Below are 121896 nucleotides of genomic sequence, written 5' to 3' on the forward strand. Positions count from 1 at the left end.
TTGACCAAACATGTATGAAACATGGTATTCTTATATACTTAAACAAAGGCAAAACTTCCTTGGCCTAAGAGTACTTCCAATCAGACTACACTTTGTGTATGTTTCAATGAGCAAGAGTCGGCAGCGCATCTCTATAGTTTTTCTTCATATAGGATCAGAAAGGGTATGTCAAAAGGATAGACCATGGATCGATGAGTGTACCACAATCATACGAGGCCAAGGATAAGCACAGTTGCCCATTTGGCCTCTGTGCTGAAAGTTACGTGTCCCTATGCGACAGCACATTGGAAACCAGGTCATTTACACGGGAGACATTCAACAAAGCAGGTAGCAAATCAATTGAGGCTTTTGTAATTATTTTGTGAATGGGAAACGAGTGCGTGCACCAGCTCACGTCACTTCGTTATCTGAATGCGTGTCGTGACTGTTAAGGCTGGTCAAATGCTACTACCAGCAACTCGGCGGGTATTCAGCGGGTTGGTTGTTTGCCCAGCAACCTTGTGCCCTGATCCGTTTTTAAGGAGGTTTCTTATTCATACTCCCGCTTCCAAGTCCCTTTTCGCTCAATTTTTAGCCCTTCCGGCAGGCAATTTCTGCTTGTTATGTTATGTTTTTGCGGCCGTAGTTTCTAAGTGCTCTTCGGTGATTGCGCATGGAGATGTTTGACTCTCTGCTCGCTCAAGTGCATTGTGGTGCCGAAGGTGGCATTCACAGGAGGCCATAGTTCAGTCGGTTCCTGCTCAGCGCGAGATTATGATTAGCTTTCACAACGCTTCTACAACATGCATTGCACACCACTAAGGTTGTAGTTCTCAGAAAAAAAGGGGGGGGCTCGTATTGACGCCTGCGTTCGACGTGGCAAACTCTTTTCTTCCAGGAACTTTGATTGTGTAATAACATTTGCTACAAATGTTTGATATCTGCAATGAAAAGCAGTAAACCAGCAGTAGCATCTTACCTGACTGATTGAAACTGTTCTTTAAACTAGGCCAGTCGCCCTTTTTGTGGTAATGCACTACAAACTTTGCGTAACATGATGGGCATGCAGTTGATTACAAGGGTTGCCATCAGCTCGAGCCGTTCGGTTTCACTGTAGACCCCCTCGAGACAAAACTTTGAGACAGGATATCTACTAGTAGTGTGGTTGTGTATTTAATATACACAACCACACACCTTGTCCCTGTGGACAAACTTGTGCTAGTAAGAATCATCACTTTACTACATGACATCTAACAAAGCCATATATTCAAAAACTTTTAGTTTCACACACAAACTTGAATATTTGTCAAAAGCTACTGAACTCTAAAACTGATATAAATACCCTATTTACTCGCACAATGAACGCACTCGCGTAATGAACGCACCCCCAAGTCGTCTTTCAAAATTTCGACTTTTTTTTTCACTCGCGTAATAAACGCACCCCCAACACAGACATCAAAATTTTGACCCCCTCCAACCACGCGCGCGAAATGAAGGCACTTTTCTATCCTGGTGCAGCGAGGTCGCAAATGCATGGGCAGCGTGGGCGAACAAAACACCTTGCAAGAGGCGTTAAAAAATTTCGCAAAGATCCAACGGAAGCAAGAAAAAAACACGGAGAGGAGCTTCTTTTTCGCACAGCGCAGTCTGGACTTTGGGTTCGCGCCCCGCCGCGCGCAAGGAGGTAAGAAAAAGAAGCGGAGAAGCGCTCTAAGCGAACGAAACAGCTTGTGAAAGGCGGCAAAAAAAGAAACCACGGAACTAAGAAAAAACAAAAACAAAAAAAGTTTTTTTTTTCTTGTTTTTTTTTTGCACAGCGCAGTTTGGTCATTGGGGGTCGCGCGCCGCGAGCAAGGATGTAAGAAAGAGGAGCGGAGAAGCCGTCTAAGCAAACAAAACAGCCTGTGAAAAACGGCAAAAAGAAAAAAAAAAGAAACCCACGGAACTGAGAAAACAAACAAAAGAAAGAGTAGCTTTTTCTTGCTCATCGCAGTTTGGTTACGGGGGTCGTACGTGGGGCGCCACGCGCAAGGAGATAAGAAAGATAAGCGGAGAGCCCTTGCCTAACCAACGCCTAAGCAAACAAAACACTTGCGAAAGGCGACAAAAAAAACCAAAACCCAAGAAACTAAAAAAAAACAAAAAAAGGTGATTTTTTTTTTGCACAGCTTAGTTTGGTTACATGGTCGGGCGCTGCGCGCAAAGGGATGAGAAGTTACTTCGACTTTTCAGGATGAAAGGTGCGTTCATTATGCGAGTAAATACGGACGCAAAAATTTTACTTCGAGTAAATAATGCTCCCCCCAACTTTGCATCGATTTTTCGGAAAAAAAGTGTGTTCATTCTGCAAGTAAATACGGTACTCTCGAGGCGTTAGTTAGACATATTTTAGAGAACATTCCATAGTATATAAATATATAACTATATATATATGTATGTATGTGTGTTTCTGTGTATATATATATATATGGGCGGTTTCCTTTGGATTCAGGCAACGAGCAGTAGTCCAGTCAGATTTTTTATTCTGCCTCAAATTGCTATATTCCGTGGCGTATGTTCCAAGAAGAACAATCCTTTTTATTTTAACGTCCTGACATGTTTAGTTTGCGAGGAAAAAAATCTCAAAGAAGCGGGAAAGAATGACGAGGTTTTGACGATTGTCGCGTATTTGAATCACTCTCAATCTCAAAATATTCAAAAAAGGGCATCTATATTTTTTCAGTGTGATATATATACAAGCAGGTAAAACAACATTATAACTACTATTTATTATTCGTAGCTACAATTTTTTAAAAAATCCCCAAACATGCCTCCTCGAACAACTGTGACCTAAATTGCGGATTTTTTTTTAGTCAACAATGTTTAGTATTGCTTTTAAAATAATACAACGTGAAGAACCTTTCATTGCCTCCCAAATTAAGCAAAGTTTGTGCCTTTATCATGTACGAGTACTGAGAAATAAAAATATGAAACAGAGAAGGTTTTCACTTTTTGTTCAATTTCAGCACGCTGTTAAAAAAACATTTTTAATTTTTTCTTTTTCTCGTGTTACATTCTCTTCACACCTTTCTTTTACCCAAAATACATTCCGTTAGAGGTATCTGCACTGGTTTTGAGTTTTAAGCCTCTAAACATGCTATAAAAGAGCAAATGCAAACGGTGGGTATTGACGATTGTCGTGTGAGGCGTTTTTCAACCACTATCAATCTCAAAGTATTAAAAAGAGAGCTACTATATTTATGATTGTTATATATATGCAAGTCGGTAGAACGCTATTCCAACTACTATATATTATTCGTCGATCCAATCTTTGTAAAAATCCCCAAACATGCCTCTGCGAACAACTGTGACCTAAACTGCGGATTTTTTTTTGTGTCGACTATGTTTAGTATTGATTTTAAAATAATGGCACGTGTAGAACCTTTTATTGCCTTCCAAATTAAGTAAAGTTTGTGCCTCTATCATGTATGAGTACTGAGAAATAAATTATAAAAAAGAGAAGGTTTTCAAGTTTCATTCAATTTCAGCTCGCTATATAAAAATTTTCTTTTTCCCTTTGTTTTCTTTACACCTTTTTTTTACCCAGAAAACATTCCATTAGAGGTATATGCACTGGTTTTGAGTTTTAAGCCTCTAAATATGCTAAAAAATGATTCTGTTCTGTTATCAACATGAATTTCACATTAAAAATATAAAATTTCACATTTAAAAATCTAGGTTTCCAATAGGAAGTGTATTTTACTCTAATGTTTTACAATATTATACTTTGATATTTCTAACGTAGTATAGATTATGTAGCGCATAAAGTTTAGGCTTGAGGCCTCTCCAATCAAGCCACCGGCGGAAATTGCCTGAAAACCCACTTTCAGCAGTTGCGAATTTTAAAGTGTTCAGACGTTTGGAATTGCAAACTTGCTTTTATACGCCTAACCACATCAATGTCTTTTATATGATTATCTATTAAACGTCCCTTAGATTATTATAATAAAGAATAAAATATACAGATGTAACCCATAAACACACCATCAGCATTTGCTTTTTTAGCATATTTAGAGGCTTAAAACTCAAAACCACTGCATATACCTCTAACGGAATGTATGCTGGCTAAAAGAAGGGTGTGAAAAAACGCAACGCAAGAAAAATTTTTTAAAAAATTGTTTGTTTTTAATACAGCTGAGGAAACTGAAAAAATGTAAAAACATCTGTTTTACAATTTATTCCTCAGTACTCGTACATGATAAAAACAGAAACTTAGCTTAATTTGGAAGGCGATGAAAGGTTCTACGTGTGGTATTTTAAAAACAAAACTAAACATAGTCGACTCAAAAAACAAATCCGCAGTTGTTCGCGATGTTTGGGGATTTTTACAAAGATTGGATTGACGAATAAGAAATAGTAACTCGAATTTCGTTTTACCAGCTTGCATATATATATAACAATAAATTGCTGGTTGCATTTGACCGTATTTGATAGATGTTCGCCGAGTTGGGTGAAATGGTTTTCTTTAGTGCCAATGGGAGCTGCGGTAAGAAACGTTCAGCCTTTCCGCTCTCGTAAAGAAGGAAGACCAGCGGAGCTGTACTCGATACACTGTGTGCTTCTTCTTCGTCGTCGTTTTGTTTTTCACGCTGTTTCCTACGACGAATTCCCACCAACGTGCCCAAGTATCCATTCTTCTCTTATAGACCGACACGCTGTTTACAAACAAGCCGGCGTTTGCCCACACCTGGTGTGGGCACTGCGCATGCGCAGAAACCAGGTTCGCGTGAACGGAAGCGTCTGCGCATGGGCAGTACCGTCAACAGCGCCACCGCAGCTGCGTGACGTCAGAGCCGCGTGTTGGTCTATAGCTGGAGCCTGGAAAGGTTGGCACCATCTACGAGCGACGGCGGAAACCATACTGGTTGTGTGCTTGCCGCTGTTGTTTATACACCAACTCATGTTTACAAACAAACCGGGGCGCCCCTAGCGGACGCCACTGGCGCCACGCATGCGCAGTGGACGGTGGGCAAGAAGCTCGCCGTCGCCGATAAACAAACCATTAAATTGCATTGTTTTCGGCGTCGGTGGGAGTCCCCGTGCTCTTTTTCGCGTTGGAATTGTTGATTCTACGTCCTCCTAACAATGTCTGACTACTTGAGTGGCTTCAGCAAAATTATTGAGGCAAAACTTTGTGTGAATAATGTGATTTGCGGCAATTCATTTCACGTGGACGCCGCAGAATGGGCTCTAAAGCCTGACTCCCACGATAAGATTCTGCTCGCTATTTTCAGTCGCAACGTCGCTCGTCTGTAAACTCGTGGACCGTAGCTGAGTAGAATCGGGCATCACAAATCGGTGATGGCCACTGGTAGCAATGATCAACATCTTCTTGTATCTATGCTCTTTACACTTAGCGTACTTACCCCAACCAACCTTCAAAACTGTTTTAGGGCCTGCACTTAGTTCTTATCGCAATTACCGGGTCAACGCTTGGTTTACGGGCCACTGTCGTTTGAAAGAGCAGACGACAGTTTGAACGCATGCGGAATGGAGTGCGGGAAAGAAGTACCGCGTCCCGCGTCCGCAAACCATTGGAATGTCACATTGTCGGCGTCTGTGTGAGTCTGCATACTCTTTTTTGCGTTGGAATTGTCGATTCTAAGTCCTCATAGCTATGTCGTACCACTTTAATCGCCTGAGCGAAATTATCGAGGCTCGTTACACCGCTAAACTTTGCATAAATAATTTGACGTGCGGCAATTCATACGCATGAACATCAAAGAATGGACGCCAAAACCATGATGAGATTCTTCTAGATATTTTTGGTCGCGACGTCGCTCGTGCTCGTGAAGGTAGCGGCGATGATCGACGTCGATACTGTAATTCGGAAGTGGAAACAGGCCAAACGTAACAAGTCGGTGATGGCCACTGGTACCAATGATCAAAATCTTGTATCTATGTTTACACCGAGCCTACTTAAGTCTTTTGAGTCCTGCAATTACTTTTTATTGCAATCACCGGGTCAAAGTTTGGACTACGGGCCGCTTTTGTTTGAACGTGCAGACGACAAAAAGCAGACAAGTTCGAAAGAGTAGACGAAAGTTCGAACGATCAGGCAGCCATGTGAATTTTAAGACGCACTGAACCCGAGGGTGGCCCGGACAACTTGGCGGTTTTCTCTCGTTCATGTTGGAACAAAACAAATACATCTGGCGACCACAAAGTGTTGTCCGCAAAAGCAATCGTAGTTCGACAGCGTCTGGTTTAACCTTTTCATGGCTACTATCCACATACTGGAACGAACGGAGCGGGCAGAAACACATTAAAACTGACCTTCAAACCTTTCCAGACTCTTTTGGTACAGTCCCCGCCACAGCATTTTGACGAGAACGCAGGTTTTGTGTCTAATTTCTCCGAAAAGAACACAAGAATGCATGTCTCGCACGGCGACTTCTGCCCACCGCCCGAGACTGGAAGTGCGTCCGACGCGCCACGACCGCGGCGTGACGTAGGAGAGTTGGGTTCGTGTATAGATGGCGGTAGCTGTCCAGGTAGGTTTGTGGGGACATACACGGACACGATCCTGGGAAACCGAGCCCTTAACAGCTCCGCTGTAAAAATGTAGAAGCTCTCTTTTTTGAATGTATTGAGATTGAGAGTGGTTCAAAAACGCCACACACGACAATCGTCAAAACCCACCCTCAGCACTTTCTCGTCTTTTAGCATATTTAGAGCCTTAAAACTCAAAACCAGTGCAAATACCTCTAACGGAATGTATTCTGGGTAAAAGAAGGGTGTAAAAAGAATGTGACGCAAAAAAAAATTAAAAATGTTCTTTTTTTTATACAGCATGCTGAAATTTAACGAAAAGTGAAAACCTTCTGTTTCATAATTTATTTCTCAGTACTCTTACATGATGAAGGCACAAACTTTGTTTAATTTAAGAGGCAATGAAAGGTTCTTCATGTGGTATTACTTTAAAAAGCAATACTAAACATAGTCGACTAAAAAAAATTCGCAATTTTTATTTACAATACTGCGGACCTTTCGGTCTACGCAGGAGAGGAAGTACAAAAGCACATAATAAATACATGATCATGCACTCTGTGCGGGTCAAGCGTGCGCAGGCAGTTCGAAGTGCCTTCGCATTCTTTACATGCATCACTTAATTAAAAAATTCGGTCAATTTGGCTCCGAATAGCTCAAGGCTGCAGAAATTGACAAGTTCTTCTGGTAAAGCGTTCCACTCAATTATTGTTCTGCAAAAGAATGAATATTTGAATACATCATTGTTGTATTGATACGGTGAAATGGCTTTAGTGTTGCTCGTTCTCCGGGAACGAGACGTCGAAGGTAGCAGATATGTTTCAGGATCTATTTTTGTCAGTCCGTTTGCTATAATGTATAATTCTTTTAATCTAGAAATTTTTCTTCTGTTTTCTAGGCGATCCAGCCGCGCCTCAGCTCTCATTGCGGTAACAGACGACGTACGCCTCTATTCCGAAAAAATAAACCGTAAAGCAAGGTTCTCAATTCTTTCTATTTGTGTGACCTGTTTTCTTCTGTAGGGGTCCCATACGCAACTTGCATACTCTAATATCGGACGCACATAGGATTTATATGCAGTTAATCTAACATCTCTATTTGCATGTCTTAGGTGCCTTCTAAGGAACGCTAGTTTTTGATATGCCCTTGCACATATATAGTCCACGTGACTATTCCAGCGCAACGTATTACAAAAAATCACACCTAGGTACTTAAATTCATCTACTTTTGCAAGTTCTGTGCTCCCTATAGTGTAGCGGAAATCTAACACTTTCTTCTTGTTTGTAATACTACAAAATACCGTCTTATTAAAATTAATAACCATGCCCCATGTAGCACACCATGAGCTGATTACCCCCAAAGACTCATTTAGTAACTCCTGATCCTGAACTGTAGTAATTTTAGAAAATAGCATACAGTCATCCGCAAAAAGCTTAACATGTACAGAAGAAGGCAGATTCGAAGCTATGTCATTGATATAGACTAAGAATAAGAGTGGCCCTAAAACGGAACCCTGGGGTACTCCTGAATAGACTGCTAATGGGGGAGAGCATACGTTATTATAACAGACATACTGCATTCGGTTGCTTAAATATGAACGTATCCATGATAGCAAACTCCGATTCAGTCCTAATTTACGTAGCTTTTCGAGCAATTTGTCATGAGGAACACGGTCAAAGGCTTTCGAAAAATCCATACATATTACATCAACTTGACCACGCTCATTTATAACAGACGCGAACTCATGCATACATTCAAGTAGCTGCGTGACCGTTGACAGACCCTGCCTAAACCCATGCTGGTGCTTATACAGTAAGTTATTTTCTTCCAGGTAGTGATTGATATGTTTTGATATAATATGTTCTAGGAGTTTGCAACATGTCGATGTTAAGGATATAGGATGATAATTCTCAGTTGCCATCTTGTTTCCGGACTTGTGAATTGGCACAATTTTCCCACATAACCAATCTGCCGGTAGCTTGCTCTGCCGAAGTGAAGCTTGAAAAATTACAAATAAGTACCGAGACACCCACTCTGCGTATCGTCTTAGAAAAGCATTCGGAATGTCATCTGGGCCAGATGCCTTTTTATCGTTTATATTCAAAATCAAGTTAAAGATACCGCTTTCCGACAGAACGAGCTCCGGCATTTGTGACTGATAAGAAACATAGGCAGGGTCTCCCGACGGGTCACGTGACAGAGTAAAAACGGACTGAAAGTACTTGTTAAATTCTTCTGCAATTTGAAAAGGAGAAGAAACAGTTTCACTGTTAACTATGATTTGCGAGGTCACCTCCTTAGGTGATGAAAAGAAACGCCAAAATTTTTGTGGGCATTCCTTCAAGAACCGTGAGAGCGCATTACCACAGTAGCTCTCTCGAGCTTGCGTGACGAGATTCTTTAGCTTTCGCCCTAATTCTGCTATCTCCGCGGAAGTTTTAACTTTGCTTTTCCTTCGGCGTTTTATTTTTCGTTTTAATTGTAGGATTTCCCTCGTAATCCAAGGATGGACCCTCTTTGCTCTGACGTTTCTTGAAGGGACAAAATGATATATACAGTGAGATACAATACTCTTAAATTTCCCCCATAGCTCACCGACGTCAGAGAGTTGACAAAAATCATCAAAATGCCATTCCAAGTAGTCGAGAATAGACACATCATCGGAGTTTTGAAAATCTCGAACAACACTTCCCGGACAAAAATTTTGGGACGACGATTTAGAGAGTTGAATAATGAATACCAGGATTTTATGATTAGAGACCCCGTCAATAACACCGACCTCGTCTGCTTCGATTGTATTACTAACGAAAAGCAGGTCTAGTGTTGCTTGGCCTGTGCCGGATACTCTAGTTGGGACGCTCACTAACTGTCGCATATTAAAACAAAGAGAGATATCTAACAGACGTTCAGAGGATGCGACTTCTGCTTTACCTACTTTACAGGACGTCCAATCAATAGTGGGCAGGTTGAAGTCTCCTGTTAAAATTACCTTAGTTTTATCGGTGAAGTGCACTGCCATGTAATCATGTAAATCTTCTAAGAGTTTTAAAAACGTTTCCGTGGAATGTTAACTTACACCATAATACTTCTCCACTGATAACACAATTCATTGGCATCAATTCTATTGAATCTTTAAATATAACAGCAACGCCACCGCCCCTCGATCCTCTATCTTTTCTAATCATCCTGTATGAAGGGGGAAGAATTTCGCTGTCACCAATACCACTGTGTAACCACGTTTCGGTGATAACAACAACATGGGGATCATGAGTCAACAAGATAAGTTCCAGGTCATCCACTTTATTCACGATGCTCCGAGCATTAAAACTCAAGATCTTCAATGATTCCTTAGGATGCATTTTCAGAGATAATTGGCGTCATTTCACATTCCTTCGGTTTGTTGGCCGATTTTTTTCTTTGCACACTTGCCCCTTGGCGTCATCCCATTCGAAAATGTCGTTTCCAATCTTATTCTTGTCGTGTATCAGAAAAGCAGTTTCCCCATTATCACGATTTGGTTTGCTACTTTCACATAGCAGTTTGCGCTTTTGAAGCGTCACCCATGAATAATCGTGCTCAAGTGTTATTTTCACAGTTGTTCGCGGAAGCATGTTTGGGGATTTTTCCAAAAATTGTAGCGACGAATAATAAATAGTGGTTATTATGTCAGTTTACTTACTTGCATATATATCACACTGAAAAATATAGATGCCCTCTTTTGAATACTTTGAGATTGAGAGTGATTCAGAAACGCCACACATGACAATCGTCAAAACCTCGTCATTCTTTCCCACTTCTTTGAGGTTTTTTTTGTCTCAGAAACTAAACATGCGAGGACATTAAAATAAAGGATTGTTCTTCTTGGAACATGTAGCACAAAATATAAAAATTTGAAGCAAAATAAAAAATGGCTGCACCTCGTTGCCTGAATCTAAATGAAACCGCCCATATATATATATATATATATATATATATATATATATATATATATATATGTGTGTGTGTATTTATAACAAACTTGAGAATGGAAGCTATCAATCCCAAGAGAAAAACAAAAACTACTGTAAAGAAGATTTCTTACAAACTAACTTTTACCCAAAACAAGAACAGAACCCAAGAAAAAAGACAAAGAATAGTCATTTTTAAACACCAAACTGCAAATATGCACACTGTCAATGGCCTTGGAAAACCCAAAAGTGGTGGATAGGGGGGTTTGGACCAGCTCCATTCTCCGGGCTTCGTTAGCTTCTTAGATCAAAATTCAAAACATGCCATCTCATAAGAAGACTTCATCTTTAGTTAGGAGAGTCATGGACTAATTCCTGGCTCGGAGCTTCTCCTAGTTTACCATCTTGAACCAACAGAACAACTAATGGCAATTGGAAGACCCACAACAAGATCAGGGGGAGTGAGCCAGTTTCCTTTCCCTGGGCTCCCTTTAACCAATCGCGACAAACAGCCATCAACAGGGAAGACCACAAACAACAGGTGAGGAGGACCTAAGACCAGTTCCAGGTTCTGGGCTTCTCATAAAAAATAATGAGACTATCTATTGGGGAGGAGGACAGACCGTGACGCCCCAAGCGGCTAACCTAACAACTACACGGATGGGGACAACAAATACAATGACGCAGCGTTCGGCCGAAATAACCGAACGCGGCGTCAGCGTTCGGCTGGAGTTCGCGTTCTCCGGCGAGGGGGAGGAGGGGCTCTTTGTTTCCACTCGGCCTGCATGAACAATGCATCATGCACGATCCCAGCTCAGCACAAAAAGCCGAAGTGGGTCAAGCTCGCATTCTCTGAGGATAGATCCGGCACTTAACGTCGCTTCGTCGATTGTTAGTAATTTTTACACTAAACTGCGCCCCGCGCTCTATTGTAGAAGATGACATGGCCATGCCCATAAGGCCTGTCGGCATGTGCACAGGCCTTGTGTTGAGTAAACACCAAGCGTGGGGAAAACAAACGGGTCAGAGCGCCCCCTATAGTTCGATCTCCTGCCCAATAACGAAACTGGAACAAAAATCATCTACTCTCAAATCAACAGTGTTCAGGAATGGACAACCAAGAGGTTGATCTCTTATTACAGCACCTCAAGACCGATCACCAACAACTAACAACTTACAAAAAGAAGAGTAATGCTGATGAAAACGACTAAACATTTAGTGTCGGTTTCAAGACACAACCTCATAACTTCCAATCTCAAACCAAACAAAAAAAATAATCTTGTGTTGTAAAAAATAATCATTAAAAAAATGAAAAATAATGAAGAAATAAAATGATCTCTGCTCCCCCCCCCCCCAAAAAAAAATAAGAAAACAACATAATTAAGGAGAAAGACAAATAAATAATGAAAACATACATGAGAATACCAAGATACACAGATATACATAATGAATCTTAAAAAGAAAATCATTACAAGAGAATAAGATTTTTAAATTGTTTCCACTTCATTTTCTTATATATTCCAGTACGAAAATTTTAAACAAGAACAAGACAACTTCTTTGTCGTCAAGAACACCGAAGACAAGAGGCAGGTTCAACCGGAACAACAATTAAAGGGGCAATGCAACGATTTTTGAATTTTGCGGAAATACCACTTAGAACAGATCCCTGACGTTAATGACCTTCTAAATACCCGTTCGTTTTTCACCACATGTAATCGAAGTCGCAGAAAAAACTAAAGAAAAACGAACAGAGTTCACCCCCTCAACTCGCAGCCAGAACAAGCGGCCACGTGATCTGGAGCCGATTATATGCCGCCAATGTTGATCATAGCCATGCGCTGGGGTTGGCAAGGCACAGGACACGCGCTGAGTTCCAAACATTGTTATGGTTCGGCTGTTGTCGTCATTGCTGCGATTGGACACAGGACACTACCCGAATGCTTCTCGAGCTATCACTTATCACGAGCCCAAATCGAGTGTCCACGCCATGCTCGGGTCCAATCTATGAGCCGCATTCAAATATCGTCACTGGGCGGTACTGCTACCGCCCAGCTACGTCATCAGGTTTTTCGAAGGAGAGATTCAATGAAAATGATCGCTTTTGTCCTTCAAATTACACCTCAACAAAGGAGTTTCTTGACCAGTGGCGTTGCGTGCGAGTATCATTGAGTCCCATTAATGCCAGTAAGCTCGTGTAAAGTGAAAAACATTCCAATTGAATATCGTTGCACCGCCCCTTTAATAACCTAACACCAAAGGAAAAACAAAACGAAACACAAATAATCATAAATGTCCACAAGATTCTCCAAGTTCGTTCCAATGCCAAGGTTCAGCTGCATCCCTGTTTTTCTTTTTAATTGCCTTTAAGAACTGAAGAAATGTTTGACAAATTACGGCCCTCATTTTTTTCTGTTATAGTGGATTAAACCTGTTATACCGTCAGGTGGTGCAGGTAGAGAGAAAGTTTATTTCCTTTTTTTTAGCTATCACTTAGAAATTGAGGATATCTACAAAACTGCAGAATGCATTGATAAAAACTGGCACCTCGTAATTCAGGAACACTTCCTTCCCTAAAAACCGTCGTAACCTTAAAATCGAGAAGATGTGTTGGAATTGCCCTTGGGTGCTTGTGCCCGCCAAGGAGCAAGCAGTGCATGTTTTTCGACGAGTGGCACTATCATGATCGCAATAGCAGCCTACCACGGCAAATTCAAGAATGATATTCACGTGGAGACGTCTCAGATGCAGACTTGAAAAGGCTGTTCAAGATTCTAGAACACTGGTAATGAGGCAAGGAAACAAGATTTGTCTCCAGCTTACTGCCGATCACGCAAAACTCCCGGAACATACTACACAGACACACGTCACCGTGCAGGACAATGCGCACGAATAATAAAGTTGAGAGGACGGCACCTGTGGTGTCCGAGGACATTAGAAGCGCAGGAGCGGTGCTTGTGGAAAAATTTCTGAGCACGGCACTTTGAGTTGATTCGGCAGGTCTTCGAACACACAACAACTGGTGACGAGTGTTCAGCCACGCGGGCCTCGTCGAAGGATCGCCCGCCGCAATACTTGCTGGTGACGCCGCGACGCCATGGCAACCCTTGGTCGAACTGAATCATTCAACAAGCAAGCACGGACTGGCAAACCTACATAGAGCGACTTAACCAGTTTTTCGTTGCCAACGACGTCAACGAGGGCAAGTAGCAGCGTTCCTAAGCTTCATTGGCACGAAGACGTACGCCCTGTTAAAGAGTTTAATGGCTCCGGACATCCCAACTAGTAAGTCATACGTCGAGCTAGTATCACTATTGCGAGAGCACCTGTTGCTGAAGACTTGTCATCGCGGAACGCTTCCGTTTGCCCAAAAGAAACCAAAACGAGAATGAAAGTGTCCTCGAGTTTGTAGCCGAACTGAAGAAGCTGGCGCAGACATGTGAATTCGGTGGCACCTTGAACGAAGCCTTACGCGACTGCATGGTGTGCGGTATCATCAGGGACTCCATTCAAAAGCGGCTCTTGTCGGAAGGTAACATGACGTTTAAGAAGGCGCTAGAAATCAGTGGCAACGGAAGCCGCCTCCGCAGACGCACATGTTTTACATGGCCAGAGTGCGGACGCCAAAGTGCGCAAGCTGCAGCAGGACAAGCCCGAATGCAAGCACTGCGAACTTAGGAATCACATAGCAACTGACTGCAGGTGGAAAGGCTTAGATTGATGCAAGTGCGGAAGACGCGGACACCCTGATTGAGCAAGCAAGAGCCAGCAGTCCGGACCAGCAGCTTCTCAGCACTGCGGAGCACCTACACGGAGCCGGAGAAATCAAGGGGAAAAGTCAAGACGCTAAACGTCGACATAGAAGACGAGGTCGAGATGTTCGAGCTTCGGGGGACACGTTTGAGGCCGCTATAACTGACAATGAAAGTGAACACGATTCCCCTGACGATGGAAATAGACACCGGGGGCGCAGTGTCTTTACTCCCACTAGACCTGTACAAGAAAAGGTTCCCTAACCTGGTCAAGGGAAGCGGAGTTGTTCTTTGAGCATTCATGGGCAACAAGGTAAAGCTGGTAGGTGAGTCACAGGTAGACGTGGAGTACCAAGACCAAGTTCACCAGTTGCCACTGCAGATTGTGGACTTCAAGAGTCCCCCACTTTTGGGACATGATTAGCTGGAAGTGCAGAGGCTCGACTGGTCTAGTTTCAAGGCTATCCAGTGCTTGGAGAAGGAGAACAAGGAACAAGTCGTCAGTGTTTTGAAGGACTTTGCTCAGGTGTTCTCAGATGATCTGGGCAGTCTCCAGGGATTTGAAGCTCACCTCAAGCTAAAGAATGGGTACACTCCGAAGTTCCTCAAGCGAGGACCAGTGCCCCACGCCCTGAGGGCACCAGTCTCTCAAAAACTGATGGCTTTGAAAGCCAGGGATCCTAACCCCGGTGGATAGCAGCGCGCTTGCGTCGTCCATCGTACCGGTTGTCGAAAAGAATGGAGACATAAGAATCTGCGGCAACTACAAGTCGAGAACTATCCACTCCCCAGGATGGAAGAGATATTTGCAACGTTGGCAGGAGGGAAGTTTTTCTCAAAGCTGAACCTCTCAAAAGCCTACCTACAGATGGAAATGCATCCTGCAGCATGGAAGTACCTCACAATAATTAAAAAGCGCAACAGGACAACGGACACAGACCGTTGTTGTTGTCCGCAGACCACCTGCTACCTGGACGACATCCTGGTGACAGGCAGAATGAAGGGTGAGCATCTTGGAAACTTAAAAGCGGTTTTAACACAATTACAAGAAAAAGAAATGCATTTTCAGAAAGAAAAGTGCAAATTCTTCCAAACAGAACTTACATACCTTGGTCATGTGATCAGTCAGGATGGTCTACGAACCATGGAGGAAAAAGTAGCTGCACTTCGAGATGCACCCACTCCAAGCAACAAGGCAGAGTTGCGTTCATTCCTTGGGCTTGGTAACTACTATGGCAAATTTCTACCAAACTTGGCAACTATACCCTGTATTCTCTGAATTGTCTACTGCAGAAGGATGCAGCATGGGAATGGAGCACAGACTGTCAGGACTCCTTTGACTCTCTGAAGAAACTTGTGACATCAGCACCAGTCCTATTTTGACCCACGTCCACCCATTATATTTGCATGCGATGCACCGGCATATATGGAGTAAGTGGCCCTGTCCCATGTGTTTCAAGATGGAACAGAGCGGCCAGTAGCTTTTGCTTCCAGGACCCTGAATGAGCATGAAAAGAATTATTCCCAGTTAGAAAAAGAAGGCCTAGCTATCATATTCAGAATAAGGAGATTCGACTGCTATTTGTATGGCACGGGGTGGTGGCCGCGCATAACCTTGTGCACATGGCACTTTGAGTTGACTCGGCACGAGCAATAGCGAAGTGCGGGCAGATGAATAAATGTCTTCGAAGACACAACAGTACCAATAGTTTTATGCTATTTCTCATTTCTTGCTTTATGTAAAGACACTTTATCGAAGCCATAAAAGAGAAAGCTCTTGCGGCTCTCAGGTTATCTCAGGCAAAAAACCGCCTTGTAAATTTCCAGGTTCAGTTCTTCGCTGAAAGATCCCAATTCTGAGTTCCCTCCAAGTACATTCCCAAAGTTTACTCATTTCTTTTTTCTGCAAGTGTCTCGGTTTCTCAGGTGGCGTTTGTTCAAGACCGTCACATAAGCTGCCTGGTCACAAACGTGCAAGCACCTGAAATCTCTTGAGTAAAAACATTTTGCGTTAACAAAATATATATATATTATTGTATGATATGGGGGGGCGGGGGGGGGGGGTTTAAAAATAGTCAGCAACTTTTATTGCATGGCACCTAAGGCAGCATATGCCTCAAACTAAAATGCAAATTTATTTGTATTTTTCATTGCCTGAACGTTTGGAAGTGGCACACACAAATTATTCTCAATCAACCTTTATATTGTCACGGGTAGTGACCAAAAAACAATAGATGAACAGGAAGAAATAAACGTTTAATGTGGCGAACTTGTGCCAAAAATAAAAGAGTACAAAAGATAATAACAAAGCGTCGCGGGCGTCGAAATCGGCGAAACCGCAGGATCGAGCGCTGGGGCGAGACTGACACCGCTCGCCTTGCGGAATCCCTTATGTACCCTCGTGGGTTTCTGGATCGTTCGGCGTAGAAGGTTCGGTGTGTAGAACATTCTAACCTCGAATCAGCAAGACGGTTCTCGAATTCACTAGAACATCAAATTACACTGTCAACAAAAATGTGTAGTCGCGGCCAGGAATCGAACCCTGGCCTTCTGCGTGGGAGGCAAGCGTGATAACCGTTAGGCCACGCGCGCGCTGCCTACTTGGCCAGCTGCGCGCGCGGCATTACTTCCCCCTTTAAAAAGTGCATCGACCCGATTCAACCCAAAAAACAAAACAAATAAAAATAACGGTAAACTAAAGAGTCATTTGGAACACATAAGGTCCACAGTCCTATCGAGCGTAGTACGGCTTCAGTCGCACGACGTGGACGACTTCCGGTCGTGGAGGGCGGCGTGACGAAGTCCGTGTTCCGTCGGGCATCACCTCGTAGTTCAGATCCCCGAGTCGACGAAGCACTTTGTAGGGTCCGAAGTAACGTTTCAGGAGTTTCTCGCTGAGACCGCGGCGGCGAATCGGTGTCCACACCCACACCCTGTCTCCGGGCTGGAGGTGGACGTCCCGACGACGAAGGTTGTAGCGGCCTGTGTCGACGCGTTGTTGAGCCTTAATCCGGAGTCTGGCGAGCTGACGGACTTCTTCTGCCCTTTGGGCAACCATTTGGGCGTCGTCGCTTGCGTCGACTGCCGGTTCGTGGGGTAACATAGCGTCCAGCATTGTCGTTACCTTGCGCCCATGCACCAGTTGAAAGGGTGTCACTCCGGTAGTCTCTTGTACGGCCGTGTTATAGGCAAATGTGACGTACGGCAGCACCTCGTCCCATGTCTTGTGCTCCAAGTCGACGTACATGGAGATCATGTCGGCGATGGTCTTGTTGAGTCTCTCCGTTAGCCCGTTGGTCTGCGGGTGGTACGCCGTGGTGCGGCGATGGCTGGTGTGGCTGAGACGAAGGACTTCTTGCGTCAGCTGGGCCATGAATGATGATCCACGGTCTGAGATCAGGACTTCAGGAGCGCCGTGCCGGAGGACGATGGATTCAATGAAAAACTTGGCAACTTCCACAGCAGTTCCGGAAGGAAGGGCTTTCGTTTCGGCATACCGCGTGAGATAATCTGTGGTTACGATGATCCAGCGATTTCCCGACGTCGACGGCGGAAAAGGGCCAAGTAGATCCATTCCGATCTGCTGGAAGGGTGCTGTTGGCGGAGGAATTGACTGCAAGAGTCCGGCCGGCCTCGTCGAAGGTTTCTTTCGTCGCTGGCATTCATGACATGATCGCGTGTACAGGTGGACGGTTTTGGGGAGCTTGGGCCAGTAATACTTTTCACGAATACGTTTCCAGGGTTCGGCTGTAACCAAGGTGTCCGGACGTAGGGTCGTCGTGGCAGGCTTGAAAGATCTCCTCCCGAAGGTCGGTCGGGATTACCAGCAGCCATGGCGAGTTGTTGTTCCCGAAGTTCTCTTTGTAGAGTACACCTTGTCTAATGGCGAAGGTCGACAGCGCTCGTGAAAAAACACGTGGCATGGCACTCCCGCGCCCTTCCAGGTGCTCTATTAGTGCGCGCAGCTCAGGATCGTCTCGTTGACGCCGGGCCATGTCGTCGATGTTCACTGCGCCCAGAAAACACTCGTCGTCATCGTCGTCGCTGCTGCCGGAAGGTGTTGCGACGGGAGCTCTGGACAGGCAGTCGGCGTCGCTATGCTTGCGGCCTGACTTGTAGACGACGGTCATGTTGAACTCTTGTAGTCGGAGACTCCACCGCGCGAGGCGTCCTGACGGGTCCTTGAGGTTCGCAAGCCAGCAGAGCGAGTGGTGGTCCGTGACTACCCGGAACGGGCTCCCGTATAAGTACGGACGAAACTTCGTGATTGCCCAGACGACCGCAAGGCATTCTTTCTCAGTCGTGGAGTAATTTCTCTCCGCCTTGGTCAATGTCCGACTTGCGTAGGCGATGACTCGCTCGGTGCCTTCTTGTACTTGAACCAAAACCGCGCCAAGCCCTGCGTTACTTGCGTCCGTGTGAATCTCGGTTTCCGCATCCTGGTCGAAATGTCCAAGAACAGGAGGAGTCTGCAGTCGTCGCTTCAGCTCGTCAAATGCCTGCTGCTGTTCATCGGCCCATTCGAACTTCTCGGCGTCCTTCGTGAGGTGTGTGAGCGGTGCGGAAATTCTTGCGAAATCTCGAACGAAGCGCCGATAGTAGGCACATAGCCCAAGGAACCTTCGGACGGCCTTCTTGTCTCTTGGCGCTGGAAATGCTGCGACGGCACGAGTCTTCTCGGGGTCTGGGCGGACACCTTCGTTACTAACCACGTGACCGAGGAACTTCAGTTCGTCATAAGCGAACCGACACTTTGACGGCTTCAGGGTGAGTCCGGCGGTCCGTATGGCTTGGAGAGCTGCTCGGAGTCGTCGCAAGTGCTCGTTGAAGTCGCTGGAAAACACGACGACGTCGTCGAGGTAGACGAGACAGCTCTGCCACTTCAGTCCTGCCAGTACGGTGTCCATGACACGTTGGAAAGTTGCTGGCGCCGTGCACAGTCCGAAGGGCATCACTTTGAACTCGTACAGTCCATCCGGCGTGACGAAAGCTGTCTTTTCTCGGTCCCTTTCGTCGACTTCGATCTGCCAGTAGCCGCTCTTCAGGTCCATCGATGAGAAATATCGAGAGTGGCGCAGCCGGTCTAGAGTGTCGTCGATGCGGGGGAGTGGGTAGACGTCTTTGTTAGTCACCGTGTTCAGCTGCCGGTAGTCTACACAGAACCTAAGCGTCCCGTCTTTCTTCTTAACCAGTACGACTGGAGAGGCCCAAGGACTGCTTGAAGGTTGAATTATGTCGTCATTCAGCATTTCTTGAACTTGCTCCTGGATCGCCTGCCTTTCTTTAACGGAGACTCTGTATGGCGATCGATGCACAGGGCGCGCGTCGTCCTCGGTAACGATGCGGTGCTTCGCAACGGTGGTTTGGCGCACCTTCGACGACGTGGCAAAGCAGTCGCGGTATTCGGCGAGAAGGTTAATCAACTGTCGTCGTTTCGGGCCCGGGAGTTTAGGGTCAATGTCGAGCTGCGCTGGCGACGCACTGTCTTGCTGAGGTGGCGAGAATTCGTCAGTAATGGCGGTGACAGCGGCGGAGTTTAGGAGTTCCTCGACCCGGCCCACGGCTGCACCTTTTGTGAGGTGTTGCGCTTCATTTCGGAAGTTCGTGACGAGGACCACAGTGCGGCCATTCTGAAGTTCAGCAACTCCTCTTGCGACGCCTATTCCTCTTCCCAGAAGCAACTGGAGGCTTCCTTCGAGCAGAACTTCGCCGCAGAAATCTTCGGTGATCCCGACGGGTACGAAAACACTCGACCGCGGCGGTAAGTTCACGTGGCTGGCGAGGACTCGGACCGCAGATGACGTCGCTTTGGGTTCCTCCGGTGGTGAAACAGGCTTTCGCAGCGTCAACCGGTTTGCTCCGAGGTCGATGACGGCGCCATACTCGCAGAGGAAGTCCATTCCGAGGATAACGTTCCTCGAACAGTCTTGCAGAACGACGAACTTTACAGGGCACGTCTCACCGTGCGATCTCGACGCGAGCGGTGCATCGCCCGACTGGTGTGATGAGGTGCCCACCGGCGGTTCGTATTTGAGGTCCATCCCACGGCGTCGTGACTTTTCGAAGGCGGCGGGAGAGCCTCCCACTCAAAACTGAGTAGTCTGCTCCAGTGTCCACGAGTGCCGATGCGTCGTGGCCGTCGATGATGACGTTTAGGTTGTTGGACACCGTTTCAGGAGCGTCGTTTCGGTCTCCGGTAGCGTTCGAGTGGGGGCCCTCCGACGTTCGTGGAGGATCTTGGCGTCGGTCGTCTTCGGCAACTCCACCTCCAGGGGTTGCCGCGCCTAGTTTCCCCGGCGTGGAGCGAGGGGCGACAGGCTTTCACGTCGGGGTCGGTGCATCGGCGAAGCTGGACGTCGTGGTGAAGGCGATCGGAACTCTCGGCGGGACGCAGGCTCGGGGGACTGGGGTCGTCGCAAGTACTCGTCGATCTCCCGAGGGCGTTCACCATACCTGGGACGCGGGTCGCTTGGGTGGAATCCGCGCAGCCCGAGTCGTCGGTATGGGCATTGGCGGTACACATGGTCAGCTTCACCGCAGTGGTAACACAGCGGGCGTCGGTCGGCCGTCCTCCAGACGTCTGTCTTCCTCGGCGCAGATTGGTCTGGGTGAACGTGCGCCTGATCTTCCTGTCGTCGGGGATACTGCGGCGTTGGGGCGTCTCTTCGGGGTGGCGCCGCGGCTTGGCAGGGAGCTTGCGGCGGTCGTCGGGCTATGGCAGCGTAGCTCAACGTCGGTTCCTGCGGTGCCACCGTGGTGACGGGAACCTCTGGTTGGAGGGCCCGTTGTACTTCCTCGCGCACAGCCTCGGCAATGGAAAGTGTCGCTGGACGACTTGCGGCTGGCAGCAACTGGCGGAGTTCCTCCCGGACGACCTCCCGGATAATTTCGCGGATATCCGTACCAGGAGCGTGCTCGCCGCCAAGCAGCGCGGTTGCAGCGACACTTGGATGTCGCTGGTAGTGGGAAGCGCGCGCTTGGAGGGCGCGCTCGATGTTTGTCGCCTCGGTGACGAAGGCTTCGACGGTGCCCGGCGGGTTGCGCACGAGGCCTCCAAAGATGTCGTCTCTCACCCCGCGCATGAGGACCCGCAGCTTCTTGTCGTCTGTGGCTCGTGGGTCGGCACGGGCGCTCAGGCGGAGGACATCTTCTACGAAGCTTGTGATGCTTTCGTCGGGGCCCTGCGTTCGAATTCTGAGGAGATCTTCTGCCTTCTCCCGTCGGTGTAGGGTGGCGAACGTCCGCTGCAACTCGGCCACACAGATGTCCCACGACGTAAGCGAAGCCTCGTGATTCTCGAACCAATGCCTCACAGTACCCTCCAGCGAAAAGTAGAGGTTCTGGACGCACTGCTCGCAGTCCATCCGTTGTGCCGCGCCACACGCTCGTAGTGCTTGATCCAGTCTTCGACATCCTCATGGATCTCGCCGTGGAAGGGAGTCGGCGTACGGGGAGCGGCGGGCAGGTAGACGACGGCAGGAGCGGCGGGGGTCGGCGACTTTTCGGCCATCGTCAGCTTCGTTGGCAGCTTGGTCCTGGGCGGCAGAAGTCCGAATTCCGGGTGTAGGCCTTGGGTGCGACGACTGAACCGGATCTCGGTAGTGCCTTCGTCGGCTCTTCGTGGGCTTGGCGTCGGACTTGCACTGCGAACCCTCGGAGGGGAACGCTGCACGGGCATGCGTTACCCCGCACCTCCACCAATATGTCACGGGTAGTGACCAAAAAACAATAGATGAACAGGAAGAAAAAAACGTTTAATATGGCGAACTTGTGCCAAAAATAAAAGAGTACAAAAGTTAACAAAGCGTCGCGGGCGTCGAAATCGGCGAAACCGCAGGATCGAGCGCTGGGGCGAGACTGACTCCGCTCGCCTTGCGGAATCCCTTATGTACCCTCGTGGGTTTCTGGATCGTTCGGCGTAGAAGGTTCGGTGTGTAGAACATTCTAACCTCGAATCAGCAAGACGGTTCTCGAATTCACTAGGACATCAAATTACACTGTCAACAAAAATGTGTAGTCGCAGCCAGGAATCGAACCCTGGCCTTCTGTGTGGGAGGCAAGCGTGATAACCGTTAGGCCACGCGCGCGCTGCCTACTTGGCCAGCTGCGCGCGCGGCAATATGGCAGTCTCTCTACTCACTGGAAGAGTCAGGTGTGAGCAACCTAGATATATGTAAAAAAAGGATTCCTAGTGCTTGCGTGAATTCGATGCATATTCGAAGCAACTGGCCACAACTGAGCCAGTCCTACGCTCGACGGCCAAGGCCTGCGAAGTCTTATTTCGTGGAGATCTTCGAATTAAAGCCCTGCAGTCAACTACACACCACTATAGAATCTTCCTAATCACAGGGCACGCAGAACACCACAAAACACCGATTGAATTACAAAACAAAAAAACTTTGCCAAGATGTTGCCTCTAAAAGCATGCCACAAAGACACAAATTGGAACGAATTTTTGAACCCTGTCAAGGGGCCAGAAGTGCCCGGAATACAAAGTATAGGAACTTAACACTTGCCCAACATTCACTCACCACTGCCATGAACCTCCTGTAAAATTCGTAGTTTGCTGCTCACATCTTCTACAAGCCCAACCCTTTTCACAATGCACACCTTTTTCTAGGATTTGAACTTTCTGTATAGGATCCCTACAGGAGCCAGAGTTGCGCGTTCAGCCATCTTGAAATTTTAAGTGATGCGGTACAGCCACTTCTCGCGCGTGTAAAAGCCGTGCTCCGTTGTTCGCGGCCGCTCACGTGACTGAATTCGGCGAATAGAGGCACCGCGCACATTGTCCTGCTTGGAAAACAGGGAAGGAGGAGGAGAAGGCAAAAGCAGGGTAACATACGCCGGCGCACGTGCGTGAAACGTTGGCGAACCGACTTTCCTGCATGGTGCAGGATTCTTTGCTCCTCACATGATTGATCTCAGCAAATAGCGGCGCAGAAGCACATGAAAAACAGACGCACAACTATGGCTACCTATAAAGGAACTCTACTTGGACCCTACTGAGGACGCCTCTCTGGCGGAGGATCTCAGAATTAGCACAAACCCTAGCAGTTTGGGATCAGTTGTACAAGAGCAGCTCTAGACTAAGACTGGCCGTAGCAAAGCCATCGAAAACGTTTATTAAAAAGGTGGAAACGATAAACTTACCGTGACTTGAAGACTGATTCGGTTCCATACGAAGTGTTGGATGGGATCAGGCTCCAAGGACACCCGCCAAACGCCGTCTCACTGAAGCCAAGCCGATTCCCACAAGGCTCCCGTAACTGTAACAGAGTTGAACGTTTAGTGAGCGGGAGGTTAGCGAGCCCCAATCGGTGTCTGTCGTCTCCACCGTAAATCAGAATTTCTGCCAGTATAGTATGACAGCTAGACACACGACCACACGCCGGCACGACGCTCACCCAGATAGAGACTCGCAGAGACGGGTATTAAACCCCAGATTCCCGGGTTCTATAGCACGAGAACCCGGGAATCCACGTTATCCGAGCTGTGGTGCGTTAACACGTCTGGTCACCGACGTGTTAACGTCGGTGACCAGACGCCTTCTCCGTACAAAAGATTTGAAGTAAATGACCACAATAAGGCTTTTACGAACGCACAAACAAGATGGCGCATTTCTTTTAGGTTTTTGCTTGAAAACAGCTACCGCTGCAGACTCCAGCAGATGCACTGCATGTAACTACACTCGCAGAATGCTCCTTGGTGCTTTGGGTTCGGGTTGACGGCTTTCGGTTCAGTTCTGCAAGGAGCAAAGACAATGGTTCAAACCGGTTCGGAACGCTAAACTTGTAATTATTTTCCGCATTGTTTTGGAAAAAGCCTTTATTTTCACCGCGATACCAGTAACTATGCGTATAGTTTTCTTTTTATCATTCGTAAAATCTACTTTTACTCCCAGGTATCAAAAATAGGAAATTATGTTAGTTAATTTTTATGCCACAGTAAAAAAAACAAATATGGATTAACATTTTAAACGTTCTGTTTATATGATTCAACATCCATTTGTTTATTTCAGTCACATCTATTTTACCCAAATTGAAAGAGTGTCACGAAGTGTGGTAGGGTGACAAAAATACATGCGACTGGTACAACTTTATGTCGCAGTATTAAAAGTTGGATCGTAGTTGTGCTCTTGAACAAAGCAATTAATTACAGTGCATATAGCGCAAAAAGGGCATCTTGTCACCATATAGCGCAATATAGTTTACAAAATAAGTTAAACAATATTTATGACGACATAACTGAGCTAAAAGCAATAATATTTTCGAAATGTCACGAAAGTCATAGAACGAGCCCTTTCAGTCTTCCTTTTATACAAACATTGTAGGCACCCTGGCGGCTCCCCAGCCAAGTTGCCCGACTGCGAGGCAAAGGTGCCGAACTTTTCCCGCGTGGGGGCGACGTCACGCCAGCCACGCGCACATCGGATGCGCCGCCATGAAAAGGCAGATCAGACGCGGCGCACAGGGAGTCGCTGCCTGGACTGCGGCACCGCCGGTAGCAATGTTAATCGTCTTGTCCATGTCCAATTAAATGTAGTTTCTTGTTGTTGAAACCGTTGGCTCCGTGTTATTCCTCCGGGTCGGGTATGCAGCAAGGCAAACCGACCACAATGGCACCCAACCGTGGTATGCTACCCACTCGCAGGAATTTCATGGGGCTTGGTTTCTTCTTTCGGTAAGCTTTTTTTTCCCATACCCCGTGTCTCCTATCGTTGTGTCGTGCTTCCGTCACGTCCACGTTTGTTGTTTGGTGTGTTTGTGACTGTGTCTTTGTGACTGCGGCAATCGTATTGCGCGCTTGTGTTGGGTTTTTGGGGGTGGTTCTTTTTTTGTGCTTGCAGGAATGCTTGCAGGACGCAGCACCCAGATGGAAGTCTGGTCCGGTACGTTCGGGTCATGCAAGAGCTCTTCAAGAGGGCGGACCGGAAGTCACCGGAATCGGACAGAGTAGCTCAAGTCAGAAGACAGTGTCACCCCAGGTACCATGGCTACCTGATCAACCGCACCTTTGCGACCCTTGAAGAGCTAGCCCGGGGCGCCCGCCTCATCGAGGAAGCTTTTCATGCCGAGCGGAACTATGTGCCGCCGCCACCAGCCAAGTATGTGCTCGAACCGGCATGCGCATGGCGGGGCCCCGAGGCCTCCACGCAAGTGGACTGTCCGAACGAGACCTCCCTTCCCCACCACGTCAACCAGTAGAGTTGGCGTGGCATGCATGGTGATCTCCCGTGCGGGATAAGCGTATCTTCGCCTAACTCTCCCCGAGAGGCCCCCGGAGGTCACAGCGAGGCCCGTGAGGGTTTCGGGCGGGAGTCGCCACGACAGGTGGGAGGTCGTTGGCCGTGCCCTATCGTAAGCTGGGGCCCAACGGAGATCACCACCCAAGCGAACCATCTTCATCAGTCTGCTCCTGCAAGTGCTGGCGAAAACTGGCACGGTGCGGTCGCAAACCCGCAGCCCAGCAGCATTGACCCCCGCCGCAACGGAACAAGCCCTCCCCACAACAGCCAGTCGCAAGCCTGGTGGAGGCCCTCCCATAGTGGTTCCTTATCCGATCACTGGAGGCGGTCCGACGGGCACCTCAATGCGGGTGACCTAAGCAGGCAACTGTCGTCGGACTGCTGCTACCACTGCGAGCAGCCTGGCCATCACCAAAACCAGTGTCCAAGAGTTCTGGACACTACAAACAAGAGGTGACACGAGACGGCGGCAAAGGGCCGGAACCAGAACCAGGGAAGCTACTACGGCCGGCGACGCTGAAACCAGACAGCCACTCGCCGACGGCCGTTGCAGTCCCTGGGAGCAGTGAGGCCGTGGCACAGATTCCATCGGTATGTCGAATCCAGCCCGAGCCTAATATCATTGAACCGCGCATGACGATTTCACTGCTCAATTTTCCCATTGCCGCACTTTTGGATTCCGGGGCCGCTATCTCGCTCATAGGGGATTTCGTTTTCGAGCTCTGCAAAGCAAAAAAGATAAGCCTCCGGGAGTGGGAAACCCGTTTGCAGCTAGCTTCTGGTACAGCGATAACAGCTGGGGGAGCCGTGAGGCTGCAGACTCGGTTTAACGGAAAGAAGCGGCGTCAGCGATTTCTTTATCTGCCAGGACTTGTGGTACCTGTGATCTTGGGCCGAGATTTCATTACAGGCGAAAGCATGACACTCGACTTTTCTGGTGGTGGATACCGGCTGGGACAACAACCGGAGCTGACTCCGTTTACCAAACGGGAGGACTGCATCCCTAACCCTACCACTGCAGCCCACTTCACCACGGTGCCAGACGTCTTGCCTGTCGGCGTTCCGGACCGTGATACCCCGCAAGCTACGTAAGCTTTTCATCCGATACACGCATGACTCTGCCTTGGCAGGACACATGAGTGGGAGCAAGACTTACGAAAAGTTATCCCAAATTGCTACCTGGCCAGGCATGAGGCAGGATGTGCTCCGATACGCTCGTAGCTGCTCGGTGTGCCAGAAGGCAAAACCACGTGGCGGTCAGCCCCCCGGTCTCACGCAACCAATCGTGAGTCAGAGCCCTTGGCAGATTTGTTGCTGTGACGTCATGGGCCCCTTCCCACGTAGTACCCGTGGCAATCAGTACCTATTTGTGGTAACCGACCACTTCACGAAGTGGGTTGAGTTATTTCCATTGCGGAAGCTAGATTCGCAAAAAATCTGGGAGTGTCTTCTCGAAACATTCGCTAGGTTTGGCTTTCCTGCACAGCTTGTGAGCAATAATGCCTCCTATCTTACGAGTAAGGTGTTTGTGGACGCATGCGCGGTACTGGGATTCAAGCACAAAAGAACTTCCCCGTACCACCCGCAAGCAAACATCACGGAAAGGGTAAATCAGAACCTTAAGATGATGCTAGTGGCCTACACCGAGCGCCGCAAGGACTGGGACGCGAAACTGCCCGAGCTGGCATTCACAGCCCGTACGACCACTAATTGGTCAACGGGTCTCACTCCTGCTCAATTGAATTTCGGCAAAGAGCTTGCGTTCCCGCTTTTTAACAGTCTCCTTTCTACAGAGTCTGGGTAAAGGCTTCGCCCCTACGTGAAGTTCGCGAGGACCTGAGAAAGCGCTTCTCCGATAACCTTCGAGGGGCCCGAGAAAATCTCGACGTCCCCCGAGTACAGCAGGCAGAACAGTACAATCAGGGGCGACGTGACTTGCAGTTCGAGGTGGGAGATATTGTACTCCGGCGTACTCACCCACTGAGTGACGCCACTTGAGGCTTTGCAGCCTCCCTCGCCAACAGGTGGGAAGGTCCGTTTCGCGTGCGTGAAAAGTGCTCACCACTCACTTACAAACTAAACTGTGTCTAGTGAGGAAACCGGACCTGTTCATGTCACCGACCTCAACCGATTTTTTCAAGCAGAAGACAAAGATTCCTCGCAAGACCGGAACGGCACTGATGGCAGTCCCGTTCCGGAAACCCCCTTGTCTCTACCAAGGCGGCGGTATAACCTGCAACATCGGTGACACCAAAGAGAGAGGGACCTTTTTTTTTTGTCTCCTTGGCTTCGCCTCTCGCATTTTGGGGGTAGTTTTCTACTTCCACGGATCTGCCCCCTTTTCAAGACAGGGGGGAGAAGATTGTGTACTCACCTCAGATCCGTTATTTCAAACTTTCTGGAAGGAGTGCGAAGATAACGTCAGGCTCAACCCTCAACTGAGCCCCATGTCGTCTGCTTCCTTGTTTTTCTACGAAGCTGGCGCATGGACAACACCGTCACCACACCCGCCATCGGAACGACACGGCGGCCACCTTGTTGCTCTGGACCGGGCCACCAAGGACATCGGCGCGCCAGGGGCGGCCCAGAGAACCATGGACCCCCGCCACCCTCTACGGGATGGAGCGGCAGCTGGCTCGGATTAAGGACCACGTGCAAAGCAGCCACCTAGTGGAGCCCTGATCTCGAACAAGCTCAAGCGACAAGCTGGAGCTGACCGCAGCCGCTGCGCTCGTCCAGCAGGCGCCGGCCGGACTTACGTCAGTCCACCCAACAGCGCCATCCACCCCGTGACGCCCACAACATCTCCCGTCATCGACATGCCGGGCGAAGCTTTGGGGGGGGAAAGTGTGGGCACCCTCGCGGCTAACCAGCCAAGTTGCCCGACTGCGAGGCAAAGGTGCCGAACTTCTCCCGCGTGGCGGCGACGTCACGCCAGCCAAGCGCACACCAGATGCGCCGCCTTGATAAGGCAGATCAGAGGCGGCGCACAGGGAGTCGCTGCCTGGACTGCGGCACCGCCAGTAGCAATGTTAATCGTCTTGTCCATGTCCAATTAAATGTAGTCTCTTGTTGTTGGAACCGTTGGCTCCGTGTTATTCCCCCGGGTCGGGTATGCAGCAAGGCAAACCGACCACAACATTGAGCGGCAATCACAACTCTCGCTTTCCTATACAACATTATTTATACTCAGCAATGCAACGCAGGCAAAGAATTATGCAGAAAGGAGTGGTCCAAATTGTTCACTATAATCTGTACACACCTTCGTACTCGGATCGAATCTGGCCTAAAAAAGCGCGTCTAAGCGAAAATTATCTTATAAAAGACGAACAACATAGCCTGCCCGTTCAGGTTTGTGCCCGACAAGACGCCAGTCAATTCAATTGTCAAAATAACATTGCCCTTGCTAATTGGTGATTTTCTGTCCAATAGAACAAAGTAGTATTTAATGCTCTACTCGACACGGCAGCTACTTAATTAGTCACATTTTCATGGTATGTGTGAGTAATTGTCATAGTGCTGCCACATGCCCCTGTGTACATTGTTTTTGTCCAGCCCTCACACAAACATACATAAAATTGATCGAAGATAGGCGCCGAAAAAACAAGGACAAGAAGAGACGTAAACACTGGCACCAGTGCTTACGTCTCTTCTCGTCCTTATTTTTTCGGCACCCATCTTCGATCATGAATCAACTAGCCCAAATTGCCACCTTAATGTAATAAAATTGCCGTTCATCACATAAAAAAGGCAACTGCATACTCCTATACATTTGAGAAGCCATACATGTGTCAGGAACGGCTGTAAGACCGTTTGTCGAATGACAATTCGTCCCCCGTCAACTGGTAGCAGGGCTATTCGTCACATAGTGCACTATGACATTTCGTCAAACTGTTAACAGATATTTCTAATATTCGTATCATTTCTGATGTTTATCGAGCATACTGTAAAATACAGCAGAAGTGCCAACTAATAACGTCTCCCAAACTTAGGAATTCTGCAAAGCATACGTCAAGCACCCACTCTGTTCAAAGTGACAGCATCAACTGAAAATATTCACCCCGTTGCAGCAGCCACAAGACCGGCAGCGACGATGACGGGGATATCCGCTTTCTTGCGATCGAAAGAGAAAAACTACTTGTGATGAGAGCATTGGCCCCTATTCTGCACTGACTCAGAAGTTAGAAGAGTCATCTGTGTTCAGTGACAATGAATAGGAACTGCTTAATTTATTTTTACAGGATAAATGATGAGGAAGGCCCCATCATCCATAATGTGAAAATAAATGTGCTTTCTCCGATTCAATCACCCTCCCTACCTTCGAAGCTCTCCATTGACCGCCATCTTGGTTTTCACCGATTTGACTAGATTAACAGAGTTTTCAGTCAAACTGGGGTATGCGCTTCTTCGGTATATTATGGTAGTTCTTCCAAGCGCATACAATTACCAGCAACCCTTTTTTCATTTAATTACTTCTGGACACAAGAAACTAGACTTACTAATTTCTAATAGATACTGAAGACTTATGTCTCGTCCACTATTATTTTGGCACATCTGTCACTAATGAAAAAAAGGGATGGCAAAAATTTCGGTCACGCACTTGTCTGTGTCACGCATGCACTGAGAAAACGTGGAGGTGGATTACAAAGGAGACCAGAAGATTTTATATTCTATGCTTTTAAGGTGAAGTAAAATGTTTATCATCTTAAAAGAAAACAAATGACTTAACTTTCTAAACAGGATGCTACAGAGAAGCTGAATAACAAAAGCGACTGAACGCTGGAAAGGCTAGTATGCGGGTAACAAGATCTTCAAACATCATCTCCGGTTTTTTGACATGTTGTCCCTGCGACGAATCGGCTTATGACGAACTGTCCTTTGTGACGAATTCCCCTGCTAAGGGTTACCTTTTATGAATTGTCTTTCGATGAACGGCCCGCATCCAAGAATCAGGAACAAAGTTAATTAAATCAGCTTCAAAATCGAAAATTTGTTTAAGGCTTTCCCAAATCACTTATACACGTGCCTGGCGAGGACAAAAATGCAGGAAAGATTTGCGGAACATCTTTCACATAATTTGGGTGTTCATTTACTTATGATGTAAATCGTTAAGGTTTATCGGCCCTTTATTTCTGTTGTCAAATCTTCAGTAATTAAGTATAGGGTGACCACTCACCAGGCTCGATCTAAAATTGATAGATGGCGCCACCTTCTTATCAAGACGGCTCGTATCCACCATGGTTTATTAAAATGAACAAAAGCTTTTAGTAATGTACCTTTCGATAAAAAATAAATGCGGACAATAAAAGCAAAACTTGGCCACTTTTGCTGCCAACAGATTTTATCTGCGTGTCGTCTGCTTTCTTTCGCTGGTCGGCTGCACCTTCCGATGCTGCTCGTGACGCCATCTATCAATTCGCACGCCAAACTTGAACCGCAACTCGACTTCGTTGTCTGCATTGCGGTCCATTGTTGACCCAGGCAAGTTTCTTGGCCCTGTATTTTACAGAAAGGGAGCTAAGCTTCCTAATTTTGCAAGAAAAAACCGACGTGTGAAATACGCCTTTGACGAAAAGCTTAGATGGCTATGTGCAGGCGTCGATTTTTACGGTCCTTCTAGACCGAGCCTGGTGACTTAGGTCACCCTATACATTTTTTATTATCTTCAATAAGTTTACTTATGAAGTTCACATAACCACTTCAGACCGACAGGAGGACGATGCTCGAAAATATGCAGCTGTTCAGTGTGCGGAAACAGGATTTTTCATTCGCTGTTTGGAAGTGCAAAACCCTGGTTGTAGAGTATGCCATAAAAGACTATGATCATAGGATAGATCTGAAGGGAAATACACGACATGTGCAGAAGCAGAAGGATAATAAATTAAATTGTTCAAAAAAATCCAATACAGGATGCTTCCTGCAGAAAGAAATACATAGATATATAATATGATATTCCTATAGAGGGCCACGGCTTCACGAAATCCGGAGCAGCTACCCTAAGTATGTTTAACATTAAAAGGGAAACTCTGAATTTTGTAGACAATGAATGAAATCTCCAGAAACCTCTGGATTTAAGGTAAAAAATAAACCCATAAGAACACACTCCAGTTTTAATCAGAAATAAACTTCAAAAAGGAGAAATCTTGTTATGTCACATACTTGGTGCCACTGGGCAAAAATAAACTTTAAGATGCTCCAAGCCCTTCTACCTCATTGTTGGGTCCACAGGGCAAAACACTCAAGTGCCACTCATGATAACATGGTACACTTGCCCCACTTTGAGCACCACGAATGCCAACAATGCCTGACAGAGGCGGCAAGCTGTGCCTTTTTCATCGTAATGGTCATCAGCCCATGACAGCAGTGGCTCCCTGGGTAACGGTTACCATTACAAGTTGACCAGTGCCACCCGGTTTTCTCCGGCTTTAGAGGAAACCAGCCGGAAATGGGAGACGGGCTATTGGAAACCAACAAGACAGCATTGTGTGAAATTTAAAGGTAAAGATTCTCGGCTTAACAATCTTCTTTTATCCTGGGTGGATGGATAAGCTGGGACAGAGGACTTCAATTCGAGCAAACCCTTGAGCCACTCTGCTTAAATTATAACTAAATTTTGGTAGTGTTTTTTTTTTTTTTTTGTCACCTTCATAAGCCGTTTTCACCATTTCTCCAGCACTCTTAGTTCGCTTAACCTTCTGGAAGCCACTTATTCCTTCTTCAACCCCTCTAATTCCGAAGCAACAAAAAAGTGTGACTTAGTCTCGGTATGTAAAAGACTCATACTTACAATGCTAAGCTGTAACCTTCGCCTGTCCCCATAGTGTACAATTCATATCTGTCTCCTCAGATCTTGATCTACAAGTTCTGGCTCTCGGTACACATCTTTGCCACACAGAGAGCAAACTTATTTTTGAATTGTGAAAACAGTTGTTTTCTTAATCCAAATTTTTCTGCGTAGTAGGCTTCTTTTCCAATCTCAACTTTCTCATATCTCTTTCAGCTTCCTTCACTGCCCTCTTAACTTTGTTCTCTTCATTCTTTTCTGGCATTAGCTCAGTACTTGGTGAACATCCCGCTTCCCGTCTTCTTTCTCGACGCCCTTCATGTAAAGGAGCCCGACATTTAGCTTGCCCAAAGTCAATTCGCCGCCGACATTAACCTCTCCTCAAATTCAATTTCCCAGCTTGCCTCCCTCCCCTCAAAGAAACACCGAATCATCCGGCACATCTTCATCTGGGCCTTCTGCTCTCCTGATGGAGGATCTCTGAATCAGCACAGACTCCAAGGAGGCTGTGGACATCTGTACAAGACGCACTGCTTTAGAATATGACTGCCTGTAATCTAGACACCCTCACTGTCCTCTGTTTATAAAAGAGGTACAAACAAACAAAAAAAAACTCACCACGACTTGAGGACTGAATCAGTTCCATCTAAATCGCTGCCCAAGGTCAGGTTCGTAGGGAGTCTCGCTAGATCAAGAGGGACGCACGGGACCACTTGAGATGCTAGGAACCTGATGCAATGAGCAATGACAGTAACTAAACAAAGTGAGCACACAAGCTACTCAGACACCTATGAGAGTAATATACAAGAGACACCAAGGATTTCGTCATTTCAGTATAACTATGATGAATGGACGAGGAAAGGAAATGCCTCCGTGCCTAGCAATAGGTGCCAGCCGTTACCACCCGACTTAGAGTTGGAAGGTGTCTCAAAACAACCCGTTCCGTTTTGCATTGCCAGTACGGTAAAAATACTAAAAGCTAAAAGAGTTAGGACTCGCACGATACAAAATCTGAGATAACTAGAAGGCTGGAACCCGATAGCAGTGATGCGATTGGTCTGAGTCATTTTGGACCAGCTCTTGGAGCAGCCAAGAGTTAATTTTGGAGCAGCAAAAATAATTTTTATAGCATCATTTTTTTTTATACCAATGCAAACATTATGCTACAATTAATATGTCGGCATGTCCAACTAAAAGGTAATATCTACATTGCCTTTGCGTATAGGTGCAACCCTTTGTTGGCATCAATTGCACAACAGGAGTGAGTCCCTCAAATACAAAAACTAGCATTTAGATGTATGGAGAAGCACCAGACAGGGTCACGAGAAGGTGAGTGATGAAGGACAGCGTGAACTGCTGTGAATGGTTATTTTAGGTACTGAATACCACTGAAATAGGACAATATTGAGCACGTAAATTAATGTTTTCTTCAAGTTCTAGAGTTTCTTATAAAACTGCAATTTATAATTCAGATAAAAAACACATCACTTGTCTCTTGATTATGAACGTCAATTACATTTTACGTGTAGAACTTCATAACAAAAACAGCATGTGAACGAAGCTTAAATACAATCCCGCAGAACCCTTCCCGAGATTCCATCCACTGCTCCTGCCAATTTAGTTGTAATTTACTCACATCTACAGAAAAGTGATAGCCGAACAAATGAGTTGGCAGAAATAAATAAACATACAAAAGAGTGCATATAAATGCTCTTGCATTACAGAAGAATCCTTGCTAAATCTCGAGCTGGAAAAAGGTACTGCCAGGATATCGCGGTCTATCATATATACGAGCCGAAATTGTATTCAGGAATTGTGTTGCGTCTTGCTCTGGAGAAGTGCTTTCACCTTCGCACGCAGGTGCGCTGCGGCGAAGCAAGACACAAAAAATCGCTATGATTAGAGTCGTGTATGTAGTGAGTTTGGCCATTCATTGGGAAGTATAGCAGAGAAATGAGGAGGCGCCATTGGCCGAAAGCATGCTGGGTGTGTTCCAGGGCAACTTCACAAATTCGAATGTGGCCAACCAGAAGCCAGAAATAATACCCTGGGGGTGGTCGCGAGAAACAAACTTAAGAAGTGCGTCGGAGTAACTCTCGGTGACCGAAAATATGGTGCACGTGATGTTTCAAACACGGTCATCCAAAATCATGGTGCAAGAGTGAGACTAGTGGAACGATCGACATAATCCATACGCCAGGCGCCGAGGGCTGCGAATCTGCCATCCCAGCAGTCACACACTGTCCGAGCAAACTAAAGTTGAGTGGCACATTCGTTTGTTACATGTTTCTGCACGATAATGATCGAAACATTATGTGCACTCTATGCCAACCATGAAGGGTTACTAGATTTAACTCTTACGCACTTAATAAAATTATTAAAACTGTTTCTCGGTACCACCGCTAGGGAAGTCTTTACGGCTTCTGGTTGGCCATGAGAGCATGTCAAGCCCTCTTTCTGCGTCTGGTGCACGCCCTGGCTTTGCCCGCGCCTCCCTTTGAACAAACTCTCTCTATACACGGCTCTGGCGTTGACTACTCCGCAGTTTTTGCTTCTCTGCAGTACACCAGTACGTGGTGAGAAGCGCACTCAACGAGACTAACTAACCTTAAAGCAAAACAGACGACGAATACGAGAATAATTTCAAAACTTCCGAATACTGTTAGTTTTTCATACGAAATGCGATCAAATAGTACATTAGTTGAGACAATAATCAAAAGTTCTGAAAACTCGCATAACCATATCGCAACCGTCCGCCAGCGCAGCGCAGAGCGGCCTGAGCTATTATATTTTGAGCATTATTAAAGTGAAATTAAGTTTTGGCGCAACATTGGCGCAAATTCCTCAAATTTTGGTAAAGCGTAGCAGGATGTCGCAGGGTAAGCACTTTGGCACAGGTGTGTGCAAATGGCCCAGCAATCACATCACTGCATTAGATGTCCCTATATTAATGCTAAATTTGTTTTGAAATTCGTTAAACAACAGGACCCTCAGATCCATTCATTCAGGAAAGCCAACATGTTCTTTCCACAAAGTTTCGAGTCTTGCTCAACATGGGACATGCACCAGAGAAACTCTGTTTCTATTATTTAAAATTTTAAATATTTGAATTAAACTTCCACCTTATACTGCTCTATCTCCTTTATATAAATCGTGTTTCCTTTATGCTTTGGATGCTCTGAACATGCAGAAGAAAACAATGTTCTTGCAGATACGTGGGGCATGGCACAGGCTTGAAAGAGCCTAGTAAAAAACACTAATTTGCTCCTTTTAAACCACTGGATGTGGTAATGAACAACAAACATATTCTGTGGTAGACCTATTCTATTTTAAAATACTTGAAAACATTGAAAGCACTACTTTCAAAGGGCTAACAAAGGTTTCTCAACGTTATTATAAATATAAAATATATACATTCTAATCAAACCTAGAAAGTTGTAATCCATTAATTCTAAAGCATATGCAGGCCAAATTTGGTTCTATACGATAAAATTAAAAACAATTCTTGTTTGTAAAATGCCCCAAAATTAGATAGAGAAAAATGTGTTTGAATGTTACAGTAGATGTGTAGTGACAATCTTCCACACGGGAAGAAATTTTTTAATTATCTGGACAAATTGGAGCTAAAGAATACTGCAATGGAGCGGAGACAATGTGGTAGCAACGACAACCACCTGAAGAACAGCGCACACAAAAATGGCTCAAATTTATGCAGTTATCGGTTGCCAGTTTTCAAAATGCTTATTTGACTCATTTTGCTTAAAACCGGTGCTTACTATTTTTTAATGAAATATAAATAAAAAAAAATTAAACACCATAAAACCTCAAAATCAGTTGTTTTGCAAAAGATTGCCATTATTCAACCCGCATCTCCCCTTAACCATATTGGGCAATCATATATAGTTTGCAATGGAGCAATATATACTTTGGAAGACGCTGCACTGGCAACATTGCACCAGGTCTTATGCAAGCAAGAGGGACGATGTTAAAGTGCATTCATACATAAGAAATGTATGGTCCAAGCTTCATCAACAAGTGTTCAACATTTACAAACCTGAAATGCAAACCACGCAAACCCTCATCACTGCAGCTTGTAATCGCATTAACAAACAGCGTGTCTCCCAAAAGAATTTACGCTCTTCTCTTTCACCGCAGAAATAAATTATGAATTTTCCATTAGACAGTCTCTGCCCCAATAGCATAAACGGTTGAAGCCAGAGTTTCCGAACTAACTCTTATTTTATTAAAAAGTTATAGGCGATTTTCTGTATATATAGATAGGGAAATGGGATAACCCGTTCTCGGTTACTGGCGTCAATCAGATCTATGTATTCAGCCACTTTCCCATTGAAATTTACAGATGGCTTAAAACTTTTTGATTAGAGACGGGTTATTTACGGAACTTTGGTATCTGGTTTGGACCACAAGCACTACGTTCGGGACGAGGATGAGCGCTCGCCGATGCATAGCTTAATTTCGCAGTGAACAAAAACTCGTTAAGTCATCGCACCATGCCGATGGTCACTCCACCCTTGTTCTTGCAGGGAACAATGAATTTGGTGGTGCGAAATGAATATTCCAGAAGGTTGTACACTCAGCAGCAAGGCCATCACAATGGCAGCTGGTGTGACAGCAATGCCTGCCACATATATATTTGCTCAAAAGGAGAAGAATAAGAAAATACTTCGTACGTAGTACAGAGATTCTGAGTATTTTGTTGACACACTGTGACTGTTGGTTTTCAGAAACGTAGGCACAGGGATACAACCACGAGTTCCGGACAACAGAGCCAAAGTTTGCAGCCTTCAATTTCAGGTCACAGGCAAGACATCCAGATGCAAAAGTTGAAATCAGGAAAGATGCTGGAAGTGGGTGGCAAATGTCTGCAGCGGATGTCTTGTGAGCCATTTAGAGTATCTTAATTTTTGTTAATAAAATTAAAAAGTTATTTGGCACTGAATGGGTGAGAACGGCAAGGCACGTCTCTTTCGTATGCCCGGCCCCCAGCAGTGCTGGCTGCTTTCCCTTGTGCTTCACCTGTGCAAGGGTGCTAAATGCTCACAAGGCACGAAAGCATGATCGAAAGCAGGGGGCTAGCCCTGGATATCTTTATTTGGTGGATGGATGGACGTTAATGGCTGTACTTATTGTAATGGGCAGTACCTTGCTCCAGCTATCCTAGAAACCAAAAAGGGCCAAAAGTATGGTTCCTCCCCTCGAGCTTCTAAGCAACTTTTCCTTCACCTCTTCCTACCTACCAGATCAGTCAAAGAAACTACAAAGATCACTCCCCGCCTTCTCCCCCCACTTTTCGAGAGAGAGTCATCAATTTTCCTCTGGTTACCCCAACACCAAATTTTTGAAAGCGCTGGCAAACAAGTTTGAGGCATTCGGTCAAAGCCACGCGGGAGGGAGTCCCAAGTTTGCTCTGCCCCGCCTGTCCCCAGCTGCGCTAATTAGTTTTACTTCAGTCGATTTTCCCTTCATGATTTCCATCAATCTTCTAACCTTGATTAAAAGGTCAAAAGGCGCGAACACACAGGACGAAAAAACAGGCACGTACGACACGGACAGGCGCCAACTTCCAACTGATTTATTGAAACACGAATCATTGTCAAACTCGATCCCAATCACCTAAACACATGCAACTGATAAAAGTTCTTATCGCTCATTACACACATCCTTCAAGAAACACAATATCTTTGGTTAACAGATAAAGAGACGGCATGCATACGGCCGCTTTGTGGATACAGAAAGCTTCGATTAGTTCTCTTTCCATTTTTTCATTCCCTTTCTTGATAAACCTGGTGCGCTCAAACAAAGGTTTGCACCCACATCGTTTGCAGTGCTCCGCAAGATGCCCACCCGAATTATTGCGTACGGCAAGCTTATGCTCGCGCGCTCTTTCATTAAAGCATTGGCTGGTCTGACCGATGTAAACTTGGCCGCAACTAAAAGGAATCTCATACACCACCTTAGTCACGCATTCGGTGTATCTTTTTACATGTTTCTTTGAGCACACTACATACTTTCGTTTTGTCATCGCGGAGCATATCTTTGAAAGTTTGCACGGGGCTAAAAAGACGACGTTAACCCTGTGTCTAACAGCCATCTTTTTTAAATTGTGGGACACTTTGTGCAAATATGGTATCACCTGCACTGGCCTCTTGTCTGTCTTTTCACGACTTTTGTCAACACCCTCTCGTTTAATTTTTTGTAGGAGCCTTTCACACACACTTGTCACTAAACTCTTTGGGTAACCGGCCCTCGTCAAGCGTGCAACCTGCTGATCAAAGCTGACCGGCAGTCTATGCTGGCAGCTTTTTGTAATGGCTGCGTGAAGGCAGGAGGATGCAATCCCCCGTTTTATGAGCTTTGAGTGGGCACTGCTAAAAGAAAGGAGGCCTTTCTTAGTTCGTGGATTATAACACCAGCACAAATGATCCTGAGTAAAAAAGAGCTGTAAATCTAGAAACTGAATACTGCCTTCATTAGGCAATTCCCAAGTGAAGTTCAGTCCTCCGGACAAAGGCCTAAACAGCTCAACAATTTCTGCCACGTCATTATCCATACAATTCGCTCTACATTCCCCCAAAATAACCAAAAAATCATTCACATAGCGGAAGATCTTGACCACATTCATCCCGTCAAGATTCCTCGATATGCGCTTGTCCATGGCAGAAAGATAAATGTCACACAAAACAGGTGCCACTGAAGAACTAATACAAATACCACTCTTTTGTACGTAGGACTGTTCATTAAAAACAACGGCTATGGACTGCAAGTGAAATTCTTACAGCGCTATAAAATGATCGCAGTTGACACCCGTAGAATTCTGGAACCCCACTTCACCTGACTACGTTATGCTCTCACGAACAGCGATGTAAAGCCCATCATGGGGAACCGAGTAAAACAGCTCTTCTACATCCACAGAAAAGGCTGTGGCCGCATTCTGCAACCCTGTTTTCAAATCTTGAATTAGTTCACCCGAGCTTCGAATTAGAAAGGGATCGTCAATGACCAAGGCACTTAGGCGACGCTGTAAGTACCTGCTGACCTGGACCTGCCAGGCACTCTTTTCCGAGTCAATGACTCGTAAGGGAGAGCTAGGCTTACGAGTCTTGCCACTAAAGAAGACCTCCAAAAAACCATTTTCTGCCTTATTGACCGCCTTTGGGTCACGTCTTTGAGCAACCTCAGCGCAGCCGTCCTTTGCTTCTTCGGGAGAAATTCGACAGGCTTGAAATTCTCTTTTTTCGTCCTGTGTGTTTGCGCCTTTTAACCTTTTAATCGATATGAACCAACTAGCCCCAACCAAAGTTTTATTGCTTCTAACCTCCTCTTTGAGATTGCAATCCTTTTAACCTCCGTTCTTCCATCCTCACCAGCACCTCCGCCAAATCCAAAGAAAGGTCCTCATCACCTGACAGAATCAACTTGAGCAAAGTGGTGTCATTTTTAAAGGAAAATAGGCTGAATTTGCTCTAGGCTCACAAAAAGGGGGGGGGGGGGGGGGGGTTCATTATTTTGCCCCACGATACCTTTCGATCTGATGAAAGTTGAGAGCTCCGCTGTGAGGTTGCACCGGCCTTGAGTTCTGCAACCAGGAATGGAACCATAAAGAAAAGCAATCTTGGACATCTGGAAGCCTTTTTCACGGCTAAAACTCATAAGGACGGTTTACCTTTTTAGGGCCATTGGCACCTAAAGAGGGGCATGCAGCAGTCAGAGAGCCAATACCTTCTAAAGCAATTAACTACCCTTCAACTTAGTGACCCATTTTAGGTGCAAAAATCACAGACGCGTAATGAAGTACTTGAATTCTGGTACCCACGCGAATGCGGCTGCGTTCTCTATCGGCATAGTTTATTGGTTTACTCTGTTCCCCATGAGAGCCTCTTCGCGTCAGTGCGTGAGTGTATCGACGAAAACGGTGTGGCCAAGTTCCAAGATACTAGCGGTGTCGGTGTTGATGGTTTCTTGGAACTGCTCAGGTTCTACTTTCAGTCGACTTTCATTCTGTTTCAAGGAGCATAATTTAAAAAAAAGAAACAATCTGTATAGGTGCATGCGTAGCTCACGTGCATTGCAACATTTTTTTGGCAAAGATTAACCAAACCATTAGCGAGAATTTGGATGTGAGCAGTGCCAGTAAGGTATTTCGATTTGCTGACGATTGCCTCGTGGTAACGAAAACGCCTGAGGGGGCTTCGATTGATAGCATTGTCAATTCAGTGTTGGATATTTTCATGCAACACTTAAAGCCTCGTCCCACTAGAACGACAAACACAGTATTTTGTCCGACGACCCCACAAAGTTCTGTGTCGCTGATGCTGTCCCATTGCAACGACCAACACCAGTGAAAAATGCCGACAAGCGCAAACAAACGATCGATGACGCTACGTTTTGTTGTCTCTCTTCATTCCCCTCTACTCTTCCTCCTGTTCCTCCCGTGGCTCGCTCCGCCGCTCAACCTTCAAACCTTCAGAGATGCCCTCCGCAGCCACTGGTCGTTCCTGCAGTTTTGGTCCCTCAATTGCCCGTAGTGGTCGCAGGCGCGGCATGCTTGCTGGCGGTCGTGTCGTGAAAGAGAATTTGCTGTGGCTGGTTTTGTTTGCGAAAACTTGGTGCGCGAGGTGTTGCTTCCAGATGCCAAGGTTTGCGCCCCTACATCAGGATGGATACACCCATGTTCGAGGACTGACCAAAGTAAGACCGCTCACCACGAAGTAGGACACCACATTCCGCGGCAAGTTATTCCAGCAGACGAGAGACTTGTCATCACGTTCTGTGATAATCGGGATGCCGTATTGTCCCTTGAAAAACGCCTGCCTTCGATCATTCGAATATGAAGTTATAAACATCTTCAAAATTGACGTGAAACTTCATGGTGCTCACCCAGAATGCCTTGAACGACCCAAAAAAGGAACGATTCGGGAATTCTAGTTCGGAAAAAGTTTGGTGTCGATTGTCACGACTGCTAGCGGAAAGTCGCCAACGGCAAATGAAGAGAAGCGGAAGCTTTAAAGAAGAAACAAATTAATCGTCTCCACTTTCACCGTGTTTGTCGGCGCGTTTTGCACCCAAAGAGCAAAACATGAAAATCACGTTGCCAGAGTCTGTCTGTGTATTTTGAAGTGTTTTGTTGACAACTTTGTTCCCACTAGGAAAGAAGTTTCCTTGTCCCCATGTTCCGAGTCGTGTCCGCAAGGTGGGACGGCAGACTCCGACAAACAGGCTGTCTGTCGGTGTCGTCTGTCGCTCCTTGCCGTGTGTAGGTGCCGTTTGTTGCTGTTTGTCGCTCTAATGGGACGCGGCTGTCAGGGCGACTAAAGTTCACACACAAACACCAAGACGGCATGTTCTTTCCGTTTCTTTAACTAGAATTGAAGTTCACTGAGCGCCATGTGTGTTGGCTCGATCACTGTCACACTACGAAAGGACTCTTGCCTTTTGATTTAAGGTACTTAAAGGGGCCCTGCAATCATATTTAAGCCTCTACCTTTTTTGCGGTTTCCACGTCTCTTGGGGTTTGGGCAAGCCAGCGGGCACGGAGAGAGTAACTAGATATCAGTGCATCATATTTTAACCAGACGACGCGGAAACCTACTCCAGAGACGCACGCGACCCGCGGTACCGAAAGCACGCGATATGTGACGTCTTTGGTCCTGGGCTTACTGCTGGTCAGAGCAACTAAAAGCTTCCTTTTAGTCGAAATACAAATTATAACTGGCGCGAACCATTTCCAGCGAGACAACCACCAGCTCCAGCCAGAGCCCGAGGAAGTCGACACCCATCAAATCGGCGCGGACCGCATCCTGCGGTACCTTGAGGCACATCAGCCACCCGTCCCCCCTCAAGCGGGCCAGCCTCGAGATCCCCCTAACAACAACGAAGAGAACGAGGACCTCTCCGAGGAAGTTGACTCCAGGCAGCAGCCGGCCCGACAAGCAGGACCACCCCACCCTCCGGTCCGGCCGTCACATCAACCCCCCAACGTCGACTGGGACAGGGTGAGCAGAACTTTTGGCTACTTTCCACCATGTGATCCCTCCGCCCTCCAATTTCAATGCGCAAGGAACACTGTAGTCAACAACCGCCCCCCACCTCCATCCCAAGTCCCAGTCTTAAGAGCGGCCGTCAAATCAATGTTGGACTCCGGAGTAGTCAAGCGAACAACCAGGGGAAAGTTTTTGAGCCCCATCCAGCTTGCGCCCAAGAGCTCAACTGAGAGTCGGTTTATTTTAAATGCGTCCGCCCTCACCCCCCACATGAAGGCGCCCAAGCTTCACTTGAAACCTTTGCCAGTGGCGATCCTCGAAAACCCACTGCCCAAAAACGCGTACTTTACGAAGATTAACCTCGCGGAGGCTTATTATCACTTTTCATTAAGCCCCCGTACCCAACGGATGACAACTTTCAAACTGGACAACCAGTACTTTTGTTTTACACGCCTCCCATTCGGGCTAAGGCCAGGACCCTTTGTAATGCAGCAGTTGGCCACAGCGATTTCACGCCATCTCCGCGCGGTCGGGGTGTGGGCTTGGAGCCACTTGGATCATTTTTTACTCGCGCACCCCGACCCCGCTTTTCTTGCTCGGGTGACCCAGCGTTTCGCTCAACAACTCCGAGACTGCGGAATTCAGATAAATCTGAAAGATACCATGATGGAGCCCACCCAGACCATCACCTTCCTTGGATTCCTGCTCGAAGGCAAAGACGAGATGATCGGCCACACTGGACCACGCAAGCAGGACTTGGCCAAGCTGCTCCAGCAACTTAAAACTCCACTGCCCCTCAAGACAGTGCAGCGCTACGTCGGACATTTAGTGTTTTATTTTTCATTGTACCGAGGCCACTATCACATGCTTGGGCCTCTGTTTCGTCTTTTGCACTCACCCCGACCTCTACCTGACCACTAAGTGGACACCCTCAACCAAGTCTGGACCGCCCTTCCCCACCGCACGCCGTGGCGAATCCGGTCCCCGACCGAGACCATCGCTTCCGACGCAAGCCCGTCTGGGATAGGCCTCGCCACAAGGAGCGGCAACCTCGCCATCATCACGGCCCCAGCTTCGGACATTTACGTTCGCGAAGCCAAAGCTTTGGCGTTGGCTGCCCTTCTGTGCCCAGACAACGCCATAATCCTGTGCGACAACGAGGCCGTTGTTCACGCGATCACCAGAGGTCATGGAAGAGCCCTGTATTTCTGTACTTTTTGTAATAAAGAGCCTATGGGCCCGATGGATTCCAACCCCAATTCCAATTTAAGGTACTTAAAGGGGCCCTGCAATCATATTTAAGCCTCTACCTTTTTTGCGGTTTCCATGTCTCTTGGGGTTTGGGCAAGCTAGCGGGCACGGAGAGGGTAACTAGATATCAGTGCATCATATTTTAACCAGACGACGCGGAAGCCTACTCCACAGACGCACGCGACCCGCGGTACGGAAAGCACGCGATATGGGACGTCTTTGGTCCTGGGCTTACTGCTGGTCAGAGCAACTAAAAGCTTCCTTTTAGTCGAAATACAAAATATAACTGGCGCGAACCATTTCAATTATTTAAAAAAGTAGTTTTTGATCAGTATTTTAGATCAGAAAATAAACAAATGGAGTTTATAAAGTATAGAAACAAGAAATGACCCGTCGACATACCCGCCACCAAGCGGTGGAAAAAGCGGCGCATACTAGAAAGTGGTAGTGGGATCAGGCGCCGACACGGAAAGGTTCCGGATGTACGTGGCGGCTCTGCGGTCGTATCGACTGGAGGATCCGACCAGCTCCGAGCGTTCCGAAGGCCTTCGGCGAGCAGCCTTGTCTTGAGGTTTGGCCGTTTCGCGGTATGGCAGCGTGAAGTGGGTCCCGTTCTGAACTGACCTTTATCCCGTGTTTGCTGTCCTTTGTGGCCAATCATGTGTCATGCCAAATTAGCGTTTAAGCAAGCCGCAAATGCAATGAAAGCCGCTCTGGCTGCCTGCTTCATACAGCCTAGTCAGAACATGTTTTAGTGGCGCCCTCTCGAGCCGTCAACATGCAGTGCGGCAGCTGTGACCGCTCGCTGAGCTCAATACCCCTCCTCTACTTCACGGCCACTCAAGCAACTAGGGACGTCATGAAGGAGGCTATTTTTTGCTTGTTTTTGTCATTTTAATTTGCTTATAACTTTTAAACTAAAGCGAAATTCGAAAAAAAGAAAAGTTTCATCAGGTTGCTACGTTCAGTGCGATCAGGTTCGGTGCAAATTAAGAACCAGTAAAAAAAGTCCTTGCAGGGCCCCTTTAAGGCGGCACTGCATCATGTCTACAGGTGACCCTAGAAAAGTCTGCCACCATCAGTGATGAAAGCGGTAGTTGATCTTTTCGTAGCAGGTTCTGTAACAAGCAAAATATTGGTTTGGAGCGGCCACTGATGCTTTTGGAGCAGACGCCCCATCACTTGAGAATGAAAAAGTGATTGTATCTCTAGATGACTTAATTTATGGTAGTGATCAAGAGTTCCTCTTTGATACTCGAGCATATTACTTATTATCGTTCGTGATAAGAATAGAAAGGGCATAAAGGGTACATAATTTTCCTAAATAAGGCTCTGGTCAGAATAGGTTTCATGTACAATGGGTATTAAAAATCGTTGAAAAGTGAATCGTAACACAATAGTTCATTGGAATAAATCTTCTCTCTCCTCTCCATTTTACACTGGGTAGTTTCCTCAGCCTGTAAATATTTCTGTAAAATTTCAGGAAGAACCAGCATATTCGTTAACACGTTTACTGATTAAATGCGTCTACGTTCAATGAACCTGCCATACTCAAGACTTCAATATCATACACTGGAAAAACAACTGCCAATAAATAATATAAAAGCTTACATTGGCACTTTAAAGGTGACACTGCTCTTTAGCGACGTAGAAACCAGAGTTACATTAAAGTTCGCCGATCTTTCGATTGACAGCTCCACAGAAACTACCGTGACTACCTCATTTATTCAAATATATATAGATGCTTTCTTCTCTCCCTTTTTCTACACATTTTTCTTTACCTTTAAAGATTAATTTAAATTTAGGACAAAAAAGGTGTACCTGAATAATCCTGAGCATAATTAGCGTGCCTATCGCGCTAAGCCAGGAGCTTCCCCGGGTCAGCCGCTGCTCCTAGCACTCCGGTGCAAAGCAGTGAAGCACGACACGTGCACGCCGGTGAGAGGCAGTAAAGGTTGACGCACACGGCGCAAGTGCCACGGTAATTTGCATCCACAAAACGAAGGTATTTGGAGGACATGATTATCGAGTGATCACATCAGGAGTGCCAGACCCTGGTTCTGTTTCATCCCAGTAGCCGCAATCGGCAATCCTTCCATTTTGCAAAGTTTTCTCGGGACTTTTAGTTCCTGACGTCAAAGAACAGCCTCTGCAAATTTAGACAATGTCGGAAATCAACCAGCCAGCACATAAAAGAGCCAGAGCGGTTCATGCCCCTCATCAACGGCTCTGACCGGTTGATTCGTAGCATCAAAGCACGACATCATGGCATTTGTCATCTCCTTAGGCTGCACAGCCCTATATATAGGCCAGACTGGCTGATCTGTGAATGATCGAGCATGCAAACATGCACTTTTGCTGCGGCCTACCACCTTCCTTTACACTGTCAAATGCACGTGTCGGCCAAAGTTTTTGGGGCAAAGGGACTGATAAAACTGCGAGAGAACTGCTGGAAGCCTACAAGATAGGGATAAATTTGACAAACATCGCTGTATTTACACGCGAGATAACCTTTTGAGCATGTGTTGACGCTACGACGGTGTGGTTGTTTACCTTGGTGTTTTCTTTTCCTTAATGCAGTGTCAAGGTTATTTCGGACAGAACCCGTAATAAAAATTGAAGTTACATCCGACCTAATTTTACCCCAAGGTTTCGAGTTACGTCCGACGTAGCCCAATATAAAAATTAAAAGTTACGTCTGACGTTGCCCAATATGAAAAATAAAGTTACGTCCAGCGGAACTCAAAATAAAAATTAAATTTACGTCCAACCACACTCCAAATAAAGAATAAAGTTACGTCCGAGAAAACTCCAAATAAAAGTTAAAGTTATGTCCCGTGTAAGCTACGCAATCTACGCGTATGCTTCACTTCACGAGCGATACACGACGTAAATATGAAAATATTGTGAATTATTACTGCCTCACACCCGATGCAGCATTCGTGAATCGGTTAAAATCTCAACTCTATGCGTAGCTTCAGCTTCGTTGGGAAGGCTGGAGTGTGTTGCTCGCACATTGAGGCTGCTGAAGCTGGATGGGTTGGATGCCCGTCACGTACATTTCTTTTTTTTTTCCCCTCCTTTAAGACCATTTATTGCATTTTTTTTTGTACGAAAACACTTCTTCCTATTTTTGACGCCCTTGTTACACCTGCTTGTAGCCTTTGCTGGCTCGGGCTGAGAACGTAGTTAATATGGCTAAAGGCCGAGGGTCTGTTGTCATTTGTCGTACCCAGGGGGCCCCTCGAAACATTTCTTTATTTAAGACACCCTGGAAGAAAGCACTGCCAAAGCTAGTGCGCATGGCGACTTGGGTGGTACGTGAAGATTGAGCCAGTTTTCAACAAGTCTGCCGGAAACCCTGCTGTCGTAAAGAGCACATTCGTAGCACATTACCATTCATCTGTCTTAATAATTAATTCGAATGTCCACGATTCTCAGGAAGCGTTGCAGGAAATCGTCTTAGAGGAGCAAAAAAGTTGTCTTAAAAAAAGGGGAAATAGGAGAAAGAAAAAATAATAATGTGATGGGCATCTGTACCTGGAAGTACAGATGGAGTCGCAATTTTAATCAATTAAGGAACGCTGCATCGAACTTAACCTAGTAATACTTCACGATATGTTTGTGTCTATGTCGTGTATCAACCATAAGGTGCAACATTAAATAAGGTTGCGTAGGTGGACGTAACTCAAAACTTTGGGGTAAAGTTACGTCGGACGTAAATTTTATGGGCGTGTCGGCGGCATCTGGACGAGCGCTTCTACGACGCCTTGAGGTCGGCGTACATATGCGCGTATTCGGCGACCCTATTGAGACAGATCTAGGCACTTCAGCGTATTTTGGCATGCCGTATCCGGAAGCGTATGGCGTGGTGCCGGCCAATCAGCTCCCAAGTTGACAGCCGGAGGTCGCTCCAGGGTTGGCTTGACTAGATGTGCGGATGGCAGGCTGGTTTGACTAAGCCGCCAAAATAAGAGCTGGCTTGGCGCGTTCGACGGTTTACTGGCAAACTGTACGAAATTGCAATATCTGTTTGGAACGAGCAATGAACGACCGAGACAGAAGAAAGTACTATCTCTGTAGCGGGTGATGTGAAACAATTATAAAAAGAAGGGTTCTGAGCGGAGATCGCAACCGTCCTCCTGCTAGGACTTGTTGGCAACTTGTCGATTGCAAGGAACATTTATGAAACAGGCGTTAGCAAATTAGGCTTTCGTGGTTGATTAACATTTATCTCTGTCTCCTTGTGGAACGCAATAATATAGCAGCCGATCTAAATGTTGCCTCCTTTCATGAAAGGCGAGAGTCGGGCTCCACTACACCAAACGCCGTGGAGACGTGGACGAAAAGAGCCGCGTGCGGTTTGGCGACCTTCCCATCTTCCATTATGTGAAAAAAGCGCCCGCCAAATGCCGATTACGCCCACTGAAACGCGCGTAAATTCGTCGAGAATATACCCTATGTCGGTCGGCCTTAATTTTTTTCCCGGGTTCCGTCGGACGTAACGCTAGACACTACGTTTCATTAAACGTTCAGTTGAAGTTGGGCACTCGTCCTGTCCATTCCTCCCTTTGTCTATTTTTTGCGCGCTGCTAACAGTTTGTATTCACGAACCAACTCGCCTGCATCGCTACATTGATCCATTACAACCTAAAAGAGCGCAAAAATTAGACGAAGGACGCGTGAGAGGAATGTACACGACAAGCGCTGACTTACACCCGGATTTTTATTAGGAAGAAACATGAAACCCTCGAACCACCAAAACACAAAACACCGCCAATCTAATCAATGGGTTCACAATCTTGCTTCGTAACGACACATGTAAGCAATCTCGCTGCCAAACACGGCAACGGACGGCGATCTGACACACATACCCTCCTCGTACCGTGACACTCGTCCACTACTCGTTTACCTGCGAGTCTCCTATTAGTTTTAATTATTCCGTTTATTGCTTCAGACGGGCAGGCGGGCGCGACGTTTTCACGGCTTCAGGTGACGCTACTCGGGCGCAAAAGCGAGAAAAGCCCACGTTGAAGCAGTCAACCATTTCGTCGTTTACCCTGAGACTGGAGGGTTTTTTGAAGAGCAGAAGTAACAGAAAAAACAGACAGGTCTCAAACTCAGCTATACGTTTATTTCAACAACTTCCTCTTTTATAGTTCGTTTCCGTCGTCAACAACCAATCACATACGACTTGTCCTTTGCACCGTGACTTGTTGACGACGGAAACGAACTATAAAAGAGGAAGTTGTTGAAATAAACGTATAGCTGAGTTTGAGACCTGTCTGTTTTTTCTGTTAATTCTGCTCTTCAAAAAAAAAACCCAGTCTCAGGGTAAACGACGAAATGGTTGACTTCCACCAGCTAGCCTGTACTTTGACTCTTTTCTCGTTGAAGCAGTGTTACGGCCGTAAGCAGGGCCTTGCGAAGTTTATGTCAAAGCTATCACCTCGCACCTAACGATTCAGTCTCAGTACCTGTTTCTTGACCAGTGAAGTCTTCGAACATGAAATGAACTTCACTTTCACGCGGGGCTGTTGTTGCTGAAAATAACGCAACACGAGCGGTGGATCAAGGAACACAGCTAAAACTCAAGCCCTTGAATCGAGCGGTGGATCGCGCCCTCTGGTCAGCGAGAAAAAAGGGTGAAAAAGGCCCCGGTCCTCTAACCAAAGGACACAAAGCCAATGATTGCCAAACACTTCCTTTGCTTTCCCTTCTGCAATACTCATACTGACACTCTGGGACTCTGGCGACTAGCGACGGTCGCGAGAGCGAGCGACCACCGACGTTCACACTGCGGGCGCCTTTTGGTACCCGCCGTCGATTCAGTGCACCCCGCCAGAGGATCGCGTTTCGCTGCGTTTCCATTTTCGTTGTGTCACAGCTGTGCATGCCGCCGTCGTTGCCGTATGAAGAAGACTGGTTATGTGTAACTGGGTCCTTCGGAACCGAACAGAGAAGCACAATCGCTACATCGGCGAGCCCTCGCTCGAGCTACGACCGGCTTTTCGCACCGCAAAAATTAACTACACAGTGCGGGGGAGTTCCAACTCCGTCAAAACATAGCCCCAGCCTTTCGAGCAAGGCGCGAAAACGGCAACACTTACCATTACCGCAATAAAAAGAGGTAAAGCCAGTAAAGCTATGAGAGGACGACGTGCGTGAGAAGCAGCGGACGAAATGCCTCTGTTTGCGAAAGCATCTCACAGATGACGCTTCAATCGGCCAAGACGGCTCTGGAAAGCTATAGATTAAACAAAAGAGTTATTGCCAAAGAAAGCATTTATGACAATTCTAGGGGAAGCTCATTGCTGTTTGAGGCAAGAACGGGTGTTCTGCGAACCAGAACATACAGGGTGAAGTACCAGGAAATTGATACAGTGTGCACTGCTTGTGGAGAGGAGAACGAGACGGCTGAGCACTTGATACTCTACTGTAAAGGGCTTCACCCTATGCCTACCGAAGACAACATAGATTTAATAAAGTCATTGGGTTTTAGAGACAGCGAAGGGAGAGTGGATTTCAAGACTGTAGAGATTACCAAGCAAAGATTAAGTGAATGGTGGCAGAAATCAAGAGAAAACTAGGTATTTTCTTATCCACTGATGGCAAGGGGGTTTCATAGCCTCACTTTCTTTGCACTGCGGAGTGAATATAGATTTCACATTTAAATATTCTAAGCTTAAATGGTAAAACAAAATGGCTAGGTGGCGTAAGCTACCGCCCGATCCAAAGGGCTCAGCCGTATTCATCCATCCATCCATCCTGTTTTCTCGTTAGTTTCGGTTTCGGTCTGGCGGTTTGCTGCACAGTACCGCCACACCGTTTCTCACGTGCTCCGCTCAATTTGGGTACGATTCCAGGTTGTTAGTGGACTGCTTTTTTAAACTCAGGCTAGGCTCGCTCGGTTGTTTGGTTGTATAATGCTTTTGTTGATCGTGAATAAAGATGTTTCTTCACCAGCTGGCTCCGCATTTTTGTTGTTGTGGCGTCATCCTTGAAGGTAATAAAGCATATGAACTCTACGTAACAAAGTAAGCGATATCTGAGAAGAGAAGACGGCACATACAAAGAATCTAATCTGCATGGGCATTCAGAGACACGGGGAAGCAGGCGCGTCAAGATTGTGCCAGGCTGTGTGACGACAGCTTTTAACAGCCCTAAGAAGGTGCTTTGTCAGGGTTAACGAGCTCCCCAGTGATACACGCGCAGTTCGAAAAAGCGGTGGCCCGAGCGGCATGAGCTCTCAGCGTAGTGCATATAGCAATTTCCGTCCAAAGTGCACTACGTAGTCCATATAGCATCGCTAAAAAAATGCTTTGTTGTGCACTATTTTAAAGTGAAATTCACACACTAATTCTAGATCACTAGTCAGTGAGAGGCTAAGAACATAGGGCAAGGGAAAGGAGGAAGAAAGCTGGCGGAATGCTGAAGAGGAGAGAAAAAAACCTCTCCCCTCCAGCATCGTGTCGGCTTTCTCCTCTGCGTATTTCTTTGCGCTATGTTCTTAGCCTGTAACTGTGAGCATGATCGTGCCATTCATTACTGCAAACAAAGGTAACTGTTCAAGAAATACTTTATTGCAGAGCAAATGTTATACATGACTTTTTTCAATGTCTGCACCAGACGTGCAGTCTGGCTTCGCATCTTGGCCAGCACTAGTCCAAATAGTGAGCGGGATCTGCAGAAAAAAATCAATTCCATAAGCATTAATAATAAAAACAGGTAATATGAGAAACTTACAATCATGTCGAACATCTGCGGCCTTTGACTGCAGCTTTTTCAGTTTCTCTCCAGTGTGGCGCAGCCATACTTTGATGATGGTCTCCACGTCAGCTTTGTTTGCGCACTCAACATTTGATTTCACTGCTCCTAAAACATTGGTTTGTGATGACAGTCACAGCAGAAAGCTAAGATGGTGTAGAAAAAAATCACAATTTAAGTTCGTGCGAGGAAGATACCCTTGCTACCGAGTCTACTTTCGCACAGTTGAAAAGCTCGAAGCATTCGTTTACGCGCCTGCATCTTTCCCGTCGAAATGCCGTTCATTGCTTTCCGCCATTTAGAAGAATTCATTTAAAAACACACTAACCTTTGTCTCCTGCCTTGCATTGCTGCCATCATCAATTTGGATGGAAAAGCGCGGATATACGGACTTGCAACGCTGACTAACAACTCAGTGATATATCTCTTCTTCCTCAAATCGTCATCATCTTCTCCTTCGCCGTTAATGAGAACATTTTAAATTTTTAAACACAAGAAACCAAATAGCCAATAAACATTATTAAATGAAATTTCGCGCCCCCCAAAATGGCAGCGCGTAGCCCCGCTGCCATTTTTTTTTTTCCATCGGGCACAAGTTGGGTGGACTCGGCTCGGCGCCCCCTCCCAAGTGGCGCCCCGGGCACTTGTAACCCCCCCCCCCCCCCCCCCCCCCCCCCCCCCCCCCTTCTAGTTACGCCACTGACACTGACTCTGCTGTGACGCCGACTTCGACGCCCGCGAAGCTCTATAATTATCTTTTGTACCCTTTAATTTTTGGCACAAGTTCGCCTCATTAAAGCTTTATTTCTTCCTGTTTATTTATCGTCTTTTTGGTCACCACCCGTGACAATATAGATGTTGTCCAATCCTGAGGATCTCGTCGGAAAAATTGCCTGAGCGGCATCATGCAGCAGACGACACGGCGACGTCACACCATTCAAGTGACCCGCTCCGGCCAACCCGAAAAGCCCATCTCCGCTGCGAGCAAAAATCGTCTGCTTCAAACGCCATTGCCTTGGAAATTGCCTTCTCAAAATTTGCACACGCATCCGATATTATTAAAACTTTGATAAAGTGTTTAGCGCTTTACTAACTTCACGACAGGCTAGTTTTGAAAAATGTGAACAAGCCGTTAGTTTTTTAATCAGCCGTGTTATGTCGACCTCCGTGTATTCTCCCATAGGGCGGGCGGCGTGCCTCCTGGAACCCTGAGTACCACGTGACTCGCGCCGAGCCGCTCTGTCGGCCTTGTTGTCGGAAAAACACGGGGTTCAAAGGATTGCGCTACTCTGCGTAGTGCTCTAGTCCGACGGGCGTCGGAGGAAGTGAAGTGATAATAGTTTCGTTTCGTTCCTGAATTAAAACGTGCCTTAAAGGGACAATGAAGGCACTTTCGGACATCTGTTTGGCGATTGAACTGGGTTCCAGGCACGTCTCAGGCCACGTTGCCCAAATTTCAGCCGAAACCGACGCTTGTGTGCCGCGCAAATCAATTAAACAGTCGCGGCAATAATCGTACAGAGATCGACTGGGGCGACGCCCCAAGAGTTGCGGGAGAAGCCAGGAGAAGCGGAGCTCACGTGACTGATGCGGGGCCAAGGAGCGCGACGTCACAAGAGACGCGTCAGCGATTGGTCGAAACGAGAAACGTGCCCTCGGTCACGTTTTAGTTCGCGATTTTTAGAAATACTGTTCTAATTTCCGCTTGAATAACCATCAAAAGTAGAAATCGGATCGGAAATGATTACTAAACCGTAAATAAAGCAGCATCATTGTTTTTTTCTTTGCTACGCTGGACGCGAAACCGGCAACGAGCAACTATGGGCCAACAAAATAAAATTAAAAAAGAACACGGTACTGACGGCACTCGAAAGATTTTGCAAAATGGTAGCTGTAGATGGCTGTTCTATCGGTCGACTGAAGAGTGAAGAGTCAAGACCAGTATTCGTTCGGGCGACACTAGTTTTCACGTGTGGGTAGCTGTTCGTGTTCTTTGACGACAAAAAGGGGACGTCCGCGGAGGAACCGGATCCCGGAACGGCGGGATCGCTGCCGCTTTCCCTTCGGCACCTCCCCCGCGTCCGTCCTTCGGCATGCGGGCCGCTCGTTGCCGGCTGGGCGGTCTCCGTTGGGTGATGGCAGAGGCCGCCACACACGTACTCCCGTTCCGTTGGTGTTCGGTCACTGAACGGAAGCTCGAACTCGCCCGCGAGAGCAGCATTCGTCCATGTTGACAGAGTCGGCGCAACGACCGCGCTGCTATAACCCACCGCGGTAACCAGAGTCTCGATCTCCTAAATACTACCGATACCGACTATTCACACTTGACGTCACTCCCTACGTCACCTCCGTTTTCGGAGGCCCAGAAACGAGACTGGAGATGGTTCAGTTTCGGTTTCTTTACTTCTTTTGTCGGCACATAAATACACGTCATAAATGTCTACAAAAAATTGGGCGGCATGCTATGTTCCCAAGAAGCATTAAAACACCATTTAAAAAAATTAAATAAAATCGTCTTCATTGTCCCTTTAAACACCGTTTTGAAAGAAATCAAATTAAGATTGGACAGAAACTAATTGATAATATAATAAATCAAGAATATTCATAATAAAGTTCACAACTTTGTTTGAACAAAATAAAATTCTAAAATCAGGAAATATTTGTAAATGTAACCACGGCCGACTCAGTGTTGCAATTTTTTGGCGGTCGCCTAGTGCCTAGTGCCTAGTCGCTGTGTTTTGGATAGCTTCGTTTGTTCAGATCTTTCTTCTGGGGTAAATTTCAAGCACTTCAAGGAGCAAAGGAGAACGCCGATACGGATGGACTGGTTTTGACTCTGTGCAAGCCAGCGGTAAGTACCGATCTCGACAAAGGGAAGATCGGGGAACTACTGGCAGCTATTGGAACTACCGCGTGGGTCAAAGGGATCGACGGCCGTTTGAAGGGACGGCATAAATAGGGTAGGCGAGCGACGAAACAAGCGACGGCGACCCGCTTCGCTGTCGCTCGGTCAGTCGCGCGACGAGGCAAACCGTATGAAAGTGACGGGAGCAAGCGACCGAGGCGATGAGCGACGTTTTCTAAAACGTAGCATGTAAAATACCGTCCGACGGCACCCTTGCAGAGCGTTCAAGTGCCGTCGACGGCACTCCGCTCACGCCTTCAAGTGCCGTCCGAATGTCTCGTGTAAAGTGAATTGTCAAAACGAGTTTTTCGAAGCTGTAGCCTATTAACTTTACGTCAAGGTTTTGAGTTACGTCCGACGGAAATAAGTTACGGCCTGTGTAATCTACGGAACCTTATTGAATGCGTCGCTTTGTGGCCGAAACACGACGTAAACACAAAAAAAAAAAAAAAACATTATAAATTACTTCTGCGTTAAGTCCGATGCAGCATTCGTTAAATTAGTTAAAATCACGGCTCCATCTATACACCAACTCATGTTTACAAACAAACCGGAGCGCCCGGAGCGCCCCTAGCGGACGCCACCGGCGCCGCGCATGCGCGATGGGGGTGTGGGCAAAAAGCTCGCCGTCGCCCATAAACAAACCATTGAAATGCGGTGTTGTCGGCGTTGGTGTGAGTCCCCCTGCCCTTTTTCGCGTTCGAATTGTTGATTCTACGTCTTTCTGGCGATGTCTGACTATCTTGAGCGGCGTCAGCGAAACTACCGAGGCTCGTTACACCGCAAAACTTCGCGTGAATAATGTGACATGTCGCGATTCCTTCCGCGTGGATGCCGCAGTATGTACGCTAAAGCCTGATTCGCACGATGAGATTTGGCTCGCAATTTTCAGTCGCGACGCCGCTCGGACTGCAAAAGCTTGAACCGTAGTGGAGATGGTGACGTCGATACTGAAAATCGCAAGCAGAATCGGACCAAGTGAATTAGGCATAACCATCGGTGATGGTCACTGGTAACAATGATCAACATCTCCTTGTATCTACTGTTTACATTGAGCCTGCTTACTAACCTTCAAATTTAAGTCTTTTGAGGCCTGCACTTACGTCTTATCGTAAGTACCGGGCCATCATTTGGTCTACGGGCCGGCGTCGACTAAGAGAGCAGACGACAAGCAGAAACGTTTGAAAGAGCAGACGACAGTTCGAACAATCGGGCGGCCGTTTGAACTTGAAGACGCACTGAACGTAGTCCGCAGGTGGTCCGCACAACTTGACGGTTTTCTGTTTATGTTGGAACAAAACAAATAAATCTGATGACCACAAGTATCCGTGAATTCAACCCAAAGTGCTTCCCGCCCAAGCAATCCATGTCCGACGGCGTCTGCTTTTCCCTTTTCACGGCACATATCCAGATTCTCGGACGAACCGAGCACGTGAAAACTGACGTTCAAACCTTTCTCGACACTTTTGGTACGGCCACAGTCGCGGCGTTTTGACGAGAAGGCAGGTTTTTGTCTGGTTCCTTTCAAAACAACGCAGGAATACACGTCTGGCATGGGGACTTCTGCCCACAGCCCCAGACCGGAAGTGCGACCGACGCGCCACCACCGCGCCGTGACGTAACAGAGATGAGTTCGTGTATATACAGGTTTGTTGAGGGGGTTGGCGTTTGTTCCTCGTATGTAGAGGCTGCGTATGCCCGTCACATACGCTTTTTTATTTTTATCTTTTAGCAATTTTTTTTAAGGAGATTTTTTTTTTTTTTATATATGAAACCACTTCTTAGATGCGACGCACAAAAGAAAAGAAAAACATTAATAAAATGGAAACCGGAGCATGCATGCTGCGAGCCTGAGGTATCATTGTTGGGGTGTTGGTTTGTGGTTCGTAGGACAAATTGAGGGCCCATCGTCTCGTCTAAAGTGTCTAAAGCCATGAGCCATGATCTAGAAAAACCGTGTTGCTCATATGTTTAGACAGTTTTGGTGCTAGTACGCCTTCACTTGACTTGTCTCAGCTCTAGACGAGAAAGTTAGCCAGTGCAGTAGAATCGCTAACCTGGGGTCTTCGTGCACCATGCAGTAGTAATTACACGAACCCGTGCCGATACCACGACCTACGCCGGTACGAAACACATCCAGGTCGAAATGGGCAGCGGGTGGGGGTAAATTCATTTTTTATTTCGAGTTCCGTCGGACGTAACTCGAAACCTTGAGGTAAAGTTACGTCGGACTTAACTTTAACTTTTATTTCGAGTTCAGTACGTAACTTTAATTTTCATATTGGGCTACGCCGGACGTTACTTGAATCCTTGACGTAAATTTACGTGGGACGTAACTTTAATTTTTATTTCGGGTTCCATCGGACGTAACGCTAGACACTGCATTCTTTTTTTACGATTAACACTGGAAAACAACAACAACAAAAAAACCCGAAGGTTGTTGACGAAACTTTGCTGAACAAAAGGGTATGGGACTACCTTTCCGGAGGTGTATAGGGGACAGTGTGGCTTGCGTTGCTGGCTGGATGCCGCGAAGCGGCGTGTATGACTGGGTCAAGTGGGTTAATAGTTTTGTAATTAGCAGCCGCATTCTGTCGCCGCCAAGCGGCGTGAATGCAGGCGGGGGGGTGGGTTAACGAGCTCTCCTGTGATACACGTGTCGTCTGACTTTCCTTTGGACGGCACTGCAGACACAGCCTTTCTAGAAATTTCTAGAAGTCCGAAAACCGAGCGATTCAGCAAGCGACTGTGAGAAATCTTCGTTGCTCTTCACCGACTCCTGTCGCTTTTTCTGTTGCTCGCTAAATCGCTCGCATACGCTTTAGCCTTTACTGTGGCGCTTATTTGGACCAAATGAAGTATGTCAACAAAGTACTTAGAATCTGCACACTATCACGCAAGACATTTTCTTTTTAATTATTATTTGAGTATATAATGGTGTCTCCAAGCGGTGTTTGGGCCTAAAAAAATTCAGTTGAGGGCCATTAGACTTTCCACTATGTCTTTTGGTGGTACATTTATCATGCTCAAATTTGGTCTGTGAAGGTTCTAGCGAACAAAGCTGTAAAATTCTTATGCGCCGAGGAAAAACCGTCCAGTTGATGCTCTTTTTCACAGATGCCTCAACATAAAGCAAAGAAATGGAAGTTCCTTTCAGATGAGCACCTAAAAGCAAATCCAGCAGATCAAGTGTGTGGTACCATGATTCAGTGACAGTGCTAACCAGGTGATTCTAACCTTTTTGCTCCCTGTACTTTGGCAAAAAGATTATTTTTTTAGCTTAGCTAAAATCTACACCCACGAAGTTTGAATATAATTAAAGCCCTACCTAAAGACAGCTTTGTGAAAACTTTAATTGCAGCCAGTTCAATGGATTATTTATACAAATATTGTTAAGCTGCTGAGCACATACCTTTCACACTATTATTTCGCACAACCATTTTTTTTTTCTCGGGAAGAACAAGTAGGGCAGATCACTGTCGGGGTGCAGTGATCACTGATGTTATTGCTGTGCCAAACTGGCCCAAGGGCTAATCCTGATACATCCTGTTACATTTTGCTGAAATATGGGTAATCTTTGCCAAGCCTGCGCCAAAGGACCAATTTCGGTCTCCTTTCACAACCGAAACTAAACTGAGTACCGTAATTGAGCATGCGTGAGCTAAGTGGTGCAAGCGGCTGCCCGACACAAATTACGCTGCATTAGTCATCCATTCAGTCTTGCATGGTGTTTCCTGCCGTCTTTCGTTTCCTGCTCTCATCGTCTCGTGGGTCTCGTCTCACGTCTTTTTTAAATTTTTGTAACGACAGAGGCAAGCGTGTGCGGACGCTCCGACGCTAGCGTGCCGGGTACCAGCCATGCTGTCGTGTGGCTGGTACCCGGCACGCTAGCGTGAAACCACGTTTTTGCGCGGCACGAGCTACTTTGTGAGCTGAAGCACTTGCTCCTGAAAGCATCGGCCGTGGGAAAACTATATTTGGTCCCTGCCTACCAGTCACCGTGGTTGCATGACGTCGGGTGTTGCCTTCTCCACGTCACTGCAGATATGGCACTTTCTAAACTGAAAAGTACGGACCGCCGCAAGATCATCAACATTTCTGTCCTTGCTTAAATCATACGCTACTTCAAAAATCCCTTTTTAACCCAAAGACTGCTGTGTCGAAGTATTGATTACCTAGGTTTCTCTCGGTGGGCTTTCTTTTGAGAGGGACGCTGGTATGTGAAAAGTTTGCCGCGAAAGAAAGTTGGTGAAGAGAAGTGAGCTAAAGCAAAAAAGGCAATGTCTGCACGCTGAACCCGCACAGCGCGCTTGTTTGTCTCGAGTTCAGTCGTTGCACAATGCACTCCAAGAACTTTTGGACCCTGACTCGCAATGTCGTGCATCGATGTGCCCAGGTTCTTTGTTTCTGTGTGTTCAGCTTGTACCTTGCCTGCCGGCCTGGCAAGCACATGCCGCTGGACTGGACTGTGTTTTGTCGTATTCTGGACCGTTACATTTTGCGTACAATTTTGGAAACCAGTTGGCAAGGGAGCGGGGTGGCATGGCTTCGGTTTCGATAGAACAGTAGTCTCTGCTCGCGTGACAAAGCGCGTGCAACTGCAAGCTGCCGAAGTTGCCCTCACATGCATGCGAACGTGATTGCACGACAGAGGCACCAGCCGGGACGCTTGCAATCTATTGCTTTTTATTTGCTTGCTTTTGACGAAAATCTGGCACGTCGGGAACCAGTAAAACGGTGGCAAGCGTTTTTTTTTTGGAATTGCTCGGCAATGCCTACAGCATGGGCGTACCAACCGGGGGAACAAGGGTGGCGCTTGCCCCTCCCCCAGTTCTCAGGGGGGGGGGGGGGGGGGGGGCAAGGCATGTGTTCTGCCCCCCCTGAAACAGCCGCCACTGGGCAGGACAAACACTGGCTGGCGGCGCACAAGAGATACCAAGGGCACCGCCCTCCGGTCCGGGAGGGGAGGGGAGGGAAGGGAAGGGAAGGGAAGGGAAGGGAAGGGAAGGGGGGAGGAGGGAGGGAGGGAGGGAGGGCAGGCAGTGGAGTCGGGGAGTCTGGTTTGCCCCCCCCACTCAAAAACAAGTAGGTACGCCACTGGCCTACAGCACTGTACACTTGTGGGATATCTCAATGTCTTTTTGGAGACATTGAAAGTGGACATTCATTAATTGCCGAAGGCAAACCGAGGCTTGCAGCAGCCTTGCAGAAAATTTCGAAAAGCAAAAGAAAAAGCACCCGCTAGTCGTACTGGACCTTTTTCTTGTGTACAGTTTCGCAGTGCACTGCAGTAGTTACGTGTTTCATCACTCAAATACTGCTTCCCTTTATTATATTATATAACTAGTAAACTTTTTGCTTTGATAATTTTACTGCTAAGCGGGTCATTTTCAAATAAATATAATATGTGCAGTTTGGTTCTTATTTATCTATAGCGGGTACATATATATGTATCATTTAACTGAAGCATTGCAAAATGTGTCATGTCATTGGCATTTCAGTTAACATGTTCAAGACTTCCAGGTGGTCCAACTTGACCATAATTTGTTTATTGCGGCGAGCAAAGTGCCCTTAATTTGTCGAGCACTTAAAATTAATATTTTTATTTTTCTAAGAATATCTGCTCCAAAAGCCACTTTTTGCTGCCCTGAAACACTGTTTTGACCACTCCAAAAGCCACTTACTGCTCCAAAACACTGTTTTGCCTGCTCCAAAAGCCACTTTTGCTGCTCCAAAACACTTTTTTGGCTGCTCCACAATGGCTTAGGCCAATCACATCACTGAATGATGTTAGTGTGGATTAGGGCTCTTGTATATAAGCTCCAATGAGCGCATTCAGTAGCGGCTCCTTCAGCTCCGAACGGAGTAAGTCGAGTCGGAGTCCTTGGAGCGCCTACTGAACGACAAGAAAAACGCGGCTTCTCAGCTGCTTCTACGGAATTTCCGCTTCCGCCCCTGCCAGACGGTCTCCGAATAAAATGGAGGCAGACGATGCCGAGCGTTATCGCTTTTATTTGACGCCGGTAACGAAGAAATCTTGACAAGGTCGTTAAAGAGAAAGCGAGTGACTGTAAACATCAGCGCTGCTGTTCGAGGTTATCCAATGCCATTGAGCTCTTCGCAGGGCAGTGCAAAGGCTGCTTCTGTTATAAAAACCGAGAAAAACGTTGTCAGCACACGCAAAATATGGAGCTCAGTGAACCTCTGCCACCGGTTGCGATACTTTGGTACGGCCATGTGTTTGTTCTGCCCTTCGTTACAAACTTCCTATAAAATGTATTTGTATACACACGGGAAGTTTAACCTCACTCGGTGATCAAGGTTTTGTCCGCTGAAGCGAGCGTCAGCCAACTTACACCCCAATTTAGCTACGCAAACAGACCATTAATTGGGATCACGCTCTGCATGAGTGTCCAACCGGCTACCAAAGTCACGTTCATTGCCTGCCTTGCTCTGTTCAGTGCGGACAGGACTATCGTCGATATTCTCCCACTTTCTGTGCAACGTACGGCGATTAAGACACAGCTACAAATGAACCATTTACGTTGTTTATTAGCATATTCAAACCAAACAAAATATGGTCCAATGCATTGTCCGAAAAGAGCCTTACCTGGAAAAGAAATTCAAACGCGTTAGTCGTCTTACCTTGGGCACTTTTCACTAATAAAAGCGAGCAAACCGCACACCTGCAACTAAACCAACGCAGCTTATCCCGCCATTTCTTTTTCTCTTTTAGCATTGGAATTAGAATTTTGTCAGCGATCCGGAGTTACGTCATGCTGCGCTCCTTTCACTCCTCATGCACCGTCTTTAGAGACGGTGCATGAGGGCCTGACTGAAAACGTGCACCGGAAGTCGGTTTTTGCCGTCTAGTGGAAGGAGCGCTGACTCCTGGAGCTGCTACTGAACGTGTCTTTTGGGAGCAGAGTTGTTCCATCTTAAAATTCAAAGTTATGCGGGAAAGTCACTCTTTACGTGTGCAGGTGCCGTGCTTCGACGAATGCGGCTGGTGCTTTGAGCTCATTCTTTTCATTATCACTCTGACGACCACGTCGCACTTGATTATGTACTTGCAGGAAATATTTCGCCGAAGTACTATTTACAAAATGAGCCAGGCAACACGACACACAAAGAAACTTTCAAGTAGGTATACTTTTTGGTGACAAATTTAGTTTTATGAACAAGCACGGCTATGCATCGTTGGTTTTGAGCTCTGTTGATGCCAATTAATTGTCGCAATATCCATACTAATCCCACCTGCAGGTATCAAATGTAGGGGTGCGACATTGAGCATATTGAATGCTAGCAAATTTGCAATTTAGTGGTAACAACGAACTGTGATTCGAATATATAAATATGTTACTGATCATCCGCTTTAAAATAAAAAAGTTAAGTGCCGGTAATCCAGTACCATAGCCTCCTCTACACGGAGGAAGCCTGGCGCGTCGCGTGAAAAGACGGCCGCCGTAAATGGGAAAGGAGGGGCGGAGAAACGGGAGCGGAGAGAACCTTGCCCGCTAGCGCCACAAAAGAGCGAGCGGCCAAACGCAGAAACAATCTTTTTTTTTTTTTTTTTCTCTTTTCTTGTTGCTATCGTGGAGAGGAGAAACTCAACGTCCACCCTTTCCCGTTTCTCCCTGCGCCCTTTCGAATCGCCGGGCCCGTTTCTCCCGGAGTACGAAAACGACGGTGACGAAAACACAAAAACAAGCGTGGTTCGGGGAGCGGCCGCTCATGACCCAAGCGCTCGCTGTCTAGGTCTGCCCTTTCTGCTCTGCGCTACCATATTGGTCACCGTTCGGCGCGCTCCTCCTCTCCTTTTTCCTGCGGCCGCGCGCTCTATGGCTCCGTCGTCGATGTGCCAGGCTTTCTCCGTATAGAGGAGGCTATGCCAGTACTTAAAAAAAAGCTTTGGTTGCCTAGTTTATTTTATTAAAGCATCGGGTAAATTATGAACGCTAAGAAAAAAGCTTTCCCATCAGTTCAAAGAAAACATATTTAGTGCAGTAATTAGCTGGAATACCAAGGTTCTGTAATGTAATACCACGCACAGCCCTCATACTAGGACTTGACTTTTTGTATGTGGCGAGTTATCTTTTCCCGCAAAAAAAATCAATTTACTTTGGTTTTGTAATGGAATTAATCAGTACCTGAAAGAGTGATTTACCGTTCACAATTTGAGTTGCAAGTTCGATAATTCTGGCATACATACCCGAAAATATTTTGTCTCGAAATAAAGCAGGAAATAAAAACATGTACTCATGATCATACATTTATTAATATGCTGCTAAACAAAGGTTACAGGCTAATAATGCAGTTTTGGCAAAGAACTCTTGTTCCATGAACCCTTGCATTGCAAGTGACTTAAGTTGCTAGCTCGCTTGTTCCTTTGACTTTCAAAGCAGGAGGCACAGCGTGTGGCTATTTCTATTTTTAATGAATTATTATCATATTAGCAGTTTACAGAATTGGCATGCGAAAATTCTGAGGACGTCAGGTATGAATATTCATTAACTATAGAAATCATGCAACGAAATTTTGTTTGTCTTGTACAGTTTATGTTAACGACATTTTTTGTCCGAAGTGTACTGATTGCAGAAACAGTTTTAAATATGAAGAAACATCCAGCATCAAGTAGGATTTGATGCAGAAGGTCCCTCAATTCTTCCTAATTGAAAAAAGAATGATGGACAAAAAATAGATGAGTAGAGAAGTCAGAACATGACAAGTAAGCGGAGATCACAGCTTCACTCGCCAGCCTAAAAAAAAAGGTATATCTTGCAGTTCCTTTTTTTTTATGCTCTGATATACCTTAGTAAGGTAGTCTGTTTGGTGCCGAGATAAGCAATTTGGACAGTACTAACAAACTCAAAAACATTATTTATTGCTTTACAGTAGTGTATATCCCTACATACTGAAGGAATTCCAAAACTGCATTTTCCACTAGCTGTGTACAAAATTTCTTGGTACAATGGCACAAACAATTTTGATACGATAGCATCGCAGCCCCATATGTTGAGTTTTCATTAGTTTCACACTCTAATGAATGTAGTCTTACCAAATATGAGTGTCCTGAAGATATTTCTAAGTCCAATTAAAATTCCACTTGTCAGTGAAAACCAGGTCTGAACAGTATCGCGATACAAATGTATTGCATACCTGCCAACTCTTCCGAAGTTTTCGTAAAATGTACGAATTGGAACTAATTTTACGATTTTACGAATCTTGCTTCAAATCTTACGAAATATATATATATATATATATATATATATATATTTTTTTTTTTTTTATTTGTTTTGTTGTTGTTTTTGTAACTCCGTTGTTGGCGGTATCTTGCACCGCCACAAGAGAGCGATAGGTACCGTCCACAGCAGCGTCGTGGTTTTTACTATCCGTCTATCCAGTGGCCACGGATTGAAAAGCAATCCAAAGCTCAAAGCCTTTGTTCGTGTGTTCGGTGGTGCACACGTGCACGTTGGTTCGGCGTGTTCAGACGTTGTTGGGCCTCGTTGTTTTGGCCAGTTTGAGGCGAGAAGTATGGCGTCTGTGTTTGTTGCACGTGTAACTGTAGCATTCTCCTGGTCACTGTGGCTTCGCGACGCAATGCCGAACTCGAAACCTCAAAAGAGGTACTTTCAGGTGTTCCTGAAGTCCTACACGTCGAAATTTTCTTGCTTCGTGCCGCCCAAAAAGCGAGAGAAGTTTGGATTGTGTAGCACGTGCACGTGTGATGTACGCACGTGTGATGTAAGCGTTTCGCACGCTGGCCAGGCTGACATTAAAGGGGCACTGACACATCAAAATCATATTTTTTTTTATTATCCGAAACGGTCGAAAACGATGCCGGGACATTACCCTCAAAATTTGAAATTTGGGAATTCAGTATTCGTGAAGTAAAAAAACAATTTCCAAATGCCGAATTCGAAGTTCCCGCGCGATCGGCGCCGGTGCCTTGACGTCAAAAATTGCGGAGACCTGAGAGTCCCCTTTCCTGTCACCACTCCCTGCTGTTGCCATGGCGACCCAAAGCGAGGAGGAAAGGAGCGAGCGCCGGCTAGCGCCGGCGTTGCTGCGGACCGGTTTTGAGCGGTGTCGCCTGTTTTCCGTTGGAGGATACAAATCCAGGAGACGGCACCACAACGAACTCCCGATTTTTGGTATTTCAAAAAGAAGGGCCGTAGTGCGTTCGTAATTGCGTTAAAAAACATGTTTTAGGATTGCCGTCATTAAATGTTATAAAGATGCCGCCTACAAAGCTTCTAAATTTCCTGATTTTTGACGTCACCGATCAAAAGAAGCGAGGAGGCGAGGGGCGGGAAAATCAAACGCCAAAAATAAAAAGGCGCGCGAGCGCGCGGGAAAATTTTTTTTCGCGATGCGGTTTTTTTTGCGTGTCTATGGCTGCAACTTGCGTCGTTTTAGACAATAAAAATAAATACGACCTTTGGGGTGTCAGTGCCCCTTTAAGCTGCACATTGCTTCGCGTAACCCCCCCCCCCCCCCCCCCCCCCGCTGCAGCCGCGACTTTTATGAATTTGAAAGTCCACAGGTTAGCAGGTATGGTATTGTGATAGTATCTTAGAGATACTTTCGAGTATCTGTACCTCTGTATCGAGATACATTTGTAAAATGTATTTCTATCTCAGTAGTGAAATACATTTACAACATATCATTTGTACCGCGATACTTTGCCTGACTTGGGCATCTCTTTACATCTGTTGCCTTTTTAAGATAAATTTAAAGGATAAAAGCATCTGTTTGGTGCAACTTGCTTTGGAATTTATAATATGAACCTGCCCTATAACATAATCCATCTCAATCACCAACAATAAGAAAAATAAAATTGTGTTTTAAAGAGGGTTACTTGCAAGAATAACAAAATCAGCTCCTCTCACAAAGCCCTCCACTCTTTCCAATTTAGCAGAATGAATGCTCGAAAGGAGTTGAGTGGAGAAAAAGTACAGCCCTGTTGTCCAATCTCCCTACACTATGGGTGACTCAGAGGCTCATAATGTGACAGTTTGAAATGCACCCTCACGGCAAAACTGGGTTCATTTCGGGCAGACGCCTTTTGTCAAGCATGGTATGCAGTCTTTACCGTTCTGTAACTATGTGGTTCAATGGGGGCGACATGTTTTTTTAGCGGAACCAATGGATAGATGAAGAGTTTGAGGTAATGGGTAGTGCATAAATTGGCACAAAAAGAGGGGCACAAGCATAAATTACCTTTCGCATTCGCCACAAACTGCACCCTCTCCACGTAGCATTGTTTGGGAACAAGTGTATTTCTATAAGTACAGTATCTGTATTCCGGAATACTTTTTCGCCGTTATTGCGGAAGTATCTCAGGGATATCCCGTTGCATAAAAGGCAAATGTATCTCAATATCTGTATTTTGGCCTTAAAACACTGTAGCTCAGTATTTGTATTCCCAAATACTTTTTGGAGTATCTCTGCCCAGCCCTGGTAAAAACATGGTAGCACTAATTCCGAGCGTTGCGAATATTTTGTGTAAAGCAAGGTTGATTCTGGTCTTTCCAAAACAAAGATGAGTGCAAACAGTCTTCCAGTGACAAGCGGCCACCTGTGCCAAGTGTTCCTATGACAAGAATATCTAGATCGAGGAGGCCGTTGTGACCAGTTGTAACAAGTTTTCCAGTGACGAGTTGAATTGTGACGAGGGACCCAGTTCGAGGGGAAAACAAACAAACAACTCAGGCTCTCTGACGGGGAGCCAATCTAGGATGTCTAGTCCAAGCCATGTGTAAGGCCACGACAACTAGCTGCAACGATCAGGCTCTGTGCAGTTTCCATTTCAACTTTGTAGCTCTTTTAAACACTCATCTATCAATTCTTGGACCATACGTTCGGGAATTGCAACATCTGCCTTGTCCCCTGCTCGCGTAAGACCAGGTGCAGTGATGCGGAGGCAGCATCCTCCAAAGTTGATATCTCTCCATTGCAGACTACTATACCAGCCGTTTCTGCAAACGCTTTTAAAAGTTCCTACTAGTAGCGTGTTCGAGAAATAAACTACTTTTCGGGAACAAACTGCCGACCGCAAGGGACGTTGAAGATTGCAGAAAAGAATCACGAATTAGAGAAAATGAACAAATGGTCCTGACTAGAAACTTGCTGAGCGTCATTACAAACTCAAAGATTAGTCATTTATAAGAAGAGAAAGCATGTGTGAAGCATGGGGATGTGCTAAAGTTCCCACTCATGGAGCAGGAAGAAGGCTGGCAATGTGAAAATGCACATGATAACAAAATCATCAGTGTTTTTGCATCACCAGCCTTCCACCTGCTGAACGAGTGGAAACTTCAAACACATTTTCACATTTCACACATGCTTTAACTCTTCCCAAGGTTGACTCATTTAAGGGTTTTTGATGAGTCTTAGCAAGCTTCCTAATGAAACAATGTTTATTTTTTACAAATTAACAAATTAGCACAATTTAAATATTTGATTTGGTAAATACCAAAAATACCGCAGAAGCACCCACTTCCTTCCAGCGCCAACTAATCATAATAATAATATATTTATAACGGCTTCCGACAGCCGTGATGCCACAAAACATTTTCCAAACTTCGGAATTTTGCAAATTATACGTTAACCGCCCGATTGGACCGAACAAGTGGCCATGTCTACATTAACCTAATTTTCGGTGAAAATGGAGTCGATGCTTCCCCGATATTTTGCAGTAGTGTTTTTTTCTTTTGTTTTTTGTAATTACTGACATTTGCCGTAAATGCCGGTTTGTTCCGAAAATAAATTTTTTTCAACAACCCAATTTAAAGGAATTTCTGAAACTTCTCATTGTGTGAATGCTCGTAATGTTAAGCATTAAGCAAAACTCAAAAAGTTTTTTAGAGCGCAGCTCTTAGGCGCTCGTTCCCGGCTTGAGCGGCGTCGGCGTCGCCGTCGGCGTAACCGCGCGGTGCATTATGGGTAAATTTCCCTGCTAAATCTAGCGGAAAAATTTCCCTAAATTTAGCGGAAAAAATTCCCCGCTAGATCTAGCGGAAAAACTTCCCCGCGAAACCTAGCGGAAAAATTTCCCCGCTAAATTTAGCTGAAAAATTCCCCGTTAAATCTAGCGGAAAAATTTCTCCGCTAAATTTAGCGGAAAAATTTACCCGCTAAATCTAGCGGAAAAAATTTCCCCGCTAAATCTAGCGGAAAAATTTACTCGCTAAATCTAGCGGAAAAAATTTCCCCGCTAAATTTAGCGGAAAAAATTTCCCCGCTAAATCTAGCGGAAAAATTTCCCCGCTAAATCTAGCGGAAAAAATTTCCCTGCTAAATCTAGCGGAAAAAATTTCCCCGCTTAATCTAGCGGAAAATATTTCCCTGCTTAATCTAGCGGAAAAAATTTCCCCGCTAAATCTAGCGGAAAAAATTTCTCCGCTGAATTGAGCGGAAAATATTTTCCCGCTAAATCTAGCGGAAAAAATTTCCCCGCTAAATCTAGCGGAAAATATTTCCCCGCTAAATCTAGCGGAAAAATTTCCCCGCTAAATCTAGCGGAAAAAATTTCCCCGCTAAATCTAGCGGAAAAATTTACTCGCTAAATCTAGCGGAAAAAATTTCCCCGCTAAATCTAGCGGAAAAATTTCCCCGCTAAATCTAGCGGAAAAAATTTCCCCGCTAAATCTAGCGGAAAAAAATTTCCCCGCTTAATCTAGCGGAAAATATTTCCCCGCTTAATCTAGCGGAAAAAATTTCCCCGCTAAATCTAGCGGAAAAAATTTCTCCGCTAAATCGAGCGGAAAAAATTTTCCCGCTAAATCTAGCGGAAAAAATTTCCCCGCTAAATCTAGCGGAAAATATTTCCCCGCTAAATCTAGCGGAAAAAATTTCCCGTTAAATTTAGCGAAAAAAATTTCCCCGCTAAATCTAGCGGAAACAATTTCCCCGCTCGGAAAAAATTTCCCCGCTTAATCTAGCGGAAAAAATTTCCCCGCTAAATCTAGCGGAAAAAATTTCCCCGCTTTAGCGGAAAAATTTGCCCGCTAAATCTAGCGGAAAATTTTTTCTGGGGGTCACGTGACCCCCTGAGGTCACGTGACCCCCGTGGTCACGTGACACCACCAGGTCACGTGACCTTGGGGAGGGGATGTGACACCACCAAGGTCACGTGACCACCCCCCCTCGAGGTCACTTGACCCCCCCCCCCCTGAAAACACGTGAACCTCAGTACCCTTCCCTCCTCCTCCTCAAGAGCTGCGCTCTAATTCGGCGTTACAGGGAGTTGTAAACGGCTTTCATTTTTTGGAAAGAGAAACACTGCGGTCTTCCTGTATGGGTGGATCTGATCATCCCAAGTTCAGTCCGATCTACCTAAAAAAATTAAGCGCTCTCTACAAAACAAGTTCTGCAAATATATAGCAAGAACTAATGGGTTGCAACGTCATAGTTATCTCAGTGATGTGATTGCTGCGCCAATTGCGCCAAACTGCGCCCAGGGGCTAACCCTGCTACATCTTGCTACATTTTGCCGAAATATGGGTAATCTGCGCCAAGCCTGCGCCAAAAAACAAATTTTGGTCGTCTTTCAAAACCGAAACTAAACTGAGTACCGTAATTGAGCATGCATGAGCTAGGTAGCGCAAGCGGTCGCCCAACAAAAAGTACCCTGTGTCAATCGTCCATCTGGTTTTGCATAGTGTTTCCCGCCACCTCTCGTTTCACGCTCTCGTCGATCATGTGTCTCGTCTCGCGTCTTTTTAAAAAAAAAAATTTTTAACGATAGACGCGGCCGTGTGTTGACGCTTCAGTGCTTCAGTTGTTGTACAAAGCGCTCCAAGTACTTTTTGACCCTGACTCGCGATGTCTTGTTTTGACCTAACTCGCTCAGGTCCTTTTTTCTATGTGTTTAGCTTGTACCTCGCCTGCCGGCCTGGCAAGCACGTGCCGCTGGACTGTTCTTTGTCGTATTTTGCATACAATTTTGGGAACCAGTTGGCGACAGAGCGGAGTGGCATGGTGTCTGTTTCGATCGAACAGCCATCTCTGCTCGTGCGAAGAAGCACGTGCAAATGAAAGCCTGCCAAAGTTGCCCTCATTTGCATGCGTACATGACTGCACGACAGAGGCACCAGCCGGGACGCTTGCAACCCATTGTTTTAAGTTTGCTTACTTCTGACGAAACTCTAGCACGTCGGGAACCAGTAAAACGCTGGCAAGCGGTTTTTCGGAATTGCTCGGCAACGACCACCGCACTGTTCAGTTGTGGGATGTCTCCATGTCTCTTTGGAGACATTGAAAGTGGGAATTCATTACTAGCCAAAGGCAAAGCGAGGTTTGCAGCAGCCTCGTAGAAAGTTTCGAAAAGCAAAAAGTAAAGCACCCGCTAGTCCTTGTCTTGTATACAATTTCGCATTGCACTGCGGTAGTTACGTGTTTCATCAGTCGGAGACAGCTTCCATTTATTATATTATATTAACTATGCAGTCAACCTAATGCTGTGATATTTACTAATAAGCTGGCCATTTTCAAATAAATTTTAATATGTGCAGTTTGGTTCTTATTTATCTATAACGGTACATATATATGTATAACTTAACTGAGGCATTGCAAAATGTGTCATGTCATTGTCATTTTAGTTACACGTTGAAAGACTCCCAGGCCTTCGAACTTTACCATAATTTATTTATTGCGGCGAGCGAAGTGGCCTTCGTTCGTTCAGCACTTAAAACTAATATGTTTATTTTTCTAAGAATATCTGCTCCAAAGGCCACTTTTGCTGCTCCAAAACGCTGTTTTGGTTGCTCCAAAAGCAACTTTTGCTGCTCCAAAAAACTGTTTTGCCTGCTCCAAAAACCACTCTTGCTGCTCCAAAACACCGTTTTGGTTGCTCCAAAAGGTGCTCCAAAACGGCTTAGGCCAATCACATCACTGTTATCTCAGATTTTTTCTTTTGGCAGTCTCCCCTTTAACTAATAGGAATTTTACTGTAATGGCAATTTGACAGAAAGCCAGAAAACGGGTTGTTTAACATACGCAAACGACCACCATTTTCTCATTCATTTGTCACTGTTATCCTAATATGGCAAAATTGTGGGTGTGTCTCTTGTGTGTTATCCTCATAGTTGTCTGGCTAACCTAATGTGCTTGGAGGGTGTGCCTGCTTTGTTCTTAATTACAATGATTGCTTTCTACATTTCGTCCCAGTCATCTCAAGTGGTCCTGTGCCCCCTTCGTGATCGTCCATGCCTACTTACGAACCTGATCACAGCCAGCAATTCTAATGGAACCGATCCAGTCCTCAAGTCTTGGTAAGTTTTTCGTTTCAACCTCTTTCATAACGAGAGTACAGTGGCTGTGTCTAGACTACAGGTGGTTATAGCCCAATGCAGCGCTTCTTGTACACCTGTCCACAGATTCCTACCAGTTCGTCCCGATTTGGGAATCCTCCACCAGGGACGCTCAGATGAAAATGTGCAGAGTGATATGGATTATGCTTCTCAGGAAGGGAAGCAAGCACTAGGATTAAAGTTTAAGGGAAGTTTGTGGCAGTTGGAAGAGCGTGAGGCAAGGTAAATTTGTAAATAAATCAAGGGCAAACGCCAACCAATCCCTAAAAGATCGTAGGGTCCCAACGTTTCGGTGCCGGCTCGGCACCTTCTTCAGGGGGGCTATTTAAAAGAGAAGCAGCTTCTTTCTTTTCTTCTGCGGTCACCGCAGAGGAAGTGAGCTATCTGGAAGGTACCAGGAAAACATTGGGAAACAATAAACAGTGTAGAATGTCAGCCATTGTTTCCTAGTCCTTTTTAGAGCGCAGCTCTTAGGCGCCCGTTCCCGGCTTGAGCGGCGTCGCCGTCGCCTTAACCAAGGTCACCCCAAGGTCACGTGACCCGCCAGGTCACGCCAAGGACACGTGACCCCCGAGGTCACGTGACCCCTCCCAAGGTCACCTCAAGGTCACGCGACCCCCACGTGACCTGGGAGGTCACGTGGCCCCCCTCCCCTAGGTCACGTGACCCCCCCCCCCCCCCGAGGTCACGTGACCCCCTCCCCACCGAGGACAGGTGACCCCCCCCACCCCGGAGCATATTAAAGAATGAGGGGAGGAGGAGGGGTCTACCCTCCCCTCAGTACCCTTCCCTCCTCCTCCTCAAGAGCTGCGCTCCAAATCGGCGTTACAGGGAGTTGTAAACGGCTTTCACTTTTTTTTTTATTCTCAAAACATGCCACAAAGTTTTATTGAAAATCTTTAATTTGTGCAAACATTAGAGAAAACATTCCTATTCTTGGCCATCTAATGCGTCCATTCAGTAGGTTTTGAGCATGTCATACTCTTGAACACGTTTGGGAAGGTAGAAAGCAACAACTAAAGACGAAATGAATTTTTTTTTTTTTTTAATTTGTGTGCGAATTACGGTTTTAAATAGAGTGTTCAGGGTATCAGAGGCGGGGTTGCAAACACTTACAAACAAAAGTCTTTGAGTATTTCTTCTTCGGCTAAAAACATGCGCATTGAGGCCATGCCACCTTTTTTCATATTGCTGACATCTAATTTTTTTCCGGGTTTTGTGTGTTTGTGTGTGTGTGTGTGTGGGGGGGGGGGGGGTCGAGGAGTCTGCAGTTTGATCAATATGAAACAGACTACCAAAACCCCTAAATACTGCCATCTGTGTAAAAGAACAAATAAAAGCTTCCAAACTCAAACATAAGAAAAGACTTGTGGTGCAGTTTTGTAGCCCATAACAGAAAGCACAAAAGAAACTCCTATTACCAGCCTACAGTGCATAAAATTAAGATGGAGACAGGCAAACTTTTTTAACAAATCAAAATGAAATTGTCTATCGTCTGACGTAAAGATGAGGATACTAAAGACCCCGAGTTCTAAGTAGAGATAATAATCATATCTTTATTGCACGAAGAAATATACATTATTACAAACAGGTCCACAAAAGCATGTGAGTGCTCGTAGGCATGACTTGGCAACCAGCAGAGAAACTACTAACAACATCAAATAATGCAAAGCACAAAATAAACAGAAAAACGCAGTACTCTTAACCTGTACAACAATTTAAAAATCAAAGGTACAACACCAATTTCTACGCTCTTTTTTTATCGCTTTCAACGACTGTAGATGTAAAAGTTCGTCAGGGAACAAATTAATGAGGAACGCAAAAAGACTGAACCCACTTTCCGTAATTTGTGTATACCCTAGGGAGGACGAACCGCTCTATTTTTCTCAAAACCTTTAGTTTTTTTACAGGTTTCTTAAACATACAATTATAATAATTCTTAACTGGTATTTCATAGATATATGATCTTTGAGTTGACAAAAGCTGTAGCGGACACATTTCTGACTGTTCTCAACTCATCCAATTGGTTTCATATGCTAAATTTCAACAAATGTTATGCAAAATATTATCTAATTTACTTTTTCTAGAGTTCAAACAAGAACCATAAAGCGTAACACCATACCGAAGCACCGACTCTCCCAGAGCTTGAAAAACCCTCATTCTCAAAATCAGGTTGGTTACACCTCGCAAACGATATAAAAATACAGGCACTGCGCGAAGTCGTTTTGCAATATACTCACTATGACCATTCCAAGAAAGATGTTCATAAAAAAAAAAACCCAGATAATTTATTAAAAATACATATTCAAGTGGCATACAATTACATCTCTCGCAGTTATATCTATGTAGAACCAGCGGTATATTAAATGTTAGTGTTATGAGGATTACGGAAATACATTAGTCCGGTTTTACTTATGTTAACACAGATACAATTGTTTTTGAACCATGCCATTAGCTCGTAGATATTGGCTTGAAGGGACGATAGAGCTTTCGATTCATTGTTTCTTGCGAGTACAAGAGCGGTGTCATCGGCGTATTGAAAAACGCGTGAAAAAGAGTTCAATTTACCTGTTGCATTCACATAGCTGTTAAAAATCCCTGAGCTGGTTTCCTCATCTTGCAGCTGCGGCCGCGGATGCGGCTAAGAGGGATTTTTACGTCACGTGACCAGCTCCATGGGGACAAGGAAGTACCTAGCGTCCCCGCCTAATGGCGGAGAGATCCGCATCGCTTCAAGCACAAAAGCCTAATTTCGCTCGCAGAAACTGATTGGAGGGACTTTCAACTGGATCTAATTGACCGCCCCTTTATACTGTAGGAGCGGCAGGTAAAGTTACGGCCAGGGGGGGGCAAATAGGAGCCAAAATAAAGAAAAAACTACACAAGATAAAAGCGGTAACGGTATTTTTATATACCTCCGCCGGCGCCGCGCCTCGCGCCTTCTGTTGCGGTCGAGAGGTTAAAGCGCCGGTACTTGTCGTCGCGGCGTGAAAGTTCCGGGTTCAAATCGCAATAGGGACTTCTTTTTTTGTGTGTGTATTTTGCGCGTGTCTTACCTTTTAACTGCGATCCTTTTTAGGAAATCATCCACTTGCACTGCTGCACTTTACACGGTTTTTACTGTTAGTCCCACCTGTTCAATCGAAACACCGGGAAGAGAAAAAAAAGATCAACGCAAGTTAGCGCGCTAATACAATCATTTCATAATGTTCATTAAAAGAAAACCAAGGTAACAGCATCGGTATGGCTTTCACACAAGCGGAGTCGAAACAAGCATCCTTTCCCCAGCAACTAAAATTTTATCTGTTTTTAAATAACGCTCTTGCTACGATTCCTTTCAATAACAAGAGACGCCTATTTAGGACTAAAATAAAACTGCAGTTGTGGCAATTAAAAAAAAAAACACTAAAAAAAAAAAAGACTAGCAGCTGTAGATACATTGATTGAGCGAAATCCTACAGGCAAGGCAGCAGGTCAAACGTCTGAGAAAGTAGTAAAACTGAACTAAAAGAGATCATACTTTTACTTGCATGGAATGAGATAAAAAGTATATTTATACTCTTTACATTTTGTTGTGGCAATCGTTTTGTAATATTAACACATTACTTTGTTGAATTTTAGTTAGACTAGCAGACGATCACGACCAAATGCAAAAATGAATCAGGCGTCGACATCGCAAACCCTCTCTTAATGCAAACGCCTAAAATGACTTTGGATCAAGAAATGGAATTACTTATATAATTGATTTCATACATTGATCCAAAGTCATTTTAGGTGTTTGCATTAGAGAGAGGGACCTAAAATAACTTTGGGTCAAGAAATAAAATTAATTATAATTGATTCCATATGTTGATCCAAAGTCATTTTAGGTGTTTGCATTAGAGAGAGGGACCTAAAATGATTCTGGATCAAGAAATGGAATTAATTATAATTAATTCCATTTGTTGTTCCAAAGTCATTTTAGGTGTTTGCATTAGAGAGAGGGTTTGCGATGTCGACGCCTGATTCATTTTTGCATTCGGTCGTGATCGTCTGCTAATCTAACTAAAATTCAGCAAGTAATGTGTTAATATTACAAAACAATTGCCACAACAAAACGTAAAGAGTATAAATATACTTTTTATCACATTCCATGCAAGTAAAAGTATGATCTCTTTTATTTCGGTTTTACTACTTTCTCAGACGTTTGACCTGCTGCCTTGCCTGTAGGATTTCGCTCAATGTATCCACAGCTGCTAGTCTTTTTTTTTTCTTTTTGCTTGTTTTTTAGAGTTTTTTAATTGTCACAACTGCAGTTTTTATTAGTCCTAAATAGGGGTCTCTTGTTATTGAAAGGAATCGTAGCAAGAGCGTTATTTAAAAACAGATAAAATTTTAGTTGCTGGGGAAAGGATGCTTGTTTCGGCTCCGTTTGTGTGAAAGCCATACCGATGGTGTTACTATGGTTTCCTTTTAATGAACATTATGAAATGGTTGTATTAGCGCGTTAATTGCGTTGATCTTTTTTTTTCTTCCCAATGTTTCGATTGAACAGGTGGGACTAACACTAAAAACCGTGTAAGGCGCAGTAGTGCAAGTGGATGATTTGCTAAAAAGTATCACAGTTAAAAAGTAAAACACGCGCAAAATACAAAAAAAGAAAAGAAGTCCCTAGCGCGATTTGAACCCGGAACTTCCACGCCGCGACGACAAGTTCCGGCGTTTTAACCTCTCGACCATAGCAGAAGGCGCGAGGCACCGGCGCCAGCGGAGGTATATAAACATACTGCTACCGCTTTTATCTCGTGTGGTTTTTTCTCTATTTTGGCTCCTATTTGCCCTACCTGGCCGTAACTTTACCTGCCGCTCCTACAGTATAAAGGGGCGGTCAATTGGACTCCAGTTGAAAGCCCCTGCAATCAGTTTCTGCGAGCGAAATTAGGCTTTTGTGCTTGAAGCGATGCGGATCTCTCCGCCATTAGGCAGGGACGCTAGGTACTTCCTTGTCCCCATGGAGCTGGTCACGTGATGTAAAAATCCCTCTTGGCCGCAGCCGCGGCCGCAGCTGCAAGATGAGCAAACCGGCCCTGGGGGACACCAGAAGGAATTATTACTAAATTACTTTTCCAATCACCAATCTTTACTAATTGACTCCGTTCTGAAAGGCAGCTGGTTAATAATTTTATATATGGGCCTCTAAATAGGGTGACCAGACGTCCCGTTTTGGCCAGGACAGTCCCGTTTTCGAGGTCCACTTCTGCCGTCCCATCTTTTGTCCCAATATAGAATCGTGTCCCGTTTTTGCAGGAGTACATCGTTTCAAAATTGGCACCAAGTGAGTGGAAGCAAACCGAAACTATACCCATTCTTTGGAAGTATATTTTACAAAAATAACCGTAGGTATACTTCAAAGTATTTACCCGGAGAGTAAAATTTAGGACTGTTCTTGGCCACAAACACTTTTCCTCTTGCGAAGACGCGTGTCGAAGTATTTTTAATTTTTTTTTCAATTGTTGGATATAGCACGGATGTAGAATCATCTAGATATAGCGCGCACATAGCATTTCATGATATGTTTGCTCCCAACCTCAAACTTTAATACTCCCGCCCGCCCCCCCCCCCCCCCCCCCTTTCCCACCCCTCCTCTCTGCTGGGATGTTCCATTTTCTACCTTGAGGAATATGGTCACCCTACGTCTAAAGCTCAGGTGCTCTAGTTTGTATATAGGTCACTAACGTGTGATCAATTGAATGGAATGCTTTTTTCAAATCTAGAAATAAAGAAAGGACGAAATTATTTTTATCAATATTGTCATGAATGTGGTCGGACGAATCTTCCAGCAATGTAATTGGTCCTCTATTTTGTTGAAACCGGTATCGTGAATGACATATTAGAGAATGCTTATCACAAAGGAAGTCATGGACCAAAATTAAAAACTTTTCCATAATTAGCGATAGTATGGGGATGGGTCTATAGTTTAGCATTTCTTTTCTACTTCCTTTCTTAAAAACAGGCCTCACCACAGCAAATTTAAGACCATTCGGAATCTTTCCCTCAGAAAAAGATGAATTAACTATTTTTAATAAGAGATGTTTTAGTTTTTTTTAAATTGATTGCAATGTCCCTTAGGGGGCCTTGCAAGGACTTTTTACTGGTTTTTAATGTGCATTGAACCTGAGCGCACTGAATGTAGTAACTTAATGAAACTTTTCTTTTCTCGAATTTTGCTTTATTTTAAAAGTTATAGGCAAATTAAAATTACAAAAACAAGCAAATAATAACCTCCTTCATGACGTCCTTGGCCGCTTAAAGGTACAATGAAGGCAATTTCGAATATATTTTTGGTGATTGAATTGGGTTCCAGGCACGTCTCAGGCCACGTTGCCCAAATTTCAGCGAAAACCGGCGCTTGTGTGCCGCGCAAGTCAATTAAACAGTTGCGGTAATAATCGTACCAAGATCGACTGGGGCGACGCCCCGAGAATTACGGGTGAAGCCAGGAGAAGTCGAGCTCACGTGACAGTTGCGGGCCCAAGAAGCGCGACGTCACAAGAGACGCATCAGCCATTGGTCGAAACAAGAGACGTGCCCTCGGTCACGTTTTGGTTCACGATTTTTAGGAATACTGTTCTAATTTTTGCCTGAATAACTATGAGAAGTATAAATCGGACTGGAAAGGATTACAAATTGTAAATAAAATTGCATAATTGTTTTTCTCTTCGCTACGCTGGACGCGAAACGGGCAACAAGCAACTATGGGCAAACAAAATAAAATGAAAAAAGAACACGCAGGAGACGTTTGGTTTTGGTTTCAGATGTCGGTGTCGTGTTTACTTTGAGAATGTGGTAGTCGAAGGATTCTGCAAAATGGTAGGCATGCCAAGTTTGTGCGCTGTAGATGGCTGTTCTAACGGTCGACTGAGTATTTGTTCGGGCGACGCTAGTTTTCACGCATGGGTTGCCGTTCATGTTCCCTGACGACGAAGAGAGAGGACGTCCGGTTTTGGTGAAAACAAAAAAAGGTGATGTTTATTTTCTGCTTGGAAACGTCCCCCGCGGAGGAACGGGTTCTCGGAACGGCCGAGTCACTGCTGCTTTCCCCTCGGCATCTTCCCCGCGTCCCTCTCCTTCGGCAACGCGCCGCTCTTGTCTCGATCGCGCAAATGTTGCTCACTGCTTTCCTGCTCGGAGCTCCCAGGCCACTCGTTGCCGGCTAGGCGGTCTCCGTCGGGTGATGGCGGAGGCCGCCACACACACACATACTCCTGTTCCGTTGGTGTTAGGTCACTGAAGGGAAGCCCGAATTCGCTCGCGAGAGCGGCATTGTCGTCCATGTTGAAAGATTCGACAAAACGACCGCGCTGCTATAACCCACTGCAGTGACCAGAGTCTCGATCTCCTAAATACTACCGATACCAACTATTCACACTTGACGTTACTCCCTACGTCACCCCCGTTTTTGGAGAACAGAAATGAGAATGGAGATAGTTCAGTTTCGGTTTCTTCAGTTCTTTCGTTGGCACAGAAATACACGTCACAAATGTCTACGAAAAATTATGCAGCGTGCTAGGTTCCCAAGGAGCCTAAAAACACCATTAAAAATATGAAATAAAATCATCTTCTTTGTCCCTTTAAGTGGCCGTGAACTAGAGGAGGGGTAGTGAGCTCAGCAAGTGCTCACGGCTGCCGCACTCCGTGTCGACGGCTTGAGAGAGCGCCACTAAGGCACGTTCTAGATAGGCTGGATGAAGCGGGCAGCCAGGGCGGCTTGCATTGCATTTGCTGCGCAATTGAACACTAATTCGACATGACACTTCATTGGCCACAAACGACAGCAAACACAGGGGAAAGATCAGTTCCGAACGGGAGCCACTTCACACTGCCATACCGCCAAAGGGCCATACCGCAAGCCAAAGCTGGTCGCCGAAGGCCTTCGGAATGCTCGTAACCGGTCGGATCCTCGACTGCAGCGCTGCCGCCGCGTACATCCGGGACCTTTCTACGCTCGCCGCTTGTCGGAGCCTGGTTCCACTACACCTTTCTAGTATGCGCCGTTTTTTTCGCCGCTTGGTGGCGGGTTTGTCGATGGGTCATTTCTTGTTTCCATACTTTATAAGCTGCATTTGTTTCTTTTCTGATCTAAAATACTGAACAAAAACTACTTTTATAAATAATTTAAACGGTTCGCACTACTTATATTTTGTATTTCGACTAAACAGAAGCTTTTAGCGGCTCTGACCAGTAGTAAGCCCAGGATCAAAGACGTCACATATCGCGCGCTTTCGGCAATGCGGGTCGCCCTCGTAGGTGGAGGAGGTTTCCGCGTCTTCCGGTTAAAATATGACTCACTGATATTTAGTTACTCTCTCCGTGCCCGCTGGCTTGCCCGAACTCCAAGAGACATGGAAACTGCAAAAGAGGCAGACGCTTAAATATGATTGCAGGGCCCCTTTAAACATACTTTTGATGACTATTTTTAAATCTTTTAAGATCTGTGGCAAGTAGGTGGAATTTCGACACCTTTCTTCACATGTGAAAACGTTAGAAGAGCCATGTCCCTGGTATTGCAAATCTGTTGCACCTTGTATGAACGACGCATTGAACCTATTGCACAAGCACTCTATAGGATGTTTTTAACACCATTTGATCAATGTTTTCTTTACCTTTACCCCCTATTAATTCGTGAACAACATCCCAAGTCTTTTGAGGGTTACTCTGACGAGTCTGCAAACAGGCAGCGTAATGTCTTTTCTTTGCTAATCTTATTTTCGCAGTGACCCTATTACGGAGGCTTCTAAATTTTTTCAATCCGCTATTTTCAGGGTTGGCTTTACATCTGTGCCACAGTTTGTCCTTTTCATTGCACAGCTCTATTATTTCTGTAGTGATACATAAATTCTCACATTTTCTTTGTTTTAGGTTAATTTTTCTTTCACATGTACTATAAATATTCGGAAACCATTCGATCATTCTTTGGTAGGCCGTAATATGATCTAAGGTGAGTAGACTAACCCAGTTGTATTCATTAATTAATTAATTTATCTACTTTTTTGTTATTAATAATTAGCTTACGGAGACTATAAGGTTTGCTGTTCAGGACGTCCCCGTTCACAACAAGCGCTACAAAATAGTGGTCGGCCACTTTTTGCTTAATTATACCAGAAAATAATTTTAGTTTGTTTAGCCTCACAATAATATGATTGATACATGTGCTTGTAATTCGGTTTCCCAGACGCTCTTCCCTCGTGAAGTTTGATATCATGTTATCTAGTCCAAAACCCGATAACAAGTTAAGGTAATCCGCAACCCCGTACTTGGACGTATCCAGTACATCAATATTAAAGTCGCCCGCAAGTATCAGTTGCTCATTGTCAAACGCCTTCATAAGCTGCATCATTTCATCAAAAAATAACAGATTAGAGCTAGGTGGCCTGTAAACAGAGCAGATAGTAAGTGACGTAAACTGATTAGAGATTGTAATGACCAACACTTCTGCATGACTACAAGATGTTATTACTTTCTCGGAAAACCAGCCAGACTTAGTAAACACAAGTATTCCACCACCCCGTTGCCCTTCTCTACACATTAAAAAAGAATGAAAATCTTTTAATGTAAACGAAGTGCTAGTTTCTCTGTCAACATTTATTTCATTTAAAATTAAAACATTGATTCAATCAACTCGATCAATTAGGTAAACAAGTAAATTATCCCAATTTTTTTGTATGCTTCTTATATTAATATGTACTTATTTTCCGGACTATAAGTCGCACCCTTGTATAAGTCGCACATCCGTATATTGAGCTGTTTTCATGGAAAAGTTGGTATATAAGTCGCACCTTTGTATAAGTCGCATGTCTTTGCATGGTTCATGCGATGAGTTCTTTTTTTTTTTTTTAGTTTATGTGCATTGGCACAATCGGAGTTATGCTAGATCGCACATACCGTTTAACGCCCATTTTGACTCGAGAGAAATGCCCATAGTACGGTGCTGTCTGGCGGGGGGCAATCGAGTGTTTCGCAGCAAAAGGAGATAAAATGTGCAAGATGAGAGGGTAGTTGACTTTATTCGAGCGAATGCATGCCGAGCGAACGAAAGTTTAAGGAGCTAGACACTCGCGAACCAAGCTCTGGAGCACTAGGGCTAGCCTAGGCCAAGTCCTGGAGACGAGGCGAGCATCGATGCGCAGGCAGGAAGATAAACCTTGCCATAATTTTTTGTGGTACCTCTAAAAGATCAGCTAGCCACAATCCTTCCGTTTACATGTAGCAACACGGCTAAAGCATGGCACAAAAAAACTGCTCATCAAACGGAAACTAAGAAAGACGGGAGAAATATTCTGCAATGCGTGTATACCAGCCCACTTACTTTTCAGCGTTACTGGGCTGAAGCAAAAGAATACGGAAACATGGCTGAACTAAGCAACATCAATAACATGCTGCAAAAGCTTTATTCTCACTGTCTTGCCTATGCACATTAAGCTGCTTCGGGGAAACCATAAAAATTAAAATACCTCGCATTCCGAGTCAAAATAGTGCGGCGACAGCAGTGCCTCCTGGATGAAAAAACACCAACTATGGCTATGTAGTTATGGTGCTCTACAAAAGATGGCGCGCAACGTATAAAAAAATGGCGTCGCACCTCAAAAATAAAAAAAAAGTCTTATATAAGTCGCATTGCTGTAAAAGTCACACCAAGAAAAATGTTTGAAAAAAACCGCGACTTAGACACCGGAAAATACGGTAGTAAATTAAGTTTCATTTTACTTTTAGTACAGACATCTAGCTCATTTTTAAGGTGGGCATCCCATTCTAGGAACGATTGAAATGTAGCAGACATTTTTAAAGAATTTTCAACAGATCTTCCTCGTTATTGATATGAATAGCGAGCTTCTGTTCGTCATGACAGACAAAAATTTTTCCGTTTGTGCTCCAGACATATTTATAATGTTTTTCCTTTGCACACTGCTTAGCGCTCTAAAAACAGTTGTCTGAGGGACTTGGTCAGGTTCTCATTAATGAAAATATGTTCTTGCCTAAGTACCACACGTTTAGTAATCCAAAGGTCTCTTACAGCGCAGTCCTTAAACCTAAGGATGATAAGTGGGATTTTTCCTTCACGGAGGCCCAGTCTATGAACTGCTTCGATGTCATCGGCAGTTGGCACGGGCAGTTGTAACTTAGTGGCAAGCCACTGTATCACATTAAGCAGGTTTTTCTTTTCTTTTTGTTGGACACCATGAATTTCGATATTATTCCTTCTGGAATATTGCTCAAGGCTATCCACGGTTGCCTTCAGTTTCCGAATTTCCAGGTCTTGTTTCGAGATTACAGATTCCGTTTTATGCATTTTTTTTGGCGATTTCTCCGGTAGCATCTTCCTGAGTTTTCATAATCTTAAGTACTTCATCATACTGGGAGCTCATCATTGCCATAGATGCCTCGATACCTTCCACAGTCTTTTCCTGCTGAGTCAATTTTTCTATCACTGCGTCATGTTTAACAGACTGCATGGGATTGACTTCTTTATCGCATCCATTCTGTTAAGTACCTCGGTGAGTATTGCACTCATACTCGTAAGCTGCGTCATCAGTTTCGCGAGCTTCTTTGACTAGCTAGATTCATTTGAATCTTTTTCAGCTGAAGCTTGTCTAGTGAAATTCATTTGGCATGTAGCACATTTCCCTGGTTTTATCTGCTCGCCTAAGAATTCTTTAAAGTTAGTCTTAGTAACCCCGGCACATTTTTTGAGATGGTACCAATCGGCACAGCCAGAACACCTTATCGCTTGAGCGTCTGGTGACAATGTTTTAACTGATGCAATACATTCTTGTTTGTCGTCAACGTCAACCATATTGATTCTGAAACAATGAAAAACTACAAAAGTGAGGGGCAGTCCAGCAGAGTGCGAGACACAAGCTCACAAGAAAAAACAAAAAAAGCACAGGCAGTGTCTTAGTTGCAAAGGTAGTAGAAACAGGCATTAGTGTGCGTGATAGACCCTGCTGGACTGCAACCCGCAGACTGGAGAGGACGCCTTATAAAGCATCGCTCGGTGTCGAAATAGGACCCACGTGATTTTATCCGCCAATGTCGTGGACAGACAATTTTTTGAAGGTTATCAAGTTCAGTTTTGAAGATACGTCGAAGTGACCAGCGTAATCACACACCCACCGATAACAGCTGATCTTGTCGCACCGTCTTGTCGGGTAAAGATACAGTACTTAGCTGTTGGACAGTAGAATGACGCCTGCAAACACGCAGGTCTCCGGTGCAGTGGCTTCGCTGGGCAATGGCAGCCGATCTTGTTGCACCACGTTGTCGAGTTAAGAAACAGGACTTTGCCACTGGACAATAGCTATGACGCCTGCAGACACGCAGGTCCCCAGCGCAGTTGTTACAAAGGGGCTGCAAAGGCAGTAGAAACAAGCCTTAGCATGCGTTATACACCGTGCTGGTCAGGAGACACTCTGGGTACAGGCAGAGCATGTTAAGTTTGGTGAGTCCGGTGCATACATAAACCGAAGTGGACTTATGTATTGCTTTGGGATGGGAGGGGCTGATGAAGGAATATCGGATCTTTAAAAGGTTAAGCGAACTAAGAGAAGGCCGGAAGAATGGTGGAAAGAGCTAAAAAAGGCCACTAAAAAAAAAAAAACAATGAGGGAGTTTAGTTATACTTTGGGCAGAGTTCCTCAAGGGTTTGCTCAAATCAGAGTGCCATGCCCCAATTTATCCATCCATCCGTTTGTAAGGATCAAAGTGAAGCAGATCTACTGTGTTACACATGAGTGGCACTTCAGTGCATCATCGTGTGGACCCAACAATGGTGTAGAAGGGCTCGGACCATCGTTAAGTTTGTTTGTGTGCACTGGCACCATATATGTAGCCTAACTAGGATTCTGCTTTTTCTAAGTTTATTTTTTGGCTAAATTAGGGGTGTTATACCTACCTAAGCTACATACCTAAGCTTGCCTCAGGATGGGAGGATTTGATGAAGGAATAGCAGATCTCCAAAAGGTTGAATCAAACTAATGAATGCTGGAAGATTGGTGGGAAGGGCTCAAGGAGACTATTGAATGAAAGACAAAAAACAGGAGGAAGTTTAGTTATACCTTGGGCAGAGTTGCTCAAGTGATCGCTCAAATCAAGTTCCTCGACATAATTCATCCATCCATCCATCCAGAATTAAAAAATTGTCAAGCCAAGTATCTTTACATCTAAAATTTCACTCAATGCCATCTTGCTGGTTTCCAGAAGGCTGCCTCCCATTTCCAGCTGTTTTCTTCTGGTACCAGAAAGAACCCAGTCAATGCCAATTGTTACTCTAGGGACAGCAGTACCCTGCCATCAAGGGATGATGGCCACTGCGATAAAAAGGCAGAGTTTGCCGCATGGGCCAAAATGGTTCCAACCTCATTCTCGTGCATAGTGCTCAAAGTGCCACTCATAAGTGGCACTTCACAGCATCACCTTGTGGACCAAACAATGGTGTAGACGGGCTTAAAGCATCATAAAGTTCATTTTTACCTGCAGCCAGCAAATATGTGACCGTATATTAGTGTTAACAAAATTCAGTTTCTATTTTAGGTTTTTGGGCTATGTAGGGATCACCCTGTCAGCAGATATGTAGGAACAAATTTTTCATAGACAACACGTAGTAAAGTGTTGACAATAAGTGCATATATGCTTATTTGAGCAATTGGCAGTGACTTGTGTAGCACGTGGCTTGCTTGTTCACGAGGTTCGTTATTTTGATGAGTCAAGGTAGCCTAGACAATCTGATGATTGGGAAAGGGGCAGTGGCGATTGTCAAGGCGCACCTAGCCAGAAGCTCGTTTACGGTAGATCCTGCAACGATATAGACACAATGTGAGTGGTACAGCGTTAGGGCTGTGGATCCCCAATATTATGCGCCTCGGAGTGATGTGGGAATCAATGAACTGAACGTGTTTTTATATGCTTCAGGGCCATGACCTAAGCCATTCAACTGCTGCACATCTTTTGGGCAGTTGGATTAAACTGAATTTGGTTTGTAAACTCCTAGTTTGTTTTGGGAAATTGTTGTATTCATCAAATGTGAATGTGTTAATCCACACTAATGGCCCCTTGCACTCTTTATAGGGTATCCAAGTAGGATTAGCCTTTGTCCTGTAATTTGACACTTCGTCTAAAAAGTAATGTCTTGTCTGGCACATACAGCATCAAACAAAAATGTCATCATTTCGAATGTTTTTATTTTATTAGCAAAGGAGTTACAAAAAAAAGATTTGTGTGGGTATAAGTAAAATAATTACAGGTATCTGACAAACTAATACAAAGCACTTAGGTTTGCAAAAAACATAAGTATATGGCATTTTTCTTAAGGAAAATGCTGCTCAGCAAGATATATTTTTATGCGACTTTCATGTAGAACCTATTCTCTCCTTATAGTAGTGTCTATCAAAAATCTGCTGCTTCTTGTGCCAAAGGCAATGAGTAATTAAAACTTCTGGTATATCTGTGGTAGTATTTTGGTATAGAAAAGTAGGCAAGTCGTACAGAAATATTTGATTATGTTAGCATCATCTTGTTGATGAGATGCATAGTATGTCTAGAAATTCGACATGAATAATTTGTACTTTCACTGAAATAAATGCAATATAGTGGTGAGCTACAAAGTAAAGGGGCCGCCCTTAATTTTCTTGAACCAGGGCTTTGCAAGTCTTAATCTGGCGCTGCACACGGCCAGCATCACACCATTCATAACATAGCAAATGGTACAAAATTTTGACTTCTCTAGCAAAAGCTGTGTGAAGGTCAAGCAAAACCACGAGGATTTATGCAATACTTCTCTTTTCCCTGCTCTACCCCTTACAAAAGTAAAAACCTTTGCATTACCAGATCCAGTGCAATTGGTGGTTGACAATACAATTTCCTACAGAGCCAATCCTAATTGTCGCTTAAGCCTGTTTTGTACAATTTGTCTCTTTAATTAACACAATAATGTCTTCCAACACTGGCAAACAGTTGCCTCTTCCACATGTCTTGCAATTTTTGAGTACAATTGAGACAGGCATTTGTCTTGTCGGCTTTCAGTCTACGGTTAGATTTACATGTAATGTTAAGCACCCCGCCTGCTTAATAACTCTTGTGTGGTAATCTTGATTGAAATCAAGACTGCAAACTTTGCCTCAGTTGTCTGGAACTTGTGTGCTGTTTTCCTGAGCATCATTTTGAAGGGAAGCAGCAACAGTGTATCAACCAAGTATTTATAATCTGTGCTTATAATCTGCACACTATCATGCAACACTTTTAAATTTTTATTTAAATATATAGAGAGTGTCTCCAAACACTATTTGTGCATAACAAATTATCTGTCGAGGGCCATTCAAATTTTTACTGTCTTTTGATGGTGCAATTATGCTCAAATTTGGTGAGTGTAGGTTTTGGAGAAAACATGTCAGATGAAAAATTCTAATGCACAGAGTCAAAACCATCTGGTTGATGCCTTTTTCTCAGATGGCACAACATAAAGCAAAGACATGGAAGTTTTTTTAAATGAACACACGAAAGCAAATCCAGCAGATTGATTGTGTGGTACCATCTTTGAGTGGCAGTTCCAGCAAGGTGATTCTAATCTTTTTGCTCCTTGTACTATGGCAAAAAGATAGTTTCAGCTTAGCTAAAATCTACACCCATGAAATTTGAATTAAAGCCCCACCTAAAGACAACTTTGTGAAAACTCATTGCAGCCAGTTCAATGGATTCCTTATACAGATTTTGTTATGCTTCTAAGCACATACCTTCCACACTAATATTTCATACGACCATATTTATCTCGGGATGAACATGTAGGGTAGAACACTGGCAGGGTGCAATGACGTTAGTGTGGGCTAGGGTTCCTGAATATAAGCTTCCACGGGAGCAGAGTTGTGCATTCATCTATCTTGAAATTCAATGTTATGCGGGAAATTCACACTTCCTGCGTGCAGGAGGCATGGTTTGACGAATGCGGTTGGTCCTTTGAGCTCATTCTTTTCATTATCATTTTGACGTCCATGTTGCACTTGATTATGTACTTGCAAAAAATATTTCGCGGAATTACTGCTTAGAAAATGAGCCAGGCAACATGGCATGCAAAGAAACGTTCAGGTATACTTTTTGGCAACAAATTGCTTCGGGGTGACGGAATATTCTCGAGTAGTCAGGTCGTGTGTTGTGTGACATGCTTTGTGGCTTTGGGTTGGGTGACATGTTTCGGGTACCAGGTATGTATCACAGCGAAAAGTGGGAAATTTGTCAAAGGACAGGAGGTATGAAATGTCCGCTGTTTTCAAATTTTTGCACCGAAAAGCAGGCTTTTGACTTTCTACCCTTTTTTGGGCCTACGAAATGATATGCTATTAGTAAAACGCCAATCTAGTTTTTTATCCCAGCGCAAAATTTATTTCATCACCCATTTACAGTGGTTTATCTGGTACACTAATGAAACAGATAATAGAGCCTACTCTATTTCAGTGCTTTATTGAACTGAAGTAAAAAGGAATAAATGAAATTCAACCGCTCAGCTGATGCAGGACTACAATAATGACTCCTTATTTCTAAAACATGGCTATCTTTGTGCTTTCCTAGTGTGCCCTAATACACATAAGGCCTTGTAGGAGAAGGAGCTGCACTTTTGGAAGAGACCAGCTGCCCATTGAAGGCCACTGAGGACATCTGGTTCGGGTGCTGTTCCTGCACCTATGTCACCAGAGATCAGCGTGGGATGGTGAACCACCTGGTTACCCATGGTGCTGAACAATTCAAGTACCAGCATCCTTCCTTGTCACATGCCTCTACATCCCAAGTGCCCAACAACACTCAAAAGCAGAAAAGTGATAGGTTATTCAAGTGCAGCATGTGCCCCAAAGCCTTTTTACAGAATTCTGATCTGATCCGCCATAATCGAACACACTCAGGTGAAAAGCCATTTAAGTGCAAGCTCTGCCCCGAAGCCTTTTCTCGGAATTCGAGTCTGATCTGCCATAAGCGAACACACTCAGGTGAAAAGACATTTAAGTGCAAGCTATGCCCCCGAACCTTTTCTCAGAATTCCAGGCTGATCCGCCATATTCAAACACTCAGGTGAAAAGCCATTTAAGTGTGAGCTATGTCCCAAAGCCTTTTCTCGAAATTCTTATCTGGTCTGTCATAATCAAACACACTCATGTGAAAAGGCATTTAAGTGCAAGCTATGCCCCCAAGCCTTTTCTTGCAGTTTCAGTCTGGTCTGCCATAATCGAACACACTCGGGTGAAAAGCCATATAAGTGCAAGCTGTGCCCTCAAGCCTTTGCTCAGAATTGTAGTTTAAAAAGGCATAATCTTACACACTCAGGCGAAAAGCCATACAAGTGCAAGCTATGCCCTCGAGCCTTTGCTCAGAATTGTAGTTTAAGAAGGCATAATCTTACACACTGCTGAAAAGTCATTTAAGTGCTAGGTATGCCCCAAGCCTCTTCTCATAGGCAATCTGATTGCCATAATCCAAATAATCAAACACACTCGGGTAAAAAACCATTTAAGTGCAAGTTGTGCCCCCAAGCCTTTTCTCGGATTTCCATTCTGATCTGCCATAACCGGACTGACACAGCTGAAAAACCATACAAGTGTAAGTTTTGTCCCGAAGCGTTTGCCCACTATTAACTGAGCCGGCATAACTGAACATACAGTGGTGAAAAGCCACTTAAATGCAAGTTTTGCCCCCAAGTCGTTTTTCAAAATCCCGATCTGATCCACATCATCGAACACACTCATGTAAAAAACCATTTAAGTGTAAGCTATGCCCCCAGCCTTTTCTCTAAAGTTCAGTCTCATTACAATAATGGAACACACTGGTAAAAAGCCATTTAAGTGGAAGCTTTGCCCCTGAGCTTTTGCATGGAATTCCCATCTGAGCCACCATAATCAAACACTGGTGAAAAGTAATTTAACCGCAAGATGTGCCCCAAGGCCTTTTCTCAGAGCTCATTTCTAATCTGGAATAATTAAATACAGTTGTGAAAAGCCATTTAGGTGCTAGCTGTGCACCCAAGCCTTTGCTCCAAGTAGTAATCTGATAAAACACAGTCAAGCACACGGGTTAGAAGCCATACAAAGCAAGCTTGCCCCCCGAGCCTTTGCTCAGAATTCTCATCTCGGAAGCCATAACCAAACGCACAGGTGAAAAGCCATACAAGTGTAAGCTGTATCCCCAAGTCTTGGCTCATTCCAATCTGATCCACCATAAACACACAGCTGTGATAAACCTTATAGTGCGGCTGTGTTTGCATGACTGCTCGGGATTGCAATTTTATGAACCAAACACTCATAAGTGTAACGATTTACAAGTACAAGCTTTGTCCCCCAACCTTTGCTGCCACCATAGTCAAATGCATACAGGTCAGACAGACGCCTTATGAGTGCACACTGTTTTCCAAAGCTTTACTTCAGAATTAATATCTGATCAACTATAGGTGAAAGGGTATACAAGCGCAAGCTTTGCTCTTTTGTATCCCTCCGTAACAGAGAGCAGACGGGCGAGAATGACACATTTTGATTCGTCACAATCAAGTGCACTTACACTGAAAGGTTTATGAATCAGCTGCAAGTTTTGCCTTTCATGTTTTGTAACATGTGGAATCATTTGACTCATGCAGAAATACACACCATTTCAGTTGAAATATATAAATGCATGCAGTGCCCTAAAATGACAGGTATGCAATGCCTTACAAACGACAGAAATGTTCCTGTACATTTTTTTAATGTGTCTGCCTCGTAGGGCATGTGCCAAAGCACTGGATGAGGAACCTAAGGGCAATTGCATTAATCAGGTGGCAGCGAGTGAACTTTCGCACTGTCGACGTCTCAGAATGGTTGGTTGTATATCCAGTATGGTTACCACATTGATTGTGCAAGCATAGCCAAACTTGCATTTCTTGCAAGCCTTTCATCTAAATGCTACTGTTTGTAATCATAGAAATGTTTTGAGGAGTAGGAAGCAATTCCTTGCCAGAGGTGATATAGAGGTTGGCCAGTGTAATTACAAACCTTTATTTTTTTCAGTAGATTGAAATAGGTCAGTGTAGTTTGTTTGAGGTGTTTTCTAATATGTTTGTTTTTACTCCTGTCTATATAAAAGATAGACACTTGCAGAAAATAATAATGTAAGCAAATTTTCTTTCGATTATCAAAAAATGTGTCAGTTTTAATTCCTATACTGGCTTTTTTCTGCTTTTGCAATCCTGGTACTTTAGTGTAGAGTAATTTGTTTAGGTTTTAATTTTTACATCCTGTAGCATGCCCTTCCATTTTAGCAATCAACTCAGTTAGGAACCGATTTTTGAGTGTGTGTGAGCACTGCAGTGGTTTGTGCTCCCGATTTGAACCTTGCTATACTCGGGTACAACTTTTCTTGGCAATGCAGTCAAAGGCACGCACACATTCCCTCTCCAATTTTGAGCACTTATGGAAGTTGCGCGTGCGCTCTCTTCTCCGAAAGGCCAAGAAAAGCTGTCCCCCTACTATAGTCTTATTCCCACATCACAAAGCAGGTTTTACAATTGACAGCGTGTCATTTTTAATACTCATACTGCATGTTCAACACTGTTGATGGAGGGATGTAGAGAACTCAATTGACTTGAACTCGTTCATATTCGAAGTGTTCTTGCTTCCTTTCTTCCACTGGCACCTTCATAGTCATGTTTTTATATGACACCTGCTTTGAGATATCACTCTTGTGTTTAGGTGTCCACAATTTTCCGTTGCTCTGTATTCTTGTTCCCGATAGTTGTTTTTGTGTATCTGTATGTCGGAATTCTGGGACTGTAGGTGTCATGTATGCCAGACAATGTTTTTTGTACTCAAATGTCAATTTATTTGCTTGGTTTGGTGATTCTTGTGTATTGTTGGTCAGTGTATGCTTAGTTTTGCATCGTGTAATGCATTTGTATATATCTTCATTGTGGATATTTTTTTCTTACTCTCGTTTGTCTCGAATAAATTCTGCAGATGATAAATCTGTAATCAGACTTCTGTATTAGTGCTCCTCGCAAATAAAGCTAGACAGTTTGAGCTTCCAGTATTATAGCGTTGTTTTCCAGCCATTTCATATCTTAGCTGAAGGAATTCCGTTGGCAGAGCAGCTCTCTGGAAAGTTCATAATTTGCCATCTCTGCCCCCCTTCCTTTAAAAAAAACAAAATTACAGCATGTTTTTTACCATGAAAGTAAACTGCGTAGGTGAACGCTCATCCTCCACCCAAATGATATCCTAGCGGTTCGAACCAGATGCAAATGTTTCAGAACGACTCGTTCGCAATTAACATTGAACATGTTACGTCTAAATTATCAAAAATAACAGGTATTATTTATAAATATTGTTTGCTTCATATCTAAAGCACTGCCAGCTTGTATCGGGCAATACAACAAAAATAAACCTGGACAGATTATACATCGCACAAAAAAAGATCTTACGTTTAGTAGCCAATGTACCATGTAATAGTCATGCCGATATTTTATTCTCAAAATTTAAGGTAACGCGTGTTTTTGACTTGTATACACAGACATTAATCCAGAAATATAAAGATAGTATTTGTTATAATAACAAATCATTCCTTCGCTTAACTTCGCTGGATAAAAACTTTTCGTTTTATCATACATGTAGCCCAGAGCAGTGGAGAGTGCTGCATCCCAGGACCAATTATGGATTTTAAATGTTCCGGTATACTGTACCATCTACCATTAATGAACTCATTAAAAACAATATGCACAGAGAAAATATGTCAAATAACCAAATTAGACAATTGTATTTTAACAACAAATAATATTTTAAAAGTTGTGTACTGTTCATGATATCAAAAGCTGTATCATGATCTGTCTGTTTTTTTGCAAGTGCCAACTATTGTAAAATCCTGCAAGGGCACCCTCCCCTGAGTGATTGCCTATCCCGTTTTTCTGGCTAAATATCTGTAACGAAAATTCCGAAACATCGCCCACCCACCCGATTCCGGTTGGACGTCAAGCGATGTCCGACGGGGGTTGCGCATCAACGGCACGATCGGCGGTACCAGTGTGTCCGAGAAGCCAGTTCATAGCGGGTTCCTGTGTATTTGTCTGCGATCTGCGCGCTATATCAGCTAGCGTAACCTGCGAGTTGTTTCCGCGTGTATATTGCATTGTGAAATGCGAATCTCCTGCGTTCGCGATTTGCGGTATTTGTTTCCGTAACACGCGAGTTCATAGTGGATTCCCGTGTTTTCGTTCGCGATCCGCACGCGCAATATCGGTTTTCGTGACAGGCAAGATTGTAGCGGGTTCTCGCGTCTTTATTTCACCATGAAACTTGAATCTGTTGCATCTGCAATCTGCGGTATCCATTCCCGTGAGAGGCGAGTTCTAGGCGGGTTTCCGTGAGTCCTTCGCACCGTGAAACGCGAATCTGCTGCATTGGCCACTTGCGGTATCCTTTCCCGTGACACAGGAGTTTGTAGCGAATTCTCGTGTGTTTATCGCTTCGTGAAATGCGATTTACCGTGCTCGCGATCTGCGGCATCAGTGACCGCGTCACGTGGTTTGTAGCGAGGGCCCCGGCTTATCATTAATTTTTGATAAAGTTTTGCTGCAGCGTCCCCAAAAATAGCCCACCCCATGTTTTTCACCATTTATCCCTTCATTTTGGGTGGGCGTCCTTACGGGATTTCACGGTAATCTGCCCAAGTCTGTATGGCGGGCAGGGACCTGTCAAGCCATGCAATGTAGCTTTTGTAGCGTGAGCTACACTGGTCGAGGTTGAGCAGTTTTGCGTGGCTTGCATAATGAGCCGTGCTGCGCAAGCGCGAGGAGCGGTGATGTCACACGGCACACAGCTAGCGCGCCAGAGCTGCCGCCGCCGCACCCGCCTCGCCGGTCTGTGCATTCCAGAGGAGTGACGTCATAGCCGCGGCAGACGCACTGGCGCCGCCGCGTGCCCAGCTGTGCGCCTCCGTTGCGCAGTAGCCAAGTCTGATGCCGCTTGATAGCGCCTCTCATTTTGTGCACATAAGCTCACGCTACGTATATCCTGGCATAGCCGAGTTAAGCCTTCGCAAGTTTTTCCCTGTCTCCTCCAATCTGGCGTCAGTAAAGATTTGAATTGAAATATAAGCGAATTTCTGAAGTTTTTATTAGAAAATGGCAGTCATTAAAGTTCTCAAATACATAAAGCTGAATAGCACCAGTCACCTAAGACAAGCTAAAATGGGCCCCATTTTCCTATTACAATTTTTAGGAAATCACCTATAATATTCAATTAAAATGATGGTTAGTTCTGAAACTTTGGCATCTGGTTCAGACTGCTAACGCTACACTTACGCGTTCGGCAATCCATAGTTCATTGTTGTTGTGAAAAAACGCTACATATTTTTTTGGGGGGCACGTTATACATTCTATACATTTTGCTCTAATCGTTTGTTCTTGTGCTGCATCTGCCGAGTCTATGTTGGCTTCTACCCCTGTCCCAATGGCAAGAGCCTCCAAGAACAAGTCCGTTTGTGGCTTCGGCCTTATACCTTGGCAGTCCATCACTATGTGCCTCCCCTCCGTCCCACAGCTGGTGCAAGCAGTCTCTAGGTCTTCAGTGAAGTGGGCCTTCCACTGCCATCTTCGGAGTCCTTGCCCATGCACCGAATAAGAAACTGCTTCCTCCAGTGTGGTCATAAAAACTCTAAATTTTGTCCTTCCATACCCCTACATCCATGGCGATGATTTCTGGGCCATGCTATTCCTCCAGCGTCGTGTCTCTTCCTCTTGCACGAGTGTCCTCGGCTTCTTGGCATTGGCTGAAGCGTTGTCCTCCGGCTCCTTGCTGTCCGTCAAAGGTCGTATCGGGATGTGACAGTGATGTGCGAGCGTCCTTGTTCTCTTCCACCGCTTTGTGTTCCGGTCCCTGTAGACCATGTAGGTCCAGATCTTGTCGTCCACCTTGTCTGATCCTTTTGTCTCGGGCACCCCTCAAAGCAGGTCTTCGCCACTTTGGCCTAGATGCTCAACCAGACAAGGTCTCCTTGAACTCCTTCATCGGAGCCAATGGAGGGAGCTCCAGGGTGCATTCTTCCCACCTTTTGCTGCATTGTCTTTAGAAATTTATGCGTGTTTGACTCGACGCAAGTCGCCCCACTCCCGTAAGTGATGCCAGGAATAACTGCCACCTTCCACAGGCATCTCAACACTTAAAACGGTTGAAGGCCCAAATAGACTCCCTTCCGAGGATTTACTTTCCCTTGATTGCTCTTTTGCGGTGCTGCTTTTCGTGTTGTGCCAGACAATCCGGCCAGCCCTGCTGCAGATATTTCTAGAAACGTTGTGCCCCCCCCTCCAGTTTTCTCGACTCGTGACGTTCCGACGTAGGGCACGTAAGGTTATCCAGGAACTGAAGGCGAAGTTCATGCTGGTTGACTAGTTTGCAATTTTAGATGGCAGATGGAAAGCAAAACAGTATGTGATAAGCTTCTTTCATGTTCACTTTATTTTTTGTGCGTTCCAAGTGCCTAATAATAAGACAGTGAATTGTGCTTCTTCCGGGATATACGAAGCGTTCAAGTCGGCATGCGCGTATATCAGAACAGCTCTCTTTTGGCGGTGTACGCGATCTACAGGGGCAGGCGCGTAGCCAAGGGGGGGCCCATGGGGCCCGGCCCCCCCCCCCCCCCCCGAAATCTTCTATTTTGCTGGGAACTCCTCTCCCCCCTCCCCTTCATACAGCATTTTGTCATGGGCGGGCCTGCCTGAAACAAAATCCTGGCTACGTGCCTGTACAGGGGGCAATCCTTTAGCTATCATCATCGTTTGTTACATCACGGGTAGGACAGACCATGCAGATCTTGGATCCCTCGGCTTGTCAGATTGCAAAAGAGCGCTGTTTTGGTGACATGCGGCAAAGCCTACCTGTTTCTAGCATTAGTACCCACGTGGCAGGGGAATGTTGACGGCATATGTCTGTGGACAAAACTAAAGGGAAGTGTGCCATATTGAGAGGATAGTAGTGAAGGGGACAAAGGCGAGAGGGAGGCGACGTGAAGGGGCGGAAGCCAATGCACGCGGGAATGCTGGGGTGAGTGAACTTTGCTGGTGTGCGGAGTGCGTATGCCTTGGTTTCTGTTCCAAAGTGGAGTGTGAACTAAGTACCAGCATTGGTTTAAGTAAGCGAAGAAAAATTCAAAGAAGATACATTCGTGGATCCTTGGGGAATGCGTCGGGATGACTTGGGAAACGCCACACACATTCCCTTTTGAGAAACTATAACACTGACCCCATAGCGAAGTCGACAATAGGCGGCACAAAATAGAGAAATCCAAAACAAAAGCGAAGGGGTCAGCGTTAGCATTTATCAAACGGGAACGTGTGTGACGTTTCCCAAGGGCTAACACATTCACTAAAGATTCACCAATGGATCTTCCTTTAATTTTTGGTAAAGTGGTAAATGTAAAGGGACATTTTAATGAAGCTTGAAAACATGGAAAACGTAGTTGTGCTAACAAACCCTTGGTGCTGAGGTGTGAAAGTGGTGGTACGGTGGTGTGCTGCTGTCGTCTACCCCAGTACAAAATGCTGGATAGTTAAAATGGAATATACAGTTCTTTACCCCACTACATGTCCCACGGCGAATCTGGTGTATTTTTTATTATGATTCGGACAAAATAGAACTTGCAAAGGAAGGTTTCATCAAATTGAAGATAGGAAACCGAAATTCGAGAACCACTTGCATGTGCAGTAAACACTTCAGTGAAAGTGACTCTGTGTATCCTGTTGGTTCCAATGTGTTCTCTGAGTGCTAGTCTCTTATTAGCTTCGAGATGATACCTTTTTGAATTTTGTAAACCTAGTAAAACATTTTCTCAAAATAACTGGCAAGAGGAGGTGATGGCTGGCTTCCGTAGTCATTTCATCGAAAACACTACTTTTTTACCCAGTCGAAGTTTGCTAGGCCCCCTCGCGATTGAGGTCTTAAATCTAGTAGGTCAGTGACACTTCAGCATTCCAAAATATCGGGCAAAACATAGCAATTCCATGAATTGCTACGTTTTGTATGTTTGATTTTGCGAACGCATGCATATAATGTATGATGCACTTCTCAGCGAGCAATTTTAAATTTGAAACAAATTAGTAAAAATTGGATAGAACGAATGAATTGTTTTATTTTGCCGGGCCATGTCAGACGATACAAGAAGTGAAAATTTCTGCATTTCTTTCGAACAGTAGTCACAATGTGACAAGCTTTGCCACGCATTTGATGCGGAGGAGCTAAGCCTTGGTTACTGATGAATAGCAACATTTTCAAGTTATGAAAACATAAAATTCAGTCAAATTTAAATACAGCTACCTGTGTTAATTATAATTTTTGCATGAGTGACACAATTTTGGTGATCACAATGCGTGAGCTCCATGAGCTATGGATGAGCTGCATCGCACTCGCAATGAATCGCTATGGCCATCCCCCCGTGCAGCGCCGACTATGGTGCCTAGAGAGTTGGGTGGTGTCGAGCAGCGGTAGACGCGCAGCACAGGAAGGGAAATTTCTCGCTAGGAGGCACCTCGGTAGGTCTGTATGCTACCCGACAGAGTTGCGTTATGGCTGCCTCGGGCGTAAGAAATGGTGTGGGGATGGTTTTTTGGCCAGTTCTCGGCTGTTTCTTTTACATAAATAATTGACGAGCATGTCGACAGCCCGATATACCTAGATTGGAAGACTCTACCACATTTTGAAACATCCAATCAGGTAAATGCAGATTTCAAGCCGTTTTATTTTCAGCTTGATGTGCTTGTTCGAGAGAAAAGTTGCGGAGCCATTTGACGAACCTCTACATACTAATTGCTCTCGTGTGCCATATTTTTTAGAGACGGGCATCCGATAAGATATAAGCAGCCGCGGTAAAATTTAGCGTTTCAAATTGCTGTCATTCATTTTTTTTCCTGTGTTGGTAGTTCACGATTATCAAATAAATCGAGATATACATTAAAGGGATTGCAAATTCGCCGTTTAATTTCCTTGTGATTCAAATGCAGTTTTGGCTAGCGAAAAACAACAGGAAACTCTGAAGTAGAAAAAAAGCAAACAATGCGATCTTGGCGCTTACACATTTTATTCAATGTGGAAAACTAACAAATGAAGGCGGTTAAAACAAAGTGAGTGAGAAAACAGGTTTTACGAGAGATTATTTTTCATCGTGGAAAATTAGCAAAGATTATGATTTAAACAATGTGAGGAAAGTGTATGTGGGCCCAACGGTAGCAAGCTGTCATTTTCTTCTTTCTCGCAGTATTATTTTCTTCTGTTTTTGTCTGTGGCGCATCGTAGCCCTTGTATATAGCTGCTTGGCAGCGTTCCGGTGGATCGGTTCAGTGTTGTTCGTATTTTGTATATGGCAAGATTCTAATAAGAGCCGCTTTTTCCAATTCCTTTCTTTGTCGAGGATGGAACTGCTGTCGACGGCGATGACGTGGCCGGTCTTCTGAGAATTTTCCGCTAGCGCGTTGCCTTGGATTTCTTCCTTCTTCACGTCGTACTTATGTCTGCGCAGACGTTCGGGAAAGTTCTTCGTTTCCCCCACATACGAGGCGTCGCATTCAGTGCAGCTTCAGCAGCTGCTGTTGCTTCTGCTGTTATCGCAACTTGTTCTGCTTCACATATAAGTGGAGACATGTAATCTGATAAAACTTGTAGGGTCGCTCTATAATAATCGCCGCCCGATCAGTCTGTGCTTCGCTCATCCCCCATGGAGTGGCGTAACACAAGAAGACAGCGAATGGGTTTACTGTACTTCCCCAATGCCCGTCCTTGAGAGCTAGCAGTTTGGGCCCGCTGACCTTGGTTGTCGCCCGTCAATCAGAGCTGGCACTCGGAGTCTGTGTCCAGGCATGCGGATCGTCCTTCCCATGCCAGCGCTGCGTAGACCAGCTGTTCGGGGCTATCATCGCTCGAGTGTTGCTTGCTGCGGAACCACCCCGGTGTCGTCATGGCCCGGCCGGAATGGCCAGGGCTCACCGTTCCCTCTGGTCCTGTTCCGAACCGCGCTGGTGAACGCTCCAGGGATGGCCAAAAGCGAAACCCGGCTTCATCGTTCCCACCCTGCCTCGAACAGCACGCTCTACCACGCTCTTTCCGGCACCAGCTCGTGCCTTCTCGGCATGCTTCCCTGCTGACCGCTTGTTATGTGACCTCCACCCCATTGTCTTCCACCCTCGTGTGCCACAAGCTTTATCCAGATGATTTCCACAAGCACCCTAATCTCCTTGTTGCACCTACTTCACTGTAATCCCAATTTGCATCTTTTCCAGTGAAACTCAGGGCCCCTGGTACGTCTGTTATGCCTTTGGGAAGGGCACCACTAAACTCCTTACATGTTAGAAACACGTTGAATTGTTTCCCTGTTTTCATATGCTGCATATTTTATCTATATCTTAAAATTTAGCCCTGTATGTGTTTTTGCTGCCCTGTATGTGTTTCTTAAGACTCCTGTCCTGGGCTGAGCCAGCAAAGTGCTCCCTTTGAAATTATTGCCTTCCCAAGATGTGCCTAGGTTTACCAGACTGATTTTCATCAAAACGTGCCTACCCGTAAATGTGCACAGACGGCAGAGGCTAGAAAAGCGACCACAGATGACAAATATGAAGAATATCGTAACATAAGGAGAAAAGGGCAGTTTACGCATTTGGCTGGAAAGCCCTGATAAATTAAACTGTTATTCGGTGCCCAGGTCTTATACCTCTTAAAGGAAGCGCAACCAGCAGCAGGCAGTACTGAAACTCTTAACCCAACGTCTCAACTAATTTTTATTAGTGGACCCTCTTGGTGTCCGTAATACTGAGGCAAATCTGCATGTATTTACCCAGTTTTCAAAACTAGCTGTCCACAGTCTGGACTGAGGGTTTTAACACTTACGAGGCATAGTTGGATGGGAGGGATTGGTCCCCCGAAATTGTATCTACTGTAATATTCCGTGCCATCGCCCACCCCCTGCCATAAAATTCATAAAAGTGGGATGGGCCATGTCTCCGTGAGTAAGCACAAAGCATTTAGAAAAAGTTTAAAAAGTGCCCATTTTTCTGTACATATCTAGCACGGCTGCACAACAGATGCATTAACCTCAGAACTCGAATTAATTTAATGGTTTTATGCAAGAAATGCTCACGAAAGAATGTTTTACTATCACAAAGTTTGTTACTTGCATACGTGCGATGGATACTGCTGATTGGCATACAGCACAAACGTTTTTTTCGTAAAAGTATGTCTCTAACACTGCTATGTTCTCATCGTTACTTAAAAATAAAAATCAACAAGAAAATATAAAAACTAATTAGGCGCATTGAGCGAGCCAGAGGACAAAAGAAGCGACGAAGAACAATGCTGGGGAAGCGGGAAAGTTGGGGATTGCGTTGGCAAATACTTTGGCGTCGGGCCAAGTCGGGCGCCTTGTGAATTGCAACGAGTAGGCTCTTGTGCAACTTCCTTGTTTGGTGCATACATGCGTGCATCTGTGCTTGGCATGCTATCACCGCGGGTTGAGACGGCGTTGCTGCATAGCATGGACAGCACCACGAACAGTGAGCTTCAAATGGGACGCTCTACAAACTTCTGTACTCGGGTCCAGTAAATCTTTATCTACCCGTCGGCTTTGTCTTAAACATTGTGCAACCTTCTCAACTGGAGTCACAACGTTCCGAAAGAAGGAATGTGTTTGGGGTGACCTTACTCTGGTGGAGACAAACTTTGACCTCACACTCTGTAGTTACATTTCCAGGATATAAGACGTTCGCTGATCTCGTGATCCCTGAATAAGTTACTGCTTGTGTTATCTTTCCAGCTTCATTTTTTTTTTGTCTGAACAAACTTTTTGATTGCAAAACAAAGTTTAATTTTGGTCTCTCCATCGTTTTCTTTTCGCATGCATGTACTATGACTCCAAGGTCACGAAAAAAGGGAGGAAATGCGTAAACAAAGTGAAGTGTCTTTCTCTTTTTGTTTTGTCAAGGACGTCCTCCAATTGTAAGGTCCGCAGCCGCAGCATTCGTGTACAACGAATGTCCGTGGATTGCAGAGTCCGTGTTGGGGTATTATAGGGGTGGTCAATCACTATGTTTTGTCGGTAATCAATATTCACCCGAAAAGTGGGGTGGGTGATGACTCAAGGATGGCCGATGAGTTGGGAAATTACATTATATAGCGAGACGTGACTGCGTCACATGTTGATATTCTTTTAGTAACTTGAAGGAAGACTTTCCACGTGACCTGCCATAGACGAACAGTCGTTGCCAATTAGAGAACTTCATATCTAACAGTCTCCAGAAATGTTGTTGCACTCTGAATGATGAGATTTCCAGCCCACAAAAAGTATTCAGATCCAGATTCTAAATCCAAAAATACTGTAATGAAAACATTTTCGTGAGATAAACAGTATTTTCAGAAAACAACTGTCCAAAGCGAGAAGATATGTAACGTGTGATTTAGAAATCAAAATGACAAAAATCTATGGAATTATTTTTTATAAGATTTTCACTTTTCAAGACTAGAGATTCCTAACGGTGCCAGTTGCATTTTAGTGCTTCTGTGAACTAAATTCCAAAACTGTGTTAAAGACTTCTTTTTTAAACTAAGTGGCTATCTTGGTAGGGCTTTCCTTGTGTGTCAATACATAGTCTTTTCTTCTAGATGATGGAGCCACATTGTTGGGAGAGTCCAGCTGCACATTGAAGGCCACCGAGGACGCCTTGTTTGGATGCTGTTCCTGCGCCTATGTCACCAGAGATCAGCGTGGAATTGTGAGCCACCTGGCTGCCTATGGTGATGAACAATCCAAGTGCCAGCATCCTCCCATGTCTGGGTCCAAGTCCCAAGTGCTGAGCAAAACCCAAAAGCACAAGAGTGAAACGCCACATAAGTGCGAGCTTTGCCCCGAAGAGTTTGCTTATAATTACCTTCTGGCCTACCATATTCGAACACACACTGGTGAAAAGCCATTTAAGTGCATGCAATGTCCCAAAGTCTTCTCTAAACATTTCCTTCTTACCCGCCATAATCAAACACACACTAGTGGGAAACCTTACAAATGTGAGCTGTGCCCCAAAGCCTTTGCTCTAAATTACCATCTGCAAATCCATAATCAAACGCATACTGGTGAAAAGCCATTTAAGTGCACACAGTGCCCCCAAGCCTTTGCTCGAAATTCCCATCTGCTGCGCCATAATCGATTACACACTGGTGAAAAGCCATTTAAGTGCAAGCAGTGCCCCAAAGCCTTTGCTCGAAATTCCGGTCTGAGACGCCATAATCAAACGCACACAGGAGAAAAGCCATTTAAGTGTAAGCAGTGCCCCAAAGCCTTTTCTCAAAATTGCAATCTGCAAAGCCATAATCGAACGCACACAGGGGAAAAGCCATTTAAGTGCAAACAGTGCCCCCGAGCCTTTTCTCATAATATCAGTCTTATCCATCATTATCGAATACACAGTGTTTAAAAACCTTACAAGTAAAAACAATGCCCAAGAGATTGCTCAGAATTTTAGTTTTCCGCTAGGACGGATGCACATGTGCAGAATGCCTTCCAGTTGACCCTGCCCTGTGTGTAATCATTGAACTTGTGCAGAAATTTATGCAATTTCAATTGTAGCATAGTTAGTATTCTCCTGCGGCTAATGTGCAGGTTGCACATGATGCATTCTTGATAAATCGCCATCTTTGGGTCAATCCCTGACAGCTGCGCCCGCACGGCTCCACCAGGACCAGCCACAATATGCCACGAATCTTTCTCTGGTGTTAACATTGGAATTTGCAGTGCCAATATGGTGTCGTGCGTGACAATCAGCCGCCCCACCAAGTCGCAGTCGAACAAAAATCACACGAGTACACTTAAGACTACTTACGTGTGGGAAGTCGAAAGGCATTATAGTCCCATGGGAGAAATGTTTTTCGAGTAATGTTTCTACACATTAAAGTTTAGGACGGCGTATACGACGACATCGAGGACGACCTTAAGGACGACGTCAAGAACAATGCCTAGAGGTCGACGTCGAGAACGACGCCTAGAGGAGGACACTTAAGGAGGTTGTGGCGTGTTTGCATGGGCAGCCACGTTTGCCTCCGGTAGCCACCGTAGATGTAGACGCTGCTGCCGATGTCGAGGCCGTATATGTACACGTGGTCACATCACAGTCCACCGCACGAAGCACACAATGATCACAGATGAAGTCCGAAGCACACCTTTTGCACATGGCACTCCGGCGGTGACATCACGCTAATGACGCTGGATGACATATTTTTATGGGCATATTTCGGCCACAACGCCGACGGACGCCTTTTGTTTTTCACTTACTGTGACAACGGAGGTTGTCCTAGAGGTCTAGGACGGCCGCAAGGGCGACGGGTGTTTTTGAACATACGATTGAGCAGCGCGTGCCACTCAATCACATTTTATGGCCGTTTACTCCAATTTGTCATTCAATAAGACAAGTAAGGCTTTCGCCTTAAAGGAGCCCTCCAACAGTATTTGAGCGTCGACTTTTTTTTGCGGTTTCTACACGCTAGTGGTCTCAGAAACCCAGTGGACAACGAAAGAGTTTGAAAATATTAGCGCATCATATTTTAATTTGACAACTCGGAAACACCTCCTCCGACGGTGGCGTCGTGAGGTGCCGAATGCGCGCATAACGGCGCTCCCTTTCACTATATGTCACATTCTCTGGGTTTCGTGATTGGCGAGAGCCGTCCCAGGAATTTTGAAGCGAAATAAAGTATATCACACGTGACCCGTCATTATTTCTCTAACAAGTCATTTTTATAGAGCTAATAAAGTTGCAAAGTAAAGTTCAAAAAGGGCAAAAAAACAACGCCTTGTCGCTCATGCGCGCCTCCCAGCGGCGTCCGCGACGTACCGTCGCGAGCAGAGGACAAGTGATCCGTGCAGACAACGCGCATCGTATTTTCACTTGTGTGCCCCCGGTCCCGGTCAACTAAAAGCAGTAAGAGGAGCCAGGGGAACCCTTATTTTCTTTTAATGCTGTGACAGACTTTTCACTGTTCGAGTGAAGTGCGGCGACGGGACCCAGCTTTTGCCCAACGGGACCGCTCACCAGTTTGTAGCTCCTACTCGCCAAGGTGGCTCCGGTAGCGGAGTTGCGGGAGACGAGTCTTCCGCGGCAGTCGAAGCGGGCTGAGGCAGAGACGCGCCGCGGCGCTTGCGTGGAGTGTCCTCGTACGGCGCGACGCCCAGCTCCGCACTCAAAATCCGATAAGCCCGGTAAATTCATTGATGATGGCAACCCGATCCCAAAGCTACGATGGTTGCAGCTAGGCCTAATGGCCGACGAGCCGATTGGGCCGACGCTTTGCTCCAATCGCCCGGGCTGACGCTTTGCTCCCATTGGCCAACCGCTTTGCTCCAATCGCTAAACTGTTTCATTTTACGTCATGAAGCGCAATGTTTTGCTTATTTAAAGTTGTTTTCTGTAATATTTAGTTTTCTAATAACTCACAAAATATTGCGAATTTCTGTAATATTTTTTTTCCTCGGTGTTCCTGCTTTCACGGAGCTCCGTTTCAGTGCGAACTTCAAAACCGGTCAAAAAATTGTTGGTGGGCCCCTTTAAGAAAAAAAAAAAGAGGAGAGAAAACTTGCGGACTCCTGTTTCTTCGACTCTGAAACACGAGTGCGAGAAACCATTGTTGCTTTCCGTGAGAAGGCAACGCGAATGGCTTGCGCACATCAACCGGAAAAACCTTGACGAAGACGTCGACAATTACCGAGTCTCTTCAAGGCACTTCATGTAAAGTAAGTGTTGGGAGCGGCATAGACTTTCTATTTTCCCGGGGGGGGGGGGGGGGTGCTGCTGCTGCGCATTACCTTCTCACCAGAACTGGAGATGGAATCTAACGAAAGCACACTGGGATTCCATTTCCCATGTATTTTGTCAATAAAGGCAATGTGGGCGTTATTTTGTTTACATGACACTACTAGAAGCTCGTTACATCACACGTAAACAGCGTCTCAGTAAGGATCATGGCCCGGGGGGGGGGGGGGGGGGCGAGGGCGAGGTTCGATGCCTTCCCGTAGTCTATGCCTATGGTGTCGGCACTGTTTGCTTTCGTCGGACATGAGCAGTAAGATTTTCACAATACTCTGCCTCTCGCCCGTCGCTGCTGCTCATCACGACGTACGACGGTTGCATGTGGTTTCGACGGACCGAGCGATAGCGGGTCCTGTCACATCGCTTGGAATCGATTAGAAAAGAGCCTTAGGGGTGCAGAATGAGGGTGAAATTCTTTTTGCCTGAGCAGTGGCAACTAAAGGGAGACAAAAACAAACTCAGGAGAAGAGATTACTTCTGGTGTCGGTTTTCCTCTGCTCCTGCGATAAGCTCACATTCAAGCTTCTTAAGCATGTTTCTCTGTCACGATTTAACTTTTGCCGCAACTAGGCCTAAAATATGAACCACACATTAGCGATTCTTCCAGACGAAGCGACGTGACAGGACCCGCTGCCGCTCGGTTTGTGGAAACAACATGCATGCGACGCATGTCGTGATGAGCAGCAGCGACGGGCTACGGGCAAAGATTTTTGGAAATCTTAACGCTCATATCTGACGAAAGCAAACAATGCCGAGACTTGCCCGAGATGAAGTGCCTTGAACACACTCGGTACTTGTCCACGTCTTCGTGGAGGTTTTTCCAGGTGATGCACGCAAGCCATTCACGTTGCCTTCTCACAGAGAGCAACCGTGCTTTCCACACTTGAGTGTTCTGACTTTCGGAGTCTGGAAGAAACGGGAGCCCGCAAACTTGCCCTCTTCTTTTTCTCCCTCGACTGCGACTTGGTGTGGCAGCCAACCATCAGGCACGACACCATACTAACACTGCGAATTTTTAAGTCAACGACACCAGAGAAAGATTCATGGCGTAGTACGGCTGTCTGCTGTCAGGGACACAAAGATGGCGATCTACCTTGAATGCACCATGCACAACCCACAAATAAGCCGCAGGTGAATACCCCCTATACAAATACTTGTGTTTAGGTCACCACGCTGAAGCGCTTGTGCGCAATAAACCTCACGAATTCCAGCAGCGTGTCAGGCCATTCCCTAAATGGTCTTGCCACATCGGGCACATACTAACACATAAGGCTGACAAACCCTGAGGGGATTTGCGTAAAGATTGGCAGGAAGTAGCTGGGCCTTTCAAAAGCCAGCAATATCTGAGAAGCTTGGATTGGAATTCCACTTTTGTTGGTCACATGCACTGTGCACAAAGAGCCGGACTATGTGGCCTTGCTCTCAAGCTTCTTGTCCGAACACCACCGTTTGTGATCACACTAATGTACTGGGGAGTAGGAAATGATTTTTTGCCAGCTGTGATCTAGAGGCTGGGTCAATGAATAGGAGACATTGTTTAATGTTTTTCAGCGCAGTTACTTTGTGTTCTGCACCTAAACGCACGTTGGGTCATGCTTTAGCTTGCTCGAAGCTCCCTTGCATTCACTCGAGGTGTGCTCCTTTGAGGTGTGGTCTAATCTGTTTGTAAAAGTGTCTTTAGTGTTTTTTCTCGATAATAATCCCATATATGTGGAAGATGTAATCATGCCAAATGTTAACACGAGACCAGAATGCAATCCTGCTGATTAAAAAAGAAAGGTTGGCAGTTTCAACTTTTAGCCTGTTTCTTTTAGCTGCTGCAAATTTTGGTGCTGAAGTAGTGGCTGGTTCACGCCTTTGCCACTACTTAGGACAGGAGGCTAAATACCTGCTTTTATGCCTCTTGTGAGTGTTTACAACATTCTGCATTGTTGTGCAGCTGGTCATAAGCCATCGCAAGAGGCTTAATAACCGGCCTTGTCTCAATCGGTCATAGTTGAACACAAGCGTGTGAGCAGTCCTTAAAGGGCCCCCAAAAGGAAAAAAAATATGTTCTTTATGGACAGTATAATTGTGACATGCGTGTCAAAACAAATTTTACGCGTAAAAAAAAAAAAAAATTAGAGCGATATTGGCAGCGCGAGATTTATTTGAAATTCTGCGCGCAAAGTCCATGACGTCACGGAATGGTTATACACTCTTTTCAACTTAAAGGACACATGCAAAGGAAAAATACATTTTTTTTAGACAGCTTAGATGGAAAAAGGATGTCATAAAACGATTTTACAACGAAGAAAAAAAAAATTTAGAGCTATATTTACGGCGCTATACGAATTTGTAGTTGGCGCTCGCGGGAGCCGCCGCTGGTCACGTGGTAGGCCCGCGCGCCGCCGCGCTGCGTCGCCGCCGCACGCTGAGCGTCGTGCGAACGCCGCTTCAACGCGTTTCTCCAAGCCGCCGTCGCCGCCGCCGCACAAGTTCGTCTGCTTCGGGGCGCCGCCGCCGTCGTCTGACCGGCGCACAGGTCTATCACGTCTGCTTGCGCTTTTTCAGGAGTTTTCTTTGGGCTCTAAAAGTTACTTATTCGTCTTGGTTTTTTGTTATACTTCAAACAAAGATGAACAAGTTACTTTTAGAGGCCATAGGAAGCTTCCGAAAGAGCGCAAGCACCACGTGATAAAGAAAGACCAGTCACGTGATAAATACAGACCACTTTTCCGCGGTGCCCGCGGGCGCCAACTACAAATTCGTTTTGCGGCGTAAATATAGCTCTAAAAATTTTTTTTCTTCGTTGTAAAATCGTTTTATGGTGTCCTTTTTCCATCTAAGCTGTTTAAAAAAAAATGTTTTTTTCCTTTGCATGTGTCCTTTAACGAGATGGCCAAGCCAATCCACCTTTCCTTCACGCGCGCGAAATGGCGATAGAGAAAACAAGTGTAAAGGAGGTGACTACCGACTAAATCACGTCTCACACCATCAATATTACACTAAAAAAATTCCTTTTTGCTTAAATTTAATTTCCCGGCACACGTGTCCCAACCGGACTGTTTAAAAAACTTCTTTTCTCTTTTCAGAGGCTCTTTAAAGGGGCCCTGCACTCCTACTTAAGCATCTACCTTTTTTGCAGTTTCCACATCTTTGCGGTTCGGGCAACCCAGCGGGCACGGAGAGAGTAACTAAATATCAGTGTGTCATATTTTAACCGGACGACATGGAGGCCTCCTCCACCGACGGTTGCGCCCCGTGGTGCCAAACACGCGTGCCTGTGACGACATTGTGACATTGTCAGTCCTGGCCAGCTCCAGCCTTACAACTGGTCAGAGCTGGTCAGATATATGCATATTAGTATATGGATCCCAATGAAGGTCTTAGCCTCTTCCAGCAGAGGTAACACATAAAGCAGGAAACAGCAAAAGTGTACACTACATTTGGCCAATATTTTGCTCGCTTGAGCTGGTCTCTTCACCCATTATGAAAATGGAAGCATTATCTGAAAGTGTTTGTTTGGTGTTACCTTTTTGTGTGGCTGAAGCTAGCGAGCTTGTTGGCTGAAGCTGGTACGTCCGAGGTGACCGCTTGTGCCATCGAGCCATGCTAAATAGATAGGCAGAGGAACCGGGCTTTGGAGAAACCACCCCTGTGATGCCCCCAAGGGGACAACCACCCCAATTCAAAAGGGTTTTGGTGTAACTAAATACTGCTAATGGACACGGGGATGCATCATACACTTTTATTCATTTATTATACCGACCACTGATTGCTGATACCGAAGTATTGGCGGCATGCGTAAACTACAGGGGGTGTTTCTCTAGCTATCATCATTGTTTGTGACGTCACGGGTGAGACAGATGGACAGACCGCGCAGATCTTGGATCCCTCGGCTCGCCGGCTCGCTTCATGCACTGTTTGGGTAACGCGCAGCAAAGCCTAGTTTTGCGCGTTATTTTTATTTGGTGAAGTGATATTTGTAGTCGGACATTTTACCAAAGCTTCAAACTGTGGTACGTTAACAAACACTTTTGGCGCTGAGGTGTCGAAGCACTGGGTTGGGGGAGTGCTGTTCTCTAACCCAGTACAATAGCTGGATGATGAAGATAGAATATTCAGTGCTTTACCCAATTACAACATCTACCACGGCAAATAGGGTGTACTTTTAATTATGATTCGGACAAAATAAGATTCAGAAAGAACTGTCATCAAACTGAAATTCGGAAAGCGAAATTCGAGAACCTCTCGCGTGTTTGGTAAACACTTCAATGAAAGCGACTCCGTGTACCCTGTTTGTTCCAGTGTGTCCTGTGAGTGCTGGTCTCTTGTTAGTTCCAAGTTGATTCCTTTTAATTTTGTAAACCAATAAACAAACATTTCCTCAAAATAACTGGCAGGAAGAAGCGCTGGCTGGCTTCCAGAGTTCTTTCAATTAAATCCCTGCATAGTCACCCCGTCGACACGAAACGTGCGAGACCCCCTCGCGATCAGTCTTCGATCTAGCAAGTCGGTGACACATCAGCGTCCCAAAAATCGAGGTATACACCTTTTATGAATTACTACAGTTTGTATGTTTAATCTTGCACTCATATCCGCATAATCCATGATGTGCTCCTCAGTAAGCGATTTTAAATTTGTAAACAATTCTTAGTAAAGATTGGATAAAACAAATTAATATATCGCCTGAATTTGCTGGGTTGTGTTCGACAATTTGAAGAATTTACGAAAATGTCCGCTTTTCTTTTGAGCAGAAGTTGCGATGCGACAAACATCTTTGCCACATATTCGATGCTGTTGGAGCTGAGTGTCAGTTGCTGACAAGCATTCGCTTGTCAGCAAGTGTCGAGTCACACTTGGATAGAAGCATCGGTATCGGCAAGCTCAATCTGTCTAAAACCAGTGTCCGGCGCTTTGCAACACAACTGTGAGCAAGTGAGCAGCTAAAAAGGCACCATGTCATTTACTCTGGTGAATGCAAAAACCTTTTTCTACAGCAGCCTCCACAGATCTAAAAGAAGAAAAAAAAACCAGAGGCGCCATGAATAGCCTTGACGCACACCGCACAAGCTCTAATGTGAGGCTCCAAGCTTGTTTTAGAGCGCAGCTCTTAGGGGCCCGTTCCCGGCTTGAGCGGCGTCGCCGTCTGCGTAACCAAGGTCATCCCAAGGTCACTTGACCCCCAAGGTCACGTGACCCCAAGGTCACGTGACCCCTCCCCAAGGGTCACGTGACTCCCCAAGGTCACATGACCCCTCCTCCAGGGTCACGTGACCCTCAAGGTCACGTGACACCCAAAGTCACGTGGCTTTCCAAGTCACGTGACACCCGGGGTCACGTGGGCCCGATGACGTCACTGATGACGTCACCGGCATCCGCATCGTCAGCGTCATCATCAATGATGACGTCATCAGTGACGTCACCGGCATCCGCATCGTCATCGTCATCATCGCTGATGACGTCACCGGCATCCGCATCGTCATTGTCATCATCACTGATGACGTCACCGGCATCCGCATCGTCATCATCACCATCCGCATCGTCATCATCGCTGATGACGTCATCAGTGACGTCACTGATGACGTCACCGGAATCCGCATCGTCGTCATCATCACTGATGACGTCACTGATGACGTCACCGGCATCCGCATCGTCAGCGTCATCATCACAGATGACGTCATCAGTGACGTCACTGATGACGTCATCAGTGACGTCACTGATGACGTAACCGGCATCCGCATCGTCATCGTCATCATCACTGATGACGTCACCGGCATCCGCATCGTCATCGTCATCATCCCTGATGACGTCACCGGCATCGTCATTGTCATCATCACTGATGACGTCATCAGTGACGTCACTGATGACGTCATCGGTATCCGCATCGTCATCGTTACTGATGACGTCATCGTCGTCACGTGACCCCCACCCAAGGTCACTTGCCCCCCCCCCCCCAGTACCCTTCCCTCCTCCTCCTCAAGAGCTGCGCTCTAATTCGGCGTTACAGAAAGTTGTAAACGGCTTTCACTTTTCTTTTTGATATAAATGTTTTCCTAATATTGAAAGCAACTTCGAGGCACTGTTATTTATTAGAAAGATCACTCACAAAGATGTTATACGCGTTTCTTTAATAAATAAATCATTTTAATCGGCATAGATGCGAACTAATGTAGCCACTTCGAGCATTGAGATTGTGCATCGTCTGCTTGCATCTTACCAGCTGCGTCACAGGAGGGCGCTTGAATGGCAGGCACTTACCAGCCCTATTTCTCACAGTGAAAGATAACACAGAAGGGTATGCAGCATGCATCAGTAAAATTAAGTGAAAAGTTCTAAGAGGGGCCAGAAAACGTTGAATGCAAAACCGCAAAAACATAGGTAGAGAATCGCGCTGACGGGTTTTCACAATCCAGAGAGTGGCAGAAAATTTCTCGCTGATAGAGCTTGCGAGTGGCACCAGCCCCATCAGCATCAGCAACATGGCGATGACCTAGAAGCATTTTTCAGAAAGGTGCAGATACTTTCCAATAAATGGCCAAACTCTCTACATATACAGCTCTGGGCAACTACGGTCGAAAACGGAACCAAAACAAATGACTGGTATCGCTTCAGTGGCACGAAATATGATCACAGTCGAAAGGTTACGTTAAAATGAAGCCGCATACTCCACTAAAACCGATTCTGAAGATCCAACCAGCTGCTTTTCAGGGAACGGCAAGCAGACTAGCTTTTAGCCAAGGAACGCTGGCGCAGCACCCTTGTGACATCACGTCGCAGTGGAGCTGCAGTTGATTGGTTGCACCGCATACCGCAGCACCGTTGTGAAGCCACGTCGCGGCCGTGTGGCTGATGATCAGTGTTGCCATCCCTCTAGCAGATAGTTCCGGTTTTGCCGTAGGCGCCCAACTAAACTTTAAGCTGTGTTATTTATAAATCTACACACAATATCAAAAAAGAAATTATACCTTGTAATTAGGGACACTGCTTTAGCTAAAGAGTTATACTGTCAAATTAAAAAAAAATATTGACCGGAGCTGCCCTTTAAGCCACTTCATGTCAGGTTCATGCCCAAATCTTTGGAAGGCTTGTCAAAATTGGGAGCACAAACAGCATAGATGCATAGAACAAGATTGTAGACATAGACCAACTTTAGCGTAGACACTCTACGAGGGACTCTAGCTTGGACTCTAGACAGATGAACGAGACATCCGGACATCCCAATCTTTTGCCGAATCGAAAATGCAGCGCCGAATCTTAGGATTAGGCAAAGCCGAAGTGTTAGTGAACTTTTCCAAACATGTGGCAACGATTTGGCAAAAACACATTGTTGCCAGACTAAGATATTTAGTTTTTCCTGGCAAAAAGAGTTTTCCTTTTAAATATGCGACATATAATTCATATTGACACAGTTATTGCTAGAAGAGGTGATATTCGACAAGATAATTGTATCGGTGTCATTTTTGTGTGTTTACTGGCGATTTTACAGTGACTCCTACTGCAAGCTGCACTTCTGCAGCGTTGTTCTGCCTCCTACTCCCATATGTATGATGGGAGTAAATAAACAAATTGATTTGAACAAGTGGTGCAACTACGAGATTGGGTAGTAGCGGCCACAGTCATGATACGCAAGTTTCGGTTTTGAGGCCTCATCAGCGCAAGCCTTCAAGTGTCTGCGGGCCGAATTATCTAATACAACACGAAGAACAGCTCCGCAAAAGAGCAATCAAGGGAAAATGAATCCTTGCAAGCAAGCCTATTTGGGCGCGTGCAACCATTTTTAAGTGTTGAGAAGCCTGCGTAATGCGGCAGTTGTTCCAGGCATCTTCTAAAACGATGGCTTGCATCGAGTCAAGCACACATAATTTTTCAAAGATAAGGCAGCGAAAGGCTAGAAGAGTGGCCCCCACAGCTCCCTGCAACAGCCCCGATGAAGCAGCCCAAGGAGACCTCGGCTTGGCTTCAGAGTCAAGGAGACTGAGGCGAAGACAGGATACGAGACCCCCAAGCCAGATGTATCAGACAAAGTGGTCCCACAAGATCTGGACCAACATGGTCTACAAGGGTCAGAACAGCAAATGGAGGAAAGGAACAAGGACGCTTGCACATTGCTGTCACATTCCAACACAAACTTTGATGGGCAGCAAGGAGCCGGAGGACGACGCTAAAGCCGATGACAAGAAGGCAAGGATGCTCGTGCAAGAGGACGAGGCACAATGTTGGAGGAATAGGATGGCCTAAAAATCTTTGCTGCAGATACACGGGGCACAGAAGGCCATCTTTCGGAAAGAGAGTTTCTACAACACCAGGGGAAGTCGTCTTTTATTTGATGCACAGGGAGGGACTTTCCACACAAGAGAGTGGAGAGCTTGTTCCATCAAAGACCTGGAGACCGCTTGCGCCATCTGCGAGACAGACACATAGTGATAGACTGCAGACTTGTTCCTGGAGGTTCTTGCCATTTGGACGGGGGTGGAAGCTAACATAGATTCGGCAGACAGATGCAGCGCAACAACCGAGCATTAGAGATTCCACCAAAAGAAAGCTGGAGGACTGGTGGCGTTAGAGCAAGAAGTACATCATGTATAACGTGTCACCCCAAAAAATGTTGTTTTAGAGCGCAGCTCTTAGGCACCCATTTCTGGCTTGAGCGGCGTCGGCGTCGCCGTAATTGCGCGGTGCATGATAGGTAAATTTCCCCGCTAAACTTAACGGAAAATTTTCCCCGTTAAATTTAACGGAAAATTTTCCCCGCTAAATTTAGTGGAAAAAATTCCCCGCTAGATTTAGCAGAAAAATTCCCCTGCTAAATTTAGCAGAAAAATTCCCCGCTAAATTTAGCGGAAAAAGTCCCCGCTAAATTTAGCAAAAAATTTTCCCCGCCAAATTTAGCGAAAAAAATTCCCAGCAAAATCTAGTGGAAGTTTTTTCCGCTAAATTTAGCAGAAAATTTTCCCCTAAATGGGAGGCGAGTAGGAGGAGGACGAAGGGCCTAGCCCCCTCTCCGTACCTTCCCTCCTCCCTCTCAAGAGCTGCGCTCTAATCCGGCATTACAGGGAGTTGTAAACGGCTTTCATTTTTTCTCACTGCAAAAATAAACTATGGATTGCCGAACGCTCCTTCAACACCCAAGTGTAGCACAAGCAGTCGGAACCACATGTCAAAGTCTCGGAACTAAACGTTAGCTCATTCAAAAGTTATGATTTTCTAGAAATTTCAATGGAAAAATGGGGCCCATTTTAGCTCGTCTTCAGTAACTGGCACCATTCAGCTCCATGTTAACTCTATTGACTGTCATTTTCCTAAAATCTGAAATTTGCTTATAAATTTACTATAACGGTTAGTTCTGAAGCTTTGTCATCTGGTTTGGACCGCTAGGGTTACATTTTGTAGGAGAATCAGTGTTTGGCAATGCATAGTTAACTCTTGTAAATAAAAAAAAACTGCCGCAACCTTTTTCTTCTTTTTTTGAGGGGGGGGGGATTTTGTTGTTACAGGTTACTTTTAGCTGGAGCAGAGCATGGACTCTATTCCCCAATACAAAGGGAATGGCCACCATAATTCAATCTAGTCCAAACCTATGTGCTGTGGTATGCACATTTACTTGGCGGTCAATTTTTTTTGGAGAAGAAACTGCCACAGCATGGCACAGGACAGCAAAACAAGAACTTTCCAGAGAGCTGCTATGCCAATGACACATTAAATTCAGCTAAGACCTGGAATGGCTCAAAAACAACAATAAAGCACTGTGAAAGCTCAAACTGTCAAGATTTATTTGTGAGAAACACGGACAAATATGTCGGATTACACATTTATCATCTGCAATGTTTACTCAATACAAACAAGAGTAAAAAAATCCCCACCACATATATACAAGTGCATTACACAATGCAAAACTAAGCACACTTCACAGGATCTTGTACAAAAGACATTGTCTGGCGTACATGACGCCTGTGGTCAGGGAATTCTGACATGCAGAACTCAGCAACATGGAAACCATCGGGAACAAAAGCACTGAGTAACAGAATATTGTGATCACCTAAACGCAAGAGAGACCGATATAACAAAAGCATGTGTCGTATAAATACATTATGAAGATGATGCCAGTGCAGAGAAGGAAGGCAAGTTTCAGTAGGAGCAAGTTCAGGTCAGTTCAGTTCTCTCCACCTTTCGTCAACACAGCGTGGAACGTGTATTACACAATATTAAAAGCAGTAGGCAGTCAGTCCATAGTGAAACCTGTTGGGTGGTCTGGGAATTTGACTATACTTGAAGACAACTTCTCTTGGCATTTCGGAGAAGAGTGTACAGCTTTGATCAGTGCTCAAAATGGGAGAGGGCATGTGTGCCAGTACCTTTGATTGCATTGCCAAGAGGAGTTGTCCCCGAGGAAAGCAAGATTAAAGTCGGGAGCAACTACAGGCCAATCTCGCTTACGTGTACATCGTGTAAGTTACTAGAACATATAATTTCAAATATGGTAACTGACTTCATTGATAAAAATAACTTAATAACCGAGTTTCAACATGGATTTCGAAAGGGCTATTCAACAGTGACACAGCTAGTCACCACGGTGCACGAATTTGCCTCCACTTTGGATAAATCTGGTCAGATAGATGCCGTATTCATAGACTTCAGCAAGGCATTTGACAGAGTGCCACATGGTAAACTGCTTTTTAAATTGGAAAGTATTGGTCTTGACCCAGCCATCGTTAAATGGATCGGATCCTATCTACATGGTCGTAGACAGTATGTCGAGGTTGGTTCTGGTTGCTCAGAGATGCTTGATGTGACTTCCGTTGTACCCCAGGGAAGTGTCCTTGGGCCACTATTGTTCTTGATATACGTCAATGATATTGTTTCTGTTGTGGACCCAGGAGTGAACATTCGTTTATTTGCGGACGATTGTGTATTGTTCAAAGATGTTTTGTGTACTAATGACCAACTCGCACTTAACTCAAGCTTAAACTCTATACAAGACTGGTGCTACCAATGGAAAATGAAATTGAATCTCGAGAAAACTGTCTTTCTTAGAATCACAAACAAAAAGTACCTCTCCTTTCAGTACAAAATAAAAGATTATAACGTCTCTGAGGTAGACCATTACAAGTATCTAGGGCTGACAATTGATAGTCATTTGGGCTGGTCAAGACACATCGACAACATTACATCTGCTGCTTTTAGAAAGCTAGGCCTCATTAGACACAAGTTGAAAAATACACCCCCTAACGTAAAATTGTTAGCGTTCAACACGCTTGTGAGACCTAAACTGGAATACGCCAGCGTTGTATGGGATCCCTTTACCAAAAAAGACATAAATAAATTGGAAAGGGTTCAAAGACGGGCAGTCAGATTCATTTACGATAAGTTCAAGCGATCAGATTCTCCCTCCTCTCTAATGCAGATAAACAAAATTGAATTGTTGCAGGAGCGAAGGCAAATAGCAAGGCTAAAGTTTCTGTTTCTTCTTGCAAATGATAAGCTATCTATTAATCGCCATGCATATCTAAAACCCATTGCTACGAGACAGACCAGACATCACCAACAACATTCACTGACTCCGTACTTTGCTCGCACCAATCTTTTCAAATTTTCCTTTTTTCCAAGAACAATCAATGACTGGAATTCCCTGCCCATTGAGTCACTTCCTTCTTCCTACCTCATGACCGTATAGGTTTTTTACTGGGAATGTGTATCTTGCTCTTGGAGGCTTCTTGTCCTGTATTTTTGCATTTGTTATTTACTGTATATTTTAACCTAGTGGCCTTTTTTGATATCTTTTGTTGACTGTTTTTCGTCGTGTATTTTACGATCTGTATTCACTCCTGCTTGGACCATTTAGGTCCGCAGTATGTCATAAATAAAATAAAAATAAACCACTGCGGTGCGCGCACACACTCAAAATCGGTTTCCAGCCAAGTTAAATGTTTTTTTTAGCCCTGTGCTTTCGAATCTGGCAGGTAGGATGGAAATTCCAAGCCAAGGCCTGGGGCTGCAGCTTGCACTTAAATGGCTTTTTGCCACTGTGTTCGATTATGGCAGGTCAGATCGGAATCAAACGCTTTAGAAACACGACTTGCACGTTTCACCTGTGTGGGCTCAATGGTGTACGAGCAAATGGCTATTCTGAGAAAAACTTGGATGCACAGCTTGCACTTAAATGACCTTTCACCGGAGTGTTTGATTATGGCTTCTGAGATGAGAATTCTGAGCAAAGGCTCGGGGGCAAAGCTTGCTTCGTATGGCTTTTCAGCTAGGTGCTCAATTCGGTTAGGTCAGACCACTACTTTGAGCAAAGGCTTTGGGGCACAGCTTGCACTTAAAGGGATACTGAATCAAAACTTGAAATATACAGAAAACATCAAGAAATAAGTCTATTAGGATTAGCTAAACCTGTAATTGATAATCACATAGGTGTATTTTAAGCGGATGGCTATATTTTTCGTTTTAAATGACGGGATTTTTGGGAGTGTTTCAAAATCAGCCATTGAAGAGTGCGATGCATCTCGGGAGATCTGGCATATCCGGCGCGGCCTTGACGTCATCATGCTTGAGGGGATAAGTGTACTGTAGTTACAAGCTTTGCCACTTGAGGCGTCAACGCGTTACAATCTCGCTTAGCCGAAGTACTCGAGGGCTATAACATATCGCAGAGCCGGCGGAGCGGGCTCGAATGTGCGGTGGCCGACCAATGCGATGAAAGCGGTGGGTATGATGGCATTAATGTGGACGAAGAGGCCGCTACATCACCAATGGTCGTGATGGCCAAGAAGCCATTCGGCCTAGAGTCGTATTTGTACGACCGTCTGCCTTGTCTTTGTCGTTCGCAACAGGTAACGAAGCTTATTCATGGAACAATCTTACGACAAACCCAAAAAGAAATCCGTATTCACGAAGCAAAATTGTCGCAAGTTTTTCATAAGCTATCTGGAAATCCTACGATTACGCCTACGACAGCTCCACAGGTTTACGGGCTTTTTATGATAAAATCCAGATTGCTGGCAACATCGTCCTTACATCGTTGCAATGAACAATGTGCATTTCTATGTGCTCTCTGTGCACGTCCCAAGAAAAAAGTTCTTCAAATTGAACGTTGCAAAGGATACAAATGCTGGAACTACGGATACCCGAAACAGCTGCGACAACAATCCCACCGACCAAGCGACCGCCAAGGACTATCAGGAACGCTAGGCCTAGCAAGGCACTCCGACGCAACATTGCTCCGACGACCCCGGATAAGACCATCTGCACAAGACCGACTGGCTGGCTTGCTGAATGGAACATGCTCATGCGACCTTTGTATACCCTTCCCATATGAAGTTTGAGCCCTGACCTCTATTTTGAGGTGAGAAGGCCAGTCTTTCCCCTCGTCGTCCCTAGCTTGTTTACAGATGCAGCGGTGGCAAACGCTCTCGTCGAAAAGGAACACTTTCCTCGATTCTACCTCCTTTTTTGTGTTACAGAGCTCAAATAAACGCCATATGGATTGCCTTTGCAACATGGGTACATACAATTTTTTTAGTATGTACATATTAATCCGACGTGACGGTACACCAAGACATGTCGAGTGAGGACAGTTGTTGGGAGCTACTCAATGCCGGTCTAATCTTTCTCTGCCATGCGTCACGTCAGCATCAAGTTGCAATTTTCTATAGGCCCAGCGGTTCATAAAATCAGTTGCAAAAGATCGTTCCAGAGGCGATCACCAGAATGCGATGCCAGTGCGGTTCCGCTCCCAGCGTGAACGGGTATTTACTTGGATTTTGCTTAGATCCCACATCCCTTAAGCCACGAAAATGCCGCAGCGATTTGTTTACAAGTGTACTGCTTTGCAGAGCCCGTACGGGGTCATCTCCTTTTAGAAACAATGGTAGCTGTGTTGACTTCGTAGCGATCGAGTTTGTTGCAGTCGACCGAGGCGGCTGTCCCGTCATCACGAGAGGTGGGCATTCGGGCCCATTTAAATACACATTTTGTAGCGTCGACATTACATTGCAAGTACACAATCCCCAAACAACTCCAAACAAGTGTTGCCGGAAAGATCACCCAATACTAAAACTAATGATGGCCAACTCTGTTGTTACTCCCCAAAGCGCCCGAAGCCCTTGGTGAGGCCCGAGTTCAGGCCTAAGTAACCTCTTTGAGTGAGCCTATTTCTTGTTGTGGCGCTGCTCTTACTAACATGTTGTCACGACATTCCATCGAAGCTTCACAGGCAACCACGAGGTGGTTTTCTGGATGTACTGTAACATCTCGAGTCATTGCCCACCCCCCTGCTGCCTGAAATTCATAAAAAGAGTGGGGGGGGGGGGGGGGGGGGCATGTCTTGGCGGTTGAGCTTAAAAAGTAAAGTAAAGCAGAAAAACAAATGCCCATCTTTTTGTGCGTATCTAGCACGGCTGCAGAAGAGATACGTTAAACTCAAAACTCGAATTATTTTTATTGCCTTATAAAAAAAATGCTCATGAAAGAATGTTCTACTATCGCGAAGTCCGTTGCTTGCATACACGCCATGAACACCGCCGATCGGCACACAGCACGAACGTTTGTTTCATGAAAGCACATTACACTGCTATGTTCTTCTTGTTAGTTTAAAAAAAATTCCACATGAAAATAGAAAAACTACCTAGGCGCAACGAACGAGCAAGCGAGCGGACCAAAACAGCGACGAAGAGCGATGCTGGGAAAGCGGGAAAGCCGGCGATTGCGTTGGCAAGTACTTTGGCGTCGGCCCAAGTCAGGCGACTTGTCAATCGCAAGCTCTTGCGCAACTTTCTCATTTAATGCATACATGCCTGCCTTTGTGCACGGCGTGCTATCAACGCGGGTTAGGCAGCGTTGCTGCGTGGCATGGACGGCACCACGAACATGGAGCTCGAAATGGGACGCTCTACAAACGTCTGTGTGCGGCGCTGCAGCGAAGCTTTATTTACCCGTTTGCTTTGTCCTAAACATTCCAAAACCGCTGTTGCGACGTGCGGGAGAAGAAGCAGGTTCACGGCAACCTTACTTCGGCGGAGACAGACTTTGACCTTACACTCAACGGTTACATTCCCGGATATGGGGCGTTCGCTTACCTCGCAATCCCTGAAAGGGTTACTGCTTGCGTTATCTTTCCACCCTTTTCTTTTTTGTCGGGACGATTTCTCTGTAAGCAAAACAAACTTTCATTCTGTTATCTCGGTCGTTTTAGCACGGATACACTACGACTTTGGGGTCGCTTGCAGAGAAAATGCATAAACAAAGAAGTGTCTTTCTCTCCTTCGTTTTATTTTGTCATGGATGTCCTCTAACTGTAAGGTTAGAGGACATCTAACTATAGGATGAATGTTTGCGGATCACGGAGTCTACATTGGGGTATTTGTAAAGGTGGGTGATCACTCGGTGCTTTCTTTGGAAATCAATATTGGCCCAAAAAGTGGGTTGGGCGATGACTCGGGGATGGGCAATGACTCGGAATATTACGGTGGTTATATTCAGTTTAAAGTATGTTTCCTTGCGTTATCCTACAAAATATTGGTATTGCTGAAGTGCTACTTTAATCCGCTTCATGTTTAAGCAGAGATGAGCTCCAGAATTTGGTTGCCATACCCCTTTAAATTGATTGTCATTACTGTGTGTTTCATTATGGCAGATCAGATTGCAATGCTGAAAAAAAGCCTTTAGAGCACACATTGCGCTTAAATGGCTTTCCATCGCTGTGTGCTTGATTATGACAGATCACATCCCAACGCTGAGGAAAGGCTTTGGGGCACAGTTTGAAATGAATGGCTTTTTACCAGTGTGTGCGATTATGGCGGGTCAGACTGGAATTCTGAGAAAATGCTTGAGGACAAAACTTACACTTGTATGGTTTTTCACCTGTGTGGGTTCGATTATGGCAGATCAGAATGGAATTCCGAGAAAAGGCTTGGGGGCACCACTTGCACTTAAATGGCTTGTCACCACTGTGTGTTCGATTATGGCGGATCAGGTTGCAATTTTGAGAAAAGGCTTGAGGACAAAACTTACACTTGAATGGTTTTTCACCTGTGTGGGTTCGTATATGGCAGATCAAACTGAAATTCTGAGAGAAAGCTTGGGGGCACAGCTTGCACTTAAATGGCTGTTCACCAGAGTGCATTAGAATATGACTTCTGAGATGAGAATCCTGAGCAAAGGCTTGAGGGCATAGCTTGCACTTAAATGGCTTTTCACCAGTGTGTATTCGATTATGGCGTATCAGCCTGGAACGCCAAGCAAAGGCTAGAGGACAAAACTTACACTTGTATGGTCTTTCACCGGTGTGGGTTCGATTATGGCAGATCAGATTGATATTTTGAGAAAAGGTTTGGGAGCACAGCTTGCACTTAAATGGCTTTTCACCAGTGTGTGTTAGATTATGGCTTTTGAGATGAGAAGCCTGACCAAAGGTTTGGGTGCACAGCTTGCACTTAAATGGCTTTTCACGACTGTGTGTTACATTATGACGGATCAGTTTGTAATTCTTAGCAAAGGCTTGAGGACACAGCTTGCACTTGAAAGGCTTTTCACTCTTGTGCTTTTGAGTGTTGCTGGCCACTTGGGACCTAGAGTCAGATGAGATGGGAGGATGCTGGCACTTGTATTGTTCGTCACCATGGGCAACCAGGTGGCTCACGATCCCACGCTGATCTCTGGTGACATAGGTGCAGGAGCAGCATCCAAACCAGATGTCCTCGGTGACTTTCAGTGGGCAGCTGGTCTCTGCCAAAACTGTAGCTCCCTCTCCTACAAAACCTCATCTGTATTAGGTCACTAGGAAAGCACAACAAAGATAGCCACATGTAGAAATAAGCACCCATTATTGTAGTTCTGCTTCAGCTGAGTGGTTTAATTTTTTTTCTTTTTATTTCAGTTCAAAGAAGCACTGAAATAAAGTTAGCTCTATTAACTGTTTCGTTAGTGTGAACCAGATAAACCCCTTTAAGCACTTATTTTGTTTCATAAATGCTGCTTTCTAAAGTGATAGCTTTACACGGTAACTCTGTATGGGGGGGCACGCTCATGTTGCTCTGACTGCAGGACATCTCATGTCACATAACATAACAGTGACATCAGTGTCACATGACACCATAATTTCCCCACACAACCGAGCATGAAACTAGACATCACATGACCATGCCAATGGCATGGTATCTCAATTTAATAAAAAACTGATGTCCCTGGACCATGTCACATCATGGCATCATGCTAGTTTCACTGAATAATTGGTGACGTGACACCGCGAGTTGAAACCGAGACATCGATTAACCCACTATATTTCGCATGAAAATTTATGAGACATAATATGACACTGTGTGATGTCAGGTCACCTCAGGTAACACGATGTCAGCACCACCTGACACTACAACTTGGCACCGTGATGTCAATTTTTTTTGCTAGATTTGGGACAATTCATATCACGTGACCCAATGAATAAACAGTATGTTCACTTCCTTAAATGACTGTTTAATGTTGTCAAAACAAATTTAAACTCACTCTTTCAAATACTGCATTCCATTCATTATGGGACTTTGGAAATAATCATTGCTGCCAATTGCTCAACGAAGCCAATTCCAATTACTCAATTAAGCATATGCACTTATTTCCGGCATTGTACCTACTACGTCTTTTGTCTATGAAAAATCTGTTTTAATGCATTTGCAGAAACTGTAATCTCTACTTAACTAAAAACCTTAAATAGTAAAAAAATATTTGTTGACAATGATTGATATTTTCAGGAAACTTTTAATTTTAGGTCAAAACTTAACCCAAAACACCCTCTGGTTTAGCCAAAAAATAAACTAGGAAAAAGCAGAATAGTTAGGTCACATATTTGGTGCCAGTGAGTAAAGATAAACTTTTTGATGCTCCAAGCCCTTCTACCCCATTGCTGGATCCACATGGTGATGCGCTGAAGTGCCACTCAGGGGTACTGCAGCACACTTGCCCGACTTTGAGCACCATGCACGCCAATAAACTTGGAATCATTTCGGCCCACTCCAACTAAAGAGGCAAGCTTAAAAGGGTACTCCGGCGATTTCTTGAGCTACCCCAACTAACTATATTTCCGAAATCGCTGTCCTTTACCCTCTACAGTATGCTAATTAGTATAGCGAAATTCAAGATAGTTATTGCGAAATCGGCCAATGACAATTACACCAAAACCAAGATTCAAATATACCCGCACTTTTAAATGCCGTGACGTCACGGCAAGGCAGGCTTGCGGTTCGAGCGGGCAGTCTAAAAATGAACTGTGCCGAGCAACTGTTTAGTGCTGCTGTGCAGGAGCAACCTTCCAGAGCATTCATTTGACACCATGAAACTGTTCGCAATCAGTTGGGAACAAAGTCTACAGCCCAAAGATTGAGCCCCTGCCTTCCCCCACATCATTGTTGCCAGTAGAGCTTTTCACTTTGAGAAACACTGTGAAACCAAAGTTGTAAATTCAGTAACTTTGCAAAAAAACATACTTTTGGCCAAATATCTAGGTTACTATTTCAGCCATGTTTGTTGATATGTTTAGCAAATTTTCATGCAAATCGGGGACTACAAAGAAAACGCCAGAGTACCCCTTTAACACAG

The 121896-nt window shown here is 45.2% G+C and overlaps 2 protein-coding genes across 3 annotated transcripts; one reads left to right on the top strand and one right to left on the bottom strand.

The window, feature by feature from the left end:
• Positions 1 to 53922: 53922 nt before the first annotated feature.
• On the top strand, positions 53923 to 102024 carry LOC115327012 (gastrula zinc finger protein XlCGF7.1). Of its 2 annotated transcripts, XM_042286086.1 has the most exons (4): positions 53923 to 54105; positions 61236 to 61302; positions 70336 to 70439; positions 100139 to 102024. In XM_042286086.1, exons 3-4 carry the CDS (start codon positions 70412 to 70414, stop codon positions 100942 to 100944), a joined length of 834 nt encoding a protein of 277 aa, XP_042142020.1. In that variant the 5' UTR covers positions 53923 to 54105; positions 61236 to 61302; positions 70336 to 70411; the 3' UTR covers positions 100945 to 102024. The 2 variants fall into 2 exon arrangements, with proteins under 2 accessions (XP_042142020.1, XP_029843796.1); XM_029987936.4 differs by lacking the exon at positions 61236 to 61302 and having other exon boundaries at positions 53924 to 54105.
• A 13164-nt stretch (positions 102025 to 115188) lies between these two features.
• On the bottom strand, positions 115189 to 121216 carry LOC120843229 (zinc finger protein 239-like). The gene is made up of 2 exons (XM_042294705.1): positions 121198 to 121216; positions 115189 to 120060 (listed from the first exon to the last, which is right to left on the bottom strand). The coding sequence occupies exons 1-2, from the start codon at positions 121214 to 121216 to the stop codon at positions 119087 to 119089; spliced, it is 993 nt and encodes a 330-aa protein (XP_042150639.1). The 3' UTR covers positions 115189 to 119086.
• Positions 121217 to 121896: the final 680 nt, after the last annotated feature.

This window comes from Ixodes scapularis, unplaced genomic scaffold (genome assembly GCF_016920785.2).
Source record: "Ixodes scapularis isolate PalLabHiFi unplaced genomic scaffold, ASM1692078v2 PGA_scaffold6__148_contigs__length_123643588, whole genome shotgun sequence".
Taxonomy (NCBI): Eukaryota; Metazoa; Arthropoda; class Arachnida; order Ixodida; family Ixodidae; genus Ixodes; species Ixodes scapularis.

Excerpts from the sequence above, each read along its gene's own strand:
- LOC115327012 (XM_042286086.1), top strand. The coding sequence starts at position 70,412 with ATGGAACCGATCCAGTCCTCAAGTCTTG. Across the intron at positions 70,440-100,138 it reads GATCCAGTCCTCAAGTCTTG|ATGATGGAGCCACATTGTTG; the intron begins GTAAGTTTTTCG and ends CTTTTCTTCTAG.